The sequence below is a fragment of the Prunus avium genome, chromosome 5 (genome assembly GCF_965620075.1).
Source record: "Prunus avium chromosome 5, drPruAviu1.hap1.1, whole genome shotgun sequence".
NCBI classification, from domain to species: domain Eukaryota; kingdom Viridiplantae; phylum Streptophyta; class Magnoliopsida; order Rosales; family Rosaceae; genus Prunus; species Prunus avium.
The window spans coordinates 25,361,386-25,481,978 of NC_142288.1; the positions used below are offsets into that span (position 1 = coordinate 25,361,386).

General features: G+C 38.3%; 20 protein-coding genes and 1 non-coding gene across 34 annotated transcripts; 17 read left to right on the forward strand and 4 right to left on the reverse strand.

Moving 5' to 3' along the window:
- The first annotated feature begins 203 nt into the window (after nucleotides 1-203).
- Nucleotides 204-3,663, forward strand: LOC110763139 (protein ROOT INITIATION DEFECTIVE 3-like). Of its 2 annotated transcripts, XM_088253068.1 has the most exons (9): nucleotides 225-272; nucleotides 407-664; nucleotides 1,258-1,371; nucleotides 1,450-1,583; nucleotides 1,691-1,835; nucleotides 1,926-2,128; nucleotides 2,388-2,509; nucleotides 2,811-3,022; nucleotides 3,212-3,663. In XM_088253068.1, exons 2-9 carry the CDS (start codon nucleotides 437-439, stop codon nucleotides 3,455-3,457), a joined length of 1,404 nt encoding a protein of 467 aa, XP_088109194.1. In that variant the 5' UTR covers nucleotides 225-272; nucleotides 407-436; the 3' UTR covers nucleotides 3,458-3,663. The 2 variants fall into 2 exon arrangements, with proteins under 2 accessions (XP_088109195.1, XP_088109194.1); XM_088253069.1 differs by having other exon boundaries at nucleotides 204-664; nucleotides 3,216-3,391.
- Nucleotides 3,664-4,179: 516 nt separating this feature from the next.
- LOC110763086 (arginosuccinate synthase family) lies at nucleotides 4,180-8,475 on the forward strand. The gene is made up of 10 exons (XM_021965837.2): nucleotides 4,180-4,389; nucleotides 4,647-4,705; nucleotides 4,852-4,939; nucleotides 5,926-6,067; nucleotides 6,325-6,373; nucleotides 6,494-6,676; nucleotides 6,995-7,069; nucleotides 7,182-7,367; nucleotides 7,523-7,611; nucleotides 7,706-8,475. Exons 1-10 carry the CDS (start codon nucleotides 4,323-4,325, stop codon nucleotides 8,250-8,252), a joined length of 1,485 nt encoding a protein of 494 aa, XP_021821529.2. The 5' UTR covers nucleotides 4,180-4,322; the 3' UTR covers nucleotides 8,253-8,475.
- Nucleotides 8,476-9,298: 823 nt separating this feature from the next.
- LOC110763054 (beta-glucosidase 24-like) lies at nucleotides 9,299-19,894 on the forward strand. Of its 2 annotated transcripts, none has more exons than XM_088253655.1 (12): nucleotides 9,299-9,372; nucleotides 9,486-9,582; nucleotides 9,670-9,739; nucleotides 9,840-9,896; nucleotides 10,021-10,098; nucleotides 10,322-10,402; nucleotides 10,948-11,267; nucleotides 11,382-11,497; nucleotides 11,580-11,803; nucleotides 11,927-11,955; nucleotides 18,740-18,954; nucleotides 19,159-19,894. In XM_088253655.1, exons 1-12 carry the CDS (start codon nucleotides 9,299-9,301, stop codon nucleotides 19,331-19,333), a joined length of 1,536 nt encoding a protein of 511 aa, XP_088109781.1. In that variant the 3' UTR covers nucleotides 19,334-19,894. The 2 variants fall into 2 exon arrangements, with proteins under 2 accessions (XP_088109781.1, XP_088109780.1); XM_088253654.1 differs by having other exon boundaries at nucleotides 9,299-9,362; nucleotides 9,404-9,582; nucleotides 9,840-9,902; ... (1 more) ...; nucleotides 10,322-10,399; nucleotides 10,915-11,267.
- LOC148294560 (signal recognition particle RNA) lies at nucleotides 10,582-10,885 on the forward strand. The gene has a single exon (XR_015836156.1).
- On the reverse strand, nucleotides 19,604-23,841 carry LOC110762948 (Leucine-rich repeat protein kinase family protein). Of its 2 annotated transcripts, XM_021965676.2 has the most exons (9): nucleotides 23,531-23,841; nucleotides 23,237-23,355; nucleotides 21,728-23,061; nucleotides 21,462-21,595; nucleotides 21,086-21,329; nucleotides 20,483-20,694; nucleotides 20,384-20,406; nucleotides 20,165-20,276; nucleotides 19,604-20,042 (listed from the first exon to the last, which is right to left on the reverse strand). In XM_021965676.2, exons 3-9 carry the CDS (start codon nucleotides 23,037-23,039, stop codon nucleotides 19,812-19,814), a joined length of 2,268 nt encoding a protein of 755 aa, XP_021821368.1. In that variant the 5' UTR covers nucleotides 23,040-23,061; nucleotides 23,237-23,355; nucleotides 23,531-23,841; the 3' UTR covers nucleotides 19,604-19,811. The 2 variants fall into 2 exon arrangements, with proteins under 2 accessions (XP_021821368.1, XP_088109779.1); XM_088253653.1 differs by lacking the exon at nucleotides 23,531-23,841 and having other exon boundaries at nucleotides 23,237-23,463.
- Nucleotides 23,842-28,681: 4,840 nt separating this feature from the next.
- On the forward strand, nucleotides 28,682-32,372 carry NOP56 (NOP56-like pre RNA processing ribonucleoprotein). Its single transcript, XM_021965761.2, has 8 exons — nucleotides 28,682-29,041; nucleotides 29,697-29,911; nucleotides 30,078-30,235; nucleotides 30,437-30,624; nucleotides 30,716-30,968; nucleotides 31,105-31,253; nucleotides 31,368-31,502; nucleotides 31,704-32,372. Exons 1-8 carry the CDS (start codon nucleotides 28,837-28,839, stop codon nucleotides 32,054-32,056), a joined length of 1,656 nt encoding a protein of 551 aa, XP_021821453.1. The 5' UTR covers nucleotides 28,682-28,836; the 3' UTR covers nucleotides 32,057-32,372.
- A 488-nt stretch (nucleotides 32,373-32,860) lies between these two features.
- ADK1 (adenylate kinase 1) lies at nucleotides 32,861-35,917 on the forward strand. Its single transcript, XM_021965730.2, has 6 exons — nucleotides 32,861-33,116; nucleotides 34,054-34,199; nucleotides 34,306-34,425; nucleotides 34,557-34,724; nucleotides 34,994-35,083; nucleotides 35,610-35,917. The coding sequence occupies exons 1-6, from the start codon at nucleotides 32,999-33,001 to the stop codon at nucleotides 35,709-35,711; spliced, it is 744 nt and encodes a 247-aa protein (XP_021821422.1). The 5' UTR covers nucleotides 32,861-32,998; the 3' UTR covers nucleotides 35,712-35,917.
- Nucleotides 35,918-36,484: 567 nt separating this feature from the next.
- Nucleotides 36,485-40,210, reverse strand: LOC110762985 (Zn-dependent exopeptidases superfamily protein). The gene is made up of 11 exons (XM_021965722.2): nucleotides 39,861-40,210; nucleotides 39,577-39,712; nucleotides 39,348-39,426; nucleotides 39,020-39,222; nucleotides 38,784-38,853; nucleotides 38,466-38,588; nucleotides 38,125-38,280; nucleotides 37,750-37,917; nucleotides 37,441-37,515; nucleotides 37,195-37,335; nucleotides 36,485-36,951 (listed from the first exon to the last, which is right to left on the reverse strand). The coding sequence occupies exons 1-11, from the start codon at nucleotides 39,952-39,954 to the stop codon at nucleotides 36,730-36,732; spliced, it is 1,467 nt and encodes a 488-aa protein (XP_021821414.1). The 5' UTR covers nucleotides 39,955-40,210; the 3' UTR covers nucleotides 36,485-36,729.
- A 1,017-nt stretch (nucleotides 40,211-41,227) lies between these two features.
- LOC110763146 (O-fucosyltransferase family protein) lies at nucleotides 41,228-43,879 on the forward strand. The gene is made up of 6 exons (XM_021965906.2): nucleotides 41,228-42,077; nucleotides 42,342-42,510; nucleotides 42,627-42,716; nucleotides 42,827-43,110; nucleotides 43,207-43,465; nucleotides 43,583-43,879. The coding sequence occupies exons 1-6, from the start codon at nucleotides 41,422-41,424 to the stop codon at nucleotides 43,811-43,813; spliced, it is 1,689 nt and encodes a 562-aa protein (XP_021821598.1). The 5' UTR covers nucleotides 41,228-41,421; the 3' UTR covers nucleotides 43,814-43,879.
- A 7,308-nt stretch (nucleotides 43,880-51,187) lies between these two features.
- LOC110745205 (mitochondrial pyruvate carrier 1-like) lies at nucleotides 51,188-53,614 on the forward strand. Of its 6 annotated transcripts, none has more exons than XM_088253210.1 (6): nucleotides 51,191-51,329; nucleotides 52,189-52,351; nucleotides 52,670-52,784; nucleotides 52,881-52,935; nucleotides 53,025-53,160; nucleotides 53,300-53,614. In XM_088253210.1, exons 3-6 carry the CDS (start codon nucleotides 52,695-52,697, stop codon nucleotides 53,337-53,339), a joined length of 321 nt encoding a protein of 106 aa, XP_088109336.1. In that variant the 5' UTR covers nucleotides 51,191-51,329; nucleotides 52,189-52,351; nucleotides 52,670-52,694; the 3' UTR covers nucleotides 53,340-53,614. The 6 variants fall into 6 exon arrangements, with proteins under 6 accessions (XP_088109338.1, XP_088109336.1, XP_088109339.1 ...); XM_088253213.1 differs by having other exon boundaries at nucleotides 52,189-52,273; XM_088253211.1 differs by lacking the exon at nucleotides 51,191-51,329 and adding an exon at nucleotides 51,694-51,835.
- Nucleotides 51,204-64,542, forward strand: LOC110745209 (mitochondrial pyruvate carrier 1). 2 transcript variants are annotated; one of them, XM_088253216.1, is made up of 5 exons: nucleotides 51,204-51,329; nucleotides 63,559-63,726; nucleotides 64,045-64,162; nucleotides 64,259-64,313; nucleotides 64,403-64,542. In XM_088253216.1, the coding sequence occupies exons 3-5, from the start codon at nucleotides 64,070-64,072 to the stop codon at nucleotides 64,540-64,542; spliced, it is 288 nt and encodes a 95-aa protein (XP_088109342.1). In that variant the 5' UTR covers nucleotides 51,204-51,329; nucleotides 63,559-63,726; nucleotides 64,045-64,069. The 2 variants fall into 2 exon arrangements, with proteins under 2 accessions (XP_088109342.1, XP_088109343.1); XM_088253217.1 differs by lacking the exon at nucleotides 51,204-51,329 and adding an exon at nucleotides 51,710-51,835.
- Nucleotides 56,858-57,566, forward strand: LOC110745203 (mitochondrial pyruvate carrier 1-like). The gene is made up of 4 exons (XM_088253209.1): nucleotides 56,858-56,968; nucleotides 57,065-57,119; nucleotides 57,210-57,345; nucleotides 57,484-57,566. The coding sequence occupies exons 1-4, from the start codon at nucleotides 56,873-56,875 to the stop codon at nucleotides 57,521-57,523; spliced, it is 327 nt and encodes a 108-aa protein (XP_088109335.1). The 5' UTR covers nucleotides 56,858-56,872; the 3' UTR covers nucleotides 57,524-57,566.
- Nucleotides 59,835-62,818, forward strand: LOC110745206 (4-coumarate--CoA ligase-like 9). Of its 2 annotated transcripts, none has more exons than XM_088253207.1 (6): nucleotides 59,835-61,000; nucleotides 61,236-61,422; nucleotides 61,540-61,685; nucleotides 61,796-61,863; nucleotides 62,248-62,353; nucleotides 62,450-62,818. In XM_088253207.1, the coding sequence occupies exons 1-6, from the start codon at nucleotides 59,954-59,956 to the stop codon at nucleotides 62,573-62,575; spliced, it is 1,680 nt and encodes a 559-aa protein (XP_088109333.1). In that variant the 5' UTR covers nucleotides 59,835-59,953; the 3' UTR covers nucleotides 62,576-62,818. The 2 variants fall into 2 exon arrangements, with proteins under 2 accessions (XP_088109333.1, XP_088109334.1); XM_088253208.1 differs by having other exon boundaries at nucleotides 59,836-61,000; nucleotides 62,251-62,353.
- Nucleotides 64,543-68,781: 4,239 nt separating the features above from the next.
- LOC110748328 (4-coumarate--CoA ligase-like 9) lies at nucleotides 68,782-72,107 on the forward strand. Of its 2 annotated transcripts, none has more exons than XM_088253308.1 (6): nucleotides 68,782-70,319; nucleotides 70,608-70,794; nucleotides 70,912-71,057; nucleotides 71,168-71,235; nucleotides 71,603-71,708; nucleotides 71,797-72,107. In XM_088253308.1, exons 1-6 carry the CDS (start codon nucleotides 69,270-69,272, stop codon nucleotides 71,920-71,922), a joined length of 1,683 nt encoding a protein of 560 aa, XP_088109434.1. In that variant the 5' UTR covers nucleotides 68,782-69,269; the 3' UTR covers nucleotides 71,923-72,107. The 2 variants fall into 2 exon arrangements, with proteins under 2 accessions (XP_088109434.1, XP_088109435.1); XM_088253309.1 differs by having other exon boundaries at nucleotides 68,786-70,319; nucleotides 71,606-71,708; nucleotides 71,797-72,101.
- Nucleotides 72,108-75,406: 3,299 nt separating this feature from the next.
- LOC110745208 (4-coumarate--CoA ligase-like 9) lies at nucleotides 75,407-78,867 on the forward strand. Its single transcript, XM_088253310.1, has 6 exons — nucleotides 75,407-76,550; nucleotides 77,085-77,274; nucleotides 77,449-77,594; nucleotides 77,715-77,782; nucleotides 78,182-78,284; nucleotides 78,408-78,867. Exons 1-6 carry the CDS (start codon nucleotides 75,507-75,509, stop codon nucleotides 78,531-78,533), a joined length of 1,677 nt encoding a protein of 558 aa, XP_088109436.1. The 5' UTR covers nucleotides 75,407-75,506; the 3' UTR covers nucleotides 78,534-78,867.
- A 3,674-nt stretch (nucleotides 78,868-82,541) lies between these two features.
- On the forward strand, nucleotides 82,542-85,468 carry LOC110745202 (uncharacterized). The gene is made up of 4 exons (XM_021945276.2): nucleotides 82,542-83,453; nucleotides 83,906-84,337; nucleotides 84,647-84,953; nucleotides 85,067-85,468. Exons 1-4 carry the CDS (start codon nucleotides 83,025-83,027, stop codon nucleotides 85,207-85,209), a joined length of 1,311 nt encoding a protein of 436 aa, XP_021800968.2. The 5' UTR covers nucleotides 82,542-83,024; the 3' UTR covers nucleotides 85,210-85,468.
- A 257-nt stretch (nucleotides 85,469-85,725) lies between these two features.
- LOC110745200 (cyclin-dependent kinase G-2) lies at nucleotides 85,726-90,234 on the reverse strand. The gene is made up of 4 exons (XM_088252958.1): nucleotides 88,322-90,234; nucleotides 88,060-88,195; nucleotides 87,890-87,972; nucleotides 85,726-87,775 (listed from the first exon to the last, which is right to left on the reverse strand). The coding sequence occupies exons 1-4, from the start codon at nucleotides 89,767-89,769 to the stop codon at nucleotides 87,532-87,534; spliced, it is 1,911 nt and encodes a 636-aa protein (XP_088109084.1). The 5' UTR covers nucleotides 89,770-90,234; the 3' UTR covers nucleotides 85,726-87,531.
- Nucleotides 90,235-91,094: 860 nt separating this feature from the next.
- Nucleotides 91,095-93,625, forward strand: MLS (malate synthase). Its single transcript, XM_021945272.2, has 4 exons — nucleotides 91,095-91,567; nucleotides 91,841-92,169; nucleotides 92,283-92,613; nucleotides 92,863-93,625. Exons 1-4 carry the CDS (start codon nucleotides 91,166-91,168, stop codon nucleotides 93,520-93,522), a joined length of 1,722 nt encoding a protein of 573 aa, XP_021800964.1. The 5' UTR covers nucleotides 91,095-91,165; the 3' UTR covers nucleotides 93,523-93,625.
- Nucleotides 93,626-96,453: 2,828 nt separating this feature from the next.
- On the reverse strand, nucleotides 96,454-97,708 carry LOC110745199 (uncharacterized). The gene has a single exon (XM_021945273.2). It carries the CDS (start codon nucleotides 97,613-97,615, stop codon nucleotides 96,662-96,664), a length of 954 nt encoding a protein of 317 aa, XP_021800965.2. The 5' UTR covers nucleotides 97,616-97,708; the 3' UTR covers nucleotides 96,454-96,661.
- Nucleotides 97,709-104,660: 6,952 nt separating this feature from the next.
- On the forward strand, nucleotides 104,661-111,467 carry LOC110771205 (transcription factor GTE10). 2 transcript variants are annotated; one of them, XM_021975463.2, is made up of 10 exons: nucleotides 104,661-106,825; nucleotides 106,939-106,987; nucleotides 107,099-107,257; nucleotides 109,323-109,396; nucleotides 109,585-109,654; nucleotides 109,746-109,826; nucleotides 109,909-110,024; nucleotides 110,146-110,212; nucleotides 110,333-110,463; nucleotides 110,554-111,467. In XM_021975463.2, exons 1-10 carry the CDS (start codon nucleotides 105,500-105,502, stop codon nucleotides 110,929-110,931), a joined length of 2,451 nt encoding a protein of 816 aa, XP_021831155.2. In that variant the 5' UTR covers nucleotides 104,661-105,499; the 3' UTR covers nucleotides 110,932-111,467. The 2 variants fall into 2 exon arrangements, with proteins under 2 accessions (XP_021831155.2, XP_021831157.2); XM_021975465.2 differs by having other exon boundaries at nucleotides 106,939-106,981.
- Nucleotides 111,468-111,782: 315 nt separating this feature from the next.
- Nucleotides 111,783-114,589, forward strand: LOC110771206 (3-oxoacyl-[acyl-carrier-protein] reductase 4). 2 transcript variants are annotated; one of them, XM_021975466.2, is made up of 11 exons: nucleotides 111,783-112,205; nucleotides 112,281-112,432; nucleotides 112,514-112,567; nucleotides 112,696-112,776; nucleotides 112,881-112,926; nucleotides 113,007-113,101; nucleotides 113,195-113,227; nucleotides 113,318-113,452; nucleotides 113,674-113,767; nucleotides 114,029-114,111; nucleotides 114,204-114,589. In XM_021975466.2, exons 1-11 carry the CDS (start codon nucleotides 112,046-112,048, stop codon nucleotides 114,234-114,236), a joined length of 966 nt encoding a protein of 321 aa, XP_021831158.2. In that variant the 5' UTR covers nucleotides 111,783-112,045; the 3' UTR covers nucleotides 114,237-114,589. The 2 variants fall into 2 exon arrangements, with proteins under 2 accessions (XP_021831158.2, XP_021831159.2); XM_021975467.2 differs by having other exon boundaries at nucleotides 111,787-112,205; nucleotides 112,284-112,432.
- The last annotated feature ends 6,004 nt before the right edge of the window (nucleotides 114,590-120,593 follow it).

Genomic DNA, 120,593 nt, shown 5'->3' on the forward strand with positions numbered 1-120,593 from the left:
TTATTTAAAAAATAAAAAAAATATCGGCGAGAAATTTAAAAATAATTTGTCTTCATCCTCGTTTGTGTGAATATTGTTGTTACTTCCACATGACATAATATTATTGAACTAGATAACAAAAAAGTATCATCCACTTTTGCAACTAAGTTTTTCTCCTCATTGACCATGGCCATAAGATCATTTATATGCATGTAGACCACCTGCATAACATAGAATAAAACGAAACCTCCTCTTCACTCCCCAGGTGCTATAATGAGCAAGACAATCAAAAGGTGCGAAATTCTTCAACTGCCTTTGTCTCTTTCACGGTTTTACGTGCCAAGCGTCACTCAATCCATGCACGTTCACACAGCAGAAGTCCTTTACAGCTTATAATATATATCACTCTTCGCAATTTCAAGCACAGAGAAAAGCAGAGCAACAGAGAAAGAGAGAGATGGCTAAAAATGGTGGCGAGGCAGTGGTTGTGTGCAGCGACAAGAGCATGGGAGTAGGGATAACTATATGGGGCATAGACACAGGGGATCGTCTTCTTCACATACCAACCTGTGCTTCTGCTGCTCATGGTCTTGTGTGCCTGAGAAACCGGTTCTTTGTAGCTTCTCAGATTCACAAACATGGCTCTGTTGGCGGAGGGGCCATATCTATGTGGCCCTTGAACAAGGTAATTCTCACTGCTTTGACTCAAATTGGTTGGGGTTTGATTTCAATTTTTGTACTAGAACAATTGTAAATAAATTGGTTCAGTAATTTGATTCCCATCCTATGTTGGTTTGAAATTTGTAATTGATCTCTCTCATTTTTTTGTAAATTTTGGCCTTATGACCATGTGCAAATTTCTGTTGTCTACTTTTCCTAATTGACAGAAATTTAAATGATGGAGATCTAAATTCCATCATTTAAGAATTCTATGCAATTTTCAATTCCTTCATCCAAATGGATAGTTGATGTTTAAAATTGCAAGCTTGATACGATCTGAGTTACAAAATATCACCTTTACACCGGGAAATATGGTTAGCCTTTGCAATTTGTCTATGGTCATTGAAGTGTAGGTTTGAATTGTATTCGGTTGACTCAGTCACTTCTATGTTCACAGAACTCTGATGCTTTTGATTCAATTTTACATCCTGAAAAATGAGATAGGAAATAGTACCATGAATTTGAACTCTTTTTTTTTTTCGTGAATTAATACTCATGAATAAGAAAACTATGTTCTTGTGCAAATCATTTGGTTTGTTGTATGCAACATTTTCCCAGCCTCAGCAGCCTATTCGGAGCTACCCACTAGAGGCCATTGGGCCACTTTCTTGCACAAGGGATGGTGTATATCTTGCAGGTGGTGCTCTATCTGGAAACGTTTACCTTTGGGAGGTTTGTAATTACTGTCATCAATTCCTCTGTTCAGAAACATTCCAATAAAGATCTTAATGGCATTGAGGTGATCTGTAGGTTGCTAATGGAAAATTGCTCAAAACTTGGCGTGGACATCATAAATCTTTGAACTGTATGCTGTTTTCTGATGACGGCTCTCTTCTCGTTTCTGCTTCAGATGATGGGATGATATGTGTGTGGTCTATGGTCGGGTAATAACTGAACTGGGATTTTGGCCTTGTCACTTTTTAGACGCTAGAAAAAATTTCAGATAACAAGAATTCATAGTGATGCTAATTTCTGATCATTTTGATGGAAGTTTGCTGGACATGGAAGATTCTGAAAGCTTTCCCTCGTTATTACATTATTCAATGGAGCATAAATCCTCTATAACTGGCCTGTTAACTACATCAGGCAGCTCAAATACAGTCTTAATATCAAGCTCACTTGATGGCTCATGCAAGGTTATCAAACTCATATTTATTCATGCTCCTAACAGTTGTATCTTTTGACTGATATATCTTATTACTGAAAGAAAATTATTCTGTGGTTAGGTATGGGATTTAGTATTGGGAAAACTTATGCAAACTCAAGCTTATCCGCTAGCGATAAGTGCAGTTGTTCTTCACCCAACAGAGCAGCTCTTTTTTTCTGGAAGTATAGATGGAAGAATTTTTGTGAACAAACTCGAAATCGGACAGGTCGAAAATTCTTTGGTTGCTGCTGAAGATCAAAAATCTGTGATAAAAGGACACAAGTAATGTATGGTGTTTCAAGATTTTTTAGATCATTGGAGACAAAACTGTCCTTTTTCTCAACAGAAAGAGTTATAAGATCTCGAGAATGTCTTTTTTATTACATGGCTGAGCTTTATGGGTTTGTATTGGAGACAAACATGCACATGCTCTTCACACAAGCAGAGTGCATTTTCTGTCAAATCTTCAAATATGAGTTATTGATTTTTGTCCTTCTTAATATTCTATAGTCTGCTGATGAAAGACCCAAAATCCCTGCAGGGGAGCTGTCACTGCATTAACCTTCAGTCAAGCAGGTCTGGTATCTGCATCTGAGGACTGCACCATCTGCATCTGGGATATCACCAATTGGGCAATCATCAGAAGATTCGACCATAAAAAAGGTAATCGTAGCCTATAGCCTTATTCTGTTCCCTTTTCTTGGAGAGGTTTGAGTGAGCTAAATTTTATTTCTCTTGGTATGTAGCTAACTTTTATTTTGTTGAAGGCATTTTGTCTATGCTCCAATTGGTTGCTCAAAAGTGGCATACAATAGAAAAAACTATAAGTGCTTTTGTAATTATTGATTGAGAGGCGTGCCTATAATTGCAAAAACGTATTATGTGCAATTGCTTTCTAATACAAATTATACTAGACTGAGTTTTATTTTATATGATCAAGATTGTTGCTCTCTTCTATTACCAGGGGCTGTAACTAATCTGGCAGTGATTCCACAGTCCTCATTGCTTTCTGTGTCAAACCATCGGAGAGTTTCTAATGCATTTGGTGTTTCTTCGCTTGACAAGCATCCACAGCCTCCCAACTCATCCAAGGAGAAAATCCCTCTTCTTTCATCATGCCACTTCCTCAAAGGAAACCACACCACTCATTCTGGCCAACAAATATGTGACACAGAGGTCTCTCTCTTTCTCTTGCATACATATATGCACGTAACATTAGGACACGCGCACACACAGACACACACGCGCGAACAACACACACGCACAGAAAAACGGTATATGACTTAGCTAGTAATGTTGCGCTATATGCCTAAGCGCCAATTAATCAAGAGACATCTTAATTATCTGTCATACGAATTTGGGCAGGAAGAATTCAGTCCTGCAGCAATGCAAATGAAGTTGGAAACAAGCCTAGAGCACCGGATGTGGGCAACAAGAATGGCAAAACATGTGATGGAGATGAACACGCATTTGCAGACACGTTTGTTAGACTTGATGCAGAGTGGATTGTTGCGGTCCACGTCTACTGAAATTGATTCACCTCCAACAAAAAAGAGAGAGACTCGCATGTTTGATGAGAGTCCCCCATTTCAGGGAGAGGAGCAACCATAATCCTCTCAACTCATCTTGTTCCCTTCCCATGTCACTTGTGTTTCCACCTTTTGTCTATAGAAGTTAATAGTGCAATAGGAACGCACCAACTTTGCAAGTTTTTGCTTGGCTGCTCTCTCTTATCCTTGCAATAATTGTGATTAACTTAAAAACTGTCTCTTTCTTCTTGTATCAATGTACTCGTTGTCCATCAAGAAATTTCTCTTTTGTCAACTTGAACATAGAAAATGTCAAATATGCCCTCTTGTTTTTATTAACAAGAAGTGTATATATTGAACATTTAAGGACAAAATAAGAAAATGTTAAGCCAACGGGATCAATCTCCGTGATACCTTTGGTAGTGCGCGTGTATAAGAAATCTCTCTCCCCATTAAGACTATCGCTTGTATTATATAAAAAAGGACTAAATACAATAAGAAATAAGACTAAATACACTTGTGTGTAACAAAATCCTAACTAAGAATTTGCCAACAAATATTTAATATGCCCTCATATTTTTGCCATTTATAAATCCGCACCAAAAGAAAAGGAAAAGAAAAATAGACGAAGAAAATGCGGGCACAAGTTGAATAAGTTATGTATATGGGACAGATTCCCTCTTTATATTCCAAACGCAGTCTGCCCTGTCGGCGGGGTCGCCCTTGGGTGGATGGGCATTTTGGTCAGAGTAACAAAAATATTGTATTGGTTAATTTTCTTTTTTTGGTCGGAAAAGTATTGGTTAATTTTCAGGTTTTAACAAATTTGGCTATTTTCAAAACCAAAAACCTCCATAAAAACTCAAAACCCTTGACACTCAGAGACGCATACATACTCACATTCATTCACAGGCAAACACTCTGCTCTGGTCTCAGCCACTGCCACGATGGCCCAATTGAAGTCCATTTCCGCTTTCTCATCCTCTAACCTCGCTTTTCACGGTCCCAAAAGAGGTACATTCTTTCTTTTCATCGGAGATGGTACATATTCTCAAAAGCAACTTCATAGAATTCTAGAAGAAAATAGGTTCCATTTGTTCTTTGAGAAAGCAGAATTCATTTCAGAGTGATGATTAAGGATTTTGCGGAGAAATTAACAGTACCCAGACACTTAAATGCTTAATTTTTAATGGAAAAATTGTTGGATTGCCGTGTGATGGTATATATATTCTGATATCAACATGTTTCACATCTTTTGTTTATATGAGCAGAGTCATTTCCATATCATGGCAAAGTTTGTTGTCCAGGGAAATTATCTTCATTTCAAGAGGTGGCTATACCTATATCCATAATGCCTTGTACATATCAATTTTCTCTCTCCTTATAATTGTTGTTGATTACTTGATTTTGGTTTCTTCCTGGGTTGTTTACCCTTTTTTTCAATTTTTGATTTTTACAAATAACTTGTGTCTGCAGTTGGGGGCAAGACAGAGTGAGCTACAGGGGAATGCATTTGCGGTTTCTAGTGGCAATGGTAGTGTAACTAGAGCTCATGACAAGCAAGGTGCGGTTGCCTAGTCAGTGGTTCTTTCACATGTTGGCCTTGGTTCTGATTTTGGATGTTACCGCTGTTGTTTTGTTTTATTTATGTTTAAACAACGTTTTTGGTATGGAATTCGATCTAAACCTATGCATGCTGTATTTGTCTGGCTTTTCTTGTGTTGTTTATACTGACACCCACACTTGTATATAATATATGTTTTGTGGCACCTCAGTTATTAAAAGTGTACTTAATGAGTTCATTGTGGTGATCTGATATAGTGAGATGACATTAGTGAAAAAATGGACTATTGTGAAAAGTTTAGCAAATTAGTATTTTGTATGCATGTTGTGCATATCCGTGAATGTACACATCTAGACAGTAGAACTTCCAAATCAGGGGATGATATGTAGGATTCTTCTGTAAAGATGCATGGGTATGTTAGGTGGCATTCTAGTTTAATGCCAGCATTTCAGCCCATGGGAAGAGCAAACAAAAGATCAGGTCCTTGCCTCCCCTGACATTTCTTTCTGAGCTGCTGAACTCACTTAAGCCCTCAATATAGAGAATTAGAGAATAAGGTAGAAAAGGCCCTTCCAAGCTTGAAGTTTTCTTTTTATTTTAGTGTCAAATCATGGCTACGGGTATGTTTGCTATGATTGTTTATTTTAAGCATGCAATAACCTTATAGAACTGTGTCCTGTAGAATTTATTTTGTGATGAGGTTTCGAAATCCCTTTTAATTAAGTCATATCATCCCTACAGATTCTTTATGCAAATTGACTGTCATTGGACACCTAGGAATATGTTTAGTCACAGAAAATCAGAATTGTTGGATCACATGTTCACATTCCATGGAGTGAGCATTGCTGTTAGAGAGATAAAGGAGTTTAAATGAGATGCCATTATATGATATTTCATATTCTAAGTTCAATCATCCACTGATTCTGTAATATATTAATATTTGAGGTCTTAGATGCTAGTGTAATATTATCTTCATATCAATGCAGTTATTAGAGCAGTGCTGCCCAGTTATAGTGAGACAGAAGTATCTGGATCTACAAAGGAAAGAGGTTTACGTGGCAAATTGAATAAGGTTGTTCTGGCCTATAGTGGTGGCTTAGACACATCGGTCATTGTTCCGTGGCTAAGGTATTCCCCCTGTATTATCATACTGTCTGATTAAAGATTAGTGAAATTCCTTTATTGGATAGTTCTCTTCTGTGTGCTGCATAGAGCCTGTTTTATGTATTCCATGCACCATTTCCTTAGGCTCAATGTTAATGCCTACTGATGCATATTGCATATGTCGTTTCGTGTGTTTTCTAAGGGCACAGTTACCTTACTAGCTTATACTTCTGATTATTTACTTTCTCGTTACGGTTTTGTATGATTATTTTTACTTGCAGGGAGAACTACGGTTGTGATGTTGTTTGCTTCACGGCCGATGTTGGTCAAGTAAGTTAGGAGTAGCAACATCTACTTCAAAGTCAAAATTTTCTCATTTCTGCAATGTATTTTAAGACGGTGACAATTGGTTCTGACTTGCGTGCTTGCTACTTGTTTTAAATTTATTAGGGTTTAAAAGAATTGGAAGGTCTTGAAAAGAAGGCCATGGCCAGTGGGGCTTCTCAGTTAGTAGTAAAGGATCTAAAGGAGGAGTTTGTAAAAGACTATATATTCCCTTGCTTGAGAGCTGGTGCAATATATGAGAGGAAATACTTGTTGGGGACGTCAATGGCCCGCCCTGTTATTGCTAAGGTGATATCTGAGTTTGATGCTTGGAATGTTGTTTTAGTTATAAATCCATTACCTTTATGGATTGATATGTGCACAGCCAAGACAAATGTAAAGAATAAGAAACTACCTTTTGGATTTCTTGAAAAATGCATATTCTCTTCCTAGGTCTGTTCTGTCTGGTTTGGTTCTGGTAGAGCTGAGTATAGCTTCCTTAGTTGCTCAGTTTTAGAACTTTTAACACGTATTTTGTCATGTCAATGTCATGATATGTCTGTTACTTTTCTCATTGAAAAAAAAAATCATAACGATTACTTCATACAATGATGTTCCTGAAAACAGGCCATGGTAGATGTTGCCAAAGAAGTTGGAGCTGATGCCGTAGCTCATGGATGCACAGGGAAAGGAAATGATCAGGCATGCCTTGTGATTCACCATTTAATATTACAACAACTCATATATTTCTTTTTTTTCTTTGGTCATACCAACTCATCTAAATCTTCTGATAAAACCTACCTTGTCTGCTTAGGTTCGCTTTGAGCTGACATTTTTCGCTCTCAATCCCAAACTAAATGTTGTGGCTCCTTGGAGGGAGTGGGATATTACAGGTAGAGAAGATGCTATTGAATATGCTAAGAAGCATAATGTGCCTGTCCCAGTGACAAAGAAATCCATATACAGCAGAGATGGCAATTTATGGCACCTTAGTCATGAGGTAAAATCTTTACAACTCTCTTTTATTAACTTTTTATTTTGTCCGGATAATTACTATCGTTTCATATCAAATCTTTTTGGTTCGTCTTTAGCTTGCTGATTGAGTTCTAAAATTCTCTCACTCATTTGTGTATGTATTTATGGAATTGATGAAAGGGTGATATTTTGGAAGACCCGGAAAATGAGCCTAAGAAGGATATGTTCATGTTAACAGTCGATCCAGAAGATGCACCAAATGAACCTGAGTAAGTTCCACTTTGAACCTATGTGTTTTAGTTCTTATTTTGTGTGCTGAGTGCATTTTCTTGCGTATCTTTCCCATGCTCTCATTTCCTATAGGTATGTAGATATCGGGATCATTTCCGGAATTCCGGTCTCAGTCAATGGGGAGAATCTGTCACCGGCATCTCTACTTGATCATCTAAACCAGATTGGTGGGAGACACGGAATTGGCCGTGTGGACATGGTTGAAAACCGACTCGTTGGTATGAAGAGCCGTGGAGTGTATGAAACTCCCGGAGGCACCATCCTCTTCGCTGCTGCACGTGAGCTGGAGTCTCTAACACTGGACAGAGAAACAATGCAGGTTAAAGACTCATTAGCCCTGAAATATGCGGAGCTGGTGTATGCAGGCAGGTGGTTCGACCCGCTTCGCGAATCTATGGATTCATTCATGGAGGAAATCTCAAAAACAACAACAGGATCAGTGACTCTCAAGTTGTACAAGGGTTCGATTACTGTGACCAGCAGGAAGAGTCCGTACAGCCTGTACAGGCAAGACATCTCGTCATTTGAGAGTGGGGATGTATATGATCAAGCTGATGCAGCTGGGTTCATTAGGCTGTACGGCCTTCCCATTAGGGTGCGAGCAATGCTTGACTCGTGAGGGATGAGGCTAGGCTCTCAATGGCTGTCTTCGTTTTTTTGGTATTGTTAGAATTAGAACCAAGGAGTGAGCTTATATAAATGTTAGCCTGTGGTTTGAACAAAAATTGAGTTGTGGCTCAACTTATAATTCCCATCTTTAATAAACACAAGAACAAGTAGTTAGATTAAGGCACTCGCATATGTGCTACCTGTTATATTTATCTATTTATTTTTGTTCGATAGTTTATATATTAATTCAAATAAATAAGGGAAATCTACTCTTGAGAAAGAAAAAAAAAATTAATTCGTCACAAAATATCCTCAACACCCAACATACACACTCGAATTATAGAATTTTTTAAATTTGTATCAACAAAGAAATGATTAAATTTCTCTAGAAAGCCTATGGATTATACCTTCTAATTTTTGTCAACGTTAGCAAAAAAAGCCTAGTCCTGCAAAGCCACGTAGGCAGACCTAGTCCTTCAAAGCTAGGCAGTTAAAGCCTGCCTAATCTCCCCCCACTATAACAAATTGTGATCCACCATCGTCTTGTGCAATGCAACACCATCGTATAAGTAAGCATTGTCTCTTGCAAGACATCAGAGGAGATTTTTTTTAACCGTCGTATGTGAACAATTTAGACAACGATTCTACTGCAAAACTATCGTCTATGTGGGTTTAAATTGATCGAAACATGCTATTCTCATCGTCTCGTTAAACTCATGACAACAATAACTCACTTCAAACTAAATCGATTTTTATGAAAACAATTCTATTATTGAATTTGTGATGAATTATACCTAACAAATTCTTCCACATTTATTGTTCGTATTTGTCTTTGAGTTGATTTTAGTCACGTAAATAACTCTCTTTGACTGCAACACACATGTACACTATATATCCATGTCCAGACTGTTTTGGTTAGACCTTTTTAATACACCTAAGAAAGAGAATGTTCCAAGGCAAAAATCTTGGAGTTGGTTCAGGATTAAGCTTCATTTACTTAAGTTTAATCTGGTAATACTGATTAAAAAATTAGATTCGAGGTTTCGTTTGCAGATCATGGATTTCTCACCGCCATGGTTAAGGATATTACAAGGGATGTGTGCCATTGCTTTGTTTGCTTGTTTAGCACAAGATTTGTAATTAATTAATTGTTTTTTTTAGTTAATATTTCGGGACTACATTTGAATCAAAGAAGGAAAAAAAAGACTATACTTAAGTGGATGATGTTGATTAATCATATTCCAGGTCCTGTAAATGCATCCAACCCTCAAGAATTGGAAGTCAAGTGGTCTGACTTCCCTAGTGATTTTGTGTTTGGAGTCTCTACTGCTGCTACACAGGTGCATAATAAATTCTGCTATGTTATTTAACTCCATATATATATATATACACATATATGGGTGTATTTATAACTATGTTGGGTGCAGATTGAAGGATCAGCAAAAGAAGCAGGAAGAGGACCAAGTGTTTGGGACTACCATGTTGAGAAATTCCCAGGTTCATAATCATATCTCATAATATAATGCAGCATTTCTTTTCTCTGGCAGAGAATCATGTTCATTCTCTTTTTTTCTGTGATATTTTCCTTTACATTCAGAAAGGATTGCAGATCACTACAACATGTTTACGGCCCTCGATTCATACAAGCGATACAAGCATTGCAAGAGGAGCCTGTGATAATTAAAATTTCTCCCATCAAATTTCATTTGCTATTCGTTGCATAGTTGTGAATTTTTAATTTTGACATATATTTGGCCAATAAACAATTCTGCAATTGTAGGAAGATGTGAAGGCTTTGAAGAACCTTGGAGTTGGGTCTTACAGATTTTCCATCTCTTGGACCAGGATTCTTCCTAGTAAGCATCTTATCTCATTGTTGTTTTTCTTGTCAAAATGCTTTTGTGCTAACCGTCTTCGTGTTTGTGTGTCGTCGTTTAGCTATTTTGTAGTAGTGTTTGTATGTTGCTTATCTTGAAATACTATAATTTGAAATCTAAATTATTCTCTGTGTAGCTAGAAACTATAGCTCTGTACTTTTTCACAAAGTCATATGCAAATTTGTCATTGGATGTGTTTCAGAGGGAACCTTGAGTGGTGGAGTAAACCAACAAGGTATTGATCACTACAACAGCCTGATTGATGAACTAATCAAGAATGGTAAGAAGCTATGCTGTTATTATTATTATTATTATTTATGATCAATATCAATTCTAGCAGTCACAAAATGAGTGTTTATATAAGCCAATTGGACCTTGTTCCTATTGCACCACTTTATCCCACATCGGCCAAAGCAAAATAGAAACAACAGTTCATAAACCCAGCTACATGGCACCTATTTCGCCGAGCTATGTTGCGCTAGCTTGTGACTCAAGCGAGGGCATTGAAGTGGTAGAACAATGGTTCGACGCATCTGGCAGGGTTGGCAGTTGCAATCTGCTGGCTCGCCCATTCCAAGTTGTGAGTTGTGTCATGTGGTCCATGCGAAGGCTTGGGCTGCGTGTCTCTTAGAGCGGAGGGCACAGCGTGAGGCTGGTTTCACAGAGCAGCGAAAACCTCCCGCTCGCGGCAGTGGAAGGATAACGAGTCGGTGCTCCACCAACCCAAATTGCCTGATGGGTTGAAACCAGTTGAACCACCACTTCTCTTTTTTCCTTCCTTTTTTTTTTAATGACATTCCCACCCTATGTTTCTAATGCATCACACCCTAAACCCTAGTTTGCGAAAAATATATATTACTCATATTTTCCATATATCACAAATTTACAGGAATGATTTCAAGGATTATAGTGAACTTTGCTTTAATTTTTTTGGAGATAGAGTAAAAAATTGGATTACAATCAATGAGCCATTAATTACTGCAAATTTTGGGTATGATCTTAGGGTTGATCCACCAGCAAGGTGTTCTGTTCAAACAGCATATCCATGTAATGTTGGTGGTAATTCAGCCACTGAGCCTTACATTGTTGCCCATAACATTCTCCTTGCGCATGCCGCTGCTGTTAAGCTCTACAGAGACAAGTTTCAGGTGAGAGAGGCACACTCTCAGTCCATGATTGATTTTGGTTAATGGAGTTTTGTCCTCTGCATGTCTCAAATTTATGAGAATATTTTTGTCTTGGCTAATATATATATATTGTAGAGAAAACAAGGTGGACAAATTGGAATTAGTCTTGTGGGACAATATGTTGAACCTTATTCAGATTCTGCAGAAGACAAAGCTGCAGCAAAAATAAGTTTGGATTTTGAACTTGGATGGTATTGTAATTTCCATATTATATCAGAATACCTTGTTTTGTGCATGTTACATATTAGACCAATAATGGTGTTCCTTATTTAGGTTTGTGGAACCATTAGTGTATGGAGCTTATCCAAGGAGTATGAGACAGTTGGTCAAGAACAGGTTACCCACCTTCACCGAGAAAGAGATGATGATGGTCAAGCGATCCTTCGATTTTATTGGCATCAACTATTATACCAGCAGATATGGCAAAAATGAGCCTGCAAGTCCAGGAAAACCAATTTCCTATAGAAACGATCAATTAGCTTCGTCGTGGACTAAAAGTAAACTTTATATTATCTCACCACTACTGCTTGTGTGTATATGTGTGTGGAGTTGTGAGTTAATAATAGCTGGAAAGTTTCAAGCCTAACATGGTTTTCTTACTCATGCTGTGTTTGTTGCAGATGTGGATGGAATCCAAATTGGTCCTCTGGTAAGAAAAATTGGATAGTTCTGCAGTCTTGCAGCAAAACTTGTTATGTTAATAAATTGGACAGTTCTGTAGTTTCCATCTTTCTATATTGTCAACGCAAATGCACTCATCAAGGGAGAAGAATCAGGATCTGATTCTTCTCACTCCTAACCATTGACCTGCTGTGCAAATATTATGTATTTACTATTATTTAAGGCTATTACCATTTATATCTCCATTGTACAAATATAAATATTGTAACCTTTCCCACATATGAAATACAAGATTCAAATATTCTACATGGTATCAGCCTAAAACCGATCCCTTTACCCTAAACCCTAAAACCGATCCCTTTCTCTCTTTCCCTATTCCTCCTACCCGAACCCTCTCATGGCCTCTCAATCTTCTTCAACCTCTCTTCCTGGTCCAAACTCTTCATACTTCATCAAACTCACAGAAACAAATTACCTTCTATGGCTCCGTCAAATTAAACCTTTTCTTATTTGCATGGCTTATGGAAATATGTTGATGGCTCCTCCTCTCAACCCTCTCCTTTGCTTCCTCTACCAGCATCCTCCCCTGACCAAACAGCACCACAACCAAATCCCGCATAAACCTGGTTCCAACAAGACCAACTCATTGTCAGCTATCTAACCAACACTCTCTCTGAGTCAGTATTATCTCTCACCATTGGCTGTGACTCATTCAAAAACATTTGGGATTGCCTACAACGACACTTCTCTCAAACCTCAGTGGCCAGTGAATCCATCCTTAGATTTCAACTCATGGACTTGCAGAAAGGCACCCAAACCGTGGATGAGTACCTCCGTCATGCCAAATCCATTGTTGATTCCTTGGCTGCGATTAATGAACCGGTTTCCAATAAGGACCTTGTCACTGGCATTCTTCGTGGCTTAGGTCCCGACTACAAAATGCTTGTCACCGCTCTCTTAAATTTTCCTCATCTTCCTGATTTTGGTGATCTGCGTGCCCGTTTGCTTTCATATGAAGCGCAGAATCCTCGCACTGACCTTGTCCAATCCGGTCAATCCACAGCTTTCTTGGCCGTCCAGCCTCCCACCTATTACTCACATCGTGGGGGCTCTGTCAACCGCGGCAGTTCTCGTGGACGTGGTCGTGGCAACCGTGGTCGTCACGGTTGTGGCTGGAACTGTTGTGTAGATACAGCTGCACCAAAATGGATTCAGTTGCATCCTCAACTTGTGATACTCGCAAGTGCACGAGCCGTTTGTAGTTTAGCGTATGTAAGTGCGAGGTCGATTCCACAGGGATTGGTGATTGAATGATCCAATTTAGTTTCCCTACACAAAACAGAAATGAAAAAGAAAGGAAATAAATAAAACAAGGAAGAAAGAAATAACTAACTCAAGCAAATAAGTTCCCAAGTTCAATTAGATTAATGGATTGGTTCTAGCTAAAGTATGATTAAGCCATGGTGTGTGGTCATAACCTTGTGTTCCTAATTCCCTAATTTGATCATTTGTTGTCTAACCTAAAATTAAGCATTAGGAACCCATTAAGCATAGAAGAACAATTTAAACAACCAAGCATGTATCTAATCCCTGTTGTCGAATGTCCATACATACTCTTCCTATTCATAGTTCAATTCGAATTAAAGCATGGTGTATACTCTTAATTCAAACCAAGATAGCTAACATGCAAGCCTAAATGGTGATCAATCATTCAAACTAGCATATTAACTTATAAGCATAATGAATAAGAACAAAAATCATAATTGAAACTTGGAAACTAATCAAACTTGAAACTAAAGAAAAGAATTTGCATAATGAAAAGTAAAGTGGAACTAAGAAAAACTTAAGGAGAATTTCAGCACAAAGATCTCATTATAACAATTGAAAACTAGAAAGAGAAACTAAGAGAATTTGAGGGAGAGAAGGGAAGGGAGCTCTAGAGAAGTGTTTGAGAGCTCCCCCCCTTGGGGTGTGTTTACAAGCTTAGAGAACATCCCTATTTATAGTCCTAAGGGAAGTGAAAATCTGAATTCAATATGGCTAATGCATACAACACTTGTTTTATAAAATCTGAAATGGTTGATGCACTTGTATTAGAAAATCTAAATTGGGTGATGCACTTGTATTAGAAAATCTTGAATTGGTTGATGCACTTCACCAATAGATCCCACCAGCAGCCCTAGCTCATCTTCATGTCACCATGACCAAGCTTCCAACCAGAAATGATAGCTCATACCTAGCTCACCATGACCAAGCATCCAACCAGCACATGCTGAGGTCAGCATGACCAGCAACTTCAAGGGCTTACAACTTGGGCTTCTCTTAATCAAATTAGGACTTTAAGCACTCTAAATTGAAGTTCAGAATGTCTTCTTTCCAGCCATATGTTATTTGGGCCAATCCAAGGTCGGAGGAAGAAGTTAAGGCCGAAACAAATTGCTAACTCATTTTCCGCGCTGATAAGATCCATCCTGAGCATGGTTCTGTGTTTGCTAGGTAACGGACTCCAGATTTATCCAATGGGGCTGAAGTTTGGATATGTTATAGTACACACCAATTGGAACAACTTTCATGAAGAATGTGGCCTCATTCGAGCTATGTAGGTTGTTGAAACAAAGCTTGCAATATGACCTACGGAACTGGACTGGCAGGGGGCTGTAGCCAAAATGAGTTTGTCTTTAAGCTCTTCATCCATTCATCCAAATTAGGCCTTAACATGCTTGAATTGCATGAATTATGCTCTCTTGCTCTTTTTGCCTACAAAACACACAAAGAGAGGCAAATAACATAGAAATCTAGGAAACTAAGCAAAAGAAGTAAGTAAATTTGGGCATGTATATGTATGAAATTATGAGCTTAACAGGAACCAGTCACAACATCAGTCTCCTTCGTTGCATCATAATGGTTCCTTTGGTTCCTCCCGTAGCTGGCAGCCATTCCAACAATCCAATTCTGCATCTCAATGGCCTACTTTCTCACCGTGGCAACCTGGGCCTCATCCACAGCCCCCATCCTCTTGGTCTAACAACAGCAGTCAACGCTCTTCAGCTCCTGGCATCCTTGGCCCACCATGGTGCCCCACCTGCAACACCGCTCAACATTCTCATGCCACCTGTCCTCACAAATTTCGTGGACCTGAGTCTTTTCCTCCCTTTGCTGGTGCTCAATTCCTACAACCCAGTGACAACACTTGGAACCTTGACACCGGTGCCACCCATCACATGACCGGTACTGCCACTCATCTTCAAAATCCGCAATCATATATGGGTAATGATTCCATCTACTTGGGTAATGGTGACTCTTTAAACATTTCATCCACTGGTACAATTCCTATTTCTTTAGGCTCTTCGTGTCATTCTCTTCATAATGTCTATCATGTTCCTTCTTTACGCACTAACCTCCTTTCTATTGCTCGTTTTACTCGTGACAATGCTGTCTCATTCATGTTTACTCCTGATTCCTTCCAAATTTATGACTTACATACTGGTAATCTTCTTTTTCAGGGCCCATGTAAGGATGGTCTCTACCCTCTTTCACTTCCCTCCGCTCCTTTCTCTGCCAAGTGTGCCCTCACTTCCATTCATTCCTCCGCTTGGCATCGTCGTCTTGGTCACCCGTCCTCCGCTGTTTTGTCTCGTCTTTCATCGTCCTTAGGTTTTAAATTTAATAAGGATTTCTGTAAGCCTTGTGCTCTTGGAAAATCTACTCAATTAGCTTTTCCCATAAATGAAAATCATGCTACTATTCCCTTCTCTATCATTCACTATGATGTTTGGATGTCCCCTGTTGTCTCTAAAACTGGTTTTAGGTACTACGTTCTATTTACTGATGAATATTCCCGATACACTTGGATATATCCCATGCGCCGTAAAAATGAAGTATTTGAGCACTTTCAGTCTTTTGTTTCTCTCATCCGTAATATCTTTAACTCCACCATCAAATTTCTTCAAAGTGACAATGGCACAGAATATGTCAACACCTCATTTACTCAATTTTGTCAACATTTAGGAATTCAACAATGGTTCTCTTGCCCTCACACTCCCCAACAAAACGGTCTTGCCGAACGCAAGCACTGCCATATCGCTACAATCATTCGCACCCTACTCACCACCGCCCATGCCCCACACTACCTTTGGGTTGAAGCCGCTCTTACAGCAGTTCATCTTATAAATCTCCTGCCCACACCCACCCTTCAATGGCAAACTCCATACACCACACTATATAATCGTCCCCCTGTTTACTCCCATCTTCGGATTTTTGGGTGTTCTTGTTTCCCGTATCTTGGTGCATACACAGAAAATAAACTTGCCAACCGCACCACTGAGTGTGTGTTTCTCGGTTATAGTCCTAATCACAAAGGCTATCGTTGCTTGGATCCTTCTACTGGCCGTGTCTACACCTCACGCCATGTTGTTTTTAATGAAAATAAATTTCCCTTTGAAAGCTTGCAGGTACCTTCCTCTCCTTGTTACACAGGACTGGAATTTAATCCTGTGTGCCCAACCCCCATGGGTTCCCTTACCAGGCCCATGCCTCCATCACATCCTCCAAGTCCATCCCTTCATGCCTCGTCCAACCCACCAGCCCCTTTTCCAGCACCTCTACCGCCCCCAAGTTCCGGCACCTCCATCCTCCCACAAGCTTCCGGCACCCCCATCCTTCCACAAGCTTCCGGCACCTCCATCCTTCCACAAGCTTCCAGCACCTCCATCACTCCACATGCTTCCGTATCCTTCCACAGGCTTCCGGCACTCCTCCTTCAGAACCAGTCCAGCCCTTGCTCCACACATACTCCAGAAGACATCGCATTCCAACGGCGCCAGCACAGCTAATCCATGATCCACTTGCCACTCTAGACCTTGCTCCCCCACAACCTACAGGACCAGCGCTGCCACCACCTGTTCATCCCATACGGACTCGTCTCCGTGACGGCATCACGCAGCCCAAGCACCACACAGATGGCACTATACGATACCCCATTCCCCGTGCTCTTTTAACTGTGCTTGAAAATACTGAACCAACTTGTTTTTCTCAGGCTACCAAACATCCTAAATGGCATGCTGCAATGTCGGAAGAAATCAATGCTTTGCTACGGAATAAAACTTGGTCCCTTGTTCCTCCATCTACCAATCATACTCCTATCGGATGCAAATGGGTCTTTCGCATCAAGCGTAATTCTGATGGCACTATAGAACGCTATAAAGCACGCCTAGTTGCTAAGGGCTACCACCAACGTCCAGGCATTGACTACTTGGAGACCTTCAGCCCCGTTGTTAAACCACCCACCATTCGCACGGTACTCAGTCTTGCTACTTCCCGTGGCTGGCCCTTGCGCCACCTAGATGTCAAGAATGCTTTTCTTCATGGGTTTCTGAACGAGGACGTGTACATGATTCAGCCCCCTGGCTTTGTAGATCCTGCTCACCCTCATCATGTGTGCAAACTCCACAAATCCCTTTATGGCCTCAAACAAGCTCCACGTGCATGGTTCACCCGCATTAGCACTTTCCTACTCTCTGTGGGCTTTCACCGAAGTTTGGCTGACTCCTCACTCTTTATTTTGCGGCATGCTTCTCATACTATGTTTCTTCTCCTATATGTTGATGACATAGTCATTACTGGCAGCGATTCCTCTCTCTTACAAACCTTTATTGCTCTTTTGGGTCACAATTTTGACATTAAGGACCTTGGTCCTCTTAGCTACTTCTTGGGTTTACAGGTTCATTCTCAGGATGGTGCTCTTCATCTTAATCAACTTCAATATGCTCATGATTTGCTTCAAAAGAGTAATCTCATACATGCCCAGCCTGCCCCTACTCCCTTTGCCGCAAAACCACTAATCACAGCAACTGAAGGTGCCTTGCTTGACTCTCCCACTGAATATCGTGAACTTGTTGGGAGTCTACAGTATCTCACCCTCACCCACCCTGACATCTCATTTGCAGTCAACACTGTTGCCCAATTTATGAGCTCCCCTCGCTCTACTCACATGGTTGCTGTCAAACGGATCCTTCGCTATGTTAAAGGCACACTTGATTTTGGTCTCACTTTCCAGCCGCAACATGCCTCTTCTCGACTATTGGTCTACTCCGATGCGGATTGGGCAGGTTGCCTTGACTCGAGCCGTTCTACGACTGGCTACCTTATCTACTTGGGCTCCAACCTTATCTCCTGGTGCTCCAAGAAGCAACCCACTGTTTCACGCTCAAGTGCAGAATCTGAGTACCGTGCTCTTGCTCATGCTTGCGCCGAATCCTCGTGGCTCTGTTCACTGTTATTTGAGTTAGGTGTCCAATTGCACTTTCCTATTCTCATGCACTGTGACAACCTTAGCACCACTTATATGGCTGCCAACCCGGTTTTTCATGCTCGAACGCGACACATTGAACTCGACTATCACTTTGTTCGTGAGAAGGTTGCTCTTGGTAGTCATCAAGTGTGCTTCATTCCCTCTATTGATCAACCAGCTGATCTCCTTACTAAGCCTCTTCACAAACCGCGTCATCATCTCCTCTGTAACAAACTTGTTCGTCCTAGGCCGCTCAGTTTGCGGGGGGGTGTCAACGCAAATGAACTCATCAAGGGAGAAGAATCAGGATCTGATTCTTCTCACTCCTAACCATTGACCTGCTGTGCAAATATTCTGTATTTACTATTATTTAAGGCTATTACCATTTATATCTCCGTTGTACAAATATAAATATTGTAACCTTTCCCACATACGAAATACAAGATTCAAATATTCTACATATATATATATATATATATATATATATAAATGTAGCAAAACTTAAAACTCATTTACGGTGCAGGCTTCAGGAAGCAAGTTCCTCTACAGTTATCCCCAAGGTCTGCAGAAACTTCTAGAGTTCATTAAGAAAGAGTACAGAGACCCTAAAATCTACATTACTGAAAATGGAATAACCGAAAAAAGGGACGATAAACTAAGGCTTGATGAAGCACTTAAGGATCCACATAGAATTCAATGCATTCTTCAGCATTTGTACCGGATCAAGATGGCAATCAAGTAAGTGACTAACTTATTTACTCTATTAAGTACTGATCAAGATCAACTTGTCAAGAGTTGAATGCAATATTGCATGTTTGCTTTTGAGAGTTTCCTACATGGAAGATTAACTCAAAAGCTTAAAGATCTTGGGCATCTCCATCCATTGTCAATTGGTTTTGAGTTGGATGCTCCATTTACTTGTCATTTCTGTTTTTGCTGTAGGAGCGGTGTGAATGTCAGAGGATATTTCCACTGGGCTCTATTTGACGACTTTGAATGGGGGGATGGCTATACCACAAGATTTGGGGTTTATTATATCGATTACAAAGACAATCTCAAGCGCATTCCTAAAGTGTCAGCTAAGTGGCTCCCTAAATTCCTAAAGGGTCAGGCTTGATGTACTCAAAATCTTATACACAATAAAGCTCTAGATAGTTAATCATGCCTGACTCCTTCCTTGCATAGAGAGTTTCCTATATTATGTTGAGGGGAAGAGAGCTTGAACAAAGACTGCCTTGAAGGTTCATTTTCATAGGCTGCTATTATCTTGGTGTTTGTTGAGCCTACCCCTCCAAATATTAACAGAAACCAAAGTGGGAAAAAAAACTTACTTTGCGGTAAATGGGTGGAGGAATGTTTGTGGTAACTAGTTACAGTAACAAAGTAGTTTGTTCAGTCAATTCTAGTTTCTTTCCCTGATCCAACACAATTGATATTTAGAGGAAGTAGATCAGATACACATCCCAACTACAAATCTAGTAAAAACTACCAAATTGAGGCACATTCCTTTGTTTATTTAGCCTCAGAAGTATGCTATAAATTGAAAATTACAATACTGAAATGGCAATGATTTGGAGTAGCAACAAATTTACAACTCAATATTGATGTGATGCAGAGTCAAATCTTCGGTCTCCATCCGCCGTGGTCTGGACTTGAACTGCATACTGTAAGTTCCAAAGGATGTCCTCAAAAGATGGACGGCTTGACTCTGGACAAATACATTTGTTTGTTATAGAGATCACGATCGATAAGGATTCTTGTGAGCAAGTAGCTAGAACAATTGGTTCAACTATTTTCTTCCGGCCGTCTAGGCTATTAAGAGATGCCTGTAAAAAAATTGCAGAATTATGATCAATCAATATCCATCTATGGTCAGAAAGAGGGCATGATTGTTGATAGTAGCATATATTAGTAAGATCTGCATTAGGCCAGAAATTAATTTACTTGCCATATCATTTTGCATGAAAGCCTCTCTTCTATCAGACTTGGAAGGTCCAACAAGAGCCTCAAGTAATATATATCCAAAGCTATAAGCATCATCCTCTAAACTTGTCATTTGCCTGAACACAATAATTAGAGTCAACCTTGTGGTTAAATTTCAACAATCAAATAACTCACTACGGAAAACATGCAGCAAATACACAGCAGAAATTGATGTAAATCTTACCATGATGAAAGGCCATCGTTTGCCTACAAACCAAGAACACAAATCAGAACTACACAATTGCAGGGGCACCAATCATTTCTTTGTTACGACGAGACGTACCTTAGATTTATCAGTTTCTTCTGCAAGAATGGACAACCCATAGTCACTCAATTTTGCCATGCCATGCTCATTTAGCAAGATATTGTTCGTCTTCAATCGGTTGCAGAAGAAACCAGGAATAATTCCAGTATGTAAGAAGTGCACAGCTTTGGCCACACTAATTAGAACTGCCAATCTCTCTGACCAGTCGAGAACCTTTCCAGGACTATTCCCTACACATACATTGTTGTAATAAAGAAGTTGTTCTCCAAAAAGAATAATTTGATGAAAGAGAACTTTCAGGCCAAATCAATTTTGAAGGAAACTGTCTATGAGCTTGACTTGAGTTTGAAAAGATTCCACTTTTTTGTCGAATCTAGTACCCATTCATGTACATAAACTATTTTAACATGATGAAAAGATGATAATTTTGTATCTTTAACCATATTAATAATTGCAAGAATCAGCATGCCAAGTGCAGTCCCATGGGCTGCTGTAGTTGAGAATTGAAACATATGCAAGCAAATATGAAGAAGTAATTATATTGGAAAACACATGCAAAAAGAGGTGAGAGCACAATTCAAATGCACCAAGAAAATTTCATATCTGGTTTTCTAAATTTACCAGAGAGATGAGCACGGAAGTTCCCATTTGGCACATATTCAGATACAAGATAGACCTTGTTTGGACTGTAATCATTGCGTACACCACCATCGAGGCAGTGGCCTAAAAGGCATACCAAATGCTGGTGACGGAGCTTGGCAAGCAGATCCAACCGGAGTTTAACGTTTCGAATTGAGTACTTCTTTGACAATGGCAGGCACCTTATAGAAACTAGAGTCCCATTGTATAGTCTTCCTTTGTAAAGCTGAATGTCAAAGGAAAGACGCTTATAATGCAGATTAAAGTTTTAATGGTTTGTTGGTTTAGTAAAGCTGGCATCACAATCATTATTTAAAGTGATTGAAAGGGCTCAATTAAGACAGAGATGAAACTATACCTTCCCATATGAACCTTCACCCAAAAAGACAGAGTTGTCAAAGTTGTTGGTGGCTTCCATCAACTCTTCTAAAGCAAATGTCCTGCACACTGGGAGACCTTGTATACCTACTTTTGCAGCTTGTGAAATATACCCTGAAGAACATAAAAGAACCAACTTGGCCAGCTTAAATGTTCATCCATTTTTAAATGAGGATCTGCTACAGAAAATGAGAGAAAAAGAAAATAGAAAATAGAAATCTACATTCTTGTTAGTGGTTGACCTACTTGCATTTGCTAGAATCTCAGAGGAGAGCCCTACTGCTGAATTATCTTCCACTGATTTATGCAGTAAATGCTGCTCCGATATCCCCCGAGGGCAATATCTTCTACAGAAAATGATAAAGCTTAAAACCAAAAGCACTGTAAGCACAACTAATCCTAGAATCACACCCACCAAGATCCCTACATCTTTTCCTCCAGATTGTTTTTCCTTTGGGCTCACTTCCTTGCAATATGATAGTTCATGCTGATGCTGCATACCAATGGATAAGCAATTCCCACCAAACTTAACAACTCTCTTTTCTGATTCAGTTCTCAAACAAAAGGGCAACTCACCTGTCAAACTATTATTTGATATATCAATGTAATCAAGTTTGCTTCCACAGATTAGGTGGCCTGGAAGTGAACCACTCAACAAATTTGAAGCCAAGTTCAAGTAACTCATATTGGGCAAAGAGAATATTGCAGCAAGAGGTGTGCCTCTGATTGCATTGTGTGACATATCAAGGTGTTGAAGTCCACTTAGTGTGCAATATTCCTTAGGAATATCACCAGAGAAGGAATTGTTGCTGAGCAAAAGCATGACCAACCCTTTTGGCATTGAGGGTAGCTTAGAATTCAATTTGTTCCCACTCAAATCCAGCACATGTAAGCTGCTTGAGCTACTAAGATCTGGTAATGAACCCTTCAACTGGTTGTTCCTCAAGCTTAGAGTTGTAATATTGGAGAGTGAATCAAACCAATTGGGCATAGTTTCATTTAAGAAATTGTCATCAAATTTAAGAGTTTGAAGCTTCACCATTGCAGAAACCTTGGGTGGAATTGAGCCAAAGAGGTAGTTTGAACTCAAGTCCAGATATTGAAGGGAAGACAACCTATGAATTTTATCTGGAAGTTGACCCCAGATGCCCAAAGACACAAGACTGAGGACTTTCAAACTGTTTAGCCTTGCCAAAGTAGTCACAAAAGAATCCAAAGAGAAGGCCTCTGATAAAGTTTGGTTTGGAATTGAAAAGCCATTAAAGTCACTAACTTTTGCTGGCTTATCACCCAGAACTCTGAGCTCAGTGACAAGATTGTCCAAGCATGTCATGTGTACTTGTGAAAGTGAAGAAATGGAGCAAAAATCTATGGTGTGATCATTCCAAATTTCCAGTTGCCTTGGGTACTCTAAATGCTTCCTTAGCTGCATAAGCACTTGGGTCTGAGACGACTGGAGTTGATGAGTACCCAGAAAAAAGAAACTACTTGCAAAACAGAATAGCAGAAATGATCTACAACACCCCATGAAAAATTCCCTTTTCTTAGCAATGCCCATGAAGAAATCAAATGTCTGAAATCTGCACCAAAACAAAAGAAGAACCCAATACTTAATTAAGGCAAAAAATTATTAGTCGAACAGAGTTGAAACAGGGGATGGCTCATTGAAGATGAAACAGAAATACAGTTGTGAAGAAGAGAAACTACAATAAATCAGGAAACAGAGGAAAAGACAAAACAAAGCAAGTTCCGTACAAGCTAAAAGACAAACGATTCCTCAAGCATTTGAGAGAGTTCCACGCAGCAGAAGCAGGGCAGAGACAGGGAAAAGGCAGAAGCTTTGAAGTCCCAAGATGATCACTCAACTTATTTGACTGCATTCAAGCAAAACAAGCAATACCCACGAAGGAAAAATAAATATCCATTTGAGCAGCATGTGAAATGAATGCAATAACCATTGATTTTTTATTTTATTTTTGAATTATACCAGAAACTTGCTTTGCTGCTGATAAAGGTTTTGTTGTATAAAGAAGTGAGAAAGTGGGGTACCTCAATTTATGGCATTAAAGTTTTCCCACATGGTGTTCTTTCTCGAAGATCAGGGCTCTCTGTCTGCAGCATTAATGGAGTAGGATTTACTTCTTCTTATACTCTACAAACCAGTCTTCTTGCCCTCTTTCAGCAGCAACTTGAAAACGTAGAAACATCCATCTGTCACCTTGTTTTTGGCTCATGAAAAGGTTGAGTTTTTAAGTTATAAGTTTTATAGCTGCATGTGTAATTTTACCTAGCTTTCTGCTCTCTCTTTCTTTTTCAGTTGGTTGATGACGCTACGCGGATGTTTGTGTTCCAACTCCTCTTTTCTTTTCTCCTTTTGTTCTTTTAATTGCATTATGACTAATCTTTACAAGGGTAGATTGGTAAAAGGAATGCATGTCCTTGGAACCTGTGGTTGCAAGCAACAACTTGCCATATAACTTTACAGGCTGTGTAGCAAACGATATCAGCAGCAGTTCATTGAAAATACAAGGGCACAATAATACTAGACTTGTTGCCAGAAGTTTTCTTAGCTATATATTATGATTGGAAAATTATCATATGATGGGATTAGATATGAACAAAAAGCATTGTAAAATCACCTTTCATGTCAGTTGGTGTATACTAAAGTTTAAAATTCTTTTGATATTTGTTGTACTTAATATGACTAGGTGCTTCTCTGACTTAGCAGTTATGGATAAAGCAATTTGGGAAGAAATGGAATTATTCGGATTCCCGACTTTCCCATGTTTACTAACACATAAGGAATGAATAAACAAATTTGTAATCACATGCCTTCAAAATCATGAATCAAATCAACCAGTGATGGTCATTGATCCGATTCCCATTTATGTTCTACCAAAAATAACCTTATAAGTTTATAATTCTCATTCCTATGCTGATTTCATGTGGTTAGTAAACAACTTAATGGGAATCACTTCTTCCCATACCAATTCCTTACTTCACCTATTCGTGATAAGTAAACATGCCATAATAGTACAACCAAGGGATAAGATATTGACAAGTAGAAGCTCAAATTATGATATAGATTAGCATCCTTTGGCACAATCACAAAAGAAAGCCCAGCTTCGGCTTCAGATTCAGATTCAGAGGAAATGGGACTAAAATGAAATGAACAATTTGCAAGATTGACTAAGTCAATTCAACATGAACCACTACAGGGCTTTGTTTGCATCTTTTAGAAAGCGAGCTAGCACTTTCAAGTAAATATATGTGGTATATATAAGCCTCAAAACAACATGCCACTCTCACCATTAGTCGTAGACGGCTTTAAAGGTCTCTTTCCCTAAAGCATCTTTGTGTGATGAGCCTACATCATATTTCGAATATATCACATGCTTGGTGGGTACTAATTCTATAACCATCAAACATATTCAGTCAATCAAAAGTTATTGGAAAATCTAGAGTAAACATAATTTCCCACATACCACTTAAACATAAAAGACTCATATATATATACCACTTAAACGGAATAAGTACCCCTCTGCCAACTACCCGTTACACGCCAAGAGAGAGTAGTCGTGCTCGCCCACGTGTGCTGATGTGAATATAATTTTGACCTATAATGTATTGCGAGTTATAGATACATGCATCAATAGTTATGATATGTTCATTCATGCTCATGTATGCGTAGGTGACTGTCCGTAGCATGAAAATTCACTTTTTCTATAATAAGAATTCAGTAATTAGAGACGATGACAATATGCATCTTCAAACTTGGCAACATGAGAAGGCTCATCATAGCAAGACTGCCGAGACATTCTTTGCCCAACGTGATTGTCGCATGCAGGCGTATTTTTTGTTTCCCCTCTAGCCCAAGTAAATACAGCTGATAGATATGGTATATAATTGGTGATTATATATATCATTTTTTCATCATTATGCATTATTAATCAACGGTAGATTCATCGTAAGTAAGTTATATATTAATGTGATTAAAAACTAAAGGTATAAAAGTAAAAAAAGGAAAACCCCACATGAATTATATGCAAGTAAAGTAATTAGGTAGAGTCTAGGCCATGTCGTGAGGGCTCCCCACCATGAAACGACAATGAGTGGAAGAAGAATCGCATCTAGTACGACATCTTATTATTATGAGACCCCATGTGAAAAGAAAACCATATCTATCTACACAGAGCAGAGAGCAGAGCCAGAGCACATCATCTTCTGCTGTCCCACCCTCCCATCCCATCTCGATTCTCATCCATAATAATATGAAGCCAACCCCGATATCATCTCAGGTTGCTCAGACTCAGACTGGCCTGGCCAACGTTAGGTTTTACACAGACAGGTAACAACACAGCGAAGCAAGCAGCATTTAAAAATGTTATAAATGATATGAATCTTACAGAGGTTTTTGGATGGGGATAAATAGTTGCATGTGCATGGCCATATTGGTGATGACAAAACTGACTATACATATATGTACATCATTTTCATATTTGTCTATCTATCTATCTACCAATTCATGATTTCATACACCTTTAGCATCAAGGAAGATCTTTAAGAAATGAGCATTTGATGGAATTATGATATGAGTTATTTACACTAATTAACACCCCTTGAGCTTTTCAGTTTTTGCGTAAAATCCCTTTTCGTTGATTTTTTCGTCTCAAGATTGATATTTTATATTAAAAAATTTCTTCAAATGACAAAATTAGCCCTTGAGATTAGATTGCCATACGTTCACTGAGGTTAATATGTCATTAATTTAACTAAGTTTTTATTTATGAAATCATCAAATTTTAAACGAACAATCAATGAAAAGAAGTTTTGTGAAATAATTTGAAATTGGGGGGTCTTCGTGTGATACGAGTTATGATATTAAAGGATGACAATCTGACCTAGCTTTTATCATCATCATAACTAAAATAAAGAAATAACAGTAGCCCCAGAAGAACCCAATGCCGTCGGGCCCAAGCAATGCTTAGCCAAGAAACTAAGGCCCGACAATGAGACCAAACGGGTCACAGGGAGTTGCTGGGTTATGCTTTCTTTTGCAAATTTTACTTGTGCGTCGCACTGCCTTGGCTTCTAAATATTTATGTCACTCCAGTTTTTCGAATTAGCATTGGAGGTTGGATGGGGAGCACAACATATTTTACCATTACGGTTCCTATTTCACCCCTCGTACCACTATTACCGGAAAAAAAAACAAAAACAAAAAGCAAAAAAAAAAAAAAAACCACTAAGAAGCCAAAAATTTCAAATAAATGTAATTAGGGCTCGTGTAGTGCTTATGATTGAATTGGATAGGATCACTCTCTATATTTGAAGCATGTTAAAAGGAATAAATCAAAAAAATTTGATCTAGTTGAAGAAGATAGATCATTAAAAATAAAAAATAAAAACTTATCATGTATCATCTTCACAAAATGGTAAGATATCAACACTTTATTCCTCATAATCCCGCCAAAATGAAAAATCATTCACCTAAGTGACCTCTACTGTCATTTCCTTCTTACCTTAGATTTAGTGACGAATCTAATCCAATTATATTATAGGCACTAAACAATCCCTATATGCCTATCCAAATATACAACCATAACTTACCAAAAAAAAAAGAAAGAAAAATAAGGGGAATAAGGGGCTTATAACTAGGGTTGTGCGGTTGGACCGTAGATTCCAGAAATTGCCGTTTTTCGGCCAACAATTGGTTGCAATTGGACGATCAAGCCAAAATAGTGCAAATGTGGTTGCAGGATACCAAATTCGTTAGCAACCTCAACCAAACCGATATAGAGGTCTTCTTCCTCTTCTTTCTCTCTCTGTTCTCTCCCTCAGTCTTCTCTCTCTCTCTCTCTCTCTCTCTCTCTCTCTTTATTGGTTATCTTCTTCCTCTTCTCTTTCTCTTTGTCTCGATCTCTGTCTCAACAACGTTGCCACCACTCTCTGTCTCGATCTCTCTACCTCAACGACAACGCCACACCAAGTCCATAACCTACCCTCCCCTTTGCCTTAACGACGTCGATGTCGCCGCTCTCCTACTATGTTCTCAGTTTTTTAATTTTTTTTTTTTGCAAATTTAGTAACTAATTGATACTAATTGCCACCATGGTAACCATCACCCTCGGTAACCGGCGTTGTGCGGTTCGACGATGGTTTAGATTTTGACTACACTGCAAGATCTCAGTCGGTTGTCGGTTATGCCATTTTGGTACGATAACCGCACCGAAAACACCGCTACTTATAATCCTGCACTCTAAGGCCATCTCCAACCCATGAGGCCAAACCCAAAATATCCCAAAATTTAGCTCAAGTTCCCCCCCCCCCAACCTAAGAGAATTAAGGGGCCAAAATTTGGGAAAACTTACATTTGGGGCCAAATACCAGTCCAATTATTGCCTAGATTAGAAATTTTTTGAGCCTCATAAAAGCTAACACAGGCCATGTGCAAGCGGTTGTGAAAGGCCCCGTGCTACTACCGCAGACCTCCTCGCGACACATGCCGCGCGCATGTGATGTAACAGTTGGAATCCAACGGCTACATCAACAATCTAGATTAAATTCAAATTTTTAAGGAAAAAAAAAATCCAATATCTGAAATTTAAATCCAACAATCAAAATAACATTTTAAATTAATCTAAATTAGATCCACCCCCAAAACTCACTCCAAACTCTATAAATACCCACCCATTTCTCAAATAATCTACCAAAAATTATATTTGTGGAATTTCATTTTTTTTAGGTCAAATTGTTCAAAAAATAAATAAAATATGAAGTTATTTAAAAACATTAAATGAAGAATCCATTTTTTTTTTTTTAAAACTTAAACTATTCTTAAACAATTTAATAAAGTTATAAAATTAAAATTTGAGTAGCGAAGGGTCGGGGGAAAAAATGGTTTAAGTCCGGTCAAAATCCAAATAGTTACTTTTTGGCGGAGGAAAATTTGGGTTTAGCTCTAAATGGGTTGGAGAAGGCCTAAGTTTGATTTTTACACCCTCAATATAGCTTGTATAAAAAAAAAGAAAAAAATAGAAAACCATCATCCCCACTACCCTACACACAGGAACAAGCTCCCCACTCGGGACCCACACCTCTCCATGTCATACAAAGCGTTGGATTCACCAAGAGTGGAGCTCGGTATATACATCCAACGGACCAGAACGACTTATCGCCACCTACATAAGCAAAGCCCACTCTTCCTCGCTGAAAAAACCCTAAACCCTAAACCCCCTCCAATTTCAGCTCTTCTTCCCTCTCTATACAACGCCGATACTGACTGTTTTAGAGAAACTAGGAGAGGGTTCCGCGGATAAAGTTGAAGCTCTAAACGCCTGCGTTTCGACTGCCCGATGGCTCTTTACCTGCTCTATGAAGCAGCTTCAGGCTACTCTCTGTTCCTAGCTCATGGCATCGACGAAATCGGTCAGAACACCGACGCGGTTCGTAGCTCCGTTTCCGACCTAAACCGCTTCGGGAAGGTGGTCCAACTCACAGCTTTCCACCCATTTGAGTCTGCCCTCGATGCCCTTAACCAATGCAACTCAATCTCTGAAGGTAGATAAATGAAGCTTGTTTAGATTTTTGTTTTGTTTATGCATGTAATTGATTAGGGTTTTTTTTATTGACGTTGTTTCGGTTTGATTCTTAAGTTGCTTAGTTGGGGTGACTCATGGACGCTCAAGTTTGAATGTTATTCTGCTTGTGTGTTTGTTTTTAATCCTTTGTTTAATGGGAATATGAAGGGAAATGATTTATGCATCCATTAGGCTTTTGTTTCCACTTTCAACTTTCAAGAAATTGATCACAAATCCGACCCAACTAAATCAATTTGCATTTTGCCTGGTTTATTGAAAACCTTGCAAAAATTGAAGATATTGGAGCTTTAGATTTTACTGATTGGGTTGTTTGGGTTTTCTATGTGGGGAATGCTTAAATGGTCTAACTGGTTGTGTTGAGGTACTGAAGGTCAACTTTTTCCCTTTTCCTTTCTTCTCAAAAAAAACTTGCTAGAGTATCTCCTGTTGCATATGTGAAATTGGAACTAGCTTAATAGATTATATAATATATTAGAATGTTTATAGTTGAAGTATATTTTTGCTTCTCTTGGGTTGCTTGGTGCATTTAAATGACGTTTACTCATTTAATTTGGTTTTTGGTGAGGTTCTGTCAACTAAAAGGGTATTGCTTATTAATTTTGGTTGCATTTCAGGGGTTATGACTGATGAGTTGAGAAACTTTTTGGAAATTAATCTCCCAAAAGTGAAGGATGGTAAGAAGCCAAAGTTCAGTTTGGGGTTGGCTGAACCTAAGATCGGGTCTCACATCTTTGAAGCGACAAAAATTCCTTGCCAAAGTAATGATTTTGTCCTTGAGCTGATTCGTGGAGTGCGGCTACATTTTGATAGGTTTATTAAGGACCTAAAGGTTTGAATTTTCTTATCTACACATCCTATTTTTTCACAATAAATTTCTTTCTTCTTCTTCTTTCCTTTTTTTTTCCCTTTTTGTGGGCTTAATATTTGAAGACAATATTCTAACATTTTTCATAATTCAATTTTTTTTTGTGTTTTTCCTTCTCTCCTCACCTTAGCCTGGGGACTTAGAGAAAGCCCAGCTTGGTTTAGGGCACAGTTATAGCAGGGCAAAGGTCAAGTTCAATGTGAACCGAGTTGACAATATGGTGATTCAAGCAATCTTCCTTCTAGATACCCTTGATAAGGATGTCAATTCCTTCTCCATGAGAGTCAGGTATGATACTGGCATTTACACATATTATAAGTTCAGTAGTTGGAATTATGATTTCTTACCTTAGACCATTTCCAAAACATTCAACCTGTTATATCCTTCGGAAGAATTTGTTAATTGTATTATTTTGATAAAGCTTGGGTATGAAATTGAAAAGAAAAGAAATAATAGTTTTGTGTATTCTTATTTGTCACTTCTCTGCAGAGAATGGTACTCTTGGCATTTTCCTGAATTGGTGAAGATTGTCAATGACAATTATCTCTATGCTAAAGTGTCAAAATTTATAGAAGACAAGTCAACATTGTCTGAAGACAAACTTCCAGAATTGACTGACATTGTTGGAGATGAAGATAAGGCAAAGGAGATTGTAGAAGCTGCCAAAGCATCCATGGGTAGAATTTCATGATGTATTGCCTTTCATTTATGTGTTTCTCTATCAACTTATTCATCATTATTGTTATTTTTGTTTTAATTTTTTTACAGGTCAGGATTTGTCTCCAATTGACCTGATTAATGTTCAGCAATTTGCACAGAGGGTAATGGACCTATCTGAGTACAGGAAAAGGCTTTATGATTATCTGGTTACTAAAATGAATGACATTGCACCCAATTTGGCCTCCTTAATTGGTGAAGTAGTTGGAGCGCGTTTGATTTCTCATGCTGGTAGTCTTACAAATTTGGCTAAATGCCCTTCTTCTACCCTTCAGATCCTGGGGGCAGAGAAAGCTCTCTTCAGGTGCTTTTACTTTGCCTTTCCTAAAGACGCTACATGAAAGTTGGATCTGCTACTTCTGTATGACAAGAAACCAGTAAAAAGAATCCTCTTGATTCTTTTTAAGTCCTTACGTTGACTCTTTTGTTCTTCTCCTCAGGGCATTAAAAACCAGGGGAAACACACCCAAATATGGACTTATATTTCATTCATCCTTTATTGGTCGAGCATCTGCAAGGAACAAGGGCCGAATGGCTCGTTATCTTGCAAACAAGTGCTCTATTGCTTCTCGCATTGATTGCTTTGCAGGTGAGTTCGAGCCTTCCTCATACAAATATTTGGCTGGCTAACTTTTCTTTTCTTATGCGTTGCAGTTTTTTTTTTTCTGCATAAATAATTTTGTTGTAACCTTCCGTGGTACAGATAGTAGCACTACTGTTTTTGGGGAGAAACTTCGTGAGCAAGTTGAGGAGCGACTTGACTTTTATGACAAGGGTGTTGCACCTCGCAAAAACATTGATGTCATGAAATCTGCAATCGAGAATACTCAAAGCAAAGGTGCGTAACCAAGAGAATATAGTGCTAGATTTTTTCATTTCACATCAGTACATGCATAGGAATATGATTTTTGTGGCGGCATATGAATTCTGTCAATGATATAATGTGAGGACTGGGACAATACCTTGCTGTTGCTCCTAGTTATAGACCTGCCTTTTTTCATGTAATTTTGATATTATACTTTTAATGTAACTTGTGCAGACACAGAGATGGAGACAGAAGAAGTTCCTACTGAAGCTTCAGGGAAGAAAAGCAAGAAGAAGAAGTCAAAGGCTGCAGCTAATGGTGATGATATGGCTGTGGATGAACGAGCTGAGACTACAAATGGAGATGCCGGTGAGGGTAAATCTGAAAAGAAGAAGAAGAAGGACAAGCGGAAGTTGGATCAGGAGGATCAACCCATGGAGGATGAGAATAATGGACATGTTGAGGAGGATGGAGCAGCCAAACAGAAGAAAAAGAAGAAGAGTAAACATGAAAATGGAGAGGATCTACAGGCTGCCAGCGATGTCAAGAAGAAGAAGAAAAAATCAAGAAGTGAAGACACCGACTAAATTTTGACGAATGTTCTGGTGCTTGAGGGACATGTGGATATAGCCTGGATTGCTGCCATTATGCTGTTTTGTTGTTCTACATTTTCTTGGTAGCTTTTTATGTTATCAGTATGAACCATGTTGAATACTCCCTATGTAACCTTTCTAGTTGCACTTTCTCTTAATTTCAATTTATTTTTAACATCTGTGTTCTGCGGATTTGGCAATGGTTGTGATCTTAGGATCATATTATAGTTGTGCAGACAATAGAAGTTGTAGTACAATATAGGCTTTCGACGATTTTCTCGTTCTATAAAGCTGTTTGTGTTCAGGATTATATGCAAAGTGTTTGTAATGTGATTCCCTTCATGCCTGAAGCAAGGCATGCAATCTCAATTCCTAGCTGCAACTGATTTCCCAGAGAACAAAACTTTTAAAAAAGTGTCAAAATCAGTTCTCTTTTGTTTTTGCTTCTCTTTTTACCTTTTACCTTTTCTTTGTTTTGTTAATTATTCAATGGATTGAATCCGAAGCATAGGCCGGATTCGCATAAAAATGTATTGGGAAGGAAAAAAATAATCACAATTTGACTCTTTCCCTATTTTTTAAAATTTTAAGAAAATTCGTATTTTGACAATGCTTTTGTCCTTTTGACTCTCTAGAGCAATGCCCCATTTGCCCATTCAGAATTTCTTATTTCATTATCAAAATTTAATAAATAAATAAAAAAGAAAAATTGTCCATTCATTCAGATTTTCATAGCAGATCCAAGGGTCAGGGACAAAACAGTAATTTCATTGACCTGGTAGGTAAAACCGCTGCTTGTGTTTGAAGCATTGGAGGGTCCGAAGTCCGAACAAGTACAACCACCACCTCACCTTAAACATCTCTCTCTTTCTCCCTTAGCGTAATTTCCAGAGTGAGGAAAAAACCCTAAACCTAAGCACAGAGAAAAAATCAGCCATGGCAAGCATTTCTGCTGCAGCTAACTTGGAAGATGTGCCTTCCGTTGATCTCATGACCGAGCTCCTTCGTCGTATGAAATGCTCCACCAAGCCTGACAAACGCCTCATTCTCATTGGTGAATCCCTACTTATCCATCCTTCATTATACTCTTTCATATGCATATATGCGTGTTGTTTGAGTTTAAAGCTTTTATTTTGTTCTCAATTTTTTGTCGAGTTTGGATTTTTAAGAGCCGACCAGATCCGAGAATTCGATGCGTTTATGTTTCAAAATTTTGGTGCCTTTTAGCTTCTTTTATGTGTTTATCGTTGTCTTGTTCTCATTCCTGACTGAGATGTACTTGCGACTGTTCCCTCGATTTATTGTTTTCCTGTGATTGGTTACTGAGAAAATGTAGGAAAATCCTATGGATAGTTGGAATCATATTACCAAGGAAGAAAATAAGGTTGCTGAAAGTGGCTTGATTTATTTCAATTATGTCTTTTCTTTTTCGGTTGACAGTTCAATTATGTCTTTCAGTTGTTGCCCTTTTGCTCTCAGTACCTATAAACCAGATGGTGATTGAGATTTTAGACTTTTGATGGTTTGATCCTGGTTGTTTTGTTTGTTTTCATTTTTTAAAGCTGTAGACGGATAGGGTGATCAATTGTCTATTCATCTCTCTTTCTCTCTCTTCCTATTGTATTCTCTATTATGCAGTAAAATGCTGAGACATTCGTTCCCAAAGGATGTCATGCTGACGAATTCTGGCATGCCTGCATGCCACCTATAATACATTGTATACACATGTAGGTATCCCTGTGTGTATCAGTGTGTTTGTTTTAATTTGAGATCTTATTTCCGCCCTCCCTCCCTGAAAAGAAAATCGGGAAATCTATGAGTTTTAAATGTGTCTTTCCTATGTTGCTTCCTACGGTGGTGATACATGAAGTGCCAAATTTTTCCAGGCTTTAAGAAATTTTTCTCACAGTTTGCTGGGTTTCATGCTAGGAGTGTTTTCTTTCTTTCCTTGCTGTTTTCATGTGTGTAATCATACAAGTTGTATGGTGCAGGCCCACCTGGGTCAGGAAAAGGCACCCAATCACCTATAATTAAGGATGACTATTGCTTGTGCCACTTGGCTACTGGTGATATGTTGAGAGCTGCCGTTTCTGCAAAGACTCCTCTCGGGATTAAAGCTAAAGAGGCTATGGATAAGGTAGAAACTCATCTTTGTATGTTTTATACCATAAGTTTTTCCTTTGTACTGTGTTCTTTTATCTCCCACAGAATTGCTGATATGGTATAATGTAACTGTTTTTCAGGGAGAGCTTGTTTCTGATGACTTGGTTGTTGGCATCATAGATGAAGCAATGAAGAAGCCTTCATGTCAAAAAGGTTTCATTCTTGATGGATTTCCAAGGACTGTGGTCCAAGCAGAGAAGGTGTTCCATTCTCTGGCATCTGAATACATGTTGCAATCAACACTTCTTTAGTTTCTCATGTTCAAAAGTGTCTTGTGTGGGTGCCCCCTAATGCTCTAACAGTAAGTATGGTCATATTCATTTTAATGCAGCTAGATGAGATGCTGAAAAATCAGGGAGCTAAAGTTGATAAGGTGCTCAACTTTGCAATTGATGACGCAATCTTGGAAGAGAGGATTACTGGTCGCTGGATACACCCATCCAGTGGTAGAACCTACCACACGAAATTTGCACCACCCAAGACTCCTGGTGTTGATGATGTAAGGAGGCAAATTTCTTTTCTGTTTTTTGGTCTTTTGGTTTGAAAAACATTGTTCATGCATCTAAGAATATCAAAAGAGACAGGCAAGAAACATTGGCTATTGAAACAAAAACAGCATATTAATGGTAGGTGTAATGAGGAAGTTAAATATTCAGTAGCTAAGCCAATAGTGTATGTCAATCTGCTTGTATGCATGAGCTTCAGTTATGCTCTTAGATGAATTTGTGCTGAAAAAACATGCTTCACTTGGTTCTTGTTTTGTTCAAGGTAACTGGAGAACCTCTGATTCAACGTAAGGATGATACTGCAGCTGTTCTCAAGTCAAGGCTGGAAGCATTTCACAAGCAAACTGAACCAGTATGACTTCTTCTTTACATTTGTCTTGACACATTTGGATGAGAAAATAATTAATGAAGTTATCCCTTGTGTATAAATGTGCATGATCTACATTCTGGAATGGTGATATTATTATTAGGTGGTTTTCTTGTGCAAAATGTGTTTTATGATTCGTCTTCAGGTGGCAATGATGATGATGATGCGTATGTGTGGTTTTTCTTTTTGAGGCATCTGTTTTATTGTTTGTTCTCTTGTAGAGCTGTAGTGAGTTAAGTGATAGATAATCTGAAAACCTCAGGCAATAAGTGCCGGAAACATTGGATTTGGTAGGACATAGTTGTGCAGACATATCTCACCCTGTTTCTGGGATGATATCCTTCTTTGAAATGTTGTATTCTTTGCTTCCTGTCAAAATCTTCTTTGTTTTCTGTTCAAGTGCTGTATATATTTCTCAACTTTCTTGTTTATTACTCCAATTCATGTTTCGTATGGTTTCCCTTTGGTTTTCATTATTTTCTGTAATGGGTTTCATTATTTTGACTTGCAGGTTATTGGTTATTATTCCCAGAAAGGCATTGTTGCCAATCTGCAAGCTGAGAAACCTCCCAAAGAGGTCACTGTCGAGGTTCAGAAAGCGCTTTCTTCGTAGAAGGGTCCCTTCCCTTTTCAACTTGGATGATTTATCCAAAAGCTGTAGTATTTTTGTCCATCTGCATCCTGATATACAATTGAACCTGCTGATTTTCCGCTTATTTTATTGAATTTCAAACTGAAAGTACCGGCTGTTGTCAACTCTTGATAGTTCAATGAGAGGAGTAACTTGTCAAATAAGATTTATGGAATCACTTTTTTATAGCACGGTGTGCGACTGAACCATAGTTATAGTGCAATGTTTTTCACTATGTACCGTTACTTGTACTGCAAAGACTGCTCTGCTTATATTAGTTTAAACATAAATTAGTTGGACCTTCTGATGCTCTTTATTAAGTTCTCTAAAGCCTGATAAGCCCTGATAGCTCATATGGGGATTTTCCTTACAGCGCATATTTGCTCATATGGACCATAAAAAGCTTTTCTGATGTCAAATTTTTATGAATTAGCCGGTAAGTCCTTGTTGGTCCATACATGATTTTGCAACATGAGAGTAAACCTTGTTGGTTCATTTGATAAAAAGACGGTATTAGGATTTGGACCGAGACGAAATTGTGGAGATGGGGAGAGAAGCAACAGATACAGCAGCAAGAACACTTGCTTATCTCCAAGTGCAAAGACGTAGTTGTTAAAATGTAGGAAAGGCTGAACAATAAGTCATGTAATCCTTTTTCGCTTTTTATGATTTACTTTCTGGATGCAGTTAGAATTTCAGAGGTTGACATTATAGATGTTATCCACGATTAGGAACGAGCTAACAAAAGTCAGTAATTTAAAGTAAATGGCTAAATAAATTAAAAGATGTAATGCTCCAAGCATGGTACAATGCATGAACGCCAAAGTAACCATAGGGGCATTATGACACATTGCTATAGCATCTTTACCCACTCATAGTGCTTATTGCTAAGTCAATTACTGTGGTTTCCGTGGGTGTAGAGAGCAAGACCTCACAACAGCAACTGGCAGACTCCTTTCAACTGAACTTCACAGAAGATGAAGAACGCAGGACCGCAGACCTACGCGTCTACTTTAATCTTTTCATCCAGATGAGAGAACTCCTGGAAAAAGGCTTTGAAATGCTCATATGAATAGTTCACATCATCAACAGCACACATTTCTCGTATGCTGTGCATTGACAGCTGCGGTGCTCCTACATCAACTGTACGTATTCCCACTCCACTTGCAAGAATGGGACCGATGGTTGAACCACATGCCATGTCATTACGAACCACAAAATCCTGCATTTGAAGCAAAGCTCTGATATCATCAATTCTTTTATCATATCAGATCTCTCACCACAGACTGATTCCGGACCACTAACAGAAAGAGTGCTAGGTTTCAGTTAGTTATTTAATTTTCCAATTCCTTGTACTACTATCCTTGCATCAAGTGCATGTACTGAATGATGTTTTACGTTATCTTAGAAATTAAGTACCTTAAAATTTCCAAAACCAGAATATCAAAAATAGGGAGAGGCTGACCTGGACTGGCAGGTTATGATTCCTTGCTATCTCCCTGAATATTAAGGAAGTGACAGCATTGGTTGCATAGCGTTGATTTGCATTGTGTTTGATCACAAGTCCCCCATGCAACTTGGGCTGATGATTGTCTTCATGTTTTTCCTGAAATGGATCCCTATATTAATATGGAGCAAAATTAATAGCACTGGAAAATTCATTAGTACATTAATAGCACTGGAAAATTCATTAGTGCATCAAACAACATACCATGTAATTAGGGTGTAAGGCATGCGCCATGTCAGCAGACACAAGAAAGCTCCTCTGGATTGCTTTCTCAAGCAGCTGGATAGATATCAGTGCAGTGCAAAAAAAATAAGCAAGCCAGGTTAAAACACAGTTATTAATAAACAACCATTGTAGCATGTCATAAGGCACTGGATCCTTTACTATGACACAAATGATTGGTGCATCTAAATGACCAAAGAAATGCAGCAACTAACAATCTTTTTTTGTATCAAAACAAACCCAATAGGGCGAGAATACCATACAATTAAACGGGCATCCAAGATTCACTACCTTAGAATCTGCGGTAAAGGAGTTTGTAATTCGTGAAAGAGTATTTAACATGGCTGGAGATCCAGCCCCCTGGGCGGAATCAGATCCAACCTCCTCATGATCAAACAAAGCCACCAATCTAACACCAGTCTCATCTTCAAGGTTGCTTTCAGAAGATTCTATCAATGCCTGCAAGTAAACAATAAGGCCAGAAATAAGAATCAGCTGCTCCAAATTGAAACCACATAATACAATATACTTTCTCTTCTGCTAAAAGGAAAAAAAAGAAAAAGAAATCAATACTGGTAATGTACTGCAGAGAACAGAAGTATGAACCAACAATTAAAATCTTGGCAGAGGAAGAAAGCATAAACAAATTTTTTATTAATTTCTTACCTTTAGAGAACAAAATGTCATGCAGAGATTATCAAGCCTTCCTGAGAAAATAAATTCTTTCGTGGCACCAGCTACTATGCTTGGTTGAGTATCACATGCTTGCAATTCAAAATCACTTATATGTTCTGGTTCACATCCAAGCTGATCTGCAAGCAGCTGGAAGGAAAGAAAGAAGATAAACAATATAATAACCATAAAAGCATAACCATAGTTGAAACCATCTAAAAGAGTACTAGTTGTCTTGTTATCCAGCTAACTCGTTCATGTAATTTGAAATCAACCAAAAAATCAATTGATCCTCCAACATTGAAAAGAACGCCGAGGTTCCATAATAAATTAACCTGTAGTAGAAGTGAGTGATGCTTTGAGTTATTTGAGGTGTTTCTCTCATTAGATTTCTTTCCATGAGTCTGAGCATCGCTATTGGCCTGACCATTTTCAGCAACCACTTTATTGAGCTCTGCCTACAAAAGTTAGTTCATTGAGTGAAAGAAAGCAACATTGAAAAGAAAGGAGGGCATATTGATTCTATTCTAAGATAAACTTTGCCAGAAAAAAACATTAGCTACTCCACTTTCAATAATTAAATACCATGCTCATTACATATCTAATGAGCATTGGTATAACAACATTATAAAAGTGCATAAGTCCAAGATTACCTTGATTGATGTTGCCAAGACAGGAAGAAGATGACTCTGCGTATTCACCTTAAATGCGTCTCTGACATCCCTGACAAAAGACAATGAAAATATAGATTTCTATATCAAAAATTTGACAAAGGTAAGAGAGCACGATTTAACCAGAAAAAAAGAATCACCAACGCATATTTCGGTCCCAGTCATAAATCACTCAACAATTAAACATGTGAATAACATATTGAGCACAGCAAGATTACCTGTCTAAGTGAATTGCCAGAGTAGGGATCCGCATTATGGGCTCCTCAATTCTGACAAGTTTATGTGAATAAGAAACAGAGCCATCTTTTTCTTCTCTTACTATCACCCTTCCTGCAATCGTCAAGTCACGGTCGAACCATGTATGCCACAATCCACCTCCATAGGTTTGGACACCCACTTCCAAGTACCCACCTTTAGCTACCTGCACAAATCCCCCATATTCCAAAACAAAGTTCAATTTTGTTTCCATAGTGTGTCCACTTTTCATCAGCTCATTTGCCTAATACTTATATTCAAAATACCAAAAACAAAGAAAAAAAATATTACCTTGGAAACGGGTTTCAATTTGAGACAAGGACTATCAGTATGAGCACCAACTATATGGAATCCGTTTCCAGCAACATATCTAAACATAAGCTCCACAATATGAGCAACATTAGCTTTCTGAAAAACTGAATCTTTAAGTTTAAAAACCGAGTTTAAATCAATGAAAGAAAGCAAGCAGGCTGGAACTGAACTATAAACAAAGGAAAAAATGGATGAAAAGAAGTCGTACTTTTTACCGATTGCGAAAGCGACAATGGTGGAGTAGTTCCTGGTGAAGAAATACTTTTTACCAGCTTCCAATTTCCAATCTTCTCTTTCTGAAACTGGCTCGTACCCCGCGTTTTGTAGGCGCTTCTTCGCCTCGTCTGTCAAAAGAAATCGAAGCAGATAACAAAGTCAGGCAGTTGAAAAAACCACATTTCAAACTCAAAACCAACAAAGCAACCAACTTCGGATTGAAAATACTAACTGATGGAAAAGAAGAGAGAGAGAGAGAGAGATTTGGATGATTACCGACGGCGTGGAAAGCAGTGGGAGATGCGTTGAGGAAGTTGATGAGATCAGAGACGACTGAGCTTCCTTCACAGTTCTGTTCTTGCTTTGCCATCTCTATTTCTGTTCTCTGTTCTCTCTTGATGATAAAGTTTCTCTCCTTCTCAGCTTCTTTTGTATGTATTTGGAGATTCCCAGATTTCTGTCTTTCAAGCAGCTGTCAAGCTTTTGAGGTTTTTCAATGGGACTCCGATTCTGCGTCAGATTTACTTACTGAACCAGATTCTTTGTGGGCTGTACAGGCCCGTATCCAAACCCATTTTTCAGTTATCAATTTAGAAATTTGCTACAAGAAAAACTTGTATATCACGGGAATAGTCACGAGTTACGGCCCTTAGCTTGATGTGCATACTCTATCATTTAACTTGCATATCGTCTCTATTCTTTTCTTTATCATCTTTTTTGGGTTATATGGGATTGTTATGATTAATCTGATTTTGTAAAAAAAAATTCATGATATCCCAATCATTTTCCATTCGTAACCCACCAATACATTGAGTCTTACTAATATTAGAGATGTGTGGTACACAAGGTTTCATTCGTGACCCACCAACACATTGGGTCTATATATATGATTTCCCTGGCATTTTCCGTTCGCCCGTTAATGTTTCTCTTTCTAATATTGGAAAAAATTATTAAGTTGTCTCTCTTATTGATTAAAGAAATTAAGAATTTATTTAACTTAAGCATGGATGAGTACAATGCAGGTCCATTGGATTTTATAATGAATGACTCTTTATTCTAATTTAGAGCCGCCCTTTGATTCCATTGGCGGTGTTTGTATGTAATGTAAGCTTCCAAATCCAATCTTGCCAATGACTTGTAAGCTCTCTTTTGAATCCTTCATTCTATTCCAAATGTATGAGCCATGTTGTCTTTCTCTTTCTCTTTTTCTTTTTCTTTTTTTTTTCTTTTTTTTTCCCACGTGTCAGCAATATGCTTTAATAACATCACATAACAAATAAGCACACTCTCAAATGCATAAAATAAAATAAATTGCCTTTAAATGATCTCTACAAAAGTCAAATAATTTGTGGTTGATAATGATTAATTATATAAAAAAACTTACATAACTACTATTTAAGATTATAAGAAGCACTTTGAACCTTTTGTATGCCTGCAAGCGTTAACATGTTTTTTTTTTCCCCGGGAAAACCAAAACGGAAAAACCGTCGACTTCCTAGTGTGTTGCATTATTACCAAAACACCCTTTTATGAATTTCTTCGCATAGTTCTCCTACTACACTAATTTTGCAACAAACCAAGGGCAAACTGGACATCTCATGTCAAAAATCAAGAATCAAAGAATTCGCCTTCCATAACAAGCTTCTCTTGCTTTCATCCAATTCCCATTTGTTTTCTTCGCTTACAATCTTTCAAACCTCTCACTCTTCCCTCTTCTCTCTCTCTCTCTCTCTCCAAGAACTCAAAAACCCAACATTTGCAGAGAAGCAGAGCAATCTTCCAAATCCCAACTATACGGAAAACGCCATTGTTTGATTTAAAGCTCTGCTTTCATTTCATGGCAAAAGCAAGGAACATGAAGACCTCCACCTTCACCACAAACCCACCATCACCATTCTTTCACTTACTTCCAGTCACTCCACTCACCACCCTCCTCTTCTCCCCCAAGACGAACCGTTTAAGGCACCCCAAGCTCTGTTCCAAGCACCCATTAACTCTCTCAATCTTCTACCTTTCTCTCCTATTTTCCTTCACTTTCTTAGGAATTTCCATTCTCACCCTCATCCCCTCTTTCCACGACTCCATTCCATGTTCAACGCTATCTCCCAAGTCGTCATTCTCTCCTTCATTCTTGGCCTCACTTTCTTCCACGGTTTCATTCAACAATGAAGATGATCAGCCAAGATTGTCAACCAGCGCCATGGTGCCATTTCCAGCTCATGGGGTTGCTGGGAATGTTTCAGAGGCTGAGAGAGAGTTCTGGCAGCAGCCCAATGGCGAGGGCTACGAGCCTTGCTTGGATTTCAGCCTCGGATATCGAAAACTATCTGCCAGGATTTCCAAGGAGAAAAGGAGGTTCTTGGTGGTGGTGGCATCGGGGGGTTTGAACCAGCAGAGAAATCAGATTGTTGATGCTGTTGTTCTTGCAAGAATTCTTGAGGCTGCATTGGTTGTACCAACCTTGCAGGTTAATCTCATTTGGGGAGATGAGAGGTTTGGCTTTCTGTTTTGTTCAAATTTGATGTTCTTGATCCCTTTAATGCAAATAATGAATGCCTCTACAATTTGGGTACATGGGCTTTTGAGTATGTTAGCCTTTTCTTTTGTATACTTTGGGCTTAGTTTCTTGTTTAATTTTAATTTTAGAGCATAGTTTAAACATGGTCTCATTATACAGAAAGAATCGTTCTGCATTGATGATAATTGGTGTACTTAGAATTTTAGGAATGAATTAATTTGTTTCAGTTGAAATTGCAGTGAATTCTCGGATATTTTCGATGTGGCGCATTTCAAGAAGACTTTACAAGCTGATGTACGAGTTGTGTCATCTCTTCCCTCCACACATTTGATGTCAAGACAGACAATTGAAAACAAGATTCCACATGAGGTCACTCCACAATGGATCCATACCAGATTCTTTAATCAAGTAAGGGAATCTTTGTCATGTTGATACTTGTTTTCGAAGCAATTTCTAATTCAGAACTGATTTGAACTATGAAAGAAAAATCATTTTCCTGAAATTTTGTTTGGGATGTTATGCAGCTGAAGAGAGAAGGCCTTCTTGTGCTAAAAGGGTTGGATTCTAAGCTCTCCAAGAATCTTCCTCCTGATCTGCAGAAGCTCCGATGTAAGGTACCGCCATCAGATTCACAACAGAAGCCGTCTCTTATATATCTGTATCCTACTACTATATATTTGTGTGTTCATGAGATTGTTGTTTCTGTTTCTTGTTTGTTTTTCAGGTAGCTTTTCATGCATTAAGATTTGCATCACCGGTTCAAGAACTTGGAAATCTACTTGCAAAGAGAATGTGGATTGAAGGGCCCTACACTGCACTCCATCTCCGGCTAGAGAAGGATGTGTGGGTCAGAACCGGATGTCTCACTGGTTTAGGCCCTGAATACGATGACATTATCACCAAGATTCGGGAGTCTCAACCTGAATACCTCACAGGACGAGTAAACATGAGCTACATCCAGCGGCGACTTGCTGGACTCTGCCCTTTAAATGCATTGGAAATAGCAAGGTATAGTAGTAGAACTGCAGAGCTGTCACTTTATAGTTTTAAGTACCTTCTTTTTTCTTTTCAGTGGCATGTTCATAAGTTCTGGTGCTAATGCAGGTTTCTTAAGGCTCTAGGAGCACCAAGTGGTGCACGGATATACAGCGCAGGAGGTGAGGCATTTGGGGACAGCAGGGCTCTGCAGCCACTTGTGGCAGAGTTTCCAAATTTAGTGACAAAGGAGATGTTGGCGCGAGATGGAGAACTCTCTCCTTACATGAACAAGTCTTCAGCTCTGGCTGCCATTGACTACATTGTCTCTCTGAGCAGTGATGTCTTTGTACCTTCACATGGTGGAAACATGGGCCGAGCAATGCAGGTAAGATCTTAATCAAAAGCTTTTTCATTCTGATAATTCTGTGTGAATTTATCCCTGAATCAGGACATTATTTGATCTAATGTTTCTCATCTTTGCTTTGTATTTTCAACTTGACAGGGTCACCGTGCCTATGTGGGGCACAGAAAGTTTATAAAGCCTAACAAGCGAGCGATGCTGCCTCATTTCGAAGACGCCTCCATTGGTGATGCAGAATTTGGAAGCATCATGAGAGAGTTGCATAGGAAGTCTCAGGGGCAGCCTGAGCCAAGGGGTTACAGGAGAAACCGAGATGTGATTGCATACCCTGTGCCTGAGTGCATGTGTAAACACAACGGAGGCATTTTCTAGTGCTAATTCAGAAACATTTTGTATATCTGTCTGTTTTTACTATAATGAAAATTTCTGTTCATTGTAGCACTAAGATTGGACTGCACGTTTAAGCAAGAATTCACATAATCAACAGTCTGAAAATGCAGTTAAGCATAGCTGCAGACTTTGTCTGGCCGAAAGAAGTAGAGTAAAAAAGAACCCTTATATTTTTGGATGGGAAATTGGTGAACTGTCTTAACTCTTTCTAGTTTTGAACTCAGTTTGAAAACTCTGAAAGCTTGTGTGAATTATTTGTAGCCGCAGTTTGGATACACAAGTATGAAAGGAAACATAATCTTGGTAGTTTCTTCAATCAGATCAACACAATAATACAGAGAATTAGAGAATCCAAGGAAACATAATCAGATTCTAGCACTTATCATCACCATCTTGAAGGCATGAAATAACTTCCTTTTGCATGCATCCATCCAAAGAGGACAAAACGGTGACCAAATCAAAGACAAATAAAAGCAATGGCTGTGATAGAATTTACTAGTTAGGTATAGTTTATCACAGATTTTTATTACTCTCATCATATAATCAAAATTGATCATTAAGAAGTAAAATATAATAAAAACAGTAGAATATTGAGTTATGCAATTAAGCAGATAATATTATAATCCCTTCAGTGCCATATTGTTTCGAAAAGCCTTTACGAGCTGATGTACGAGTTGTGTCATCTCTTCCCTCCACGCACTTAAAGTCAAGACAGACAATTGAAAACAAGATTCCACATGATGTCTCCACAATGGATCCATATCAGATTCTTTAATCAAGTAAGGGAATCTTTGTCAAGTTGATACTTGTTTTCGAAGCAATTTCTAATTCAGAACTGATTTGAACTACAAAAGAAAAATCATTTTCCTCAAATTTTGTTTGGGATGTTATGCAGCTGAAGAGAGAAGGTCTTCTTGTGTTAAAAGGGTTGGATTCTAAGCTCTCTCCAAGAATCTTCCTCCTGATCTGCAGAAGCTTCGATGTAAGGTACATTGAAGGAAATTAATCAGCACAATCAAAATCACAGCAGCAGGCCATCTTTTATATATCTATATCCTACTACTATTTGTATGTTCATGAGATCGTTGTTTCTGTTTCCTGTTTATTTTTCAGGTAGCTTTTCATGCATTAAGATTTGCAGCACCGTGCAAAGAGAATGTGTTGGAATTTTAAAAGGTTTTAAAAATTTAACCGTTTTATTTAATTAATTATTTTGGCTGTTTTATTTGATTTATTGTGGGGGTTATAAATATTTAATATTCATGTTTTATTTCTGGTTGGTGAATGCCTTAATTTTTGGTTGGTGAACTTTTATGGTTGGTGAAGGTTACTTGTTTTTGGATGCCTATAAAAGGCCACTCCTCCTTCACATTTGAGACACACACATTACACCATCAGAATATCACATACCACAATCACCACCATAAACTGATTCTCTCCTTTTCTACTTTTATATATATTCTCTACTTTATATTATTATTTTGGCAATGGTTCTGTGACTTGGATACCCATATCCGTCTATGAACGTGCTCATAGCGGATCTTGAGTTTGTGTACAAGGGGTCGTATCTTGGAGTCTTGTAGACCGTCAGTACCTGCACGTAGGGAGGCTACAAAGGCTTTAGGACAGCGTCTTTGACGTGCTTCACCGTACCAAACTCACCTTCTTACTTATTATTTATTTTCCTTTTACTTACCTATTATTTTGTTTTCTTCAATTTCGTTATACCTTAAAAGCTTTCCTATTTATTTATATGTTATTTATAATATAATATTTTTTTGTGTTTGGCTTTACGGAAAAGGAAAACTATATTTTTTATATTTTTTATAACAACTAAAGCCTTTGTAGATTAAAACTACTTTCTTTCCGTACTGTTGTGAAGCCTCAATTGAATACTTGATTGATGAGATTACCACTTGCCGCATAGTTCAAACTGTAGTAAACAAAGTATTATCTTACATGTATTTCGAATAAATCATATTTGTTAGGTTGTGTCTTTATCATAGCATAAGTTTGATTATATATGTGAAACCATATGTCTATTAAACCTTTGTATGTTAAAGTTGTTTTCTTCTTGTACTGCTATTGCTTTAATACCTTTTAACTCTTTGACTGCAGCTTTTGCATTGTTCTAGATTTTCAAAATGAAAATTACGATTTATTTTGGGTAGATGCAGTTTAAAGCTTTCATGTTGTCTATGCAATTTCAATTACTGTAAATATTGTTAGTACATTTATATTTTTATAATTTGTTGCTAACGTTTGGGCAATTACTGCTAGTGTTTGAAAATAAAAAACCTACATACTAATTTATGTGGTATTATTATTATAGCTCAACGTTACTGCTACTTGGTATAAATATCCTATCAGTTATGAAATAAATAAAAAAACTAATTTATTTTGCTTTTGATTTCTTTCAGCCGTTAGCCTTACAACATCATGTTATATCTACAACTTTAATATATTTATATTTTAATTACTATCAAAATTTACTTCAATGTCATTGGAACAGTCTATTGCTACTCATTCTGAAATATTTACTATGGATTCAGTTTTGGTTTCGGTTTAACAAATTTTGTCTTTAATGGGTGTATTGTTTTTTTGTCAATTAATTTTTTGATAATATTATAGATTTTTATGTTTCAAAAATGGGTAGAAAAGTTTATGAGATTTTATTGTTATTGAAATGTTTTAAAATAAATTTTGGAGCAGCCAACAACTGTAAAATCGGTGTTGGCTAATTGATTCAGAAGTTTTGGGAACCAACCTCAATTTATTGAGAACTAAATCTTTTACATTTATGGAGAAATTAAATTTGACACTATTCTATTTTGTGCATGTGTGTGTATACTTTCAAAATACAAAAGTATATTTCATTACTTATCCTTTTGTTGAAATGAATTTTCCAGATTTAACCTAAGGGTCACAGTTGTTTCTAATTCCCATATTTATTTTGGCAATAAAGTTGTAAAAGTGCTTAATTGCTATTAACTTATATAGACGTTTTTTTTTTGCAGTGCATTCAATTACGAGTTTTTTTTATGCAGCTTTAGTTTCAAAACTTTAATGTCAATTTCATGACGTTTAGAGTTTTTATTTTTTGGCAATAAAGTTGTTAATAATGTTGGGTGATTATTGCTGTTAACATGACCAACTTTATGAAATCTAATTACATTTTTGTGTGTTAATACTTTTAAGGTTGGCATGAGTTTTTGTTGGAACTTGCAAAAGGAAAAAAAAAAAAAAAAAAAGAGGAAAAGAAATTTTATGATTTGATTATATAGTCTTGCTGCAGTTTTGCTTTATTAATTTTGGGAAAAAACTGCATATTAGTTTAAATTCCGTTGATATGATTTAATCTTGAAATTGTATTCATATTTGCCATTAAATCATGTTGTTAATGTTGGAATATTATTGCTTTCAACGTTGGGTTCTTTTGCACCATGTTTATGTCATTTAATTGATTTGGTTTAATACTTTATTCCGATTGACAACTACCATATATGTTGTGAATTTTTTCTAAAGAGTTTTACATGGGTATATTTGCTTTAATGTTTTAAATTTGAAGGAAAAAGTACTGCTACCTGGTTACACTTTAGAATCTTATTATCACTCGAACGACCAATTAAATTTTAAATAATGCATTATTTCATTTGCCTTGAATTATGCAAATTTAAGCTACGATCTGTTACGTTTGAAATTTGAGGTTTATACTAACAGCCATCAGTTTTTGAGCCTTTAAGATAACAACAAAATGAAAACTTTCTTTTATGCTGGCTTCTAAATCTCTTGGACATTTAAGTAACGGAGAAGTTATGTTTATTCTAGTTTTAAAGCTTATTAACAATTACTTTATGTCACGTATGTAAAATCACGTTAAGAGCTTTTAGGTGCTTCATATTATTTACTTGAGTTAATTGCGATACAAATATATTGAGTGAACTAATGTGTCTTTTTGATTGTGAAGCCTTGACAGATGTCACATTGAGTTAATTTCCAAGAAGTACATTGTGAAACCTTCTTGAGAAAACTGAAATGAAATAATAAATTATATCACAGGGCTTTCGGTGGTTTCACTATTATATTTACAATGACTATCAAGATAACTGTGAGTTGGCATATTTTATGAATTTTAAAATTAAATATAAATTTAGTACAATCTTCATATATTTTGCAAATTCCCTTAAATTTGTGGGGGTTGAGTTTTCCTTAACTATGTAGGTATTTGTTGTAATTTTTGTGGGTATTTCAAATACAAAATTAATATCAATACTTTTTATTTATTTTAATTTTTAGATTTTGAGTGGTTTTAATTACCTCTTTAAAACTAAAGTTATGTTGTATACTTATTATAAAAGTTTTGCATTCTTAATTTATTTTATTTTAAAAACAGTGTAGACAATTTGTGGAAGTTGAACTTTTCTAAATGGGAACTTTATTGCTGTAATTTTATTTGTTACTATCATTAAGCAATTTTTGCTTTTATGCTGGAAAAATATTAGATTCACTTATGTAGGCTTTCCTTTTCTCTTTCCCAAAATTTTGAGTGTGTTTTCAATCTTTATGCTCTCGTGGGAAAGATTCATTACATTCATTTAGTGACATAATAATTTTATATTTCCTTGGCAAACATGTTGTGTTCGTGTGAAATTTGTTTATATTATAAAATTTTATTATGAGACTAATTTGTCTTAAATTTTGATATGAAAATGTGTGCAACTAATGATGATTTTGGTATAAAATTTTGGTAGAGACTTCTTATTGTCTTATAGGTTCCTATTGAGAATCAAGAAGATACAATTTCAACCTGGATATGCGATCATGATTTCAGCCACTTTGAGTGCACAAAAGGGAGTAAGAGTATCCTGAAATACTCAGTGTTTATAGTTAAATTTATTTAATGAATTAATTTTATATTGTCATTCATAAGTGATAGCAGGTGTACTCAAAGTTTCATGGACTTGAGAGGTACTCTTGATCATAAGATTTAATGTATGATGTATGATGTTTTCTATTATACTTAAATGTATACCAATCCGTATCTAATTTCCGATTATACTGAGGTGAAATCCACTAATCGTTTGTGTGCAAGATTGTGTAGGAAATATTTTCAATAACATGCAGGTTTAGAGCGCGCTAAAACGGAGAACAAAGATATGACCTAAATTATAAATGCCTTGTGAAGGCTAGTCTTGATATGCATGCCTCGTGGAGGAGGCTATTAATGCAAAATGTCGAGGGGGATGTGCTTAAGCCCATAAGGGAGTCACCTAGGGAGGTAACCCAACTTCTGTGATTGGAGATCCCATGAAGGAAGTTCAATGTGGTAGAAACAATCCATACTGCGTGACTCATATAGCACTGATAAAATTATGGAGATATCCTTGAGATATTCTTCTGCTCATCCCTAAGGCAAAAGTGCTATTTTATGTGACGTCAGGAAGGGATTTATCCCTGAATGAGTTTCGAGGCGGGCAAACTCCCGCAGGGTACAGGTCACATGTACTCTTGGAGAACTCACCTAAGTGAGAGACGTCGTGAGGCCGCGACTATGAGAATTGGGCTATTCTCTAGTAACTCTCATGAGAATCAAGATTAGCGCATGGCCATAAATAGCGCTACCCCGCATCCAAGTCTCAACTAATACTATGTGTGGGATATGTTGAAGTTTGGTCAAAGGTGCCGAGTTCAATACTGTGTACACTCAGGTTCCTCAAATGGAGACTATCATCACTAAGTGAAGGTTCAAGCCCGGAAGGCACCTACACCTATTACATAGTATTATATTGCCATATATATTATATATTTTTCACTGTTTTTTTTGTCACGGTAAAATTTTAAAAACCTTGTGGGGGATTGTTGGAATTTTAAAAGGTTTTAAAAATTTAACCGTTTTATTTAATTAATTATTTTGGCTGTTTTATTTGATTTATTGTGGGGGTTATAAATATTTAATATTCATGTTTTATTTCTGGTTGGTGAATGCCTTAATTTTTGGTTGGTGAACTTTTATGGTTGGTGAAGGTTACTTGTTTTTTGATGCCTATAAAAGGCCACTCCTCCTTCACATTTGAGACACACACATTACACCATCAGAATATCACATACCACAATCACCACCATAAACTGATTCTCTCCTTTTCTACTTTTATATATATTCTCTACTTTATATTATTATTTTGGCAATGGTTCTGTGACTTGGATACCCATATCCGTCTATGAACGTGCTCATAGCGGATCTTGAGTTTGTGTACAAGGGGTCGTATCTTGGAGTCTTGTAGACCGTCAGTACCTGCACGTAGGGAGGCTACAAAGGCTTTAGGACAGCGTCTTTGACGTGCTTCACCGTACCAAACTCACCTTCTTACTTATTATTTATTTTCCTTTTACTTACCTATTATTTTGTTTTCTTCAATTTCGTTATACCTTAAAAGCTTTCCTATTTATTTATATGTTATTTATAATATAATATTTTTTTGTGTTTGGCTTTACGGAAAAGGAAAACTATATTTTTTATATTTTTTATAACAGAATGTGGATTGAAGGGCCTTACATTGCACTCCAACTCTGGCTAGAGAAGGATGTGTGGGTCAGAACCGGATGCCTCACTGGTTTAGGCCCCGAATACGATGACATTATCACCAAGATTTTGGAGTCTCAACCCGAATACCTCACTGGATGAGTAAACATTTGCTACATCCAGCGGTGACTTCCTGGACTCTGCCCTCTAAATGCATTGGAAATAGCAAGGTATAGTAGAAGAACCGCAGAGTTGTCACTTTACAGTTTGAAGTACCTATTTTTTTCAGTGGCATGTTCACAAGTTGTGCTAATGCAGATTTCTTAAGGCTCTAGGAGCTCCAAGAGGTGCATGGATATACAGCGCAGGAGGTGAGGCATTTGGGGACTGACAAAGGAGATGTTGGGCGAGACGGAGAACTTCAGCTCTGGCTGCCATTGACTACATTGTCTCTCTGAGCAAGTGATATCTTTGTACCTTCAAATGGTGGAAACATGGGCCGAGCAATGCAGGTAAGAAATACCTTCCAGAAGTTTCTATGGTACATCAGATGAACAAAAAAAGTACGAAATTCAAACAAAAAGTAGGAAACTCCTACTTGAGTTGAGCCAATGTGGAAATGGGGCAGGCAGCTGAGCCTGAGAGCTAGGACTCCATGTGTGCAAACCATATGTTTACAAACTAGCTACTCCAACAATACTGGATGATGGAGACAGAGCAGTACTTCACTGGTTAAAATCTCTACTTTGACACGTGTCATAATAACATTGGCGCTGAATAACAGTACCATTTCATATTGTTCCCAATCGCCTGCTTCTATTGACCAAAAAATTAAAAATTAAAAATTAGAAATAGACTTTTAAAAAGAAAATCGCATGCTTCAGACCTTGTTAGCTTACCGGGATCCCCCTCCAGAGACCCTACTCTGTAATTCAATAGCCGATCGTCCCCAATCACTCCGGCTATTTCTCCGATAAGGTACGTCTCTCGTACATACATACATAGCTGACGTATATATCAATCATTACCATCATCACGGTAGTTGTGGGCGTTTTAGAACTATGTTAGAGTTAGGGGTGGGAGTAGGTACCGTCCGCATCTGAGTTTTCAGGCCAGTGAGAGCATTTCTAGCTGAGTTTTCAGGAGCAAGTTTCGTTACAGGCAGATTGGTGGCAAATTCACTTCTAATAGTCATGGGCCTGTTTGGTGGGCTTGCCCACACCAAGCCTTCTCCTCGAATCCAATCTTCATCATATCACCCCGATAAAACTAGGTTCTTCACCAATCACCTACGGCGAACTTGAGCTGTTTCCAGCGAACCTCACCCATCTCTGGCTCAAACCATGTCATCTCCGATCTCTTGTTTCTTTTCTGGACTTCTTCGTCATAAGTGATTCTTCTGTGGTCGATGTCTCCTTCGTCCCCTGTGCTTCTCCTTCATCGTCTTCGCCGATTAAGATCTTGCGTTTTGTTTCGATTGCCATGTGAGTTTTAATGATTGAATTCTCTGACAATATTTGAGATTCTTTTAGGTTAGGATAAAGCTTGAATTTTTCATTTGATCATACAATATTGAATTTGGGTTTGTTTCCCTTTTACATTTCACGGGTATTTGCAATGTTTAAATGTCTGTACATGTGTGTGTGACTGAGACTGCAATTGGGTATATCGTTTGAAGTTCTAGTTTTGACTTTTAACTGCTTCAATGATTTCTGATGTTCATTTAAGCAATTAAACAATAATTTGATTCTCTAATGCATTCGTTGTTTCGACACATGGAAATTGAATTCTTGTTGTGAAAATGAAAATTTTCATATGGTGGTTTTGTTCTTCTCAGAGTGGATCAAAGATTGATACGGCTTTAACCCAATTGCTGGGAGAAAAAAAAAAAAGCTTGTGAAATAGGCAAACTCCTTCTCACAGTGAGTTTATGTTTTCGCATACTTGCTATATGATATCGGTTGGGGTCATCTCCGGGAGTTAAGAATTTGGCATAGCTGGTATGGTCAACTGGTTTCAAGTTAAAACACCCTGATTAGCTAGCTCCTCAGTTGAAAAGTTTGTTTGTTTGCCAGTGTTCAATTTTCATGTCTGAAATAGCAATTTTTAGCATTATCCAACTTCTTTATCCCATGTAACACCAATCATAAGATAGGATTAAAGATGTTAAATATGATCCCGTATAATATAGTACTATGTAATAATCCTATCCAATCCTGCATGCCAAACAAGGCCTATGTTCAGATTTTACCCATATGTGCTGCTGGCACTGTATCTTGTCATTGTTGAATTGTCTTTTTCTTCTTCCAACTTTACAGAGATTCTAAGCGGCAGTTATCAAATATGGCATTCCGAGCATTCTTGAACAGTCCAGTTGGTCCAAAAACAACTCACTTTTGGGGACCTGTTGCAAACTGGGGCTTCGTTGCCGCTGTATGCTTCACTTCCATAATTTCTAAAATGCATTTGATTTCAAATGAGGTTTCTTGGTTTTTGACTAATTCTGATCATAACGGGTTGATTTAACAGGGATTGGCGGATATGAACAAACCTCCAGAAATGATTTCTGGCAACATGACAGCAGGTCCAAAATAACTGGTTTTCAAGGATGTAAGTTATTTTCAGTATATATTATGTGGCAGGAGTAAATTTAATTTGGATTTGGTTCTGCAGCAATGTGCGTTTATTCTGCATTGTTTATGAGATTCGCATGGATGGTACAGCCTCGCAACTATCTACTTTTGGCATGCCATGTCTCAAATGAGACTGTCCAACTCTATCAACTCTCTCGATGGGCAAGGGGTCAGGGGTAAGTGACAAGCTGATTTTATCATCAATTTTATTTTAAATATATGATAAAATGACAAATTGCTTTCTTTAGTTGAGTTGTCAATTGCCTAAAAACACAATATCCGGAGATTTATTGTTATTTGCTTGCTTCATTATAGGTACTTTACCCAGAAGAAGGATGAACCAGTGTCCGAGTAGCTTGCTGCTTCTTTCATTCCCTTCCTGGTTCATTGCGTAAAACAGAAGATACTGCCACCACCACCTACACTCCATGTTCTTGAAGAACCAGTAGAAGCAACTTCTGCGGCAGATTTATTCACTTCGAAGGATCTCATGCTTGCATTTCCTTTTGTTGTACACGTAAGCAAAGTGCAAGACCCAACAGTAGACAATAATTGAAAAAAGATCCATAGCTGTATGCACTGAGGGAACAATACCCCTGATTTTAAATAAATAAAAACTTCTGGAAGAAATCAGTGACTGTGACATAAGAATATAGCAAAATTGGAGACATCTCTCAAAACGTTAAACTACTAATTTATTTATGTTAATAATAATGTTTCTTCAACCACGCAGTTTTAATATCAATGTGTTTTGTGGATCATCTTTGCAAAAAATAAATAAAACTAGATGAATCAGAAAATATTTTTGTTTACAGTATTTATGGCTGGTAAGGATGAGATATAATAGTCCCTTCACCCCCACCATGTTGGAAGAGCTTGAGTCCAATAATCACAAATCTTCCATTGGGCTCTACTAATACTCCATGCCTTGATTTGTTTACTTGTGGAGGAGCTTGAGCAAGGGCTGCATCGACCAAGGCTCTATGGCAGGCGTCACCCATCTGTGAAAGCTCAATGCAACAGATCATTTCCTGGTCAAAATCGTCGCCATACAGCACGTTATTATGTATTATGTTTCCACAGTTATTGCGAATTCTTTTTCGGCATTCCGATAGAGAAACTGTCGTTGAGGTTGAGGCTGGTGCTGCAACTTCTGCTTCTGCAGCTGCAGGTGGTGATGAGCTTATTATTATCATTATTGTTCCAATCACCAACACCAAAATTGTATTGTTGAGACTTGGCATTATTTTTATTTTGTAGAATTCTATTACTTTTCTTTTGATTTTTATTTGGATTTGGATTTTGATGGCAAACAAAGTGTATTTATCGGCCAAGTATTGATGATGAATTTATTTCCAATTGATCTGTTAAGCGTCATATAACTCATGAGTAAGTTAAACTAATTCATTTCACTAATGACGTTATTCGTCCATTATTCGGCTTTCTTTGTTAAATCAATACCAAGCAAAGTAGTTAATGAGTTGTGTTAATGTTTATTTGTGTTAATAGTTTTAAGAAGAGATAATATTTATTAGATCAATTAAAAAGTACATAAGAGCCATATCGATTAGCAATACGACAGACACGGGTAAATTTTAGAGTCAACTCTACAGCTGAAATAATCTGGAGAGAATAAATCGCAAAGAACTTGTATAAAAACCCCTATCTACCGTCTAAATTGTCCTAGATCAAGTCAGTTGCTTTAAGGACAAAACCTGGCGGCTAACCGGCATAACTCTCCTAGAGAAACTAGACCACTTAGCAAATTCAACAAATTTTTTGGGAATTACAAGAGAAAACCGGACAAGTCATAGAGTTTCTGAACTTTAATAACAAACTACACCAAATCTTAGAAACCAAACAACACTGACTAAAGGAACATCAACACTTTGCTCTACAATTGATGCATAACCAAAGTCAGGAGAGAAGAGCATCATGGTCTGTCAAGGTATGGGAGAATACCGAAAATCCGATGAGAAATAAACCCTTAGTTCTGAAACTTGTCGTTCTAATTGTCCTCCACCCTCTGCCACAAACTTTGTTGTGAAAGTCCCACGGGATCAAAGCCAGCCACAACCAAGTATGCAGTAAAGAAAAACATTTTATTTAAAAAAATCAAAAGAAGCAAGAAGAAAGCAGGGGCAAGAAAGGGGTATGGGAAGCCACCGACCCCAAAGGATTTCTTCACTTGTTTTCTTTCTGAGTTTTTTGGTTTTTTAGAAGGATGAACTATATTATTTTGGGTGCATTTTAGAAGCCATAGCAGGTTGATTGCTTGATTGCTGATTTCTTTTGACCAATTTTGCTAAATTTCTTTGATCATAACTAACCAAACAAACTGAATGATTTAGATTGTAGTGGTACTGAGAGAGATGAACATTTTTAATTGTATTGCTTTCAAATATATAATCAAAATTGATCACTAAGATGTAAAATAAACACATAATTGTGTTGATAAAATTCGTCAAAGCCTCCCATTTATTTAGTTTGAAGATATAATAATGTGGGGAGATTTTGATAAAGATCGATGAGAAATGGTGATACGAAGTCATAAAGCCAAGTAGTACAAAAGGCCCACTGTGATGTACTAATATTCAAAGCCTTCGTTTTGTTTACGTTGGGAGGCTTCACCCATCTCCCAAAGCACCATGCAACATATATATTATTACGCATTTCGTTTCTTGAGTGTTGGAGACTGAGAATCAAGACAATGGATCATGTTTGTGTAATTAACTCATCACAAAACGTTATACTAGTAATTAATTTATTAATTTTAATAATAACGCTGGATTTTCTTTGTTCATTTAATACCAAGCAAATTAGTTGAGTTGGTGATTTTGTGTTTTTTAGTGTTAAGACATGATCACACGCAAAATTATAAAAATAAAGTTAGGTATACTAACACTAAGGTCAAATTAGCGACTTCCAAGTTCCAACCAACCGTTGATGAATAGCAAACAAATGGATAAACAAGACTTGGTCAATGCAGTGCAGCTCTTCTTGCACCACCTCCTCCAAAAGCAGACAAATCCAAGTCTTTGCGTTTGGCTAAATCACAATGATTTGGCTCAATTATTATATATCTGACTGGCTCAATCCATACAACTCAAATATAAAATAAAGGATCCTCAAGATCCACCTACCTACCATGATTACTGTCTGGCTGTGGCTGAGCTCCAATTCTAATCAACCATGGCGACCCAAACAAATCCCAGCCATAGGGATAGGATCGATCCAATGAGCGGCTACTGTCCACAAACCAAGACCTTCCACACTCTCCGACCTCCGGTCCCACTCCCGCCTCTCTCCCAACCCCTCTCCATCACCCATTTCGCTCTCTCCCTCCTCCAATCCTCTGCGGCCGCGCCCACCACAACCCTCCTCATCGACTCCGAGTCCGGCATTAACCCAATTGCTGGGATAAAAAAAAAAAAAGAGCTTGTGAAATAGGCAAACTCCTTCTCACAGTGAGTTTATGTTTTCGCATACTTGCTATATGATATCGGTTGGGGTCATCTCCGGGAGTTAAGAATTTGGCAAAGCTAGTATGGTCAACTGGTTTCAAGTTAAAACACCCTGATTAGCTAGCTCCTCAGTTGAAAAGTTTGTTTGTTAGCCAGTGTTCAATTTTCATGTCTGAAATAGCAATTTTAAACATTATCCAACTTCTTTATCCCATGTAACACCAATCATAAGATAGGATTAACGATGGTAAATATGATCCCGTATAATATAGTACTATGTAATAATCCTATCCAATCCTGCATGCCAAACGAGGCCTATGTTCAGATTTTACCCATATGTGCCCCTGGCATTGTATCTTGTCATTGTTGAATTGTCTTTTTCTTCTTCCAACTTTACAGAGATTCTAAGCGGCAGTTATCAAATATGGCGTCGTCGTTCCGAGCATTCTTGAACAGTCCAGTTGGTCCAAAAACAACTCACTTTTGGGGACCTGTTGCAAACTGGGGCTTCGTTGCCGCTGTATGCTTCACTTCCATAATTTCTAGAATGCATTTGATTTCAAATGAGGTTTCTTGGTTTTTGACTAATTCTGATCATAACGGGTTGATTTAACAGGGATTGGCGGATATGAACAAACCTCCAGAAATGATTTCTGGCAACATGACAGCAGGTCCAAAATAACCGGTTTTCAAGGATGTAAGTTATTTTTAGTATATATTATGTGGCAGGAGTATAATTTACTTTGGATTTGGTGCTGCAGCAATGTGCGTTTATTCTGCATTGTTTATGAGATTCGCATGGATGGTACAGCCTCGCAACTATCTACTTTTGGCATGCCATGTCTCAAATGAGACTGTCCAACTCTATCAACTTTCTCGCTGGGCAAGGGGTCAGGGGTGAGTGACTAGCTGATTTTATCATCAATTTTATTTTAAATATATGATAAAATGACAAATTCCTTTCTTTAGTTGAGTTGTCAATTGCCTAAAACACAATATCCTTAGATTTATTGTTATTTGCTTGCTTTATTATAGGTACTTTACCCAGAAGAAGGATGAACCGGCGTCTGAGTAGCTTGCAGCTTCTTTCATTCCCTTCCTGGTTCATTGCCGAAAACATAAGACACTGCCACCACCACCTACACTCCATGTTCTTGAAGAACCAGTAGAAGCAACTTCAGCGGTTGGTTTATTCACTTCACTTCGAAGGATCTCATGCTTGCATTTCCTTTTGTTGTACCCAACAGTAGACAATAATTGAAAAAAGATCCATAACTGTATGCACTGAGGGAACAATACCCCTGATTTTAAATAAATAAAAACTTCTGGAAGAAATCAGGGACTGTGACTTAAGAATATAGCAAAATTGGAGACATCTCTCAAAACGTTAAACTACTAATTTATTTATTTTAATAATAATGTTTCTTCAACCACTCAGTTTTAATATCAACGTGTTTTTGTAGATCATCCTTGCAAAAAATAAATAAAACTAGATGAATCAGAAATATTTTTGTTTACAGTATTTAGGGCTCGTTTTGGAGTGATTTTGGATAGGCCAATAATCACTTTTATTTAGGAAAAAATCGGGGTAAGGATGAGATATAATAGTCCCTTAACCCCCACCATGTTGGAAGAGCTTGAGTCCAATAATCACAAATTTTCCATTGGGCTCTACTAATACTCCATGCCTTGATTTGTTTACTTGTTGAGGAGCTTGAGCAAGGGCTGCATCGATCAAGGCTCTATGGCAGGCGTCACCCATCTGTGAAAGCTCAATGCAACAGATCATTTCCTGGTCAAAATCGTCACCATACAGCACGTTATTATGTATTATGTTTCCACAGTTATTGTGAATTCTTTTGCGGCATTCCGATAGAGAAACTGTCGTTGAGGTTGAGGCTGGTGCTGCAACTTCTGCGGCTGCAGGTGGTGATGAGCTTATTATTATCATTATTGTTCCAATCACCAACACCAAAATTGTATTGTCGAGACTTGCCATTATTTTTATTTTGTAGAATTCTATTACTTTTCTTTTGATTTTGATTTGGATTTTGATGGCAAACAAAGTGTATTTATCGGCCAAGTATTGATGATGAATTTATTTCCAATTGATCTGTCAAGCGTCATATAACTCATGAGTAAGTTAAACTAATTCATTTCACTAATGACGTTATTCGTCCATTATTCGGCTTTCTTTGTTAAATCAATACCAAACAAAGTAGTTAATGATTTGTGTTAATAGTTTTAACAAGTGATAATATTTTATTAGATCAATTAAAAAGTACATAGAGAGCCATATAGATTAGCAATACGACGGACATGGGTAAACTTTAGAGTCAACTCTACAGCTGAAATAATCTTAAGAAAATAAATAGCAAAGAACTTGTATAAAAAAACCCCTATCTACTGTCTAAGTTGTCCTAGATCAAGTCAGTTACTTTAAGGACAAAACCTGGCGGCTAACCGGCATAACTCTCCTAGAGAAACTAGACCACTTAGCAAATTCAACAAAATTTTTGGGGATTACAAGAGAAAACTAGACAACTCATAGAGTTTCTGAACTTTAATAACAAACTACACCAAATCTTAGAAACCAAACAACACTGGCTAAAGGAACATCAACACTTTGCTCTACAATTGATGCACAACCAAAGTCATCCAGATATGCCAAGAGGAGAGAAGAGCATCATGGTCTGTCAAGGTATGGGAGAATAACGAAAATCGGATGAGAAATAAACCCTTAGTTCTGAAACTTGTCGTTCTAATTGTCCTCCACTCTCTGCCACAAACTTTGTTGTGAAAGTCCCACGGGATCAAACCCAGCCACAACCAAGTATGCAGTAAAGAAAAACATTTTATAAAAAAAAATCAAAAGAAGCAAGAAGAAAGCAGGGGCAAGAAAGGGGTATGGGAAGCCACCGACCCCAAAGCCTCCCATTTATTTAGTTTGAAGATATAATAATGTGGGGAGATTTTGGTAAAGATCGATGAGAAATAGTCATACGGAGTCATAAAAGGCCCACTGTGATGTACTAATATTCAAAGCCTTGGTTTTGTTTACGTTGGGACTCGGGAGGAGGTTGTGCAAGAGCTGCATGCATTCACCAATTCTTTGTGGCAGGCTTCACCCATCTCGCAAAGCACCATGCAACATATTATTACGTATTTCGTTTCATTCCCAATCCGACACTGAAATCCGATACAGAGTTTCTTGAGAATCAAGACAATGTGTATTTATATATAGGCCGACAAAGTATGGATCATGTTTGTGTAATTAACTACTAGTAATTAATTTATTAATTTTAATAATAACGCTGGATTTTCTTTGTTAATTTAATACCAAGCAAATTAGTTAGTCATTTGCGTTTGTGTTTTTTAGTGTTAAGACATGATCACACGCAAAATTATAAAAATTAAGTTAGGTATGCTAACACTAAGGTCCTCAAGATCCACCTACCTACCATGATACTGTCTGGCTGTGGCTGAGCTCCAATTCTAATCAACCATGGCGGACGAAACAAATCCCAACCATAGGGATAGGATCCATCCAAAGAGCGGCTACTGTCCACAAACCAAGACTTTCCACACTCTCCGACCTCCACTCCCACTCCCGCCTCTCTCCCAACCCCTCTCCATCACCCATTTCGCTCTCTCCCTCCTCCAATCCTCTGCGCCCGCGCCCACCACAACCCTCCTCATCGACTCCGAGTCCGGCCGCCATGTCTCGTACGAGAACTTCATCGGTCAAGTCCACTCCCTCACTCTCTCCCTCCAGTCCCTTGCCCCCGCTCTCTCCAAAGGCCACGTGGCGTTCATTCTCTCGCCTACTTCCCTCCATGTCCCCGTGCTCTATTTCTCCCTCCTCGCCTTAGGCGTCGTCGTTTCGCCCGCTAATCCTATCGGGTCCGAGTCCGAGATTGCCCACCAGGTCCGACTCAGCCGACCCTCCATCGCTTTCGCCACGTCAGCAACCGCTCACAAGCTCCCCAGGGACGAGCTCCGCACCATAATCCTCCTGGACTCACCCGAGTTCCTGTCCATGCTCAATCAGGTCGGATCATCCGACACCCGACCAGACTTCGGAATCGAGGTTAGCCAAACCGACTCGATGTCGATTCTCTTCTCATCCGGCACCACCGGACGAGTCAAAGGCGTTCTCTTGACTCACCGCAACTTCATCGCCCAACTAGCCGCCCACGCGCAGCGACGCGAACCCGACCCGACCCTACCCGATGAGCAAACCGTCTCGTTGTTCACGGTGCCTCTGTTCCACGTGTACGGGTTCTTCATGCTGGTTCTGGCCGTGACGATGGCCGAGACCTTGGTTTTAAGGGAGAGGTTCAATTTCGAAGCGATGCTGAGGGCCGTGGAGAGGTACAAGGTCAGCTACATGCCGGTGTCGCCGCCGCTGATCGTGTCTCTGGGGAAGTCCGAGCTGGCTCAGAAATACGATCTCAGCTCGCTTCGGCGTATCTGCTGTGGCGGCGCGCCTCTGGGGAAGGAGGTTGCTGAGAGATTCACTGAGAAATTTCCCAATGTGGAAATTGTGCAGGTCAGAAAATCAAATTATCCGTTGTCGGAATTATGTACGGCAGTTTAAATTTAGGCGGTTGATTTTATTTTAATATATATTATTTAAAAGGAATGGGGATAAGGGTAATTGAGGAGCTTCTGAATCTAGCAAGGTCAATGTGTGTGAGTGGTTGCTTTTGTGACCAAATAATACCAAAATGGAAATGGGGGTTGCTTCCGTGACAAATGCTTGAATAATATTATGGTTTGTTCAGGGATACGGTTTGACCGAAGGGGGAGGGGTTACGAGGATGATAGACCCGGAAGAGTCAAAACGGTATGCTTCTGTGGGCCGCTTATCCGAAAATATGGAAGCCAAGATTGTTGACCCCGAAACCAGAGAGGCCTTACCTCCTGGCCGGATGGGCGAGCTGTGGCTGCGAGGTCCAACAGTCATGAAAGGTAAGTGTCCAACATTGCAGAAATAGCCATGAGCCGTGACACCATTACCTTTTTGTTAGTGTGAGTGAGAGACAATGTAGTTTCAAATCTAACTGATCTTTGTAAAACCATTTGCAGGTTATATAGGAGATGACAAGGCAACTGCAGAGACCTTGAGCTCAGACGGGTGGTTGAAGACTGGTGATCTTTGTTTCTTTGATGATGAGGGGTTCCTTTACATTGTTGACAGGTTAAAGGAGTTGATCAAGTACAAGGCCTATCAGGTGATTGCAAGTGAGATCCTTTGAGAGTTAAACTCATGACAAAGATTGTTGTATAAGTATTTGATCAGTCCATTGTTGTTTGGTCTCTCTATGTCCGGAACAAATTGCAGGTACCCCCAGCTGAGTTGGAGCCTATACTTCAATCCCATCCTGACATTGCTGACGCTGCTGTGATTCCGTATGTATCTAGTACCATGACATTCTTTGCTTGTGAAAAAGCTAGTTTCTTTTCATGTTCTATGGCATCAATCTTGGAATTGATGACTGTAATCTCTTATTTGCCACGTTTGAAAATGTCATTTCTTAAAAGTTTAGAAGTACTTACCTGAGAAAAGAAAATACTCAAGAACATATGAAACATTGAAGCAGAAAAAAAATTTATATGAGGTGAAGAAAATGTTCATGGATATTTTGCTGATGATATTGCCCCCACTGTCTTGCATAGTTAAGTAGCATGGTCACATGGTGGAAGATTCTGAAAGAATTTGCAGTACATCTCATGTATCTGTTTACCTCCTCAAGGTATACTAGTTCTGATTTCTGCTCGATTGCGTTTCTGAAGCAGGTATCCCGATGAAGAAGCAGGGCAGATTCCCATGGCCTATGTAGTTAGAAAGCCTGGAAGCAATATCAATGAGGCTGCAGTTATGGATTTTGTTGCAAAACAAGTATGCTCCTGAATACTTGTAAAAAAATCCGCACTTCCAGTTCTCTTGAAGTTGTATGTTACAGGCCATCACATTGAAGTTGGTTTCTTATTGCAGGTTGCACCCTACAAGAAGATTCGACGTGTATTGTTTATCAACTCGATTCCAAAATCTCAGGCAGGAAAGATCTTGAGGAGGGAGCTCATTAGTCATGCTCTATCTAGCCGTTCATCTATCTCATGATTTACTTATTCACAACAAAGGAAGAAAGCTTGCCGAGCATTGCATTCCAATTCAACATATCAACTTGTTTATGTTCTTTAGCATGTAAACACGCAATCTTGGAATTCACAGTTGGATATTTTTTCTGATCAGATCCTTATGTTTCGTTTCTTTTTCCCCTGTCCACATTATTTGGGTCTTGTATATCCAGAACATTTTTCTGTGAGATAGTTTGAAATTCATCATTAGCCCCTTCGTGCTTAATGCACTGTACCTTAAAAAATATAGAACAAACAAACCCCGATAAAACTGAAGGAAGTTGAGGTTCCACCCCAAAACCAATTGGCAATGAGGGGAGTAGCCCAACTCCTTATAAGCCCTTGCTAGGTTTCTCAACTTTCCAATGTGGGACTCTTTTACCTTCGCATTCTCACAAAAACTAGGTTCTTCACCAATCACCTCCGGCGAACTTGAGCTGTTTCCAGCGAACCTCACCCATCTCTAACCAAACCATGTCATCTCCGATTATTTCTTTTCTGGACTTCTTTGTCATAAGAGATTCTTCTGTGGCCGGTGTCTCCTTCGTCCCCTGTGCTTCTCCTTCATCATCTTCGCCGATTAAGATCTTGCGTTTTTTTTTTCGATTGCCATGTGAGTTTTAATGATTGAATTCTCTGACAATATTTGAGATTCTTTTAGGTTAGGATAAAGCTTGAATTTTTCATTTGATCATACAATATTGAATTTGGGTTTGTTTCCCTTTTACATTTCACGGGTATTTGCAATGTTTAAATGTCTGTACATGTGTGTGTGACTGAGACTGCAATTGGGTATATCGTTTGAAGTTCTAGTTTTGACTTTTAACTGCTTCAATGATTTCTGATGTTCATTTAAGCAATTAAACAGTAATTTGATGCTCTAATGCATTCGTTGTTTCGACACATGGAAGTTGAATTCTTGTTGTGAAAATGAAAATTTTCATATGGTGGTTTTGTTCTTCTCAGAGTGGATCAAAGATTGATACGGCATTAACCCAATTGCTGGGATAAAAAAAAAAAAAAAGAGCTTGTGAAATAGGCAAACTCCTTCTCACAGTGAGTTTATGTTTTCGCATACTTGCTATATGATATCGGTTGGGGTCATCTCCGGGAGTTAAGAATTTGGCATAGCTAGTATGGTCAACTGGTTTCAAGTTAAAACACCCTGATTAGCTAGCTCCTCAGTTGAAAAGTTTGTTTGTTAGCCAGTGTTCAATTTTCATGTCTGAAACAGCAATTTTTAGCATTATCCAACTTCTTTATCCCATGTAACACCAATCATAAGATAGGATTAAAGATGTTAAATATGATCCCGTATAATATAGTACTATGTAATAATCCTATCCAATCCTGCATGCCAAACAAGGCCTATGTTCAGATTTTACCCATATGTGCTGCTGGCACTGTATCTTGTCATTGTTGAATTGTCTTTTTCTTCTTCCGACTTTACAGAGATTCTAAGCGGCAGTTATCAAATATGGCGTTGTTCCGAGCATTCTTGAACAGTCCAGTTGGTCCAAAAACAACTCACTTTTGGGGACCTGTTGCAAACTGGGGCTTCGTTGCCGCTGTATGCTTCACTTCCATAATTTCTAAAATGTATTTGATTTCAAATGAGGTTTCTTGGTTTTTGACTAATTCTGATCATAACGGGTTGATTTAAAAGGGATTGGCGGATATGAACAAACCTCCAGAAATGATTTCTGGCAACATGACAGCAGGTCCAAAATAACTGGTTTTCAAGGATGTAAGTTATTTTCAGTATATATTATGTGGCAGGAGTAAATTTAATTTGGATTTGGTTCTGCAGCAATGTGCGTTTATTCTGCATTGTTTATGAGATTCGCATGGATGGTACAGCCTCGCAACTATCTACTTCTGGCATGCCATGTCTCAAATGAGACTGTCCAACTCTATCAACTTTCTCGCTGGGCAAGGGGTCAGGGGTAAGTGACTAGCAGATTTTATCATCAATTTCATTTTAAATATATGATAAAATGACAAATTGCTTTCTTTAGTTGAGTTGTCAATTGCCTAAAAACACAATATCCTTAGATTTATTGTTTTTTGCTTGCTTTATTATAGGTACTTTACCCAGAAGAAGTATGAACCGGCGTCCGAGTAGCTTGCTGCTTCTTTCATTCCCTTCCCGGTTCGTTGCCGAAAACATAAGATACTGCCACCACCACCTACACTCCATGTTCTTGAAGAACCAGTAGAAGCAACTTCTGTTGCAGGTTTATTCAATTCGAAGGATCTCATGCTTGCATTTCCTTTTGTTGTACACGTAAGCAAAGTGCAAGACCCAACAGTAGACAATAGTTGAAAAAAGATCCATAACTGTATGCACTGAGGGAACAGTACCCCTGATTTTAAATAAATAAAAACTTCTGGAAGAAATCAGTGACTGTGACATAAGAATATAGCAAAATTGGAGACATCTCTCAAAACGTTAAACTACGAATTTATTTATTTTAATAATAATGTTTCTTCAACCACTCAGTTTTAATATCAATGTGTTTTTTAGATCATCCTTGCAAAAAAATAAATAAAACTAGATGAATAAGAAATATTTTTGTTTACAGTATTTAGGGCTCGTTTGGGAGTGATTTTGGATAGGCCAATAATCACTTTTATTTAGGAAAAGATCGGGTAAGGATGAGATATAATAGTCCCTTCACCCCCACCATGTTGGAAGAGCTTGAGTCCAATAATCACAAATCTTCCATTGGGCTCTACTAATACTCCATGCCTTGATTTGTTTACTTGTGGAGGAGCTTGAGCAAGGGCTGCATCGACCAAGGCTCTATGGCAGGCGTCACCCATCTGTGAAAGCTCAATGCAATAGATCATTTCCTGGTCAAAATCGTCGCCATACAGCACGTTATTATGTATTATGTTTCCACAGTTATTGCGAATTCTTTTGCGGCATTCCGATAGAGAAACTGTCGTTGAGGTTGAGGCTGGTGCTGCAACTTCTGCAGCTGCAGGTGGTGATGAGCTTATTATTATCATTATTGTTCCAATCACCAACACCAAATTTGTATTGTTGAGACTTGCCATTATTTTTTCCTTATATTTTTATTTTGTAGAATTCTATTACTTTTCTTTTGATTTTGATGGCAAACAAAGTGTATTTATCGGCCAAGTATTGATGATGCATTTATTTCCAACTGATTTGTTAAGCGTCATATAACTCATGAGTAAGTTAAACCATAAAATTTATTCATTTCAATAATGACGTTATTCGTCCATTATTCGGCTTTCTTTGTTAAATCAATACCAAGCAAAGTAGTTAATGATTTGTGTTAATAGTTTTAACAAGCGATAATATTTTATTAGATCAATTGAAAAAGTACATAGAGAGCCATATCGATTAGCAATACGACGGGCATGGGTAAACTTTAGAGTCAACTCTAGAGCTGAAACAATCTAGAGAGAATAAATCGCAAAGAACTTGTCTAAAAACCCCTATCTACCGTCTAAGTTGTCCTAGATCAAGTCAGTTACTTTAAGGACAAAACATGGCTGCTAACCGGCATAACTCTCCTAGAGAAACTAGACTACTTAGCAAATGTAACAATTTTTTTGGGAATTACAAGAGAAAACCAGACAACTCATAGAGTTTTTGGATGTTAATAACAAACTACACCAAATCTTAGAAACCAAACAACATTTACTAAAGGAACATCAACACTTTGCTCTACAAATGATGCATAACCAAAGTCATCAAGATCTGCCAAGAGGAGAGAAGGGCATCATGGTTTGCCAAGGCACAAGAGAATACCAAAAATCGGACGGGTTAACCATTAGAAGGATGACCTATATTATTTTGGGTGCATTTTAGAAGCCATAGCAGGTTGATTGCTTGATTGCTGATTTCTTTTTATCCCTTTTGCTAAATTTCTTTCATCATAACTAACCAAACAAACTGAATTTAGATTGTAGTGCTACTGAGAGAGATGAACATTTTGTGTAAAACTAACTCCAAAACTTTTGAATCGAAAACATGTAATTTTCATTATGAAAGATGTGCAATTATTTCCGAGTTGTAATTACTGTGAGTTTCTTGCTATTAGTTGTGTGAGGTTTTTTTTTTCTTCTAATCTTTCAATCTTCATGACTTATTTATTTATATATAAAATAATAAAAAATTATCGAGTTGTAATTTTTTTTTTTTGGTGTATTTACAGTTTCTCGAGTTGTAATAATTGCATCAACTCTTTGTTGGTTGAGTGTTTGTTTCTTGCGAGAATTCAAAAGTTGTATATGTATTGTTAGTTTTAGGCACACTATAGTTAATCTCTGACGTGTTCAGGGTTAGTAAATACCCTATTGTTGGTTTAGGTTAAGCATAATCCATCGCAAATTTATATTGCTTTCAAATATATAATCAAAATCAATCACTAAGATTTAAAATAAACACATATATTTAGTTTGAAAATATAATAATGAGGGGAGATTTTGGTAAAGTTCGATGAGAAATAGTCATACGGAGTCATAAAGCCAAGTACTACAAAAGACCCACGGTGATGTACTAATATTCAAAGCCTTTATTTTGTTTACGTTGGGAGGAGGTCGTGCAAGAGCTGCATTCACCAATTCTTTGTGGCAGGCTTCACCCATCTCCCAAAGCTCCATGCAACAATGCATATATATGCACTTTTACATCATCGCCATACATGTTATTACGTATTTCGTTTCCACAGTAATCGGTGATTCTCTTGCGGCATTCCGAATCCGATACAGAAATCGTCGGAGTTGCTGCAACTGCTGGTGCTGCTGATATGTTGTTATTATCATTGTCACGACGACCACTAATAAAATTATAATAGCATTTGGATAAATGTTGTTCAACTTTGTCATTATTATTAACTTAATACCAAGCAAATTAGTTGGTGATTTGTGTTTGTGTTTATTAGTGTTAAGACATGATCACATGCAAAAAAAAAAACAATAATAATGTTAGGGATACTAACACTACGGTCGGCACGTCTAAGTTAACGACTTCCAATTATCGATGAATAGCAAACAAATTAGTTAGTTAGTTATTTGTGTTTGTGTTTATTAATGTTAAATGGATCAATACTTGGCGTGCTTATAAATTCACATCTTCTTTCCTATCAACTAAAACGAAAAGTGGCCCATCGATTAGCTAAATTTGCTGTTTCTTTGCCTACAGCTTCATCATGGTTTTAGGAAAATTTTACCCTTTTTCTGCAGGGTATTCGTACATTTCCTATTTTCCTCAGTTTTGTATGTTTGGACGGGAATATTTATAGGGACCACACTGGATTCACTTGGATTGGCCTATATTATGGTGCAGTGTTGGACTAATATAAGAAGTTGAATAATATTGCGTCCAAAAACAGGTTGAATAATTTAAATATTACGATTTTGTATTTCGTCTGTATGTTTGGATTATTGGACTCTGATTGTTCTAATTTTTAAATATTAAATATTAATGTATACTACTCGGAAAATAATTACATATTTTATTTCATAAACAAAAAACAAAATACATGTCCTCAATTCAAAAAAAAAAAATATTGAGTTGAGCATCCGCAATGAGCTCCCTATAATTTAATGTTGAGCATGCGTTGTTTTATACATATTTTAGACTTGTTAACTCCATGAAGTTCTACTTTTAACTCTATTAAATTCTTGCTAATGGGGTCTAACCCAATGATAAAGGGTCTTGATCTTGTACACTAGATGTCTTAGGTTCAAACCCCCATCTTTGTTGTGTGAGTGGAAAAAACCTCATCCCCGATAATTTAGACTATCGCGTGTACGCCAAAAAAAAAACACATGATGAATATATACCTGCGCAATTGGCCTATATTAATACACAATTTTTTGTTTGTTAATCTCAAAGAAGAGAAGACTCGAGGGATTCTTTGTCATCAAAAGAAAAGGTTCTCACAAAAACAAAATAATGGCAAGGTTCAACAACGTTTATCGAAATGCTATTACAATTTTGTTGTTGATGGTTGTGACAATAATAACACCAACAGCAACAGCAGCAGAATGCCGCAAAAGAATATCTGATTATTGTGGAAACGAATTACGTAACAATATGGTGCATGGCAAGGATGTATTCGTGTACGTACATTGTTGCGTAGAGCTTTTAGAGATGGATGAAGCCTGCTGCCACCAAGAGTTGGTCAAAATGCAGCTCTTTTCTTGCACCACCTCCTCCAAAAGTAGACAAATCAGAGGCTTTGCGTTTGGCTCAATCCATACACCTACCTATATACTCGTGATTATTATATATCTGATGATCTCATCCTTACCAAAATCTCCCCTCCTTATTATTTTCCTTCTTTATAATATCATATATCTTCTTCATCATCACTTCCAACTACATATATAGTGATGATGAAGTTTGACAATTTAAATTTGTGAACAGAAAGCATTGGTGGATGCAGCCCTTGCTGAAGCTCCTCCACAAGTAAACAAATCATAGGCATGGGCGTGCATGGACGATTAAATCCTTTGTCACGAACCCTGCATATGTCAATGATTAAGTGGCGCCCACTCCCATGCGTATGCAACTGTTCCAAGCACAACTCAAATATAAAATAAAGGATCCTCAACCTCAAGATCCTCAAGATCCACCTACCTACCTACCATGATACTGTCTGACTGTGGCTGAGCTCCAATTCTAATCAACCATGGCGGACCAAACAAATCCCAACCATAGGCATAGGATCAATCCAATGAGCGGCTACTGTCCACAAACCAAGACTTTCCACACTCTCCGACCTCCACTTCCACTACCGCCTCTCTCCCAACTCCTCTCCATCACCCATTTCGCTCTCTCCCTCCTCCAATCCTCTGCGCCCGCGCCCACCACAACCCTCCTCATCGACGCCGAGTCCGGCCGCCATGTCTCGTACGAGAACTTCATCGGTCAAGTCCACTCCCTCACTCTCTCCCTCCAGTCCCTTGCCCCCGCTCTCTCCAAAGGCCACGTGGCGTTCATTCTCTCCCCTACTTCCCTCCACGTCCCCGTGCTCTATTTCTCCCTCCTCGCCTTAGGCGTCGTCGTTTCGCCCGCTAATCCTATCGGGTCCGAGTCCGAGATTGCCCACCAGGTCCGACTCAGCCGACCCTCCATCGCTTTCGCCACGTCAGCAACCGCTCACAAGCTCCCCAGGGATGCGCTCCGCACCATAATCCTCCTGGACTCACCCGAGTTCCTGTCCATGCTCAATCGGGTCGGATCATCCGACACCCGACCCGACTTCGGAATCGAGGTCAGCCAAACCGACTCGATGGCGATTCTCTTCTCATCCGGCACCACCGGACGAGTCAAAGGCGTTCTCTTGACTCACCGCAACTTCATCGCCCAACTAGCCGGCTTCCACGCGCTGCGACGCGAACCCGACCCGACCCTACCCGATGAGCAAACCGTCTCGTTGTTCACGGTGCCTCTGTTCCACGTGTACGGGTTCTTCATGCTGGTTCTGGCCGTGACGACGGCCGAGACCTTGGTTTTAAGGGAGAGGTTCGATTTCGAAGCGATGCTGAGGGCCGTGGAGAGGTACAAGGTCAGCTACATGCCGGTGTCGCCGCCGCTGATCGTGTCTCTGGGGAAGTCCGAGCTGGCTCAGAAATACGATCTCAGCTCGCTTCGGCGTATCTGCTGTGGCGGCGCGCCTCTGGGGAAGGAGGTTGCTGAGAGATTCACTGAGAAATTTCCCAATGTGGAAATTGTGCAGGTCAGAAAATCAAATTATCCGTTGTCGGAATTACGTACGGCAGTTTAAATTTAGGCGGTTGATTTTATTTTAATATATATCATTCAAAAGGGGTGGGGAAAAGGGTAATTGAGGAGCTTCTGACTCTAGCAAAGGTCAATGTGTGTGAGTGGTTGCTTTTGTGGTTAACAGAACTGTGATTAATTTGAATTAAGACTTTTCAGTTTTTAAAGCAAATAGTCAGTGACCAAATAATACCAAAATGGAAATGCTGTGACAAATGCTTGAATAATATTATGGTTTGTTCAGGGATACGGGTTGACCGAAGGGGGAGGGGTTACGAGGATGATAGGCCCGGAAGAGTCAAAACGGTACGCTTCTGTGGGCCGCTTATCTGAAAATATGGAAGCCAAGATTGTTGACCCCGAAACCAGAGAGGCCTTACCTCCTGGCCGGATGGGCGAGCTGTGGCTGCGAGGTCCAACAGTCATGAAAGGTAAGTGTCCAACATTGCAGAAATAGCCATGAGCCGTGACACCATTACCTTTTTGTTAGTGTGAGTGAGAGACAATGTAGTTTCAAATCTAATTGATCTTTGTAAAACCATTTACAGGTTATATAGGAGATGACAAGGCAACTGCAGAGACCTTGCGCTCAGACGGGTGGTTGAAGACTGGTGATCTTTGCTTCTTTGATGACGAGGGGTTCCTTTACATTGTTGACAGGTTAAAGGAGTTGATCAAGTACAAGGCCTATCAGGTGATTGCAAGAGAGATCCTTTGAGAGTTAAACTCATAACAAAGATTGTTGTATAAGAATTTGATCAGTCCATTGTTGTTTGGTCTCTCTATGTCCGGAACAAATTGCAGGTACCCCCAGCTGAGTTGGAGCCTATACTTCAATCCCATCCTGACATTGCTGACGCTGCTGTGATTCCGTATGTGTCTAGTACTATGACATTCTTTGCTTGTGAAAAAGCTAGTTTCTTTTCATTCTCTATGGATGACTGTAATATCTTATTTGCCACTTTTGAAATGTCATTTCTTACAAGTTTAGAAGTATTTACCTGAGAAAAGAAAATACTCAAGAACATATGAAACATTGAAGCAGAAAAAAAATTTATATGAGGTGAAGAAAATGTTCATGGATATTTTTGCTGATAATATTGCCTCCCCTGTCTTGCATAGTTAAGTAGCATGGTCACATGGTAGAAGATTCTGAAAGAATTTGCAGTATATCTCATGTATCTGTTTACCTCCTCAAGGTATACTAGTTCTGATTTCTGCTCGATTGCGTTTCTGAAGCAGGTATCCCGATGAAGAAGCAGGGCAGATTCCCATGGCTTATGTAGTTAGAAAGCCTGGAAGCAATATCAATGAGGCTGCAGTTAGGGATTTTGTTGCAAAACAAGTATGCTCCTGAATACTTGTAAAAAAATTCCAGTCTCTTGAAGTTGTACGTTACAGGCCATCACATTGAAGTTGGTTTGTTATTGCAGGTTGCACCCTACAAGAAGATTCGACGTGTATCGTTTATCAACTCGATTCCGAAATCTCCGGCAGGAAAGATCTTGAGGAGGGAGCTCATTAGTCATGCTCTATCTAGCCGTTCATCTAACTTATAATTTACATATTCAAACAAAGGATGAAAGCTTGCCGAGCATTGCATTCCAATTCAATATATCAACTTGTTTATGTTCTTTAGCATGTAAACACGCAATCTTGGAAGTCACAGTTGGATATTTTTCTGATCAGATCCTTATGTTTTGTTTCTTTTTCCCCTGTCCACATTATTTGGATTACTTGCATATCTAGAACATTTTTCTGTGAGATAGTTTGAAATTCAGCATTAGACCCTTTTGTGCTTGATGCACTGTACCTTCAAAAATATAGAACATGTTGGAGCATGAAATTTCGGGTCCTCCAACAAGTAATCTCGTAATCAATGTTGAGAGAAGCCGGACACCATCTACGATTGCCACCAATGAGAGGGGAGTACCTGCAAGAAAACTATTTGACGCTCAAGTCAGTGTTCGTTCAGGAATATTGCGTATAGTCAGAATAATCTCATACCTCTCTCCCCTTATGTTGGAGATTAGTTAGCCTTTTATAAGCATTGAACCCTTGGACTCCAAGTCCCATATCCCTTATTTATCTCCATGCTCAATGGTAGTGGATATCATGTCATTTAATTCCCTCCACTCCCTAAATTTAAGGTTCATGGGAAGTGGCTTGTTACTTGGACCTTAATTTTTGTTCCCACATCTGCCCCATTTTCTCTCTCTGAACACGTGTCTTGGGTGTAGAGAGAGAAAATATTCTTTGTGGGAATTCACTGTGTGTAGAGTTTTATGTATTGACTTAACTTATACGATCTTCGATCACAAGCATGTGGAGTTTCACGAGTATGGTTTTCAACCATGAATATTCTTCGATCTCGAATTCGGCCTTTAGCCATGAGTATGGTCTTCGACCATGAACAGATATTCGATCACGAGTTTGAGTTTGGGCTTCGGTCGTATAGTCTTCAACTATGTATTTGACTTTCAGTCACAACTATGGCTTTCGGCCACATGAGCTTGGCCTTCGACCATATGAACTTCCCTCCACAAGGCAATAAGGAACTTGAAGTTTTCATTCTTATCTTGAGTGGTCTAGTGGTTTCCCCACCATACAAAGAGCAATTAAACATATGCATAGTCGAGAGGTGCCCATTTACTTTTCATCCAATTATTTATATAGCAAGCTGCCAACAAATTCTAACCATCCAAGAATAATGCAATTTCATCAACGTACGAAAACAAGTTTCAGTTCATATGCATTCTAAAGCTTTGTCAATGGATGGATCAATATAGAGGTTTAGTAGCATCTAGTTAATGCACATATGACTATATTAAAATTCACGCATAGAGCCATATATAAGTGTTTCTCAACTCTCAACTGCAGGAAGAATAAAGAAAAATACCTTTGAATTTTCTGCTCACACACCTTTGTGGCCATGGCTTCACCAAATAAAACATTAGCCTTTGTAAAATCGTATCGGGTATACCATAGGCTCATGGCTCATAAAAGACCAGAATCATTATTCTTTATGTCTCATGCATGCAATTCATATGCAATAATCACTGGGGTATTAGTAGTACAAAGGAAAAGTTGGACCTGCACATATGTGGATTACTGAGGCAGCCATGATCTTTGTGCCTGAAACTCAAGTCGTTGAATTCTGGCGGTGGTGAGATTTTAGGCCCAAATTTAGGGAAATGGACTAAGCGATATAGCTAGCCTTGTTCTATTTTCAGTTCAAGGCATTGCGCTAGCATCTTCGTCTGGTCTTGATAAATTTTTGCATTGTTTGTCTTCTGGATAATTCTTTGCTAGCGATTAAAGCGTTTCTCATTCAAGAACTTTTTTAGCAAAACATTATCTTTGAAAAACTCCACTTCTAAGCATTCAATCAATAATGGAGTGTAAGCATACAAAATCATCATGTGCAAGTAAGAATTTTAGAGGTCATGATACTTGACAAATTCCAAATACGAACATACTGTTCTCATAAGCAATAAAGATATGACAGGTGTGCTGTTTCAAATATTGACATTTCTACGAAGGCATAGAGGCCCCCAACCCACACCCACCGTGTGTGGCGACATGGGCATATCTCCTAATACAACTAACTATACGGATTACCTAGCAAGTCCAGTACAACTTTGTGATAGGCATATAAGTTTGTTATTCACATGCCTTAAAATCAATGATGTGGGGTAGTCCACGAAACAATTCTCACAATGAAATAGTGTGGTTACACACCAATTCAGTGTAGTAAATCACATAAAATTGATCATGCTTCAACGTCTAATGCGATATATATGCATTTGTAGGATAGATGGGCATCCAGATTTCAAAGAAACAGATTCTATGCACCATGCAAATTAGTGGCTCAACGTTTTTCTCTTTTTGTCAAACCAACCCATTTCTCAGATTCCATTTCTCTTTCCTCTGTTCTTCATAGAATCAATGCCCATATGAAGGCACACATGGAAACATTGATTTGAACAAAACCCATTTCTCAGATTCAAATTTGTTTCTTGCTCACTTTTCCTTCACTTAATGGCAATCCCAAACTCAGAAACACCTCGAACTCCAAACCCTAATGATGATGCCAAACTTGATCACTCTCTCCATAGCTTGTAGACCTTTCTCAGGCTCTTCGGCTTCTGCCAGTACTCTTTTCTGAGCTTCAGCCTCTCATGGCTTGCTTTCCTTCTTGTGGTTGCACTTCCAGTGGTATCATTGAAATCTCTTATAGTTCCAGTAGTGAAAAGTATGAGATCAAAAAGTTTGAGCTTCAGATTCTGATTTCTGAGTCTCTTGTGGGTGCCATTTGTCTTGTTTGTATTTCTTACAACCACCGAAAGTATGGCATACGGAGGTTCTTGTTCGTGGATAGGTATCATGGTCATAAACTTCAGTACCGTGATGAATATATACAAAAGATCAATGCGAGTTTGGCAATACCCGTAGCTCCTTTATTAATTTATTTCCTTTCTCAAGCACGCTAGAAAGATATCACAAATTATACGGTTAAAACTCCACCTAGCTTTTAGCATACCGGTTGAAGATGCTCTTGATGTTAAGACACCACATGCAAAAAAATAAGTTAGGATACTAAGGTCCTAAGGCACAAATAAGCGACTTTCAACCATTGATAAATGACGAACCCTACATACATACGTTAATGCTTTGGAGGTGCCCAAGCGTGCATGGAAGCTTGTCTCGAGCACATATCAAGCATAAAAGATCTATATCCACCTTCCATGTTACTTACCACTATATACAGCATGGTGATTCAAGTAAAAACCTCCCAATACCGCATGCTTGGTTGGTACCCAGTTTGGCAGATCCAAAGAAAGGCAAAACATCCCCTACTTGCTTTAAACCCACGTTTCCTCCATTCTATATCTATCCACAATGATATATTTCCCTTCCTTCCTTCCTTCCCCAAACTAGAAAAAGCCAAGTCAAACACGTGTATAGTAATAATCAATTACTCTCTCCTCTTTTAGTTCTTGTTTGTCTGCGCCTTATAATCAATGACAAAACAATCAGTATCTCTTGGCCACACATGTCTTGGCCGCACTCACAGAGTCACAGTTATATTATATATATATATACTTCTGAAGAGCTAGCTTAGCTCCAATTCTAATCAACCATGGCTGAGGAAACAAATCCCAGCCGTTGGATCGATCCCAAGAGCGGCTACTGTCCACAAACCAAGACCTTCCACACTCTCCGACCTCCGGTCCCACTCCCGCCTCTCTCCCAACCCCTCTCCCTCACCCATTTCGCTCTCTCCCTCCTCCAATCCTCTGCGGTCGCGCCCACCACAACCGTCCTCATAGACGCCGCTTCCGGCCGCCATGTCTCGTACGAGAACTTCATCGGCCAAGTCCACTCCCTCACTCTCTCCCTCCAGTCCTTTGCCCCCGCTCTCTCCAAAGGCCACGTGGCGTTCATTCTCTCGCCTACTTCCCTCCACGTCCCCGTGCTCTATTTCTCCCTCCTCGCCTTAGGCGTCGTCGTTTCGCCCGCCAATCCAATCGGGTCCGAGTCCGAGATCGCCTACCAGGTCCGACTCACCCGACCCGCCATCGCTTTCGCCACATCAGCAACCGCTCACAAGCTCCCCAAGGATGAGCTTCGCACCATAATCCTCCTCGACTCACCCGAGTTCCTGTCCATGCTCAATCGGGTCGGGTCATCCGACACCAGACCAGAATTCGGAGTCGAGGTCAGCCAAACCGACTCGGCGGCGATTCTCTTCTCATCCGGCACCACTGGACGAGTCAAAGGTGTTCTCTTGACTCACCGCAACTTCATCGGCCTACTAGCCGGGCTCCACGCGCTGCGGCTCGAACCCGACCCTACCCTACCCGAAGAGCAAGCCGTCTCGTTGTTCACGCTGCCTCTGTTCCACGTCTTCGGGTTCTTCATGCTGGTTCGGGCGGTGGCGATGGGTGAGACCTTGATTTTGATGGAGAGGTTCGATTTCGAAGCGATGCTGAGGGCCGTGGAGAGGTACAAGGTCAGCTACATGCCGGTGTCTCCGCCGTTGATCGTGGCTCTGGCGAAGTCCGAGCTGGCTCAGAAATACGATCTCAGCTCGCTTCGGCTTCTCGGATGTGGCGGCGCGCCTCTGGGGAAGGAGGTTGCTGAGAGATTCACTGAGAGATTTCCCAATGTGGAACTTGTGCAGGTCAGAAAATTAAATAATCCGTTGTCAGAATTCCATACGGCTGTTTAATTTATTTTTTCAACTTATATTACAGGTAAGTGAATAATACGTTTATAATTAATAATACACATAAAATACAGGTAAGGCATTTGTGATTAATTAAGGTTGACATATCTAATCCTACAGTTTTGATTAAGGTTATACTGACTTTCCACATTGTGGGATTAATTTAGGAGACTTTTCAGTTGTGAATGTATCAAGGCCAATGTGGGTTGGTTGCTTTTGTGGGTTTCAAACATGTGAACATACTTTTCAATATTTGTGATTAATTTGAATGACTTTTCAGTTTTGAAGCAAAGAGTCAATGACCAGTTAATATAAACATGTGGGTTGCTTCTGTTCTGTGCCATATCCCAACAGGAATAGAACAGTGATGATGACTGCTGGTTACGTTACTTGCATAATTCTGTTGTGCATATGTTATCACATTTGTGATATGCCAAACTCTACTATTGCTAATTGTCAAATGCTTGATTAATATTATGGTTTGTTCAGGGATACGGTTTGACCGAAACTGGGGCAGCGGCTACGAGGATGATAGACTCTGAAGAGTCAAAACGGTATGCTTCTGTGGGCCGCTTATCCGAAAATATGGAAGCTCAGATTGTTGACCCCGAAACTGGAGAGGCCTTACCTCCTGGCCAGAGGGGCGAGCTGTGGCTGCGAGGTCCAACAGTCATGAAAGGTAATGAGACTTTGTCTTGTCACAAGTGTCCTACATTGCAGAAATAGTTTAAGATACTTTATAAGTTTTCGGCGCCTTTTCTTACCAATTGGTTAATATAGGAGCAAGTTCTAGCCATGAGTCGTGACACCATTACCTAATCTAATTGATCTTTGTAAAACCATTGACTTACAGGTTATGTAGGAGATGACAAGGCAACTGCTGAGACCTTGGACTCAGCCGGGTGGTTGAAGACTGGTGATCTTTGTTTCTTTGATGATGAGGGGTTCCTCTACATTGTTGACAGGTTAAAGGAATTGATCAAGTACAAGGGCTATCAGGTGATTGCAAGAGAGATCCTTTGAGAGTTAAACTCATAACAAAGATGGTTGTATAAGTATGTGATCAGTCCATTTGAGTAATGTGTTGTTTGGTCTCTCTATGTCTGGAACAAATTGCAGGTACCCCCGGCTGAGTTGGAACCTATACTTCAGTCCCATCCCAACATTGCTGATGCCGCTGTGATTCCGTATGTATATAGTACTATGACATTCTCTGCTTGTGAAAAGCTAGTTTCTTTCCTGGCATCAATCTATCAATTGACGACTTTAATCGCTTATTTGTCACTTTTGAAATTTTTTAGAAGTATTTAGCTGGGAAAGGAAACTGGTCCATAGAAAAACAAAAAACAAAAGAAATTCAAGAACTTATGAGATCATTGAAGAAAATTTTGACAGATATTTTGCCAATTAGTTTGCCTTTGTGATGAAATCTGGTGTTTTGCCTCCACTTTCTTGCATAGTTAGTGTCATGGTTACATGGTAGAAGATCATAGTTTCTGAAAGAATTTTCAGTATGTTTCATGTATCTGTTTACCTCCTCAAGGTATACTAGTTCTGATTTCTGCCCGTTGGCGTTTCTGAAGCAGGTATCCTGATGAAGAAGCAGGGCAGATTCCCATGGCCTATGTAGTTAGAAAGCCTGGAAGCAATATCAATGAGGTTGCAGTTATGGATTTTGTTGCAAAACAAGTATGCTTCTGAATACTTGTAAAAAAATGCAATTGATTCTTTTCATAATTAACATCCATACGTCCAGTTCTCTTGAAGTTGTATTTTACAGGCCATCATATAGAAGTTGGTTTGTTATTGCAGGTTGCACCCTACAAGAAGATTCGACGTGTATCGTTTATCAACTCCATTCCAAAATCTCCAGCAGGAAAGATCTTGAGGAGGGAGCTCATTAGTCATGCTCTATCTAGCCGTTCATCTAAATTATGATTTACTTCTTCAAACAAAGGAAAGCTTGCTGAGCATTGCATTCCAATTCAACATATCAACTTGTTCATGTTCTTTAGCATGTATATAAGTGCAATCGATCTTGGAAGTCACAGTTGTTATGTTTCCGATCACAATTCGACCGTGTAAAGCCTTTTATAAGATAAACCTATGTTTAAGCCTAATTGAAATCTGGCCCGGTGAAGCACAACCTTTCCACACATTATTTGTTTTTGTTTTGTGTCCACGTTATTTATGTTTACTGTATATCTATCTGTGAGAGAGTTTGAAACTCATCATTCAATCAAGATCCTTGATGCACTTGTTTCCCTAGTAAGTGTTTTTGCTTATGTTGTATTCTGAATGTAATATACGTACTACCAGAGACTTGTTACCATTATTGTTCTCATGGATCTACCATGATACCTTTTGTCACATAAATTAAATGGCTATCAAACTAATTTCCTCATTTATCATAATATGGTATCGCCGCGCGGCTATACTCTTAAATATTCTATTTATAGAATATAGATTTGTTTCTGGGAAAATGGTTAATAATAGTCCTACAACTGAACATCAACTTAATGGACGAAGAAGCAATGAAATACCGCATTACATTCCATTTGGACATTCTTCTATTGCACTAATCTGTCACAACCACAAGAAAAATGTGTGAGGCATGCCTGCTTTCTAATTTAAATAGTATGGCCGCCCGGCTATACTTTTACAATATTCATATACTTTAAAAAATTTCTATTCAAAGTGTGTAGCCGCACGGCTGTACTGTTAAAATATTCTACTTATAGATTATAGCCGAACGGCTATACTATTACAATATTCTATTTATAGTGTATAGCCGTTCGGCCATACGTTTAAAATATTCTATTTACAGGGTATAGCCGTGCGGCTAGACGGTTAAAATATTATCTTGTGGCTGGCATTTCTCTTGTTTGTATTTCTTACAACCCCAGAAAGTATGGCATACGGAGGTTCTTGTTCGTGGATAGGTATCACAGTCATAAGCTTCAGTACCGTGATGAATATATACAAAAGATCAATGTGAGTTTGGTAATACCCATAGCTCCCTTATTTAAACAGTATAGACGGGCAGCTGTACTTTCTAAATACATTCGAACATTTTAACAGTATAAATACTAATATTTTCGAATATTTTAAGAGTATAGCCGGGCGGCTATACTCTTTAAATATATAGATATTTATAAAAATACCCAATCCTAGACATGTATTTATAAAAATACCCAAGCACTATGTAAACATAGAAACATACCCAAAATGGGTTTTGGGTATGTGTGTAATGATGGGTTTTGGGTATGTTTATAAATGGATTTTGAGTGTGTGTAATGATGAGTTTTGGGTATGTTTATAAAGTGTTTTGGGTGTTGGGTATTTTTATAATTTCAGCCCCCATTTTGGGTATTTTAGTGAAACTCCCTTAAATATATTTGTAACGAACACGAAGCTCTCGCAGAGTACGGATCGCAGTCACAGCCATTCCGCTTCTCCATCAACTCAAGCTTCGATTTCTTCAGTTTCGGCAACTTCATCCTCCGGGTTCAGCACCGAAAAAAGACCCAACCCGCCTAGGAGGCCCGCCTGCCGCCTAGCGCCCGCCTAGCGCCTGCCTAGCCGCCTAGGCCTATTTTTGGAACCCTGCGATTGACTGAAAGTCTGAAACCCGAAATTAAAAAAATTTAGCTGTAAATTTGAGCATGTCATTGATGGATTAATTGGCTATATTTCAGGGGAAGAAATGTACTGGATACCCTGGGGGATGTTTGTGGAAGCGGATCGAATAGATCGTTGTGTCACTGATGGAAATCTGGTTACTACAGCAGCGTGGCATGGCCAACCAGAACTTGTATGCTCTGATTCTGCGTTTACATTCCTAGCAAATGATCCCACCTAATAGGATGCCTTCACCATCTCCTTGTGTTGATGGATAAAGTGTTTTCACTCAAGCCACCCAAACTCATTCTCAACTCTTAAGATAGTTTCTTCTCCACTTCAATTTTTTGAACCATTCATGTAAATATCAACAGTTATGCAGTATTATTGAATACTAAAGATTTAAAGTACTTCAAATGTTTGGCTCTTTCTTTTTATTTTCAATCTAAAACTACTTCAGACAGGTTATGGATAGGCTTCTAAAACTACCTCAACATCCTCAACTACTTCAGACAGGTATGATCAATTTCTTTTTATTTTGTTGAGATGTGCTAAACATGCTAGTAAATATCATGTGGAAGCTGTGGCAGATGCAATCCAAAGACTTTGGCCTGAAATTACATCTAGAGAGAGAAAGAGAGAGCTGAAATTTCCATTGATGATCAAGACAACTAGTCTGGAATGCGTAGAATAACAAGTGCCAGCAAACGTTTTGCAAACAAGAGAAAGGAAAAAATAAAAACGGAAGAAACATGTAATTGGAATATGGTAATATTTCTTAAACAATTCGTATATATTTATATAGTATAGCCTTGCGGCTATACGTATAAAATATTCTATTTACAGAGTATAGCCGGGCCGGCTATACTTATAAAACATTCTATTTACAGATTATAGCCGGGCGGCTATACTTTTAAAATATTCTATTTAAAAGGTATAGCCGAGCGGCTATATGGTTAAAATATTCTATTTAGAGAGTATAGCCGTACGGCTATGCTCTTAAAATATTATTCTATTTAAAGAATATAGCCGCGCGGCTATAAAGTTAAAATGTTCTATTTGCAGAGTATAGCCGCGCGGCTATACGTTTAAAAAAATATATATATATATATAACAATGCATTGCACCAACAATGAAACAGAGTTACCTACCAAGACCAACACACCAAGGTAAATCTATCGATCCTTCAAAGCAAACTGCCAAGCCAACAATGGTTGCTTTCAAACTATAGAAGATCTCAGAACCTGGGACCTAACATAAAAGAAATAATTAAGCTATTACAACCCTTAATTATCAACAAATGAAAAGCTATACGGAACAAAAGTAATCACCACTAAGCACTCCCTTAAAACGTTGTAAATAACCGTACAGAAAACACAGCTATAATGTTGTAAAAGACACCAAGATTTTAAAATTTCCAGAACCTGCAAGGAGTTGATCAATAGTCAGAACTTAGAACTAATCTGGCATTCTGGCAATGCAGATGTCTAACCTCAATGGTAGAGATTGGGACTTCATAAGGAGGATGAGAGACCAAAGCATGAGCTAGTTCTTTCAATAAGCACTCCTATTGAAAGAGTCCTGACGAGCTGAATTGATTTAGCATCCCGTATATCATGATCCTCATCTAACCAGAATGCCCCGCATGGTATGGTAGATTCTTACTCTCGGCATATATGTTTATTTTGACAACATGGGTACCATGCGGCATATACTCTACCATGCGGGGCATTTTGTTATGCAATATATCATTTATATACTCTAGCTAGAGGCCATATACTTCAACATATCCACCAATATATCATGTATATAAATGCAATCTTTGAAGTCACAGTTGTTATGTTTCTGATCAGAATTCGAGATAGTTTGAAATTCATCATTCAATTCAATCCAGACCCTTTTGTGCTTGATGCACTGTCTGTACCTCCACAACAAGAGGTGGCTCCCACGCGAGATACGCATTTTCCTGTTTGGGTCATATCCATTTATAAATTGGATGTAGACTTGATGTCAGAAATGTCCCAGACCGTTAGGTAAGTTAGGTTAGTTGGTGATGCTTCGGTCCAACTTGTCAACTACGCAAATTTACATAATAAACCACTGAATGATGTAAATGGCATAAACCACTGATTACCAAATTATATATAATTGGTCCAAAAGGCTAACTTTGACTGTCAGGTAATTTTATTACTTATTTTTCACGTCTTCTTCGGATGACGCAATCCAAGCAGCACACTGAATTTTTGTGGTGTTTAGTATTATTATTTAATTACTTCACTTATTAATTTTCCAATCCCCTTTGGATTAGAGAGCTTCTAATCTATCAAATATTAGTAAAATAAACCTTGGGGTGGGGGAGAGAATGTGAATTTCGTGAAACTCCTTGACCCTTGGACATTCTCCCATATGTGTATGTAGACTGCATAATGTGAAAATCATGCTGATTAGCTGACTAAAAGGCAAAAGTAGCAAATCCAGTATCGAATCTCCATTAAAATACCATAAAGTGGTACTAGAATTTTCTGCATAAAAACTCACGCACAGCCAAGCCCCATCAGTCTGGCTTTGTCTACTTCTATTGTGACTTGCAGTTACAGAAAGCAATCTCAACATTCCCCAAACCTTGTTCATATGCTTAACTCAAAACTACAGAACAGAAAAACCCATTTCTCAGATTTCATTTCTCTTTCCTCTGTTCTTCATAGAATCAGTGCCCATATGAAGGCACACATGGAAACACTGATTTGAACAAAACCCATCTCAGACCAACCATTCAAATTTGTTTTTCACTCACTTTTCCTTCACTTTATGGCAACCCCAAACTCACAAACAACTCAAACTCCATTGATAGATGCATCACAAACACAAACAAACCCTAGTGATGATGATGATGCCAAACTTGATCACTCTCTCAACAGCTTGGAGACCTTTCTCAGGCTCTTTGGGTTTTGCCAATACTCTTTTCTGAGCTTCAGCCTCTCATGGCTTGCTTTCCTTCTTGTGGGTGTTGCACTTCCAGTGGTACTCATTGAAGTCTCTTATAGTTCCAGCAGTGAGAAGTATCAGATCAAAAATTTTGAGCTTCAGATTCTGATTTCTGAGTCTCTTGTGGCTGCCATTTCTCTTGTTTGTATTTCTTACAACCTCAGAAAGTATGGCATACGGAGGTTCTTGTTCGTGGATAGGTATCATGGTCATAAGCTTCAGTACCGTGAGGAATATATACAGAAGATCAATGTGAGTTTGGAAACAATACCCATAGCTCCCTTATTTAATTTTTTTCCTTTTCATTTTATGCTTGTGACCTTTATGTTTCTACCTGAGTAATTCTACTGTTGGGGGATAAAATTAAATTTTATGCAAATAGTTGGTTGAAGTAATTGTATGTATTGGCTAGTTGAGTTGATGTAAAAATCAATTTTAGTTGAAAACAGAACCTGAAACTTAAATTAACAAATACTTTTACTACAAGTTACTGTCAGTTTCTCCCTTTGACTCACTCTGCATCTTGCACTTGGCTGAAGTTTTAGCTCTCAAACCTTCTTCAAGACTCTGAAGTTTGGCACAAATTTTCCATCTTGCTTTGATGTGCTAATTCCAATGAACTACTTTGGGAACATCTTGTTTCCATTATGTATTATAGCTAATACAGCAGTGAGATCATAATTTTGTACATCCCACTTCTTCAGAACTTCTTCCGCTTGCTGGCAGTGTGGGTATTGCCTTTCCTCCTTCTGAAGACTGCTCGTGAAGTCACTCGCGTAATTTATGTTCACTACGATTCATGGTGGAAATCTGTTCTTGCATTGCTTGCTTTGCTTGTGTCATGGACGTTTTCAACTATAATTTTCCTATCAGGCAGTGCTTTGTTCAACTTGGTGTGCAGTTTGCAAGTGATACACTTTGAGAACTATGGGAAGCTTTTGGAAAGGGACATGGATGTTTCTGCGTATATCGAAGAACACACTCGTCTAACGCAGTATGTATCCAAGATTAGCCACAGATTCCGAATCTATCTTATTTTTCAAATTTTAGTTGTGACAGGCAGCCAAGTTGTGGCTCTACTGCAGACCACAGGAAATCACGGAATCGTCAATCTCATCAACGGAGGCGATTTTGCAGTAAGTTCAGAACAATATGCTTCATGTTTCACATGGATCTCAAAGAGATTGAACTATTTTTTTGGCCATACAAGCATATTCAACTTAGCTAGATCAAACTTTTGCTATCCCCTTCCCCACTAAGAAATTTGATCTCATAATGTGGTTGTGACTGGTTTTGATGAATAAAGTGCTCAACTGAATCACTTGACATATATGCCTTTCTTCTTGTTTTCTTGTCTTCTAATACTGTCAGAGGGATAGGCTTTGGATTTACAGTTCTAACTTCCTCAAGCTATACTTAGTATCACTTGATTATCACTATTGCAGGTCTGCTCTATTGTTGAGCTTGTTGGGTTAATTATATGCCTGCATGGGGCTACAAAGATTTCACACAGAGCTCAAGGTCTTGCATCAGTTACTAGCAGATGGCATGCTGTGGTCACCTGCAGCTCCAACGATGCATCTCAATCGAGATTCGACAACAGTTCGGGAAACTTGGAGATTGCTTATTCTGCTGGTTCATTACCCATAACCTACTCAGAAAGCGATCTAGAGTCAGTTGATTATGTGCCAGTGCCGACAAGTACACAAATAGCTTCATACAAGTCCCTCTATCAGAAAAGACAAGCTTTTGGTATGTCCGCAAGATCAACAGAAATCTTGTAACTTGATGGAATGCTTTGATGCATTGCTGATCTTGGCTTTTGTGTTTTTCTTTCACGTTTAACAAGTTTGTCCTGCTTTCAGTTACGTACATGCAATCAAATCCGGGTGGGCTTACCATCTACGGCTATACGGTGGATCGGGCGCTCGTTGGCACCGTCTTCTTTCTTGAGTTCTCACTGGCTCTCTTTGTGCTGGGGAAGACAATTACCTTCACCACCAAATGATTTTATGAGCACTCACTCTTTCGGCAGCTGACTACTCGCTTGTGATGCGTTTAAGGGGCAGACTGGCTGCAATAGACTCTCTGCTGTATTTCAGAGGCAGAAATTTCACTGGGCGCTATAGCATTTACTTTTTACCAAGGACTTCATTTACTTAGGGTAAACAAAGGCTCAGAGATGTGAGATTATTTTTCTGATGAACAAATGTCATGGTTTGATTAGACGATTTTATTGTTTTTTTCTTTTCACAGAGGCTTGGTCACTTGATAGCTGCACATTTTTCTTTGATCCCTATACTTTACGCACAAGCCGTTTTGATACCTATTCAAAAATTTACCAAATCCATTCAGCCCCAACCTTTGTCGAAGGACTTAAACAGACCAAAAAAAATTAATGGGACAAAGCACAAAATATACGACAACTAGTTAAAATACCCCAAAGATCATCTAAATTCAGTCAGAAACATCTGCAGTGCTAGAATTGGAAAAGAAAATGGGTAGTATGATGAGATGTCCTTCGTAGCACAAGAAAAGTTACTGCTGGTTTAGTATTATTACTCAATATGAAATACAGATGTTGCAAACTTGAAAATTACAGCTGCTTTTAGGTATGAAATACAAATATAGCACACTGCCACGCTCAGATTTTCGCTACTTATCTGTAATCCAAAAGAATTTGCAGGATAAAAGTTTAGTTAAAGAAAAAAAATTGCATGCAAAATCAAACTGGATCTCCAGTGCTCTGAAGATATTTGGGGGAAAAACACAACTTAAAAACAGAAACCTTGGACATTATAATCTTTACCATTAGATGGTAGTTCCCTCATGGCTGATCACGCTGCGAATTCATACAGGCTATCAAGAGGCCCTGGCTTGCAAATTTTAACATTGATCTTATGTGGCCAAGACAAAAATTGAAACATGTCAATAGACATCGACTATAGCAATTCAACCCGTACATCTTCAACCTAGAGTGGTTTCAGAAAAGAAAGGTATGAACTTGAATTTGTTTTGTCATCAATTTTCAACTTTCATTATGATTTCCCAATTAGATTTTTTGATTTAAATGTGCCACCTTGTAGCAGGATCACAAAATAAATGGGAGGTTGGACAAAAGGGCAAACCCTTACTCTTCATCATCATAATTTTCTACTGATATAGCAAAAGATTGAAGTACAATGCAAAAACTAGAGATGCCTATGTTCACTCCCCATGGCGAAAAATATAATAGCAGCCGTTAGATTCACACATAAGTACAAAATAAACAAAAAGCAACAACCTTACCAGCCAATCGGTCTAGCTGCAGGCAAGCAAAACTCTCCATTTGTAATAGCAAGCTAATTCCTAACCGAAGAATGCACATGGGAAGATACAAGTCAAAAGTAAAAATTAACCAAATGAAGGAAACGCAAAGTAAGAAACACAAAATTTACAATAAGACACAGAAGCATAATATAAGTTTACAACCACATTGTCCTGGCAAGCAACACTACTTAGACAATGAAACTGACCTGCACTATCAACTTACAGTGCGCACACGTATGCACATGAGAAGGAATACAAACATGGAACGACTTCTAATTGGGAGAATTCCATCGATGCAAGAATGAAACCTCCTAGCAGCAGTCATTGCATATTCCGAAATTGTATTCTTTTATTCATGTATTTGAAGTCGTCTAGATATAACTTGCATTTCACGAATAAACTAAAGTAATTCTTTTACTCTGAACTTGAAGACAAAGAAAAAAAAATCCAGCATTTTAATTATATATTTGCTGAATGGAGTATAAACAGACAATGGCCTAGCATAGGATAACCATAAGCTAAGCATTGGGGGCAGAGCATCATGATCTAAGAAAACATGGATAATTGGATACACCACAATACAAGCAACCAGCAATACATGTAAAAGACTGGATACACCTCAAAAGCCATTGTGTGCAGTAAAATAACTTACGTTTGGGAAAATTCCTGTCCTTCAAGTGCGAAATGCCAATAACACCCTCCCATTCTTTTAAGGCCCAGAATCTCTTGCAAATAAAAGTATAAAGCATGAATAAAGAGAAAACAACAGGTTTTACATAAAAATAGTGAAGAACTTGGAATAGAAACAATATGATTCAATTATGTACAAAGACTGCACCACTATGCTGCTCTTAAAAGGATTAACCATTACTGCCCACCGACTCTCCATGCAACTCCCTTGCTGTAGCTATCCTAAAGGGCCCTACAGTCACGTGTTGTGCTTTGCAGCTGCCTAATGGTCAGGTTAGCAAAATTTGAAGAACTGCCATAAAAAAGGCTAAGATTATTGCTTAAATTTTTCTCACACTGCCTGCTGTTTAGGTACCGGTCTTGAATGCTGATCAGGAGTAATTGGCTTGAAATCATATCTTGGTTCGGGGGACTCACGAAACCAGTTATGGTTGAGAGCATCCTTTGCTGTTATTCGCTCCGCAGGGTTATATGATAGGAGCCGCTTCAACAGATCAAACCCCGATTCAGAGAGCACTGGGGATGATCCAGTGAAAGATGCAGCAGGAAATTTCTTGCGCAGATGATTGTAGCACCTGAAAAAGATTCAGAAACTATTAGAATGATAGCTAAACAGTGAAAACGAGTATTAAAATGATCTGCAGGTAAGAATAAACTCATTAAAATTAAAATAGAAGAAAGAAACTTACGGTTGTTTGACAGAATTAACTTTGAAGCCTGGCAATTTGGATAATCCACTTTTCTCATCTGGTGTACCAAGCATTCTGAAGATCTGCAAACATTTTAGTGAAACACATCATGAAACGATCAAGGAAAAATTAGAAATAAAATAGCTTAAGTAACATGGAACAAAACAAACCTTATCAATCTGATCAACTTCAGTTTTCCCTTTGAACAGTGCATCCTTCGCCAACAATTCAGCCATTATGCAACCAACCGACCACATATCAATTGCTGTAGAGTACTGTTTTGTACCTAATAGAATTTCAGGTGCCCTGCACAGTAGAACAATACACAATCACTTCAAGTTGCCCAATTAATGTGTAGTTCTGGTCTAAAAGATACTAACAGAAAAAATATAATAAATTGACCACTTCAATACTGAGTAGAGTGAAGCTCACCTGTACCACAGAGTAACAACCAAAGGAGTATATGGCTTCAGTGGACTCCCATACTGGCGTGACAACCCCAAGTCACATATTTTCAACTCACCCTCCTTGTTCACAAGGAGATTTGATGATTTCAGATCTCTGTGAAGGACCCAATTGTCATGAAGATACTCTACACCGTTCAAAAGTTGTAGCATCAAGTACTTTACTTCACCTATACTAAATGGCTGTTTCATAGACTCCATTAGCCCCTTGAGGTCATATTCCATATACTCCATGACCATATAAACACCATCAAAGTCGTCCATAACAACTTCCTTAACACCTACAACTGAAGGGTGATTAAAAGACAAAAGAATGTTTATTTCTCTCAATGCTGACATTGGGAAACCATCACAACCCTTATCAACATCCATCTTCACCTTCTTTAATGCTACAATTTCTCCAGTCTTTTTATCTCTGGCTCTATAGACAACACCATATGTGCCTTCATTTATTTTGTTGAGTTTTTCGTACTCAAACACACTTCTGCAACCCTGAAGCATGTTTATACTTCCTTGCATAGGCACCGCAGGCTCTTCAATCTTAGGAATATCAACATCATCCTCTGAATCAGACTCTGAATCAGAGTACAACTGGTTAATGGCAACGCCAGCATTCCCATCATGTTTATCAATATTCATGTTTTTGTCACATAACTCGTCTTCTCCATAATATTTTTCTCCAGGCGTCTCAAAGCTGCTTTCTTCGTCAGAGCTAGAAACTCTGGTCCGGCTCCCCCCGGAGCCTTCTCTTTGGATCTCCCCACTTTCAGGCGAACTGCATGGGTCATCAGCGATATCCCTTGGAGCCCTTGGAGAATCACTATCAGATGCCCATCTTGAGAATGAGATGTTGGGTGGATGGACCATGTTTTTTTTAGCCTGCTCATCTTGCCCGGAGTGCTCAGAATGCAGCTGTGTAGACAAATCAGCAGGGGCCTCCGATTGACAACTACCCTCCAAATAATCTGCCACAGAAGATTCAAAGACCTCCACTTCCTGAGACTTAACCACTGTAACTGGAGACTTTGAAACAACCCCATCAAAAAGAACGTTCTGAACTGAGGTTGGATGAGCAGGAGACGGAGGAATAACTGGAACAACTCTATTCTTTGATGAGACTCTCACTTGCTTCTCTTCTCTGTCCCATATAATAGGAGAAAACTTCCTCTTCTTCTCAGGAGGCAATTGAACCAAACATTCACTCTTTTGAGTTTTGCCATTCCTAGAACACGGTTCTGAGGAATTTGACGACCGTTCAGACCCTCCTGAATTGTGCACATTGGAAGGTAAATGGAATCCATTCTTATGTTTGACGCCATCACCTCGACAAACCCCATTCCTATAAGATTCAAATTCTCTTTTGGAATAATTATAAGAATCCCTTCTCCTCAAAACATCGACTCGCCCTGTCGCCATATGATTAACAATCTCTTCTAAATCAGTGATCAAACTCAACAATCAAAATCAAAACAGAAAACCCCAATCAATTTTCAAAACCCTAAACCCCCAAAAGTCAATAATTTAGTTGGTTCAAACCCTAGCCAATCCAAACCAAAATAACAAATTGAATCTTTTTTTTCCGAGCAAACCCAAGATCAATCAGCACAGAAACACAGAACACAGAACACAAAATATTCAATTACAAAATCACAAACAGATAGGCAAATCGGCGAATAACAAACGATGATCGTGAGCAAATACCCTAGACCTCGATTTCTGTGAGACCCTTGATAAATTCACAGGTATCGGAAGGCCTTACCGGCAAGAGATCGCTAACAGAGAGAAACGAAATCGCAACGGCAATGAGAAGGCCAACAACACCGATCAGCCTCCAAGGTGCTTCGCTTTTACGCGTTTAGATAGCCTGTCCTCTGACTTTGCGTGCTATCTTATATATTTATATCCTTTGGCGTCGGTTTGGAAACCGCGTGGTACGTGTATTTTTTGTGCCCTTTTCCTTTTTGTTATGGGAAATATTTATTTTCCTTTTCATTCTGGGAAACTTTATTTTCCTTTTTGGTGGTGTTTATGTTTCTGGGCCTAAAAATTATTTCACAGGGTTTTTAACATTGAGCCTGCCTGCCCATATTATGGATACAAATTCAGGCCCTTTGGGCCTTTTTTTTTTTAACGAAACTAATGAAAATCTGTATAGAAACCCATAAGCTATTCGGCCCTTTGGGCCTATTTGTACTCCTATCCGAAAAGAATAGATCATGTTGATGAATTAACACGACTCCATCCTAACACGAAATTTAATCACCATTGCTTGCTTGCTTAATATATATTATGTTATGCTTTAATCATCATTTCTTGCTTGCTTGCTTGACATAAATTTGAATATGTCGAGATTTACTGACACGAATAATTAACGAGTCAATCTACTACTAATCATGAATAACCCACGCATTAACAAATTAAATAGAGAAATAGAACCAACACAAGCAAGACCAATAACACAAATTGCAAACACCTATGAGTTTGACGTGAAGGTCCAATGACCCTAGAGCCCGGTGGCATAGTCGTACTAATCCTCTCATCAATTTCCCACCCCAAGGCAGGCACATAATTCAAAGAAACCGCCCCCTCTCCTTATCCTCCTCATCTTCATGAATAAGTTGCATCACAACCAGCTCACCATACGCACATAATGCCATGCACCGCCTACATCAGGATCAAGCCCATAACGATAATGCTCTACAAACCTATCTTTTTGGTCATTCCTCTATATAACGTATCTATCACCACACCTCCTCTTACAAGCATAGCATTTAGTTTTATTAGCCGAAGGAAAAAGAAGAAAAAAACGAAAATGATGGGAGTTGGCACAAATGGGTACACTGCACCAGCCACCAGGAAGAGTAGTGGTGGTGGTGCAGGCTATGATGTTCCTGAAGGGGTCGAAATCCGGGGACGGTTCGATGAAGAATTTGCCAAGATTCTGACCAAGGAGGCTTTGGAATTTGTGGTGGAGTTGCAGAGGGAGTTTAGGAACCGGATTAAGTATGCATTGGAGTGTAGGAAGGAAGCTAAGAGGAGGTACAATGAGGGGGTTGTGCCTGGGTTTGATCCAGCTACCAAGTTCATTAGGGAAACAAATTGGGTTTGTGCACCTGTCCCACCAGCTGTGGCTGATCGGAGGGTGGAGATTACAGGACCTGTGGAGAGGAAGATGATTATCAACGCTCTCAATTCTGGAGCCAAAGTTTTCATGGTCAGTATTATTAATTAATTTTTATTTTCCTTTTTTGCTAGCTCGTCTTGCACTCTTCCGTCACCCTGGAGTCATGAGAGAAATTTTTGAGTGTCACCGTAACACTATGTAGCGTGATTCATCTAAATTCTAAATAATAACATAGATACCTCTCTAACATATACGGGCCCAATTTTATAAATCTCATCTTTAATGTGACATGTGAGTCGTGACCGATAAATGTTGTACAAATAATTTTATAGGCACAAATGAAAATGGTTCTTGTCCATGTAGGCTGACTTTGAAGATGCACTGTCACCAACTTGGGAGAACCTAATGAGAGGCCAAGTGAATCTGAAGGATGCTGTTGATGGGAGCATAACCTTTCATGACAAGGCCAGAAACAGAGTTTACAAGCTGAATGACAAAAACACAGCCAAGCTTTTTGTGCGTCCAAGAGGATGGCACTTGCCCGAGGCTCACATTTTAATTGATGGTGAACCTGCAACTGGTTGCCTTGTGGACTTTGGCCTTTATTTCTTCCACAACTATGCAGCCTTCCGCCAAACCCAAGGTGCAGGGTTTGGCCCTTTCTTCTATCTCCCTAAAATGGAGAATTCAAGGTAACCAATGACTTATCCCTAAAAATTTAATCTCTCTGTTTATCTATCTAATTTGGAAGATGCATGAAAATTAGACTTATTTTTCGGTGCTGCTTCTGTCACGATTTTGGCAGGGAAGCTAAAATATGGAACTGTGTGTTTGAGAGGGCAGAGAAGAAGGCAGGGATAGAGAGAGGAAGCATTAGGGCAACTGTTCTGATTGAAACACTTCCAGCAGTGTTTCAAATGGATGAAATCCTGCATGAGCTAAGGGATCACTCTGTTGGGTTGAACTGTGGAAGATGGGATTACATTTTCAGCTATGTTAAAACCTTCCAGGGTCACCCTGACCGACTATTACCGGACCGGTTTCTGGTGGGCATGACTCAGCATTTCATGAGGAGTTACTCTGATCTCCTCATCAGGACATGCCATAGGCGCTGCGTGCACGCCATGGGGGGGATGGTAAGCATTTCTGTCACATATATAGCATGAGTCTGCAGCCATAGACAAGCTCTGTGCATGTATTTTTTATGGACAAGCCTTGTGCATTTCATACATGCATATGGGAACCAAATTCTTGGTTAGCTAATTAAGTGATAACAGTCACACAATGACTTGCAGATTCATATGAATTTATGAAAATTAATTAGAAATGATAAAAAAAAAAAAAACAAATTCATTAATTGTTGTTGGTAATTTGTGATTGAGCAGGCAGCTCAGATTCCAATCAGAGATGACCCTGCTGCAAATGAAGCAGCACTGGATTTAGTGAGGAAGGACAAGTTAAGAGAGGTAAAAGCAGGACATGATGGGACTTGGGCAGCTCATCCAGGGCTAATCCCAGCCTGCATGGAAGTCTTCACCAACAACATGGGCAGCAACACCCCTAACCAAATCCAATCCATGAGGAGAGAAGATGCATCAAGCATCACTGAAGAAGACCTCTTGGAGAGGCCCCGAGGCGTTCGAACGCTGGAAGGCCTCCGCCTGAACACCCGAGTCGGGATCCAGTACTTGGCAGCATGGCTGACTGGGACAGGCTCAGTGCCTCTCTACAACCTCATGGAAGATGCTGCAACAGCTGAGATAAGCAGGGTGCAGAACTGGCAGTGGATCAAGTATGGAGTGGAGCTGGATGGAGATGGGCTTGGAGTGAGAGTTGGGAAGGAGCTGTTTGGGAGAGTGGTGGAGGAAGAAATGCAGAGGATTGAGAGAGAGGTTGGGAAAGAAAAGTTCAAGAAGGGAATGTACAAGGAAGCTTGCAAGCTCTTCACCAGGCAATGCACTGCTCAAACACTTGATGATTTTCTCACCCTAGATGCTTATAATCACATTGTCATGCATCATCCAAGGGGATCATCCAGGCTCTAAATTCAGATTATCTTAATTAATCACCTGGTTTCTCAATGTTTAGTTTAAGGATCAGTTCCTCTAGCAGTCTTTGCCAAATCAATAATAATGTACTCTCTCTCTCTCTCTCTCTCTCTCTCTCTCTCTCTCTCTCTCTCTCTCTCTCTCTCTCCAATAACTGGACTTTTGATCATCAGTTATCAATCAATGGATGATCAATGGATCATGTGAACCCCTGTATCATTGGTTCATATATGATCCAATGTATTGAGGGTGGTTTCATGCAATCCAACTGTACTCTGTAAACATATTTTCCATCATGATATGTATGTCTTCTGTAATGAAATCGTCCATATTTAAAACATGCCCATTAGTTGTAACTTATATTGGAATTGAACAATCACTTATCCTAATCTAACCCATTAGTGCCCCCATTAATCATAAGTTATCACTTGATTATATATATAAAATGTGTGATTTCAAACATTGGTTCAGCTTTCTCTCTTTTTTTTGAATTCTTTTAAATAATGAACATTTTTACAACATAAATTATAAAATTCGAATAAGTACTCGTTGTGCATAAGTGGCAAGTTTGGACACAAAACAGTGGAGCTCATATATTTATATATAATATATCTTCTTCTTCTTTTTGCCATATATAATATATATCTTATGAACTTGAAAAAGGAAAAAAAACACTTGTTGTGTGGAGTGGCAAATTTGGACACAAACATTTTTAGAGCCCAAATTGGACTAAAAAACCATGATATTTTTAAAAATATGAGTTTTCAAATATTGATTTTAAGATCTAAAAACTTGTTTGGTATTTCCAAAACTATTTTAAAGATCTAAAAAAAGATTTCAAAAATCCATTTCCCTTTTTCACAGTGGTCCACCATCGATTGGTACACGTCACAAGCACGGGCCAACCTTTACAATGGCACCATCCTTCACCCTATGATCTTCATCATCACATTGCGCTGCGCTTGTAAAATTGAAAATAGTAGGGCCATGGGTTCCCTTTTTTTTTTTCATATGGAAAATACTTCCCTCCTTCCACTGTAAGTAGAAACTCTTACATTCTTGCCAATGGCAAGATGACATGTGTGCATAAGTTTTTCTTATTGTGTTTTTTATGAATTATTTTTGCACATGTGTCAAATAATGACTTGCATGGAATTGGGAGTATCTCCTTCCAATCATGATTCCTAAGGAAAAAGGAGTATCTCTTTCCACGGAAGGAGGGAAGAAGTATTTATTTCATATTGGGTATTTCAGAAACACCTTATTTCAAACAGTGACACATCCTAATCGATGGTGGACCAGAGAGAGAGAGAGAGGAGATGGAGAAGACATAGAGATAAGAAGGGGAATGCTATCAACCTTCTTTCTAATCTTATCTTTTGGACCTTCTCACTTTCCTTCTTGACAGGTGTCATTTTATTTTCACTTAAAACAATATCATTAATAGATCAAACCACCTAATTTTCGTTTTCCATATTTACTCTTATTTGTTGTATTGACTTTACTTTAATTTATTATTATTTTTTTACAACTTTCTTAATACTTTGTAAAAAATTATTATATTAATTTATTAAATATTAAAAAATTCAGAATAAAAAACCTATCTTAAGTCGTCCCCACCTTTTTCCCCATAGCCCAGCACCTCCATCTTCCCCACCATCTCCTTAGCGCCACCCATCTCCACCCCACCCTCTCCTCACCAACTCCCCTTACTCCTTCCCTTCTCTTTCCCTCTTTTTCAATCTTCCCCCAATCCCTCTTCAAACAAAACCAAGCCCCTCCAAGTTTGGGTTTGAGGACCATCACTAAGCATCAACAACAACAACCCAGCTCAAATTTAAAAATCTCACCTTCGGGTGTGAAGGTCTGGCTCTCTCAAAATGATGAGAGGGAGGGTTGGATTTGGGGCTGCAAGTCTGTGATTATTTGAAGAGAGAGAAATTGTTTAAAAAAGTTAAATGAAGTGAAGTAAACATTAAAGTCAACACATATCACGAGGAAAGAAAAGAACAGGTAGGTTATTTGATGTATTAACGACATTTTTTAAGTGTAAAGAAAATAACACATATCATAAGGAAAAGAGATAAAATTAAAAAGAAAAGATTAGAAAGAAGATTGCAAACCATCCAGATAAGGGAGAGGGGAACGCTCACTTTTTATAATTTAAAAAATGAGCCTTTTGATTTGTTTTAAAGTTTAATTTTTTTAAAATGAAATTTAAACTAAAAAATTATTTAAACCAAACACTTATAATTGCTTGCATAAATCTTTTATATAAACAAGTACTAGAAGTACGAAGGAGTAGTAAGACTTGGTGTCCGAAAATTGGGTCGGTCGGCCATAGATATATAGACAGCTATAGGAATCGTGTACCTTTGGAAAGGACCAATGACTGTAGTATATGTGAAACACGACACGCCTACTGCATGCAGAGAGAATGATGCCGATAGGGTTACGTGGTGCAATAAACTGAGAGAAAAGAGGATGAACAGATCGACTTTCATCCCATCCCAACAACAGCAGATCGTAAAAGATAGATAAGCTCAAAACCATTCAAAATTAAACGCACACATATCCAATTCACCCCCTCCACCTGTACCCCCATCCAGCCACACACATGCCCAGTGTTCTCTCTCTCTCTCTCTCTCTCTCTCTCTCTCTCCAACCTCAACAAAGAATAACCACATGACATGACACACACCATCTCTCTCGTCAGATGCCCTTACCTTTGAAAAATATACACACCATCTCCTATCGTCGTTTCATTGCTCTTCTTTTTTCTCTCTCTGATATGAGAGAAAAAAATAGAACCGAGGGAACAATGAAACGGAGATGAGGAAGACTTTATCGCTTGCTTTAAAAATCGAACTCCGTACAGTTTGTGTTCTGTGCATAAACAGTGCTCAATATCATATCACATGTGAACCATTCAAAGAAAAAAATGTTCTTGATTGCACCCAAAATAAAAAGTACAGGACATTTGAACATAAGAAAGTATTAAACATTGCCCGAAAATATTCACACTTGTTAATTACGGTCATTCATTTAAGCTTACTGCTAATAAAACGCAAAGCAACTCCTCATCAGTTGTTTGTTATGAACTTGTCGTCTCTAGCTAGCTTTTTACCCTGTCGGTTTACCGACCCAAGCAAAGAGCAGCCTTCACATCCAGCCTCCACGCAAACCCACCACTATCCATCCTCCACACGTCACACGGGAGCGTCAACGAGCTCCAATCCCCTGCCGACGACGACCCACCGCACCCGTTGTACTGCACCCTCACCCTGCACGAGAATGCTGCCGTGTCGTAATTACTCATCACACCCACCGCCTTCGCCGCCCTCTCCTTCGTCACCAGCCACACCATCGTCTCCCTTTCCTCCTGTTCCCCCACCATGCTCCTGTACGCCCCATTAGTCCACACCACCCTCCCCGAACCGTCCGATACAAACCCCGGACACGTGTCCCTCTCCAGATTCATCCTCCTCTCCCCGTCCGTACGCCCTAGTCCATCTCCGTCCACCCACGTGTCCGTCACACAGTCCACCGTCACGCACGACCCCACCACCCTCACCGGCCTCCGCTGCTGCATATTATTCATCGTACTCATCTCCTCCCCCACCACCTTACTCCTACGACATGTCGTAGAAGAAATACAACTACTATTACTCTCGAAACTCTCAAAACTCAGCCACGTGGCCGAGTAACTACTCGACTTCCTTTCTCTCTCGGAGCCTTTTGGCTCAGGGGTCTCCGGCAACAGAGGCAGGGTCACAACCGTCTTTTCCTCACCCAAACCCTTCGACGATCTCCTTCTCTTACTGATATTATTATTATTATTATTATTATTATTGCAACCCTGCTTCACACACCTCCGAACTCTCTTCCCCCTCCCCCTCCCCCTCCCCCTCCCCCTACCACTCTTAACGTAAACGTCACCGTTTTCCGGCGTTGACCCACCGGAAGCCAATCCTCCTCCGTTGACCGGCTTCGGAGCAATCGGTCTGAACCTCAACATTATCCTATCCACCTGCGACATATCATATTCTCCTCCGTACCTCGCTATACAACACCCTCCTCTCCCATCCATCTCTCTCTCTCTCTCTTCAAAACCCAAGTTTTTTTTTTGGGCAGAGTTGTTTAGTCTCGCACTCAAAGCTGATAGCTCAGCAATGGAGGTGGCGAGGGCATATGGGATTTATAAGAGCGACGTGGGAGGAGACACGTGTGGGAAAAAGACACGTGTGTCAACAGGTACAGCAACAGCGAAGGTAGGACAGAGGGGATTGGCTGGGAGCCGAGACGTGGCGTTGTGATGTTTCGGGGCCCACGTGATTGAGAGCTGCGAGAGGGTTTTGATTGGGCCCTGCAAGCCTGCCAATGGGAGGGCGATAGGTGTCAGGCCAGAAGAGAGTGTTTTTGGTGACTGAGTGCAGCTTCCAGAAGGTGGACACGACGCCACAAGTGTTTCGGGTTTCTATAATTGGCATGAAACGTTTTTCTCCAGATGGACGGTCAGATTGTGGCCTCGGGCTTAGATTCCTGAGGGACGTTGGATTGTGTTTTGGTCTTTTCTTTGTCTCCGTGATTGGAGAAGAAAGGTAAGATCCATGGAGGGATTTGACTGATATGCCCTCGTGTTTCGTGAGCTGAGAGTTTGGAAAATGACACGCTCTGGTTGGAGTTAGCAATTTGCTGATTTGTGGATTGGTTTCAGCCTATCAGATATCCATCAGATCGGGGAAGCCCAATGTAGAAAGAAAATAGAAAATAGACAAAACCAAAATACAAGGAAATTATCAAAAGTAGCCCAACCAGGATGTTTGCTTCTGTTGTTTTCAGGGGAATTTATGGGCAAAATGGGTATTATTTTGTATTGGTGACTTGTATGGTTGGATAGTGGGACTGTTCATTTACAACTTTGCTATTGACTGATTGAGATATCACATATCTAACCCAACTATTATGAACCACGAATCTTTTGCTTTCACCTCTTTGAGATTTTTGTTGGTGTCAAGATGATCTTCGTCATCCCTCGTCAGCTTTGACTACCAACATGATTTACCCTCTTTTTCTCATCTTTTATTTTAATGGTTGGATGGGAAAAATTAAAAGAATACGTTACGCGAAGTTATGATATGTATGAGATATAAATAAACGTTTAAAAATATTTACAAAAGTCACACTGTAATACTTTTAATTCATAAGAAATGAGAAAAAAAAAGTCGGAATCGAACCGGAAATGTAAATGAATTAATTCCACCCACATGTTACAATAGTACTTATGTGTGACTTTTACCTGCTTCCACTATTGTTGACTTGGAAACAGTAAATTTGTGTGTGTATGGCTATAGTAATACTTTTGATCAATGAGATATGGGGATTCGAAATCTTCTAACTTTACATAAACTTTGGAGATAAATGTACTCAACTCTATAGCGTGGAATGCGTGTAGAGATGGAGCACAAATAGCGCACTAATCGAAATCACTTATAACACATGGACGAATGAATGATCTAGACCTCGACACCTTATTATATTATATCAAGAGTGAATATAAGGAAAACACACACATATAATTGGTTTGCATAACATCATCATTTGTGTTTGTGTGTTTCCTATTTGATCCAAATACATCTTTTCAATGGAAAAGAATGTCCACAAATTAACACAAGAACATGATGCTTTCTCTTTGGTTGGGGCAAATGTTAGAAGAAGCATAATCCACCCCCACCACCGAAAAAACATATAAGAGGAGGGAGGAAGGTGAAAAGCCATCTCCAAGATCTTTTCCACACTCTACGGTGCAGAGTTTTCAAATTAGACCAATGTGCTGTATTTTGTGTGCGCACCAACCTTTGGGTGGATTAGATAACACGGGATCAATCTAATTAATTAGCACTTAAAAAGCTATATCGGGAAAGTAAAGATTCCCTTCCCTTATTGTAAGACCTAGCTAACGCAATATAGTTAGGGCCATGTCACCTCAATTATTTCTACTAATCCGTAGGCAGAAAATTAGGCTTCGATTTCTACTTATAATTAGGAGCCACATGTCGAACGTTACAAGGAGACGCTTGCCCTTTCTCGAAGCTTTGAAAAGAACCCAAACCTTCCAGCTTGCCTCCAACTATATTTTGTAGGTTTGTCTTTCGAGTGCGAAGATCCGTAGAGACAAATGGTTCAATAATTTCGGCATATGCCCAACATTCATCTTGTTGACCATGAACCTTTGCATTATTGTACTAAAATTTCTTGATGTGAACCATATATGTATGGTTAGTTAGTATGGTCCACAAATTGTGAGTATATTTAGATGGCCTGGGTGGAGAATTAGATTTCGGGTGTTCAAATCCTCCTTATTTATCTTGATATTTGACTATACGGTGGGTAATTGATAACTGTTGATTGATATACCTTTTATGCATATATGTGCACGGAAAAAAAAAAGATCATTGCAAATCTCTTTAACAAGCATTAATTTGAATGTTGTGATCATATAACTCATTCCAATGTTGGAAAAGATGTCAAATATAATACTCTATCCTTTTCGCTTGCAAATATTTTAAATCTTATATAACTTGTAGGCTACTCAACTTTATATTTTGAAATTTAGATTGCATCTTATGAGAGGTGATGATGAACATTATTGGTGTCATGATACTCCATGTCTATCTTTATTCTTTGGTTCATTTTTTAACTTCGAGAAATTATAAATCTACTCCCAACCTGATCCGACGTTAATAAAATAAAATAAAAATTTAACTCGAACTCAATATGAACTTATTTTATTAAGTACGCTCCCTTGAATAATGAGAAAGACATATGCATGCATGCATATATATATATATATATATATATATATATATATGCATGATATCATATAACATATGTATAGATTCTTTTGGTAAATCATGTATATAGGTGTGCAAAGAAGATCGATATAGGTCACACAAACCGACAAACACAATGTGAGTATATGACAGTGATATCTTTCCTAATTTAGGTATGCATATCAACGTGGGCATGTGTTGGGGATAGTTTACTAGGCATACGGTGCTTGTAAACCATTTATTTGTTTGCTGAATCAGCACATATCCATAGCTGCAAGGACTCACTTCAAGCTTTAAATCTTAGCTGGATCAAAGGGCTAGCAACTACTCCATGGGATCTCTTAAGATGTTTTCAGATGTGCTTATGGGATAAGTTAGACTTGTCTACTTCGTGTACAAGAGATCCCAATCTTTCTTATCTAACTATGGTAGGTTCACTACATTTTTTGTGCCTACTTCAATCTTACACGTGTGTATATAGTTAAATTATCGCGTTATGAATGCATGTGTTATAATGTGCCAAATTCATTCGCACACTTATACATGATTGACCGTAACATTATGATTCACGACATTATCTGTTGTCCCTTTCTTATTTGAGAGATGAGGCATTGTGATTTAACATGCCCTCCAAGCAACCTAATCTTATCTGATGACTTGTTGGATTGATGAAAACTAAATTGCAAGCCTTAACAATAACAAATGTCCGAGGGCGGACATGTGTCTATTCATTATAAGGCATGCCAGCCATCTTTAGTAATTGTGGTTATTGAGAGAGAGAGAGGGATTGATTGATCGTTTAGATTTATTTCGTGGCATATAATTCAACTAAAGTGATCACGACTTCTTTCAGTTTTCAAAGCACACAATTAGTATCTTCTTGTTTGTTCTATATGTACCGACAGAGTTAGGCAAACCTTTCAGATTAAAGTGTTGGCATTAATGTTAACAAAATCCTAAACCTCAATAAGGTATCCGGTCTATCAGTAATGGGCTCTCTAAACCATTTTTTAAGATAAATTTTAGAGAGGAATTAGAAAAATACAACTTCAACCATACTCCTTATCCACCTCCTAAAATAGGGAGACCTTTATTTTTATTTTTATAGAGATAGACCAATTATATTGACGTTAAAAATAATTATAGTATTTATGACTCCTTAAATTAGGAGTTCAAATTTTATAAAAAGCTCCTAAAATAGTTTTTGTGTCGTTGTGTTTTTAGCTAAATTTTAACTTCAAAAAGAAAGAGCATGATTGCGGATACTCTTAATTACTTAACTAATAATTATTTAAACTTCCAATATCTATCGTTACCTAATTAATATAATTTACATACAATAATCTCCATGATCAGTTTGCTCAAATAATTTACTTCACCAAAATAGGTGACGGGGCATGAACAATAATGTTATTTTCCTGTATTTAAAACGCATGCCAATATATATTTGGCCATTATATCTAGATTTGCTAAAGCTATTAGGTCAATCATTTCATGGCCTAATTTTAATCAGGCTGGCCCCTTGAATCTGCCAATAATCTATATATCACTCAACCCACTAGATTTTGTGGCTTTAAATGTATTAAACCATACCCATCATGAGATTTTATGCATCTGCATTTGTACTAAATGTATATAGTTTAATTAATTAATAATTAATTAATTAATTAACAAATCAACAAGTCTTCAGATCTACCTGTAAATTGTGCCTACCACAGTCAATGAGTCAAACCAGAAAATTCATATGAGGAACATGAGGGATTTTGTTGTTGACATTAACAGAAGGATTAAGAGAATCTTAAACGCAAATGGGGTGATGTATCTGCTTTTGATAATGAAGTTCCAGAAGAAGAAAATAAACAAATGAAAAGCGGAAGTGCCCCAAAAGTTGTTTGCCAATGCCATGCATAGATTGGCTGCTGGTGACCTGACATTGATGTACCCGAGCCCCACTTTTTAAAGGGAAACAAAACACAAAGCAAAGCTCTTGTTTATCATAAATCTGCTTTTGCTTGCCCTACTTTAGCAGTGAGTGTTGGCCACCAGCCATGATTTCAGCTGCTGGGTCCAATTAGCTTTCAACACATCTTGAGTTTGCCTAGAAAGCTTTGAAATTAAATATTTGGTTTCTTGAAGTCATTATCTTTAATCCCATTCTTAATGACCTGAATAATTTGGCTTTACTTAAGTTAGAAAGTATTGAGACACGTGTTGATGTGGTACCAAACACCTAGGCTAAGCTATGGCTTTGGTGTTTGGGTCGAGCTCTTTTACATATGCTGTGCAGGGGATGACTTCATTTACCTAATCCAAGAAAGAGCTTTAGGTCAACAAAAGACATGCCGATTATCATCCATTTCAAATATTTTTTGATCGTAATTTATGTCTCTCAAAATTTTTATTCTTCAAATGTTCATGCTAAGTCTATGTATTGTAGCATATAGATCATCTCTTCAATTTTAATTTTAATGCTATATGCAAGCCGGGGTAGATGACGTGGCATACTATACTACGATGACGTATAGAAGTGTTGACCTTTGGTACGATAATCAGCTATGGCTTTGAGATTTTAGGGACTTTGTACCAAAACAACAAGAGGGCCTCCTAAAATAAATTCTTTAACTAAAATGATAAAAAAAGTCAAACTATATAATCAAAATCTTGTAGTCATCAAATTACTAATTATCAATAACCAGGAAAAAAACCAATCATATACAAAATATATAGAGAGTAAGAATTGAATGGTTGAAGGCTGAAGCTGGAAAAGGCCTGGGCTACATGAAAACCAATATTAAATAAGAATAGGAAAATCAACATTAATATTATCCTATTAATACAGTAGAAGCTAATAAACTCACATCAATAAAATAAAATTTATTATGGGGCTAAATACAAATGGAAAATGACTATTAATGTTATTAAATTAATATCATTACTAAGCTACATTAACATATTAATATAAATTAACATTTAATGTAGAGTCACCTTCAAAATGGGGCCCCTGTGCAGTCGCTCACTTTGCTTCTGCCAAAAGCCGCCCCTGTCGGCAATATGGAAGTGGAACCTCTCAACATCTACCGTTCCTTCATGACGTCCTATCACCAGAGGTTGGCCCAATCCTTTCCACTTCATGGTTCTGTTTTTGTTTTCTTGTTCGAAAGGTCCTTTGTTCATACACTATTCAAATTAAAAAAAAAAAAAAAAATTTGTGAAAGTTTAAAAATATAATTTATGGCCCAAATAAAGATACACTATTTAATCTCAATCACCCAAGGAGGCCCAACCCAAATCATTCACTCAATTCCAAGGGGCCCAAGGGATTTGTGCGTTGAAAGGTATGAATTTTATTTTTGCAATCCATCTCATAACTATTAGTCCAAGAAAAAAAGAAATCTTATATTAGGCTACTTGATTATCTTGATTTTATATGATGATCAACAACTCAGTTACTAGATAATTGGTTTGATCAACAACACTTAGCTACATTCGTACCAAAATTGGTTTGGCACTAAGTGTTTCTTCAAAAATTACTTTGAAAGTAACGCTTCTATAATTTGTAAGCGCTTTTAACTTAGTTTGCCAAACGTTTTTCGTTATCTGATAGCACTTTTAGCCATTTTCCGAAACACTCAAAGAACCCACTAGGTTTGGGATCAAATCCGAGTATATAAATTTGGGTTGGCCCATTTTATTTTTTGGTGAGCGTTGGTCCATTTAAGACAAGTGTATTATTTATAGCCCAACTCCAATAGGCAAGCTGAAAACATTAATTATTGCACACACCGCAGTGATCTAGAACGAAAAAGATGCGCTGAGCTGGCAGCTCCAAATCTACCACGTGTGAAAGCCGTAGATGGCTTCTGACGTCATGTGGGGGTAAGAAGTCAAATGCAACACGTGGTTGACACCGCCAGTAACTTTCTCAAATTGGCCACAACAGTTTTCTCATTGGCAAGTGATCGTGTGTGTACTCGCTTCTCAACGCGGCCACGCTCCCGCGTAAGGGTGACATGGAAGCATGCACGAGCGAGATAGCGAGTGTTAGTAGTTCATATACTTGAGCGAGTACGGTTTTATCTGATTCTCAATTATTGGATTTTATAATGGGCTTCTGGGCTGCAAGTTTAATTTAATCAACATGTCTAAGTGGTAAAAGAAAGCCGTCAGATCTGAATCTTGCGTGTGCTAATATGTTCAAACGGGAGCCGTTGGATTATCCAACTCGTTAATGAACGGCTAAGATTCCTTTTTTAGCGGCGGTCTTTGAGGCCTCGCGGGCCTTTAAAAGGAGGTCAGATGGGAAATCACATACTCATCCAAGGCTTAAGATCTCTCTCTTTCTCTCTCCTCCTCTCTCCCTCTCTTTTCTCTCTCTCTATTCGACGAAGGGCTCTAGGGTTTGAGGCGCGTTTCAACGGCTCTGCAACGAGATCCAGGTTTTGAATTGGGTTCCTGCGAAGCAGTTCTAGGGTTTTGTTTTACCAAGCGCATTCTATTGGTCGTCCCGCCCATTCATTTTAGCTTCGCCTTTGGCCTATCCATCGCGATCTAGGGTTTTCAACCTGGGGGTTTATATAGAGAGAGACCCAGTTTAGGTTTTGCTCGTGTAAGTCTTTAAATTATTCTTTCTTCCTTGCATTTTTATGAGCTCTCTATTTCTTAAAGGAGCTTTTTATTTGAAAAGGGGGTTATTGAGAGATTGAGCAATTGGAATTACTTTCTTTTGGTTTAGTGGTTGAATACGAGTGTTTGAAGATTACCATTGCTTAGATTGAGTTGGGGAATCTATCAATTCTTTGGTGCTTAACCTAGTCCCTCTTTTAGATCATTATCAGAAATTTTTGTTCTTTTGCATATTGGCAACTGCGGCTTTTGAATTTGAGCATTGATTGGACATCAAATAAACTGAAATTTTGACCTTTGACGTATTCCTTGAACTCGAACGTTTGGCGGGAAGTAAACAGGAAGAAGGATCATATCAACAATTGATTAATGTTGGAATGTTTGGGGTTTTAGGTTTTGTGAACTTGGAAGGCTTATATTGTCGTAAATTTGGACATTGTCGGTGTCATTGGAATTAAGGTTGAGGGACTAAATCTAATTGCTACAGCTGATATGTGCAGTAATTGGGAGTTTATCTTATGGCACCAACTGTTCCAATAGACTTCACTGGACAGAAAGAATCAAGGAAGTGTTTGCTTTCACAGATGATGGGAAAGTCACGTAAGTACTCTAAAGGGCATTTGTCTGGTTTTGTTCCAGATTACCGGCATGCTGTCGAGACCATGGCTGAATCAGAGGGGTTTGGAAGCTCAGGACGGGTTGACACAGAAATGACAGCTTCAGAGGATTCATTTGCGCCCAAAAGGAAATGCATTAGTCTGAATGTGGATGGTTATGATGGTTTTGGGGTGCCTATGCAAGTGTTGCCGTTGTCACGGATGTCACGGTCTGAAAGGAAGGATTTGGAATCGAGGCTGAAATTGGAGCTCGAGCAGGTGCGGATCCTTCAGAAGAAAATTTCTACCATAAGTTCAAATGTTGCTGTATTATCGCCATCCAGTGATATTCGGAGTTGCAGTGATGGCAAAAAGAGGCCCCCACTTGATAGTTATAAGAAGACATTGGAATTTTCTGCGCCACAAGGTAAGAAAAGGGCTCCTCCTGGCCGCAATGGTGCCCGCACAAAAAAAAGCATGTCTGGGCCTGTCGAGCCAACGAAGTCAGTGGCCCCAGCAACCACTTCAAATTCTATGTTGTTGAAACAATGCGAGCAGTTGCTAGGCCGCTTGATGTTACATCAGTTTGGTTGGGTTTTCAACACTCCCGTTGATGTGGTGAAGTTGAACATACCAGATTATTTTACAGTCATTAAGCATCCAATGGATTTGGGCACTGTGAAGAGCAAGCTAGCATCAGGCATGTACTCATGTCCATTAGGTTTTGCTGCTGATGTGCGGCTTACTTTCTCAAATGCTTTGACTTACAACCCACCTGGAAATGATTTTCACTTTATGGCCGAGACGATTAGTAAATATTTTGAACAGAGATGGAAAGGCATAGAGAAGAAGCTTCCAGTTACTACTGATGTGCAGTCTTTGCCTTCAAGAGCGGCTCTTTGCGTGGAAACTGAGACTGCTGCACCTATGCCACCCTCAAAAAAGAAGAAAAGTACACCAAATGATACCAGTGTCAAGCCTGAAGCTCTGAAACGCATGTTGACTGATGAGGAGAAGGCTAAACTGACCATGGAGTTGGAGGCTTTGATGGACGCAGAAGTGCCTCTGAATATTGTTAATTTCCTACAAGAGCATAGTCATAGTGAAGGGCAAACCAATGATAATGAGATCGAGGTTGACCTTGAAGCTTTTAGTGATGATACCTTGTTTGCTTTACGGAAGCTTTTGGATGACCATCTGCTGGAGAAACAGAAAAGGCAGGCGAAAGCTGAACCTTGTGAAATGGAGGTATGTTCATAGTTTTTTCTTATAATGTTTGCATGTGTTATCTATTTAAAATAGTTTTCCAACTGAATATTTGCATGGATTTCTTATTGGTGTATCACCTTTTTTTACTGCAGATTCTTAATGAGTCAGGATTTAGCAACTCATCAATGCAACCATGTAAAGGTTCATTTTCAATAACAGCTCTATGAATATTCATTTAGTGAACTGTTAAAAAAATGTCTTCTGCAAGGAACTTATTTCTAACAGCACGGATTATGACTTACATGTACCCAGGCAATGACCCAGGTGATGAGGAAGTGGATATTGTTGGTGGGAACGATGCTCCTATTTCAAGTTTTCCTCCAGTGGAGATAGAGAAAGATCCAGCTCAAAGAAACAGTAAATGCAGTAGCTCAAGTAGCTCCAGTAGTGAATCAGGCTCTTCATCCAGTGGTTTGTGTTTCTACCTACTTTTCATATATGTAGGTTTATAAATTGTTTTCAATGTTCTGTTAGATGGAGGATATGCTGTTGAGAAGTACATATTTCCTCCTATGCAAATTATTATTTTACTAAATGCCCTATGTCAGTCTCTGTCTCACACACACACATAGATACACATGAAGTCTGAGGTGCAGTGTGAGAGTAATATCACAGTCCATGATTGTTATCCCTGTCTCGCTTGACCATTGCAAGATATGATTGTTATCCCTGTCTCCCTAAGCCATTCATTTTAGTGTCAACTGTCTTCTTTTATTGGCTAGCTGTTCTGCTTCCTTTAAAGGCTATGTCTTGCATTACCATAGTGTTAAATTGGAACATGGTCTTCTCAGCAGTTAAAGAAAGAGATATTTAGTCATATACCCATTCTTAGCACTAAAACTATAAATAAACCCTACACCATTTAATTTCTATAAACAAACCCAAAAAAAAAACCCAAAAAATGATAGCTGGCCCTATTGAATTTAATTTTGATTATTAAAGTACTTTGATGCCCTATTGAGTGTTTTGGTTTTTTTGTTGTTGAGGTTTTGGGGTTGGGTTTGTTTTAAGAAATCAATGGCAGTTTTGTAATTTAAAAGAAGTTAAAAGCCTCTTTGTTATGTTGTAAATGGATTTTGGGCGTGTTTCTAAAGTCCATTTCATATAGGCTTTTTATTTTATTTTTATAATTTGGGCTCCTATATTGGGTATAATAATGAATCTCCCTTAAAGAAAATGTTTGAAATTCTATCACCCTTGCGTTGGTGGCTACACCTCTTTGTTCTGTATGTTGCTTGCTTGGTAGGTTATGTTTTGCATTGCCATAGTGTAAACTGGAACATGGTCTTCTCAACAATTAAAGAAAATAAGTGAAATTCAATTGTACCGAGTAGTAATTAATGCTGTAGAACCTTTGCCTTGGCTGCAGCACCTCATTGTTGTGTATGTTTCAGTCTGAGACACTTTTTTATGTGAATCCATTAGTTCTACATTGAGTTGATATGATTGAATGTGTGTCTTTTTATGAGTAAGAGGTGGCATCTTAATCATTCTGAAACTGGTATATCTGATATACAGTAGTACATGTAATTTCAATGGCACTTCAAGAGGCTCTTTTGTCATTTTGATGTGAGAGTTAGTAATTAGGTTATTGTGTTTTTAAAGAAAAAAAATCGAAAGAACGTGCACATGTTTTTGTCAATTAACCATTATAATGTTGACTTAGATTTTCTGGAGAAAGTGTGGATCACTTGATTTGGAATGCTGGTGTTGTTTTCTTTCTCCCAGTTTCTTAGAACTAATGTCTGCTCATCTTGTAAGAAAGGAATAAGGGTAATTTAAGTTATATCCTTCTAGTGTATCTTACTTTATGTGATTGAACAGTTGACTTCATTTAGTGACTAGAACTTTTTGGAAAGTACTAGACCCCCAATGCTGTAATAGATGTGTTGCAAATACTGAGATATGATATGGTCCTAGCGGATATTGAAATAAGTTTACAACATAAAAGTGACTATTGCAAAATCTGAAAAAATTTAGATTTTAAAAGTTCTACAATTATCCTGAACACGTTTATTCCTTCATGGTATATGATGGGGTGGAGTTGTTGCAGTGTGCCCTCATTAGTTTTATCCCTTAGTATATATCTTGTAATTATGTGATACTATAAATTGAAGCATACAAAAAAGTTTGTACATTATTGTTTGAAGAGACTCTTATACGTTATTTTAAATTAATGTATTCCCTGCATGCTATGGGGCCGGACCAATAAATACAAGATATGAGTTGCTTTCCAAGGCTTACAATATTTAAAAAGTTTGAATCAAAATATATTGTGTTATTGGTGATCTTCCTGTATGGTTTGCTTTGACAAGCCAAAGAAGTGATTTCAGGAATATCTGTGTAGCCTCCTATGAAACTATAAGATACTTGTGTTATCACAATGGTTTTCATGAATGTTCCAGCATTTTCCAAATAGAACGACTCATATTTTTACAATTTTGGGTGTTGCTCACATGATATAATTTCTTCACAGATTCTGACTCTGGCAGTTCTTCTGAAAGTGAATCAGATGATGCTAAAGTTCCAGCTTCATTTGGTGGAGGAAAGGTATCATCTTGTAAAATTTTAAAACCTGGTTCTTCTGCTTTGTGTGGAGTTAAATTCTCACTCATCAATCTCTCTCTCTCTCTCGCTCTCTCTCTCTCTCTCGTATATATACCCCCTCTCCCCCCGCTATATCCTTCTGTTTGTTTGTATGAGTTGTGGAAAATATTTCTTACATCTTCATTTGGCAGGAAAATGTGGGTACTGGAGCAAATTCAGACCAAAAGAGAGATGATATTGGGGATTCAGAAATTGGCAATGGTGAGTTGAGGATTTATGCTGTATCTTTTATTTATTGGAATAGGTAGTTCTGGAGTTTACTCTAAAAACCTCTGTCATGACCCTTGTGTAGATTCAATAAATGGGGTGGCCCCACTGGATCAGGACTCCGGGTCTAAACCAATTTCTGTTGAGGAGGGTGAACATAGAGAGGGTAAGCATGAATAATCATCAAGAAAAATTGTCTGCTCTTAAATTTGGGGTACAATCTTACAATTCATGCTGTAACATCGTAGGGGAGAGTGCTCCATCTGAGAGGCAAGTCTCCCCCGATAAGCTCTACCGTGCAGCTTTATTGCGGAATAGATTTGCTGACACAATACTAAAAGCCCGAGAAAAGGCACTAGAAAAGGTCGGTTTCCGCTTGCCACATTGGGCAACCTACTATGCATTTTCCTTGATGTGCCCATCCAAAATCTTCTTTGCATTTTGCATTTGAGATGTGGTCCGTTCATCTGACTTTTGTGGTTCAGGGTGAAAAGCTGGATCCCGAAAAATTGCGAATTGAAAGAGAGGAACTTGAAAAGCGGCAAAAACAAGGTTTGGCTTTCAAAATTTGATTTATCTGAGATAAGATGTGGCATTTTGTGCAGTAGAAGTCAATATGGCCATCAGTTTTGCAGTTGTTTAAAATATTCAAATTTTCTTGTGTGTTATTAGAGAAAGCACGTTTACAAGCTGAGGCCAAAGCTGCAGAAGAGGCTCGAAAGAAGGCTGAAGCAGAAGCTGCAGCCGAAGCTAAAAGGCAGAGGGAACTAGAGAGAGAAGCTGCACGTCAGGCATTGCAAATGGTAAGGGTGGATGTATTATTATGTTGGTGGAAGCATTCTACAACCTTCTCTTAGTTAAATGGCAGCTGATGAATATCTTGCTTTATGCAGATGGAAAAGACTGTTGAAATTGAGAATAGTCAGTTTATGGAAGATCTAGAGATGTTTAGGGCTGTTGATGATGAACATGTGCCAAATTTCATGGAGGAGACTAGCCCAGAGCATTCTCAGAATGAGCTTGCCAGGCTGGGTAGTTTCAAGCTACAGGGAAGTAGTAATCCCTTAGAGCAACTTGGTTTGTTCATGAAGGCGGATGATGATATAGAGGAAGAAGAAATCGAACATCCCCAGAGTGCTCCAGAACCAGAACCCAAACCTGAACCAGAACTCAAACCTAAACCCAAACCCAAACCAGAAGCAGCAAATGATGCCATTGAAGCAAATGATGCCGTTGAAGCAAATGACTTTGAAGAAGGAGAGATTGATTGATGAGATTTTTTGTTCATGTTCTTGTACCGACTGAGAAGCAAAGATGGAAAATGATGGTCCTGAGGTATTTGGGCAGTGACTTGGGATACTTTTATAGGCTTTGTGGACCATAATATTATCTCTTTCCTGTTTGAGGTTTAGGTTTAGCTGTCCCTGAAAAGAGGGAAGAAGAAGAAGTAGCTAGAGAAGAGTTATGGATTGGGTTTTGGGTTTTGGGCTTGTGTTCGTTGAAATGGTTTTTTGAATTTCATCTTGGGAAATGGAGTGGGACATTTGGGGAGGTAAACCCCATTCAAATCAATTTTGCCCATGGTGGATGATGTGCTGTGGGTTTTTGATGAAAGAAAGAAAAATCCAATTTTTGTCTGTAAAAAGCGTTAATTTTAGGTGGTAGAAAAGGTCGGCTTTTAGAATTGTAAAATATCAGTCCTCAGACTATTATGGCATTCTACCCATTTTTCCTGGGAAAAAAAGATGTCTCCTATTGGAGTTTTAGGAATAATGACAGATTGGATATTAGAAAAACAGTTGGAACATTTGTGTTTTCTTTCTGATTTGATTTGATTTTTGGCTAAATAGCATCCAAGCTGCTGGTTTAAATTTTAAGCATTTAACTACATAAATTATAGTTGCTCTTTTCTTTTTGTTCTTTAAATTTTGGATTTTTAATTTTCCAATTTGAGAGAATTTTATTTTCAAGTTAGCAAACCAATCGAGCATAATAATCATTTTTTAGTACAATCGATAGTCTAAGTCATAGTCTAAGTCTAAATTATAAGGGTGATGATTTCTTCTTACACACAAAAACAAGAAAAAGGCAATGGATAATCTAGAAAATGTTGAATATCGAAAAGGGTTCTTTTACAAATGAATGTGCAAACCGAGTGTCGTTTGGTTCTTGGCTCAAACGACATGTCGTGTTTAGCGTCTTGTACACAGTACACATTTCCCACCGATACGCCAAAACCCCTGCTCAGAGAGATTACACCCCCATCTTCTTCACATTCTTCCTCAGTTCTCTGTCTGATAGATTGATCTTCTGGCGACCTTACTTGCCTCTCTCTCTTCCTCCTCCTCTTCTTCGTCTGTGGCACCAGCCATTCTCAGACTCTCAATGGCGGCCACGATCGCCTTCAACGCCGTTGGAGCTCCGGTACGACTCTCCCGCCAATTATCTCACCCACGAAGCTCCTATCCACTTTTCGGCGGGATCCGACTGCGTCGCGTTGCCCCAACCCGTTTTGCGAGCTCCTCATCCTCCTCCTCTGGCTCTGGTAAATGAATCGCATTTTCATGTTATGGTAAATTGAGGTTTACATCAGAACATTAATGGAAATGGAATCAAATAGCAGGAATTAGGGCGCAGGTGGCGGCCGTTGAGCAATCAAGCGCTGCTGTAGCTCAGAATCGGAACGTGGAGGCTCCTGTGGTTATCGTCACTGGAGCTTCTAGAGGAATTGGGAAAGCTGTTGCCCTCGCTCTCGGCAAGTCTGGTTGTAAGGTCATCATCATCATTCATCATTCATCATTCAATTGCTTTCTTCGATGAGTCATGACCATAGGCTTCATTTCACTGTTACAGGTTCTGGTAAACTACGCAAGGTCATCTGAGGAAGCTGAGTTAGTTTCCAAGGAGGTAACCTTTTTTGTTAAAATAATGGCCTTCATGCAATGCATATATTGAAATCAGTTCATAGTTGAAATGTTTGGTTTTAGTTATATACTGCATTTTAAACATGTTTTATTGCGGTTTAAATGCTGCAGATTGAGGCATCTGGTGGTCAAGCTCTGACATTTGGGGGTGATGTTTCAAAGGAAGAAGATGTAGCGGCAATGATTAAAACTGTACGCAAATGCACTCTTTTATGCTAACTACTTTTTTTCTTTCTTTCTTGTGTGGTTGCAATTATCGCTTGCAATGTGACATCTTTTCAATCAAATGAATATAGGTGGTTGATGCATGGGGAACAGTTGATGTGTTGGTTAATAATGCTGGTCAGCATCATATTACTGGTTGTATTTATTCTTCTTATCTTGACTTTCCTTTCTATTTCAACCGACACAATCCTTTTCAGGAATAACACGGGATGGCTTGTTGATGAGAATGAAAACATCCCAATGGCAGGAGGTTATTGATTTGAATCTTACTGGCGTGTTTCTGTGCACACAGGTGTGTAGTTTAGGGCATATGTTGATCTTGTAATTGTAGTTGTTCAAGCTTAGAATTGTCTGATCTTTTTAGCATGGTTTGTGCTTTTTGCAGGCTGCAGCGAAAGTTATGATGAAACAGAGAAAGGTAATCAAATTCATTCTTCCTTTCTTTTGTTATGTCAATGTGAAAATCCCATTTTGCTTCTGGATCCTTAGTCTGTTCATCATATTTCAGGGAAGAATAATCAATATAGCATCTGTTGTTGGTCTTGTTGGCAATGTTGGACAAGCCAACTACAGTGCTGCAAAGGCCGGAGTAATTGGCTTTACGAAGAGTGTTGCAAAGGAATATTCAAGCAGGAGCATTAATGTATGTGCATGTGATTCAAGGTTTTTAATTAATTAATTTTATTATCTGTTTTTGGCGTGTGGGGCTAGCCTGCTAATACATGTAACCCCACTCCACATTTAGCAATGGCTATGTGGTTTGTTTCATGACATTAAACATTCAAGCAGATATATTTTAAAATTTCTAGCATATTTCCAGTCTTACGTGGCAATTATCCATCTAAAGCTTTCTTTTTTCCGTAGGTGAATGCTGTAGCACCTGGTTTCATTGCATCTGATATGACTGCCAAGCTTGGAGAAGATATAGAAAAGAAGATCTTGGGAACCATCCCCCTAGGTGAGAACAGTCAGTCGGCTACTAGTTATTTAAGCATTATTATCAAACCTATCGTAGTTAATGTGAATTATTGAGAAACTGCTCGTGTTGGTTTTATAACTTAGATGAGAGATATAAGTGTTATTGAGTCATTGGATAGGGATGATTGAAATTTGATTGATTCTCTAATTCTTCTTCCCTGGTTTGCCTAAACTTAAAGCCTGATATTTGAAGACTCACATTTAAAATGGAGAAAATAAATCAGTTTTATAATTCTTTCAGGGCGATATGGTCAACCTGAAGAAGTTGCTGGACTGGTGGAATTCTTAGCGCTCAATCCTGCTGCCAGTTACATTACTGGACAGGTAAATTTTTATTAGAAATCTGATAATTTTTCCTTGGACAAATGGGAAATGGCACCATTTGAGCTGTCAAGTTTTGCACTGATCCATTGTAGGTATTGACCATTGATGGAGGGATGGTGATGTGAGAGGCCAAGTCCCGCACCCCAACGAGCTTCTTACAGAAGGTTTCAAATGACGCTTCATCTTACAGAAAGTTTCAAATGAAGAGAGGATTTTCTTTATATTCCATTCTTGACCGGCTTCTAGTTTCAAACTGAATAGAAGAGTAGAAGGATAATATATATATTTTTGTTTTAGCAAAGGTTGTTAAAATATATTCTCTGAGACTTGTGAACAGTGTAAGAGAAAAAAGACTTGATAGGAATTATTTTTGTGTAGCGGTTTCAGTCTCCAGATGGCACTAAAGCGTTCTAGTGTACTAGTTTAAATTTTCAGGCTGTGTATCGTTTATATGGGTTGCATATGAAGTATTTTGTTATTCTGTGTGTGGAGGTAGAAAATCTGAAGCCTATTATAGGCTTGCTCTTAACCACTTTGGGTTTAGGCAAATCTTTTAACCACTTTGTAAAGCTATTGGTCGAAAGGCCACATAGCCCTCCTTTGGGTTTGGACAAATCTTTTAACCACTTTGTGGACATTATCATAACATGTATATTAACTTTAATTAGGATTCCTATACATCCTAAGACTCTATGTTTCTCTAATATAATTTGTAATATATTTTCTTTTCTAGTTATGATTTTTGGTTCTTTTTGGGATTTGCATAATTATTATACTATGTATGAATAATTAAATATTGGATATGGATTTGGTAGTAAAATTCATTGGTACATAGATATTCAAGTTTTCACCTTACTTCTGCTCTCCTCACTCGCTCTCTATCACGGAATCAATCTCTCTTCTTTTGGGTTTAGGTTACGTGATAAGACCATTTTTATCTATTGTTATGCCTTCATTGCCACGCGGCGGACTACAAATTTTTTAAATTTATTGAAAAAGTAACCCAAGGCCCAAATGTAAAAAGTACCAATAAAAATTTTAAAAAATAAAAATAAAAATCAGTTATCGTTGACAGCAGGACGTAGGGGGCAGAAAGGAAGAGAATGATATTCATGAAAAAAAGAAAAAAGAAAAAAGAGAATGAAGAAACATTTAAAATACTAAAAATCTCTTTAATTAATTTAAATATTAAAAATTGATATTATTAATTAAAATTGAGATAAACATTAAATATAATATAGAAAATTCTAATTGGTCAATGGAGGCCAGGAGAGAGAGGATATTTCTGTACAAGTGTCACGCAATGCATCCCATTTTCCTTGGATATTTGTCCGAAACAAACAGGAAAATTCAACAATGTGCGTGGTGTATCCATGCGCCCAAAATATCAGCCATTGTATGAGTAAGTGGAGATGAGGATTAAATCCACACCATTGAATGCTGGTAACCTGTTAAAAGGGTTGGTGTAGGTAAAAGTGAATAAAATAAAAATTAAACAGAAAAAGAAAAAGAAAACAAGAAAAGAAAAACAAAACGACAGCTGCTACTGAGGCAATCCCACCAACGGCACTCTCTCTTTCATCTCTCCCTCTCTTCTCCTACATGTGAATCACTTGATTCTGGAGATGAATTGAGAAGATCTTAAATCTCGGTGGCTGGGCATTTTGTGTGGTTCACAAAAAACCAGTGGAAACGAGTTGCTGTTGCTGAAACGTATTTAAGTGGCCATTGCAAAGGTAAAATTAATAGCTTTATTATCCTTGTCCACACTTGAGTTCCCAAAGACCAGCAATATAACATTTTGCTATATTGATCTGCTCAAAGAAAACCAGCTATTTCTATGGGTAATTTTCCCTCTATGAAATCAAGTAATTATGTTATGAAAAGAAAACCAGAAAAACTAAGCAGAAATTAATGCAGCCCAGGAAGCAACTAAGCAGAAGTAAATGAGTTTTTGATTTGCTGAAAAGAAAACCATTGTAATTTGAGTTATTTCACAGACAAGAAACACAATATGATCAATGTCAATATCTTTCTCTTCTTTAATGTTGGGCATATTGTTGATGGTGAAAAATTTGTGACTCATTCGAAAAACATTAGATAGAATTTATTAATTGTAATGCAAATGCCATGACATTTTGGTAAAGGAAATGTAAGAGGTACTTCAACATGTCATTTTGAATCCAATTACCAATTGGTTAGTCCTATTTTGCAATTATTGTATCCATATTGCCATGTTATTGGTAGCCGCTTATATTTTGAGAACATATGTGATTTGTGAATGCAATTGACAAACAATTACTTCTAATTGCATTATAGTCTTACAATTGACAAACAGTTATTTCTAATTGCATTATAGTCTTGCAACTGACAAACAAAATAGTCTCTTTGCGTTCTTGTCGCACAATTGCCATTATATGTGCACAATTATGAAATGTAGAATCTCTCAGTAAGGACTAATCCTTCATAATTTAATTGTATGTTTATATTTCTACTAAATGCAATTGATGTGTATCCATTTATTTTCATATTAATTATGCCATGGAAGATATGTTGCCTATTTTCAGGAAAAGGAAATAACTCAATTGACAAACAGTGAGTTGGAAATTGAACAAGCATAATGCAATTGACAAACAGTGTTTAGGAAATTGAACAAGTATATAATGCAATTGACAAACCGTCTGTTTGAAATTGCAAACGTGCATGCATGCTATTTTCTTAACGCTTGGCTTCGTTTTCCACAGGATTTCACTTCCCATTCGAAATAGTTTTGTAACCCCAAAGTTTATATTTTTTTTTGGGTGAAAAACATGCGATTTTTGTCCTGTGTTAATAGTTTGTAAACATATATTTAATTTATAATTAAATAACAAAATAAACGTATAAAGCGAAGGTGGGATAGTAGAGAAGTAAATTAGGTCCTTATCCTTGAAAACAAAAGGGTTTACAATAGGAAGGACTCGTATTACACTGTTGGACATTTGTGTTCCATTATATTATAAAATCAATTCTTAATCGTGTAATATCGTAATTTACAAAAAAAGGACATTTAGTACAATATTAAGGTAAAGTGGAACATTCAGAAGTTAAATTAGGTCCCTATACTTGTAAACACGGACGTTTACAATATTAAAGTCTCATATTATTCTGTTTTGGACAGCTAGTGTTCCATAGAATTGTAAAACCCATCCGTAATCTTGTAATATCGTAATTTACAAGGATAAAGACATCTAGTACAATATTAAGGTAACTAGGGACATTAGGAAAGTAAATTGGGTCCTTATACGTGTAAACACAAATGTTTACATTATCAAGGTCTCGTATTACTCTGTTTAGGACAGTCATGTTCCATAAGATTGTAAAATTCACCCATAATCTTGTAATATCGTAATTTATAATTATAAAGATATGTAGTATAATATTAAGGTAAAGTGGAAAATTCAGAAGGTAAATTAGGTCCTTATACTTGTCAACACGGATGTTTACAATATTAAGGTCTCATATTACTCGGTTTTGGATAGTTATGTTCCAGAAGATTGTAAAACCTATCCTTAATCTTGTAATATCGTAATTTACAAAAAGAAGGAGATCTAGTACAATATTAAGGTAACTACTGATATTAGGAAAGTAAATTGGGTCCTTATACGTGTAAACACAAACGTTTCCTATATTAAGGTCTCGTTTTACTCGGTTTTGGACATTTATGTTCCATAAGATTGTAAAATGCATCCTTAATTGTGTAATATCGTAATTTACAAAGATAAAGATATGTAGTACAATATTAGGGTAAAAGGGAACATTCGGAAGGTAAATTGGGTCCTTATACTTGTAAACTCGGATGTTTACAATATTAAGGTCTCGTATTACTCTCTTTTGGACATTATGTTCCATAAGATTGTAAAATTCATAGTTAATCTTGTAATATCGTAATTTACAAAGATAAAGACATGTAGTACAATATTAGGGTAAAGGGGAACATTCGGAAGGTAAATTGGGTCCTTATACATGTAAACATGGATGTTTACAATATTAAGGTCTTGTATTACTCTGTTTTGGACATTTATGTTCCATAATAGTGTAAAATTCATACTCAATCTTGTAATATCGTAATTTACAAGGATAAAGACATGTAGTACAATATTATGGTAAAAGGGAACATTCGGAAGGTAAATTGGGTCCTTATACGTGTAAACACAAACGTTTCCTATATTAATGTCTCATTTTACTCAGTTTTGGACAGTTATGTTCCATAAGATTGTAAAATGCATCCTTAATCTTGTAATATCGTAATTTACAAAGATAAAGACATGTAGTACAATATTAGGGTAAAAGGGAACATTCGGAAGGTAAATTGGGTCCTTATACTTGTAAACTCGAATGTTTACAATACTAAAGTCTTGTATTACTCTTTTATGGATAGTTATGTTCCAGAAGATTGTAAAACCCATCATTAATATTGTAATATCGTAATTTACAAGAATAAAGACATCTAGTATAATATTAAGGTAAAGTGGAACATTTGAAAGTTAAATTGGGTCCTTATACTTGTAAACACGGATATTTACAATATTAAGGTCTCGTATTACTCTGTTTTGGACATTTATGTTCCATAAGAGTGTAAAATTCATACTCAATCTTTTAATATCGTAATTTACAAGGATAAAGACATGTAGTACAATATTAGGGAAAATGGGAACATTCGGAAGGTAAATTGGGTCCTTATACTTGTAAACACGGATGTTTACAATATTAAGGTCTCGTATTACTCTTTTTGGGATAGTTATGTTCCAGAAGATTGTAAAACCTATCCTTAATCTTGTAATATCGTAATTTACAAAGAGAAGGACATCTAGTACAATATTAAGGTAACTAGGGACATTAGGAAAGTAAATTGGGTCCTTATACGTGTAAACACAAATGTTTACAATATTAAGGTCTCGTATTACTCTGGTTTGGACATTTATGTTGCATAAGATTGTTAAATCCATCCAGTCAATTATAATATCGTAATTTACAAAGATAAGGACATCTAATACAAAGAAAAATGACCCCCAATACAAAGAAAAATGAACATCGGAGGAGTAAATTTAGTCATTATCCTTGTAAACAAGGTGGTGGTTACAACATTAAAGATTTGTATTATACTAAAATGGACATACTCGTTCCATTACATTGTAAAAGCAATCCTTAATCTCATAATACCATCATTTACAACAACAAGGAACTCTTGTATAAGAATAGGGTAAGTATGGACCTTAGTGGAATAAATTTGGTCCTTGCGCTTATAAACATGGGGGGTTTACAACATATAGGACTTTGTTTATATTGATATGGACACATGGATTCCATAAATGTATAAAATGGATCCTTATACCTGTAATAGCGTAATTTACAAAGGAAATGACCCCCAATACAATGTTAAGGTAAAACAGATTTATCTAAGCGTGAAATGCAACCGCACTTATCAATAATGGGAAAAGTGTATTTGCCCTAATGGATGTGGCATTTTGTGTGCTACCAGGACAGCTGGATTAAATAACCGTAGGGTAATAGTAAAAATCAGAAGAAAATGCTGTCAATAAATATCTTCTCCCTCTCTGTAGCATTTCCCCATCTTCTTCTCTCAGTAGCATTTTCATCTTCTTCTTTTGTGAAAATGCCATCATTCTTCAACAAGTTCATCTCTGCTAAAATCAAAATTAAATACGTAGCTTGTCCCAATCAACAAGTAGGCGTCATTGTTGCTAAAATAAATTCGGCTGATCTCAAAAAAATCGGTGTCAATGCCGTTGATAGCTCCGATGAGAATGGTGGTGTGGATAAAGAGAAGATTCTCTCCAAAGTAAACTCCAGCATCACTTTCTTAGGTTTTTTCAATTCAAAAGAGGGCTGAAGGAAACCTTGCTTGCAATGGCTAAAAATGAAGATGCCAAGTGGAAAAGATCCAAGGGATGTGGATTCACAGCAATGGAATAACGGACCCTTCAAGAGTGTAAAATACTATTAGAAAAGCGGGTTCAGCCAGACTTGAAAACTGATCTGGGACCAAGGCCACCTGCTCCACCAAACGTGCCTCGTGTTCCCGTAATCAAGAGCCACCGTGAAGGAGGCGAGGACAAAGAGGGTGCTATAAAACCCGAGAATGGTAATGGTTCTTGTAATGTTTGTGAGAACGGAGGTGCTGTGAAAGCCAACCGTGAAGGAGCTACCGATGGCGGCGGGGGTCATAATGGGAAGCATTCTGAAGGTGGCAGTAGGAAGGCAGATGGTGAAGTTGGTGGTGATAATAGAGGAAATGATGCTGGTGTGACAGAGGGAGGGGGAGAAGATGGAATTCTTGGGAAGCTTTTGGAGAAGCTCAATGAGGTATTTGGAGGTTAAGTGATAGGAAGATTTTTAGAAATGAAAAAAATTACAGAAAAAAAGGTTAGGAATAAGAGTTAGTGTAATTGGTCTTTTTCTCTTTGGTCGAACATGAGGAA

What these genes read in the sequence shown, in the direction of transcription:
- LOC110763139 (XM_088253068.1), top strand. Translation starts at nt 437, where the DNA reads ATGGCTAAAAATGGTGGCGAGGCAGTGGTTGTGTGCAGCGACAAGAGC. An exon ending in GAAACGTTTACCTTTGGGAG is followed by an intron (nt 1,372 to 1,449) that starts GTTTGTAATTAC and finishes GGTGATCTGTAG; the next exon opens with GTTGCTAATGGAAAATTGCT. An exon ending in TCTGTGATAAAAGGACACAA is followed by an intron (nt 2,129 to 2,387) that starts GTAATGTATGGT and finishes AAATCCCTGCAG; the next exon opens with GGGAGCTGTCACTGCATTAA.
- LOC110763086 (XM_021965837.2), top strand. Translation starts at nt 4,323, where the DNA reads ATGGCCCAATTGAAGTCCATTTCCGCTTTCTCATCCTCTAACCTCGCT. An exon ending in AATTATCTTCATTTCAAGAG is followed by an intron (nt 4,706 to 4,851) that starts GTGGCTATACCT and finishes TTGTGTCTGCAG; the next exon opens with TTGGGGGCAAGACAGAGTGA. An exon ending in CAGGGAAAGGAAATGATCAG is followed by an intron (nt 7,070 to 7,181) that starts GCATGCCTTGTG and finishes TTGTCTGCTTAG; the next exon opens with GTTCGCTTTGAGCTGACATT.
- LOC110763054 (XM_088253654.1), top strand. Translation starts at nt 9,299, where the DNA reads ATGGATTTCTCACCGCCATGGTTAAGGATATTACAAGGGATGTGTGCC. An exon ending in TTGGACCAGGATTCTTCCTA is followed by an intron (nt 10,099 to 10,321) that starts GTAAGCATCTTA and finishes GATGTGTTTCAG; the next exon opens with AGGGAACCTTGAGTGGTGGA. An exon ending in TGATGAACTAATCAAGAATG is followed by an intron (nt 10,400 to 10,914) that starts GTAAGAAGCTAT and finishes TTTTTTAATGAC; the next exon opens with ATTCCCACCCTATGTTTCTA.
- LOC110762948 (XM_088253653.1), bottom strand. Translation starts at nt 23,361, where the DNA reads ATGCAGTCAAATAAGTTGAGTGATCATCTTGGGACTTCAAAGCTTCTG. An exon ending in CTTCCGTGCTCATCTCTCTG is followed by an intron (nt 20,695 to 21,085) that starts GTAAATTTAGAA and finishes ATGTATGTGTAG; the next exon opens with GGAATAGTCCTGGAAAGGTT. An exon ending in AAGAAACTGATAAATCTAAG is followed by an intron (nt 20,407 to 20,482) that starts GTACGTCTCGTC and finishes CTTGGTTTGTAG; the next exon opens with GCAAACGATGGCCTTTCATC.
- NOP56 (XM_021965761.2), top strand. Translation starts at nt 28,837, where the DNA reads ATGGCTCTTTACCTGCTCTATGAAGCAGCTTCAGGCTACTCTCTGTTC. An exon ending in GCAGAGAAAGCTCTCTTCAG is followed by an intron (nt 30,969 to 31,104) that starts GTGCTTTTACTT and finishes TCTTCTCCTCAG; the next exon opens with GGCATTAAAAACCAGGGGAA. An exon ending in TCGCATTGATTGCTTTGCAG is followed by an intron (nt 31,254 to 31,367) that starts GTGAGTTCGAGC and finishes TCCGTGGTACAG; the next exon opens with ATAGTAGCACTACTGTTTTT.
- ADK1 (XM_021965730.2), top strand. Translation starts at nt 32,999, where the DNA reads ATGGCAAGCATTTCTGCTGCAGCTAACTTGGAAGATGTGCCTTCCGTT. An exon ending in CTAAAGAGGCTATGGATAAG is followed by an intron (nt 34,200 to 34,305) that starts GTAGAAACTCAT and finishes ACTGTTTTTCAG; the next exon opens with GGAGAGCTTGTTTCTGATGA. An exon ending in AGACTCCTGGTGTTGATGAT is followed by an intron (nt 34,725 to 34,993) that starts GTAAGGAGGCAA and finishes GTTTTGTTCAAG; the next exon opens with GTAACTGGAGAACCTCTGAT.
- LOC110762985 (XM_021965722.2), bottom strand. Translation starts at nt 39,954, where the DNA reads ATGGCAAAGCAAGAACAGAACTGTGAAGGAAGCTCAGTCGTCTCTGAT. An exon ending in TCTTGGCAACATCAATCAAG is followed by an intron (nt 38,589 to 38,783) that starts GTAATCTTGGAC and finishes TAACTTTTGTAG; the next exon opens with GCAGAGCTCAATAAAGTGGT. An exon ending in CCTTACACCCTAATTACATG is followed by an intron (nt 37,336 to 37,440) that starts GTATGTTGTTTG and finishes GATCCATTTCAG; the next exon opens with GAAAAACATGAAGACAATCA.
- LOC110763146 (XM_021965906.2), top strand. Translation starts at nt 41,422, where the DNA reads ATGGCAAAAGCAAGGAACATGAAGACCTCCACCTTCACCACAAACCCA. An exon ending in AATGCATTGGAAATAGCAAG is followed by an intron (nt 43,111 to 43,206) that starts GTATAGTAGTAG and finishes GTGCTAATGCAG; the next exon opens with GTTTCTTAAGGCTCTAGGAG. An exon ending in ACATGGGCCGAGCAATGCAG is followed by an intron (nt 43,466 to 43,582) that starts GTAAGATCTTAA and finishes TCAACTTGACAG; the next exon opens with GGTCACCGTGCCTATGTGGG.
- LOC110745205 (XM_088253212.1), top strand. Translation starts at nt 52,695, where the DNA reads ATGGCATTCCGAGCATTCTTGAACAGTCCAGTTGGTCCAAAAACAACT. An exon ending in ACTGGGGCTTCGTTGCCGCT is followed by an intron (nt 52,785 to 52,880) that starts GTATGCTTCACT and finishes TTGATTTAACAG; the next exon opens with GGATTGGCGGATATGAACAA. An exon ending in TTCTGGCAACATGACAGCAG is followed by an intron (nt 52,936 to 53,024) that starts GTCCAAAATAAC and finishes TTGGTTCTGCAG; the next exon opens with CAATGTGCGTTTATTCTGCA.
- LOC110745203 (XM_088253209.1), top strand. Translation starts at nt 56,873, where the DNA reads ATGGCGTCGTCGTTCCGAGCATTCTTGAACAGTCCAGTTGGTCCAAAA. An exon ending in ACTGGGGCTTCGTTGCCGCT is followed by an intron (nt 56,969 to 57,064) that starts GTATGCTTCACT and finishes TTGATTTAACAG; the next exon opens with GGATTGGCGGATATGAACAA. An exon ending in TTCTGGCAACATGACAGCAG is followed by an intron (nt 57,120 to 57,209) that starts GTCCAAAATAAC and finishes TTGGTGCTGCAG; the next exon opens with CAATGTGCGTTTATTCTGCA.
- LOC110745206 (XM_088253207.1), top strand. Translation starts at nt 59,954, where the DNA reads ATGGCGGACGAAACAAATCCCAACCATAGGGATAGGATCCATCCAAAG. An exon ending in TCAAGTACAAGGCCTATCAG is followed by an intron (nt 61,686 to 61,795) that starts GTGATTGCAAGT and finishes AACAAATTGCAG; the next exon opens with GTACCCCCAGCTGAGTTGGA. An exon ending in TGGATTTTGTTGCAAAACAA is followed by an intron (nt 62,354 to 62,449) that starts GTATGCTCCTGA and finishes TTCTTATTGCAG; the next exon opens with GTTGCACCCTACAAGAAGAT.
- LOC110745209 (XM_088253216.1), top strand. Translation starts at nt 64,070, where the DNA reads ATGGCGTTGTTCCGAGCATTCTTGAACAGTCCAGTTGGTCCAAAAACA. An exon ending in ACTGGGGCTTCGTTGCCGCT is followed by an intron (nt 64,163 to 64,258) that starts GTATGCTTCACT and finishes TTGATTTAAAAG; the next exon opens with GGATTGGCGGATATGAACAA. An exon ending in TTCTGGCAACATGACAGCAG is followed by an intron (nt 64,314 to 64,402) that starts GTCCAAAATAAC and finishes TTGGTTCTGCAG; the next exon opens with CAATGTGCGTTTATTCTGCA.
- LOC110748328 (XM_088253308.1), top strand. Translation starts at nt 69,270, where the DNA reads ATGGCGGACCAAACAAATCCCAACCATAGGCATAGGATCAATCCAATG. An exon ending in AGGTCCAACAGTCATGAAAG is followed by an intron (nt 70,795 to 70,911) that starts GTAAGTGTCCAA and finishes AACCATTTACAG; the next exon opens with GTTATATAGGAGATGACAAG. An exon ending in GGGATTTTGTTGCAAAACAA is followed by an intron (nt 71,709 to 71,796) that starts GTATGCTCCTGA and finishes TTGTTATTGCAG; the next exon opens with GTTGCACCCTACAAGAAGAT.
- LOC110745208 (XM_088253310.1), top strand. Translation starts at nt 75,507, where the DNA reads ATGGCTGAGGAAACAAATCCCAGCCGTTGGATCGATCCCAAGAGCGGC. An exon ending in TCAAGTACAAGGGCTATCAG is followed by an intron (nt 77,595 to 77,714) that starts GTGATTGCAAGA and finishes AACAAATTGCAG; the next exon opens with GTACCCCCGGCTGAGTTGGA. An exon ending in TGGATTTTGTTGCAAAACAA is followed by an intron (nt 78,285 to 78,407) that starts GTATGCTTCTGA and finishes TTGTTATTGCAG; the next exon opens with GTTGCACCCTACAAGAAGAT.
- LOC110745202 (XM_021945276.2), top strand. Translation starts at nt 83,025, where the DNA reads ATGGCAACCCCAAACTCACAAACAACTCAAACTCCATTGATAGATGCA. An exon ending in AATATATACAGAAGATCAAT is followed by an intron (nt 83,454 to 83,905) that starts GTGAGTTTGGAA and finishes CCACTTCTTCAG; the next exon opens with AACTTCTTCCGCTTGCTGGC. An exon ending in TCAGAAAAGACAAGCTTTTG is followed by an intron (nt 84,954 to 85,066) that starts GTATGTCCGCAA and finishes TCCTGCTTTCAG; the next exon opens with TTACGTACATGCAATCAAAT.
- LOC110745200 (XM_088252958.1), bottom strand. Translation starts at nt 89,769, where the DNA reads ATGGCGACAGGGCGAGTCGATGTTTTGAGGAGAAGGGATTCTTATAAT. An exon ending in GTTGTTACTCTGTGGTACAG is followed by an intron (nt 88,196 to 88,321) that starts GTGAGCTTCACT and finishes TCTACTGTGCAG; the next exon opens with GGCACCTGAAATTCTATTAG. An exon ending in GTTAATTCTGTCAAACAACC is followed by an intron (nt 87,776 to 87,889) that starts GTAAGTTTCTTT and finishes AATCTTTTTCAG; the next exon opens with GTGCTACAATCATCTGCGCA.
- MLS (XM_021945272.2), top strand. Translation starts at nt 91,166, where the DNA reads ATGATGGGAGTTGGCACAAATGGGTACACTGCACCAGCCACCAGGAAG. An exon ending in CCTAAAATGGAGAATTCAAG is followed by an intron (nt 92,170 to 92,282) that starts GTAACCAATGAC and finishes CGATTTTGGCAG; the next exon opens with GGAAGCTAAAATATGGAACT. An exon ending in TGCACGCCATGGGGGGGATG is followed by an intron (nt 92,614 to 92,862) that starts GTAAGCATTTCT and finishes GTGATTGAGCAG; the next exon opens with GCAGCTCAGATTCCAATCAG.
- LOC110745199 (XM_021945273.2), bottom strand. Translation starts at nt 97,615, where the DNA reads ATGGATGGGAGAGGAGGGTGTTGTATAGCGAGGTACGGAGGAGAATAT.
- LOC110771205 (XM_021975463.2), top strand. Translation starts at nt 105,500, where the DNA reads ATGGCACCAACTGTTCCAATAGACTTCACTGGACAGAAAGAATCAAGG. An exon ending in GGATTCAGAAATTGGCAATG is followed by an intron (nt 109,655 to 109,745) that starts GTGAGTTGAGGA and finishes ACCCTTGTGTAG; the next exon opens with ATTCAATAAATGGGGTGGCC. An exon ending in TGAAAAGCGGCAAAAACAAG is followed by an intron (nt 110,213 to 110,332) that starts GTTTGGCTTTCA and finishes GTGTGTTATTAG; the next exon opens with AGAAAGCACGTTTACAAGCT.
- LOC110771206 (XM_021975466.2), top strand. Translation starts at nt 112,046, where the DNA reads ATGGCGGCCACGATCGCCTTCAACGCCGTTGGAGCTCCGGTACGACTC. An exon ending in CTGAGTTAGTTTCCAAGGAG is followed by an intron (nt 112,568 to 112,695) that starts GTAACCTTTTTT and finishes TAAATGCTGCAG; the next exon opens with ATTGAGGCATCTGGTGGTCA. An exon ending in GCGTGTTTCTGTGCACACAG is followed by an intron (nt 113,102 to 113,194) that starts GTGTGTAGTTTA and finishes TGCTTTTTGCAG; the next exon opens with GCTGCAGCGAAAGTTATGAT.